Source organism: Tyto alba, unplaced genomic scaffold (genome assembly GCF_018691265.1).
Source record: "Tyto alba isolate M040663 unplaced genomic scaffold, T.alba_DEE_v4.0 Super-Scaffold_10, whole genome shotgun sequence".
NCBI classification, from domain to species: domain Eukaryota; kingdom Metazoa; phylum Chordata; class Aves; order Strigiformes; family Tytonidae; genus Tyto; species Tyto alba.
Window position 1 is genome coordinate 23,750,389 of NW_024881262.1, and position 102,679 is coordinate 23,853,067.

Sequence of the window (102,679 nt, forward strand, 5' to 3'; positions counted from 1 at the left end):
CCAAAACACACCAAAACTGGGTAATGTCAAGACGCCTTCTTGTATGACAGTGCTTTATTAGTAAACTGTAGGTTTTTCCTTGGTAACTCTTAGCATATCTGGCAATGAATTGAGGGAACTTTGAATCTGTAAGGAGGATCTGGAAAAAAGCAATCATTGATTTTGTACAGTGCATATTCTGGCCTATGTGAAATAGCAAATAAGGACTGAGAGGGTGAGTTAGGTAGGTTGGTGCATATGAATGTGATACTGAAGAACACAGGAAACTGATCAAAGTTGAAATGATGCTTATGCTAACAAGTAAGAGAGCACAATGGGCTACTACTCCATTAGCACTCCTACAGTCAGGTTGCACAGTTAGCTCCGTTTTGCTGAAACAAAATGTCCCAATTTCTGACTTTTGATCTTACAAAGAAGTATAGAAAATGGTAAGACCAAGTGAAAATTAAATGATGTGTGACGTAATGGAGAGAAGGTGGGTATGGCAGAATCAGTAAGATTATATGAAAAATCTAACGTAGTTTTACATGCTTTGCAGATAGCAGATTTGCATAATTCATGGAAGTTCAGGGAGCAAAAGGAAGGATTCCTTCTTAGGGGTTACTAAGTTATGTGGGGTGAAGAGCTCTGGGACTTGCATATGCTTTGGAAAGTCAGTAGAAGATAATTAAAGGACAAAACAAACCTTGAAATAACTGTTTGTATACTTTTCTTTGTGAGCTGCAGTACACAGAGGTAAGTGAATGGAGAAGATGCTTTTACGTGTTCCTGACAGATCTAAAATTTCAAAAAAATGTATTCAAGGAACCTGAAACATCCTACTACCATATTAGTATTTCTCACAACTGCATCTACCCTCCCACCCCCATGGCAGTCATCCTAATCATCCTGTGTTACACCTGTTGCTTTTTAAAAATCTATTTCTCTTACCTCTGTAGTTTAAGACCAATAAAATTGTCATTGGTGAAACAATAGTAAGCAGTATGCTCAAGGATGAATATGGTCCAAATTCCCCTGCCTCTACCACCAAAACAAATCCTATTGATATCTCCAATGCCTAACCAGATGATAGCTAGGTGGAGTGAGACACTTCCTATCGCACACAATCAACTAATAGTTTAATTTCAGAGGCTTTCATTTCACTCAAAAGTCTCAAAGTTGGAGTGACTTTTTTTTTTTTTCCTCCAGAGGTATTAATATACCAGAAGTAAAACTCTTGCTTACTGCACTCACCAGCTTAAGCATTTCTTGACTACTCAGACATCTCAGTTCTCTTTGAACACAAACGTCAGTTGAAAATGTTATTTTTGAGATGCCTAGCGTTGGCAGCTAGATGGAAAAGATACAGTAGCAGTCTTTGTTGATGAGAAAAGGCATCACTGGGAGCTGTAGGCAAAAGCAGCGTCCTCAAGGCCTGTCTTTAGTCTAGATGAAGAGCCAGCCCACATGTTCTTCTGCAGCTGAGCCTAGGACTTGAAACTCTATGGAGTAAGAAAGCCAAGCTGGCTGTATAAGCAGCACTGCTACATTTTGGTGGTGCTATGCGCATTATGAGCTTCCCTTGGCTATATGTAGACTTACCGGCTGTCACATAGGATATTGAAGTGTCTTCTGGTGCCATTAAGACAATGCTGTCTTACAGGTATCCCTGTATCTGGATTTTATTTAAAAATGGTCTTTGGGCAGTTAGATCATTAATACATGATTAAGTGCAGTGTGAATGCTTTTTCAGCCTTGGATAGCTGTGCAACACATCACACTTACATGATGTGTGTCTGAAAAATAGAAGCGGCAAAATGGCACATAATCATTAAAAGGGAGCCCTTCGCACATAACCTGTCTGCTCCTGTTTGTCCCAGGCATGATGGAAGAATCAAACCTCAACCCACCCAAACTAGCAGCTTCTCTTCCTGATTGTTGTCTCTTTGCAGACTGTAGCAGAATTTGTGGGAGCTTCCGGTGGAGATTTGCAGAAGTGCTCTCCCCTCCTTAAAATGTGTTTGACATGAGTGTGCACATCATTAAGTAAAAAAGAAATCTCAACTTGCTTTTAAAACTGCCTTAGTGAAGGAAGGGAGGGGGAAAGACATGTTTTCAGGTTTTTGCTGGCTGGCAGTGCAGCTGCCTGCCTGCTGCAGCGCCCTGAAGTGAGTCTGTGCTGGGCTCGGGAGGCATCCAGCCAGCTGAGCTGTGACCACCCCGTGGTGCACAGCCTGGGGAATGTCAAACAGTAGCAGCTGACGCAGGTGGCATCACCCTGTGACAGCATGGGCACTGTCAGTCTCCGCTTATCGTTCTAGTGAATTTACTTCACAAATGATGCCAACATAGACCAATAGTGTCAGACTCGATCTCAAATGCAAAACAAATTTGGTCACAACTTATCTGTATGAGATTAAACTGCATTGTCCATCCCTCGGATTAGCCACTCTGCTGTAACTGGCATTCATTTTAACAGTTTTTCAGACCTCTTTTTTTGTCTCTTGTGCATCAGTTACTTCAGCCCAGGCTTCAAAATTCTCAAGCATTCTTAACAGCATTTTTCTTTGTGATTTTGGAGTTGTCTCATTTTCCCTCTCTGCTTCATCCCACCTGTTCTCTGTTTCAAGGTGCTGAATGAAATATCATTCTCCCTCTTGCCTACAAGAGCAATTGCTTCTCAAGTAACTTCATTTAACTCTTATGTTCTCCACTTCCTCTATGGAAAAAATAAATTGGAAGATTTGTGTCTAGCCACAATGATTGCACACTTTGACTAAGCCATCAAAGTCTTTGTATTCTCCTGATGCTTCCAGGGTTGCCTCCTACATACTGGCATTCTCAGGTTTGCTCAGGGTGACCAATTATGTTGTCTCATTTACCTGCAATAAACTCTTTCAACTCTTATTTAAAAAACAAGTATATAAATGCACCTTTGTCTTAGAAGGAAAGGCTCTGATTTTCTCATGTGTTTTAGGTCTTTCCTGTACTCTTGCAAGCATCAGAAAACACCACATCAACGTGGAGAAGTACCTGTTGATCCCTTCATGAAATACCTCTTAAGTCAGGAGCCAACATGAAGCATGTTGCCTGCAGCTGTCTGTACAAAGGCTCCCTCTGTCATGTGCTGCATGGGAATGACCTCACTAGTTGAATAGAGCCACTGAACCAGTTAGAGATGTAGTCTGACAGTCATAGAACAAACATGACTCATTTAAGAACATTCCCTACCTTCCCTTTTAATAACTGGTTTCACCAAAGCCAGTAAACTAGAACTGAAGGGAGAACAAAGAGTTCTTCAGTTAGTTTTGCACAATCTTCTCACACACTACTTACTGCACTGTAGGAGCATGTTTGAAATTACTATCCCTCCATATTTGCATCTTTGATGGTGTCCAAGCTCTCACAACGTAATTACCTCTAGCAGCAGATACTGACATGCCAATACTTACAATACTAACGAATGAACAGTTCTGGATTTAAAACCAAAAAGCTTTCAAAACACAAAATGTTGTTGTGCTGAGGAGAGATCATCATCCTTGATGATTATGATAGTAATTGCATTGAGATGAGAACAGGATTCTGCAAATAAGGAGATTTGTGTCTAGTTTGACCAAGCCATCGAGGCTTGGTTGTGTGACTTCACACCCAAGAGTGCTCAACTTCCACACTCAGTTTTCTTAACAAGGGGCTAAGAAATTAATTCCTGCTATGCCTTTGCTTTTCCACCTTGTGATGTATCAATAATCACTTTGGTAAAGCTCTTTTTGAGGAAGTAGATAAAATTATAACATGTCGGGGTAAGCTTTGAAAATTTGAACTTTATTTGTTAAATATTTTTGGCATTATGAAATCTCAACTCCACTGATGCCAACAACAGCAAAAAATCCCAATTATATCAGTGGAACTGAAGCTTCATCTTAGATTAAGCTATTACAGCATGCAAATAGCAGCATAATTTTCTGAATGTGCAGTACACTAGTCCTCATACTAGGTCTTTTCCTATTTTTTCAATTTGATTGTTGTGGATTGATCCTACAAAATCACCTTGCAGTGGCATCCTAAGTTGGAAACAATGGAGTGCATTCACTTCACCAGTAATGGCTGTGTCTAGATGGTCACAGTACAATTTTCAAGTATATTTTGTAAATGGTCTCTCTATCCAATTAATTATACTGTAATCCACCACGTGGCTGGGGAAAGAGCTTGTTTAAATAGATTTGGCTTCTGTAGCTGACATTTGCATTAAGTCAGTGTGAATTACAAGATGCTACATCTCAAGATTTGAGGCGTGATTACTTATAGCAGCCTCATGACATGTCATAGAATGCCATGTCTCTGGTCTTAAACACTAATCTGTATTTCTGAGGGACCTGAATCCAAGCTCTAATGATCAAGTTTGCAATGAGGTAATGGCTTTTAGAAAGTGACACAATGCGCTTGACTGCATTTTAGAGCTTGAGAAGAGGATATGTTGTCTCAGTAGACAGTGTATGACAAGAAAAGTTGATTCATTGGTTATTAGGTTCCAGTGAAGTATAAAAACTGTCATTTAAAAAGCTCTCCCTTTTTTGGTTTGCTTTCTGAAATGTCTTGAGGAGTAGCACACACATCCTCTCTGACTAGGCCAATACACGTCAAATCCTGCTGGTGTTCAGACCTATCTTGTTCCTTCTAGAGGTAAAGGCAAGGAAAGGCTTAAATTGGCCTGACTGATTTGTAAATAATTTGACTTGCAGATAAGGACAAACTAACAGCTTAGCTTTAAAGTTATTCAGTTTCTAATTTTGGTAAAGCTACTTAAATGCCACAGTAGGTAACTTACTATATACTATACAAGGGGAAAAAAAATTCTGCTGAAACTCAAATTTGCCTTCCATGCTACAAGAAGAGATGTGCACATGCCTTGAACTAACTCAGGTTAGAAGAGCAGAGATGATAAAACTTAACAACTCATTTTAGTTAACAGCTGAAGTACATGAGTCTAGCATTTAAATGCAAGCCCTTAAGTTTAGTCAAAACACTTGTTGCTTTTATCACTTTTCTTAACATGAGCTAGGTAGCTCTTGCTAGTGAACCCCAGATAGGAACATATACAAACTAACAAAGGTATAAAGTTTTTCTGCAGATGGAAATTACCCTGTTTCTAGTAATTACATGAGCAGGGGAACACTTCAGCAAACTTGTTAGGTACCACCACTCAGGAAGATACCAGCAGCAAGGGCTGCAGCAGAGACCAGTCTGCCAACCCTACTTTGTGCTAACCAGCTGGAGGAATGCTCTAGCAGAATGGGCTAAATGCCTCAGCACTGGCCAAGCTGCTTGGGTGGGCTTTGCATCCACACTGAGCTCTGTACCTATGCGGGGAGTTTCCACTGTTTTAAAGCTGTCTTGAATATGCCTTCATAGGTTGTCCCTACAATGCAGACGTACTCTAAGGCTGCCCCAAGTCACTGTTTTCCCTGAACTGTATTAATTTAAAAAAGAACAAGAATGCTGTTACTGCATGAGAGGAATCGGCCTCCCTAAGTGCTGCTTTCTTCAGTGTTAAATGAAGCCAGCAAAAGCTACCAGCATTATTAACAACAATAGCTGGTTAGTAATGTACTGTGAAAGAGCAGGGCTGAGGACACAAAATAATCATTGTAAATTACCCAGATAGATAAAAGGGCTGAAAGGCAGTTGGATATGTTTTTCAGACCCACTAGAAGAAAATGAAATCCTGATGCTTACCCAGTTTTCTAACCAGACACCAAGGAAACCATGAGCCCTACAGCATTTTCTCCATAATTGCTTATAGGAGGCATATCTCATGGCTCTGCTTTTTGGCAAGGTAAGATTTCTTTCAGTCTTTTTGTTTTGCTCTAACTATCCCTTTTTTCTCAATTATATTTCCTTAGCTTTCCTGTAGCACAGATGAGAGCACTCTTTCCTCTAATGAGCAACAGTTAGCTCCTATTACTTAGGATGACTAATTCCTGCTTCCCTTTGATGCTCTTTAACCTTTGTCCTTTAAGGAATATAAGGTTGGGTTTTTCCCCCCCCCCCTTCCTTTCCTTTTGACTAAATTAAACTGCTTGTTTATTTTCTGTTATTGTGTAGTTACACAACAGAAGCATTGAATTCCAAAGTTCTTCTACCACTAACAGAGTATCATATGTTACAAATGGATAGAATGTGTCTCATTATGACAATGGGTACTATATTTTAGTGTTTCTGCATGTAAATATGGCTCATGTAATCACTGTGATTCCGTTTGCTTCCTTGCCTCTCCCCAGACACCTGGTAATTTAAAATTTATTGTTTGGTGTCTACAAATGTGATAGATAGGAAGAAGTCCCAAGAATATTTCAGCTACATAATTTGCAATAAGTTACATACCTGGGAAAACAGATAGATGGAGAAAGTCTCCCTAAAACTGCACTGGGGAAAGGGCTGTAGTTAATATCATACTAATTAAACACCAGATAATCTGCAAAGATGGGAAAGATTTCTGCCCTCTTTGTTTCAGTGATTGTCTTCTTACGAGCAAGTTTCCCAAAGCTATTTAAATCAAAGGGAATTATCCTAATAGAATTTGTATTAGTCCTTCACTCCCTGGTGCTGTGGACCAGTAACAGGGTGCAAAGTGAGCTGTCCTTTTTATTTTAATCTATTAAATTAAGTTTAAATTTCTTTTATTAAAAGAACTTTTGATTGCATATCAGAAATTTCTAATTTATTTATGGACACAATCTGTGAAACTTTATTTACTGAAGTATCTTGAACTGACTTAGTTTACAAGGGACTTCTGCAGGGCCTGAAAGGCTTATTAAAGTCCCTACTTTGTTTTCCAGTAGCATGGCGAGGTATGTCAGGCTTCTCTTCCTGGAGCAAACTCATCTAATCAGTGTACACCCTCTCCTGAAAACAAAACCAAGCTTCCACTGACTTCAGTAGCAGCAACATTCGGTTCAAAACAGCTCATGTGTGGACTAATGCTGGAAAACTAATTGAGGCAGAACAGTAATGGGAATCTCAATCTGAAAATTAAGTGTCTTTAATTAAGAGATACCCTTCAGAATTATACAGAAAGAGTCTCCTTCTCATTTAAAATTTTACTCTTCCTTCCTCACCAACTATAAACCACTGATCTATAATTAGTATTCTTAGTAGAAGGAATGCCGTTCTGGCTTAAGTTATGCCTACGACTGCAATGAGGAGAGCTGTAGGTGTGTTGGAACAGATTCTAGCTGGTCTGCTACTTAGCATTCAAATTCTTACAAATGTTTCTGTTATAATCTGTTAATATTATAATCTGTTTCTTAAAAATGAGAACAAATTAAGGAATAAGTGTGCCTCTAGTTTCACGGTACCTGAGTAGAAGCATGACTCTGTGGCACAGTATTGGACTTTACCTGGGAAAAAGATAAAGTCCAGCTCAAATCCTGTGCCAAGACCTAGTCCAACATTTTATGCAATGACTTTAATAAAAATTGCATAAATGATCACTGGTGGGGAAACCAGGACACAGTTCTTGTCTATCTGTCCTTATTCTATTTTTAAAAGAAGGTGCGTCTCTCCATTTTTGTAAGAGACTAATAACATTTCACTCCACTGAAGTGAGTCCAGAAAGAGATCATAAATACGATGGAGGTCAGTAAAGTGACTCTGGTCAGTAAATACAGTTTAAACCAGTTTAAACCAATACCAAGAGCGTGCATAAGAATGGTGGTTGTCGGGAGTCAAGGGTTGGGATACACTGTGTTACAGGCCCAGCACCAGCTCAGAGGCTTGGCTGTTTAGGTGTGTGTTGAGGAATCCAGGTGTCTCAAGGACATCTATCTGCTATGTGTGGCCATGTTTAATCCAGAAAGTAGTGTGCCTCAGGTATCAAAATCTGTGGAAATGTTATTTTTCCATCTCATCGCCTTTAAAAGAGCTTTCCCATGCCATGCATGGATTTGGAAGTGTACTTTCTCACCAAGGGATCAGATTCAGTTGCTTAACAGGCAGGAACCTTAACTCAGAAAGCTTTCTGACAGATTAACAAATTGAACTGGCTCACTGAGGAGCCAAGGAAGTAGCAGAGTGGACAAAAGGAAGGGTCAAGACCACATAACCATGAGTACGCGGTAGCAAGGTGGTAATGGCGGCAGGGATGGGGTGAAAAGGAGCATTATTGCCCCACCCCTGCCTTGATGAAAGTGAAATGTTAGGTCAACTGAGAAACCTTGTGAAAGCTGTCTTTGCCATCTAAATCTGTATGGTTTTGAATGGTGAGCCCCAACCTAATGTAGTCACTTTCTTTAAGGGCAGAAGAGGGTGTATAAATCCAAAAGAGTTGGCAGGAATGAGGAAGCACTTTTCTGTTTGGCATCTCTTATTAGCTCTCTTAAGATAGTCTAATGACATGAACATTTCATTTTAGGTGCCCAACTCTGTAATTCATGTATAATAGGTCTTGGACATTCACTCCAACCCAAAACATGTTCTTTCATCCTGTTTTGTTTTGACTTTTGTGCTCCTGCAGCTGTGATGTGATCCAACCAAACACTTCTTTCATGAGATGCTTTCAGTCAAATCAGTTTCCTAATCTGGCTGACAGTACTGTTGCATTATCTCTAATTTTTAACTCAGTAGAGGGGGTAGGACTGTTCCTTTCGGTGGATGTATATGGTCTTTGATGACCTTAGGAAGACTGCAAAATCACTAACTAGCACTCTGAGTTACACAGGAAGCTTAAAACCCCTTTCAGCACTGTGGATTCAACTTCAGGCTGTCTTCATCCTTCTGTGAGGCTAAATGCAGAAAATGAGTTGCTAATACACGCTAAAGAGCAGGATCCTGGAGCCAGAGTGCTTGTATTTTTCTTCTGAAATCACGTTAATGGACTTGGGTATCAGCACATGTGGTTACAGTGATGAGATGCACCCCTTCTGTTTGTACCCTTCTAGTCATTTTAAAACAGAATAATCCAGGGTTCCTTTGTGTCACTTTTCAAGATATCTGGAAGTTAAAAATATACTGAAGTTGCCAACAAAAACTAGATATAATAAAAATAATTAGAAAACCATAAGAATGGGGAAAGAATGAAAAACTACATTCCCTGGAACTCTTTATGAAAGGTTTTCTAGCTGAGGACAGCCATATACCTTTGGAAAGGGCTTCTGAGCAGCAGCACTTCTCAGGAACTTGCTGCTAGATTTGGAATTCTTTATCATGTTTCTTACATTCCTTTAATCGAAGAGTTTTCAAGACTATAGGTATTGCTATCTTTCTGCTTGTTATAGTTTGTTCCTACACTTTGTAACGCTTTTAGAAAAACCTGTCCATATATTCACTGGTAATGAGGAAAGTGGGTTTTTTCCTTCCCTCATTCTTTGTCCGTGCAGACGGTAACAGTGATGCTTTTTGCTCATTAGCAAAAAAGCTTTTCCGGATCTTTGCAAGAATCAATGACTGTCAGTATCACTGTAAATGATGGGTAATTAGACTAGAAATGAAGAATTGGATGTTGGTTCCAGCTGCAAAATATTGATTTTGTTTTGTTTTGAAAAATTTACAGTTCCATCAGTGCTGTGGTATAACAGGTAACTTCTGCAAGTGGACAGAGAAGCACAGTTACTTGAAAAAAATGAGCCCTATTTATTTAACAGTAGCAAACCCAAGCAAGCAATCCTCAGGTAGTTTTTCAGGAAGTCTCAAATGTCCTTTTTTTTTTTGTTCACATTGAAAGACTTATTTTATTTTTTTTCCCCCAAAAATGTTGATACTGTCAATATTCTGCTGCTTATCAGAACTGATTTAAATACTTTTGTTAAGCAAAAGATCTATTTTTTTTAAGTGTGCTGGGAAAAGGTTCAGCATTTTGTATGTCTGTGTGTAAAGTTCTGATAATATGGGAAAGTGCAACAAGTAGGGGGAGTTTCATAAAAAAAAAAACTTTCCTAAATGACTTTTTTCTCATGTAAAATCCTTGCAGTAAAAAAAAAAAAAAAAAAAAAAAAAAAAAAAAAAAAAATGAAAAGGCCTAGTTCTATCAATTCATCTTTTGTGATTTCAGAAAGATACTATGCTGGCAAAAAAGCTAGTCAAGGAAGAGATTCAGTAATATGGAAACCACATATTAGCTAGTTGCACAGTTAAAAGAAAATGGCAAGGCCCAAACCTGCTTGCTTATTGATGGACTCTACTTAAGAAGGCCTGCTATCTTCCACGGTGTTTCATACAGACTGCTATTTGCCTCACGAAACCAAATGAGGGAGCCAGGCTGAATTTATAGCAGGGCAGTGCCCTGCCTCACCAACCAAAAGCTGCTTTGGATGAATGTTAGTATGAGATGTGGTGTGTTATACAGTGAAACAGATGTATATCAAAGGCTTGCCTTATATATGAATGACTTGTTCTCAGCATGCTCCAAGAGTTACAACCAAATACAAAAAAATAATCAAAGCTGGAAAAAAACCCCAGCATTTTAAGGCTTTTGTAACAATCTTTATGTTCTTTAAAATTTTACGTGTACACACACACAAACTTATTTTACTCATGCTGCTATTAAAACCCTTATGCTATAGCTACTTACTAGGTAGAGTGACCTTAAAATCCAAAAGAAACTATTTTGTCCTGTAGCTTTTTGCAACCATTTTCTTTTGCTTTGTTTCTTAGCAGATGAGCCATTGAAACAGTAGTAATATTCACTCCTCTAGGAGCCATGTGTTTCATATTGGTGTTGCCTGGAATAACTTGTATCTATACACGATTGCAGCTTTCAGAAAATTGGCACAATAGAAAAACTTGGACTGAACTGGTTCAAGATGCACAATCACATTTTGAGTAATGTTGTTTTCCCCAGTTTTTGGTAAATTAAATGGAAAGCTATAAACACAAAAAGGTGGCAGGAATAGAGCTTAAAAATGATTCCTGTAAGCCTGACCAAAATAGCTGTTTAGTATCCCTTTAAAATAAGCAGAACTCAAGTAACACCTCTGGTAGTTACTAGGATGGAAAAGCTACTGGCTATTTCTGGTGGTGGTGATTACTGATCGCCTGCTAGAATTGGCATGCTCTGCTACAGTGACGAATGTGTCTCCTATTCTGTTTGTTCTGGAAACTCATTCAGCTCTAGCACAGTGCCATAGTTTGCCTCCAGCTCCTCAGGCTTGCACTCTGATGGGGTGGGAGGGGACCTCAAAGTTTTGCCTTGGTTGAAGTGCCTTACTTTGAAACTGCAGTAAGAGGTATAGCCCTTAGCACACAGCCAGAGACAGGTATTTTTGTCACATAATATGAAAAGCAACATCCCATGGAAACTGAGAATGTCATTCTACAACCCTCCAAACCAACTAACCCTAAAGCAGCGAACTTAAACAGAAAAGATGATGAAATTTTAGATGTGAAGACCTAACAGCAAGTTGACCAAACTACACAGAGAATGTCTAATTAGGATCAGTCTTTAAATTAGACTCCTCAGAGGAGTGCAAACTAAGAATGGGATCCTGATAAGCTGACTTGTGCAAATCCAGTTGCAGAATCTGGTCCTAATGCTTCGGCTGCCCACCCCCCTCTCCTCTCCAGGAGTTAAATACTCCATAGTACTTTACTCACAGGCTGCTTCTGTAACAATCATAGCTTAAATACCTATGTACCTAATGGACTTATCCCTAACACCACATCGAGGGAGGGAAGCAGCATTAACCTCATTTTGCAGATAAACAGTGGAAGCCCTAATGGCTCTCTACTGTGTTACATCCTGTGGAGCAATTGCACGCATGCAGCGGGTGTAAAAATGCTGCTACACCAGCCTGCTGTATTCGCACCAAGACAAAGAGTTTTGGCATGTCCTCTGTTCCTCTTTTGCACAGCCACATATGACTGAAGATAAATGAAGCTCAGAATATGGATATCATTACTTTCTGAGCTACGGATTGCTCTGCTCAGCCTTGAAGATGCGGAGACTAGAATAGTGCCAGTCAACATGCTGAACTCTTTTACCAGTAGGTAGGTAATCTCACTATTGAACTGTAGCAATTCAAATTTCAGGTTCTTTCTCACAATTCAGGATGGCACAGGGGCCTGAGCAAAAATCTGCATGCTCAGTGTCACAAGAATGTGTTTTGTTTTGTTTTGTTTTTCTCCAGTAATGTATGTGAAAAATTGTTTATTACACATTTGGAATGGAAAGCAATCAATCATATGGTGATTAGTGTATCAGGAACTAGTTTTCCACAAGGGAACAACAGTACATACCTTTAACACCTCGGAAACTCTTAGCTTAACCATTTTTGTAGTTGTTCAAACTGATGCTAACTGGATGGCGTCGGAGCAAGGTGAATCTCTAGGCCCGCCTGTCCTGCACTTTGGCTTGTGACCCGGCAACTGCTCAACACTGTACGGGGTCAGTTTCGAAACTTCAGGGCGTGCACCCAGCACGGGTGGCAACACCAGGAAACGGGATACGGGCGCTTCTCCCTTATGTAAGCGAACCGAGCTCCGGCAGGCCATTGGCTGGCTCCGCCGGGGGGATCTCCGAAGGCTCCAGCTGCTGCTTCCGCACCTCCGGCAGCGCGAGGCTCCCTCCTCAGCTCGGGGTCCCGCCGGGCCGTTACGCGGCGGCGCTCAGGAGCCTCTTCCTGCTGGCGGGGCGGGAGCGCTTCCTGACCCGCCTCGGACCGCGCTCGGCCAGCGGGCCCGGCCGCCCCTCGTCCCCCCACCCTCCCGCCGCCGAGGGGGGCCCCGGCGGGAGCGGGCGCCGCCCGTTCGCTGCTTCTTCCCCTCAGCGGGGCACAGCGCGCGCGCGCGCGACCCGGCTGCCAACGGTCCCCCCGCGCGCCGGCCCAGCGGGCGGGCGCGCGCTGACGTCACGGGCGGCTCCTGTGGGGCGGGGCGGAGCCGCTTCCCTTAGGCGTGATGTAACCTCTGCCCTGCTCGGCCCTTCGGTCCGGCGGAGGAGGGGAGGAGCGGCGCGGAGCGGTGCGGAGCGAGGCAGCGCGGCACCCGGCGGTGAGGGCGCCGGTGGTCGCGCGGGGACGCGCCCGCGGGAGGGGAGGAGGGGCAGGGGTGGGGGGAGGGGCAGGTTCGGAGGCGATCGTGGCTGTCGGTGGAAACATGGTGCCACACGTGAGGCTTATGTAAAATGAGCGGCGTCCGGCCACGCCAATGGGGGAGGCGGGCGCTCCGCCCTCGCCCCCGTCCCCCGCTGGCGTCACGCGCCCGCCGCCAATGGCCGCGCGGGCGGGGCGGGCTCTCTGGGCTCAGTCACGTTTCTGCCTGTATGAAGTCGGTGCCGGGCTGCGCCGGGCCGGCTGGAAGCGGTGTGGCGCGGTGAGTCGCTCTTCGCCGGGCGCTCTCCCCGCTACGGGCTGGGGCGGGGGGACCCGCGGGCGGTGGGGCGGCGGCGGCCGTGGCCGGCCGGCCGGCTGGGCGGGGGGGGGGGCAGAGGGGCTCCCCTTCCCTCCTCCTCCCCTCTAGCCCGCTGGGCCGGGGTTACGTAACCCCCGCGCGCCGGGGCTCTCCCGTTGCCGGGGAGACGGGGCGGGATGGGGCCGCCGGTGGCGCCCCGGGGGCGGGGGGGGGGCGCCTCCCCTCGAACCGGGGAAGGGGCGTCTGTGACACGCCCCCACCCCCATCCCAGAGCGTAGCGGGGGAAGGGGGCGCCGGCGCCCGCTTTGGTTCCCGCCTCGGTCCGGGCCGCGGGGTGGGGGGCGCTGGGAGTGAGTGTGGCTCGGCCCCCGCCTGTCTCGGACCGGGAGGGGGTGTCCGGGGCGGGGGGGGCTCCGAGGGGAGGCTGTGCCGGGCGTGGGGCCGCGCCGAGGGGCGGGAGGTGGCGGCTGCGCCCCCCGCTCGCCGTGGCGGCGGTCCGGGCGGTGTGGAGGAGGAGCGCGGCGGGGCGGCAGTGACTTCCCCGCCCGGCGGCCCAAGGGGGGTCCCGGCGGCGACGGGGCCGGGCTCGCGGGGCTCCACGGTTGCGGGGCGCGGGCTGCGGCCGCATCTGCGCGAAGGGTCAGCGCTGGGGCTTGGGGGGAGCGGAAAGAAAGGCGGGTGGCCCCCTTGGGAGCACGCGTGTCCCGGCCCGGGGAGCACGGACCGCGGCCCCGCGCTCCGCTGTCCCCCCTCGTGAGGGGACAGAGGTCTGCGCGCTTGGCTGGGTGGCTTTTTTTCACGCGAGGGATTGTGTAGCGGTGAGTAACAGAATCTCAGCGCGCTGGTGAGATGCGTGAGCTACAGGTAGAGTAGGCAACAGGTGCTGCGGATTTCTTTTTTGTGTTGCCTGTCGTTGCAAGGACACTTTGTTCCTTGAGACCATGTGGTTGTGCTGGTGTTGACATTAGTTGCGTGCTATTACATGCATGATTACAAAACAGTTTATATAATTACAGTTTCATGCAAATAGATGAGCAGTAATGGTAGCAGTCAAGATGACACTTTACAGCTGACTTTTTGTAATAAGTTAGGATAGGGTACAGCATTTCTCTTGCATACCACAGGATCTGAAGAAGCCCCCAGAGGAGTCAGTATGATGTCTCTGGTACCTGGAAGCTGAAGCACTTTGAAGTTTTTTTCTAGTGAAGCAGTAATTTGGCTGAGACAGTGCATATGAAGGATTTTGAAGAAACACATTGGTTTATGTTTTTAGGCTGTGAGATGGCTTTCTCTTTTCCAGGTGTAAGACTCCGAGGTTTGCCATCTTGTACATCAAAGATTAAAAAGCTATCACTTATGTATTTGCAAGTAAAGGGGAAAAGGTGGAAATACGTATTTACAGGTAAAGAGGAAAAGGTGGAAATTCTGTAATGATTCTATCAGTAAGATTGTCTGGTCAAGTCATAAGTAGCGTAAAAATCTAATTTAGTATAGTGAGAAACTTTCAAGTTGCCAGTATCATCTTAACCGCAGTGTTTGTTTGCAGGTGACAGTTAGTTAGTTAACATTTGTCAAAACTGCAGCAAACTTTTGGAGCTGGCTTTTGCTTATTGTCAAGGTAAAATCCAAATTAATCACAGTGATGACAGTGAAGAATATCTACTTGAATGCAAATGGTTAGTTTTGATAATGTAGTGTGGCTGATAAAACTTAAGGATGTCAGACTGACAGCTAAGGCCTTGATGGCATGGTGTCATTCCATAAACAGATCTTATTGTATATTAGATGGTTTGAGGGCATTGAACTTGATGAAACTTAAACTTTTTATACCTTCTAGGGTGCCTCAGTATCTGCATGTCTCCTTGATCTTCTCAACCTTGGACACCATGCTGTTTATGCACTTTACACAGCCACTCTTGAATACAAAATTTGGGAGCAGGGCTCCCAAATTAATGATTCGTGTTAGGGAGCATGCCCACATTGTTGTGCTGTAACATCAGGCTCCTCCTTGCCTCTGCTTGTGTGTGTTTACATGCTCTTGTCACCTTTCTTTTTGTCCTTTCTTACTGAAACTTGCATTAATTCTCCAAAGTGAGGAAGTTTCACCGGAGAACTAGACGGTGTCCTTGCTTCATCCAAGGCTTGCTGTTAGCCTTGTGATTAGGGTACTGTCCTGAGGTGTGGAGTCTTTGTCCTGGACCATGGAGTTGGCTTACCTCACTAGTAAGGCACAGTGGAAAAGAGAGGACCTTTGGCCTAGAGAGAAGAAATAAGTAATATCCTTTAATTTTGATGGATTTTTGACCTTTCCAGGTGTTTATGTCAAGGTAGAAAGGAGAATGATTTAGTTGGGTAATTGGTGTAAGTGTCCAACATTGCAGTGAAAGAGTGTGGCCTGTCCTGTGAAGTAGTAAAGTGTAGCTTGGCTTGACCTAGTCCAGAAGATAAAGGCATGCAAAGCAGGATTTTGGCTTTTGTACACTTTCTTCAGTCATCAGTTTTCTGGTTTCATTTAGGATCCAAAGACTACATGGTTTTTCTGGGCTTTTTGTTTATTTGTTGGTTGGCAGGATTTGTTGTAGGCTTCTTATATTATTTTTTTTTAACACATGAAGGCTGTCTGTGAAAATCTAAGTAATCCTAATTTTTACATCTTACTCTTACTCATTTTGGATTTCTGCAGAGAGGCATTAAAGAGAAAGCATATTGTGGCAGCTCTTGGTATAATACCTTAGTTTTCCACTTTTTTTTTCCCAGTTGTAAGATTAAAATATGTAACAACTCAGTTTATTTGATAAACTGACTTGAGCCTGTCCCTGGACAATAAGCCTTTATAGTAATAAATTTTCCCTGTGAAGAATCCCATTTTTTGAGTAAACTGAGGTTTTGATGGAGTTTAGCCATAGTATGAGAATAAAGTGAAATGGGGAAGCTGGTTGAAAATAGAGTGCTGGATTTTTCTTCCACCTCAGACTTTATTATGACCAGGAAGTGTTTGGTTTAGATACAGTGATAAGCCAATTTTTTTTTTTTTCCCTGGGTTCTTGCCACACCCTTATTTCTCTAATATCTTTACAATATTAAAATATACTTTACTGCAAAAAAGCTTTTTTAACCCCTTAAAAGTATAAGCACATGATCAAGTTACTGTGGGATGAGGTATATTTGGTGTGGTTTAAAAGCAAGATTATCACTAGCCAGTAGAACAAGTAAATTATCACTAGTCTAGATCAACTGTAGTGTTTTATATAGGGTTGCTATGGTTAGCCTATGTTAAAAGGGAACATCGTGTTCTTAGTAAGGTGTTGTGTAATACTTGGCACGCGTGTCCTGTAGACACTGTACTATACTCATAATGTTACCACATCATAATTGCTAGATAATCAGGTGTTTCTGAAAAGGAATTTTTGTGTTCAGTTTTGGTTGCATGGCCTAGAATTCTTCTACAAGGATGGCAGGTTACAGAGATTTTTAACTCTGAGTTGTCTTTCTGCATTCATACTTTCTACATCCAGCTGTAACCTTATTGTGCACGTTTTAAACTGCTTGAATATTTATTATGTTTAACCTATCTTGTGAAGCACAGAACAGCAAATGGGTGAATTAATATCTGTATTTAATCTTTGTGCTACAGTTTTATTACTGTGAAGGGCTTTGACTTGCACTTTTGGGTACGGATGAAGTTGGGTGCAGAAAATGGTGGTCTTGAAAGCAATACCACTGATGTTTTGTGTACTGTGTAAAAGATATCTGTCCCCTCTCCTGCTTTAACTGCTGCCTTAAACTTCACCACTGCTGTAGTGGGGGCCAGGCTGGTAATGTTGCCTGTGTTGTTGGTAGGAAGGCAAACCTTTCGCTTGCTAGTTGGTTAGTGAAGAACAACTCTACCTTCTGACATGTAGACAGGTTTCTTGGGGGGTTGGTTCCTTTTAGCTGCAGGTGAGATACTTTGTTCTGTGAAGTATGGGTAAAGGACGTGGGAAAAGAGAAGGCAGCAGTCAAAACCACACTTCACTGTTGCTGGGATTTCTTGTGGCTCCAGGCCACTTTTGTGAAATACAGTATGGCAGAGAAGACCAAAAAGAAGGCAGGTCACACGGTTTCGGTATGTCTGCCAAGGCCGTGAAGAGGCTCTGAAGCTACTTGTTAGAGCACGTTCTGTTCATGCTGACAGTGAGCCAGCAACCGTATGTAGTAGGAAAGCACCTGAACACATGGGAATCCGCATGCCTGAGCATACACACAGTGATCTGGTCCTCTAGTAAGTGGCTTAGTAGATCACCAGGCATGTTTGTGCAGCCTGCTTGTACTCTGCCTGCCATGTTCCAACATGGGAAGATCTTGCTTCTGTGCTTCTGTTTTGTATTTCTAAGGTTATCCTTTAAGTGTGGGCAGGGTCTTTATGTCTGAATGTGTGCACTGGACTTGTACTAATCCAGTGGAGTCCTCTTACTTGGTCCTCTCTCCCTCTTGAAAAGCTCCTGAGGGACAGCAGCAGTGCACTGAGATTTGTGCAAGTGGCACAGGCAGTGGTTCTGAAGAGCATGCTTTCCCTGCTTATCCTTATACGCAAGTGAGGTTATGAGAATTTTTTGTGTGTGTGAAAGCTCTTGTAAAGTCAAAAAAAGTTTTTATACAGATGTTTTCAGCTGCTGCTGAAGTAGTGTGCAGTAGTCCTAGAGGAGCTTTCTGATTTCTCTGACTTTTTTGGTAGTCTGATTCAGACAACTTTCCTTGTAGGACGCAATAAGAAGTGAGGCTAAATTTACCTTCCTTGAGATACATAATCATGGCGTATGGTTTTCCTTTTTCTTAATTTTCTTCCAGTAGAAAGCAAAACTTCATTAGGAGTGCTGAAGGGATAGAGATTCAGCATGCTGTTTACATAACAAGTGGGCTGAAATACACAGAGAGCATGTTACTTGGGGCAAGAGTACGAGGTTGTTCTGCAGATTGTGTGAGCAGGCTGCAGAAATTCAGCTGAATCTGTACCAATGTCCATCCTGAAAAGATGTGATAGTGGGAAAGAGAGCTCATTTGTACTTCAAAATGACTGGGAAAGACTAGGGGTTTGTTTCCAGTTGTTTTTGAGTCTACCATGGTAGTTCTTAATGCTTGATTTTTCTTATAGATAGAATAGTTAGAGATTTCCTTGTATAGATGTTTTTTAGAAGTAGAACTGGCTTTTAAAAAGTAGAATGAAAGCTATCCAACCTTTCAAACATCCCGTCCTAAAACAGAGGCATTTCACTGTTAAATGACACCTGTAATTTTTCATAATTGGAGATTAGGGAGACAGTATGAAGTGCTGAGGATATCCAGTACTTCGCTTTTTTGTCAGTTTTGCCTCCTCCGTATTCCTTTTCAACTTTTGTATCTTAGTATAATTTTTGTGCTTGACCTTATTACATGTACTTTTATGTTTCTGCTACTTAGTTTCTTTAATTGTACAAAGATCTTCAGTATATAAACCATTTCTCTGATTTCAGTTACATCTCTATCATGGGTTCCTCTGTGACTCAAGCTCTTTTTTCTGCATACTAATATAGCCAACTCATAGGACAAGTACATCTTGTCTGTTAGGTTGCCACACTTTATGGAGTGTATTACTGATGCTGTGGGGGCCATATTAGTAATAGTCAGAGTCTTTGCCATAGAGTCTTCCAGAATGGAGCTTTAATTTTGACTGAAATCTATAACTGCGTATGAACTTCAGTGATACCTAAAGAACAGCATTAACCTAGAACTTTTTAAAATGTAATACCCCATGGTGAAATTCTGCCCTTTTTTTTACGGGAGGGGAGCAGTAGGTGTGTGAATATACTGCTCAGTGGAGATCTCAACAAATACTAAAGTTGCAATATGCTTTTGTACATACTTTAGATCTAGTTTCACCTATGGTAAAGGTGAAATACATGACTGCATGGTGGGGTGTGATAATTTCTTCCTCCTTTCTGTGACAACACTTCCTCAAATGTATCATTTTTATTTTGTTTAAAAAGGACAAGAGTTGACATGCAAATACTAAAGAGTTCTGACTACTGATCTCTTGCTTAGTAACTTCTCTAATTCCACTCAGGAAGAGAGCAGTATTTTTCTGTTTACAAAGAAAATTAAATATGTCTTTAAATTCACACTTAATACAAAGAATTTTAGTTCACCTTTAAGAAAGTACCTAGTGTAAGACTTGCAAGGAAGGATGTATAGAAATTAGCATGGGATAGGTAAAGGAGACTGTTTAGCTTCTTCTCAAGATGTCTTGGCACAGGCTGCAATAATCTTGTCTGCTAGGGGTGTATGTTTATGATCACTTCTTTTCTTTATGGCAAATACCCAACCTGTTGGTAATTAAACTTAGTTCTGGGCCATGGCTTATTCTTCAAGGTGAAGGAATAAACTTGAGAAGGACAGTTGCTGTTGGCTTTTGGGGTGATCAGTCCAGATCCACTGTGGAGACTTGAGCACAGGTGGTGGGCTTAACAGAAGAAGAAATAATTGCCTTTGGTACTTGGCTTCTTACAGCTGCAGGAAAGTAAATGATGAACCTTGAGCTGGCCCACGTTGGTCAGCACAGCATAGGTGAGATTGACCCTCCATGAGATGAATTTGATAAGTTCGACAACGTGCTGGTACCATGCTATTCATAGTAAAACTGAATTGACTTTGTCCTGTTACCTCAGGCTAACTTTTTGCTATTAGTTACTCCACGGGGAGAATAAGCAGCTTTGAAAGCAACAAAACCAATCTAAAACTGGAAGGAAGTTAAATAACAGTGGTGCTGTGGGTGCTTCAGGAATAGAAGTGACTGGCGACATAAGTTTAGGTCCATTTAGGAACCATCACTTGAGGACTGACAGGTTTATCTTTTTTCCTGTGTCTTGCTGGGACATAGCTAAGGAAGCTTCTTTCTCTGATTTTATGTATTTATTTATTTTTAATGTATATAAATAAAAGAAGCATAAGTTTTAGTAAGCTGGGAACAGCTTTTGCTTTAAGAATGCATGCTTGTATTTTGGAATATGAAATTAGTCTTGGTCATGATGTCAATGCTTTTGCACAGTTAAATTAGCTCTCTGAAGAGTGTTTCATCTGCTAAGGCTAATTTGGAATTTGTATGTCCTCTCATTTTGTTCCTGTAGTCTTTATAACTGTTCTTCATCAGTGGAATATGTATTTTACGTGGTTGGACTCATATTGCATTATTAAATGGACTTGATTTGTTTGTAAAATAATTTATCTTGCTTATAAAACTTGGTGGTTTTTGTGTTTTTTTTTGTTTTTTTTTTTTTTTTTTTAATAGGGATATACTGATGACACTTTCAGATTTGGAAAGGTCGCGATTAGTACATCATTAAGGTGAGTGTCTTATGCTGTCCCCAGTAAAGTGATTTATAATATCAGTTGTTTCTCCGTGAGTGAACTGATTTTTTGTTATTGTTGCTGCTTTGTATGCTTCCTTTGAGCTGTAATGTCAGAATGCTGAAAAATAAAAAGATGTTCAAGGCGTTAAGTTTTTAAAGACCTGTTGTATGAATCATGAAGCACATGGAAATGATGTGGCTTCTCTAAATCTTTAGGAAACTGAAATTTAGTATAGTGTCCAGTATCAAGTGCTACATCTGTGTTTGCTGTGCAGAAGATTATTAATAATCTTCAAGTCTTTTGATTGCTCTTGCAGGTGTATTAAGAAGCTTTAATGATAAGGAAAAATTGGGAATCCAGAAAACAAAGTAGCTAGTGTTACTCAGATAATCAGGATGATAGCTCAGGAGGAGAAAGGAAGATGTTAAATTTTGATGTAGAAAGCAGGTCGTAGCTTCCAACAGTATGTTTTGGACAGTTGTGCTCAAGTTTCTAATGGGCTGATACTATTGTACTGTTTGAGAAGTTGAACACATGGCATCAGAGATGCTGACTTACAGATGTTTGTTTGATGTGTGAGAAGCTGGTGACAAAAAAAAAAGCTTATTACAACTCTGGTGGGATGTGCGATGGATTAAGAAGGCAGATCAGAAGATCAGAATTATGGAAATATTTAGAAATTGAGGAAAAGTTGATGGTTATTGGAGAAAAAAAAGGAAACAGCTGAGAGTTTAAAGGAGAATGGTGGAGGCGTGTTATCTGTGACACAAAGCAAATTTATCCAAGTGGTTTTGTTATATGTGATCTGATGATGGGATGGTATTGGACAAGACAGGAAAAGGAAGGATAGCAGTTCTGGATAGTACTGTCATATTGCAATACAGGTGAAATTGTGACTGAGATTTTGAGGGTTGATACTGTAGTGTCTGATTAGTCTAAATGATTGAAAAAAAAAATACTGTTTTTCTGTGAACTACAAAATGTGATCTGAATGGGCTCTTAGAGCTGACAACGTTTTCTCTTCAATGCTGCAGGTGTGACTTCAGTTCCCTACAGCAAGTGAACTTGATTGGGATCCTATAGTACAGGTGTGTTCCCTAAAGCAGGTTGTTTGTTCTTTTCTAATATTTGAAGTCTTCTATGCTTATAATAGATATGTCTCAGTATTGAAGGAAATGTTGTCACAAGTTCTATATTCTTTGTATACTGATCAAATTAGACTTCCTTCTGTGGAGAAGATCTTATTGAGATGCCATACATAGATGTACTCTTTTAGTTCTTTGGGATTTGGGCATACTCGGTCACCTGCAAATTTCCTTTGATAAATAATAGAAAACCAGAAGATTAGATTTAACTGCCTCTAATTCTACTCAAACTGATAAAATGCCTGGTCTGAATGACTTGTATCTAGTTTCAGATAAAAATCCTTTTGGCATAGATTTGTCTTAGCTTTCAGTTAAAGTGTAGAAAGGCTTATCATGAGAATTTTAAGTAGTTTACAAGGGCTGGTTTTTTTAATGTCTTCCTAAATGCACTAAGTAGACGAAGCCAATATGATAACCAATTAAAATGGTATATGCTGCTACTGTGAATATCCTTTTCAAACCTAGACTTTGTTAAACCTTTTTTTTAGTTTTTCTTATCTTTGAAAATGTCATGGTAATAGTCATCAAACAAGAGAAGTGCTTTGTCACTTAATATATAGTCAGGCAGGACACTGTGGCTGGTTTCTTGTAGATCTTGATTAGTGAAGGCAGAAACTTAGTTCCATTGAGGAAATATAGATTACAGGGAGATGAGTTGGTGGGAGGGAATTGGAAGAACAGCCTTTAAACCAAGATTTAACTAGTGCTGAAAGACACTCCACGTTTTCAGTGTCCAAGCTAAAAATTGCAAAACCTACAAGTAGCTCCAGATATGGCAATTCAGATATGGCAATTTCTAGTACTTCTCATGGTCAGAGATAGAGAGGTCATAATTTATATCCTGTTTTATCAATTTATGATAGAGACAAAACATTTAAAGAACCAATTTATACGTATTTGTGTCATAATCTGAGACTTGTAGAACTTGTATTGGCTTTGTGACGTTATGCAGAATGGAATGTTGTGAATAAATTCTTCCTTAAGTCTGGCCAACACAAATGTACTTTTAACAGTTGGTAGACGTGCAGCATTTTAAATCAAGGCATGTTAACATGGGCTGTCTTCCAAAATGGTTAGCTTGGGATTTGAACACTGTTCCAAATTTTTCTTCCAAACATTCCTTCTGCATAGTCAAATGAAGAACGTGAAGTGATGTAGTTGTTAGCCACACAGAAGTTGATATCCTGAGCTTCTGATTTTTATTCTAGTTTTTTGTATTACATGGCAGTGGCATATACTGATAGACTTAGTTCCCTAGATTTAATAGAAGAGCTTTCAGATTTTCCTCTTCCTGCTGAAAATCCTAGTATCATTCTTGGAAAACTGTTTATATTAGGAAAAATAATAGTGTTGATGGACTTTGCTAGTACAGAGCTCTGAATGTAAGATTTTTTTTTTTTTTTTAATTTTATTTTTTTTACTGTGAGGATGAGTGAGCACTGGAACTGATAGCCCAGAGAGGCTGTGGAATCTTCATCCTTGGAGATATTCAGAAGTCATCAGGGGGTGGTCCTGGGCAGCTTGCTCTAGGTGACTCTGCCCGAACAGGGTGTTGGACAAGATGACCTCCAGAGGTCCCTTTTGACCTCAACCCTTCTGTGATTCTGTGAATTGACATTTTGTAACTGCCTAGTAAACTCTCTAATGCTCATACCAAGCCTACAGCCATGTAGCTGAATTTAGTTCAGGTGTTAAAATGGTATTCTAACCAAACTTCTTAAACACTTGGAGCTCCTGTTGACTACATCAGGCATTTTGTTCTATTACCTACTGGGGAGGTTGGCCCTTCATTCTTAGTGGCTGTGTCAGCCCCTGCAGACTATGTATATACTGTGCATGTATATAGTATGATACCATACTGATAGTGAATTATTTTATCTGATGTAGAAGGTTCTGTTATGTTAAAACTCTGTAAGACCTTATTTTAGACCACAAATGTTTAAAATGCAAATTTGTATCTGATTCCTCTGCTGGATGACAGTTTCATGTTTAACCAACATTTATCTGCATAGGCATGGCATAACTGTGAGCATCTCTGGTATCTGTTTGAAGAGGACACTGTTGGGGGGCCCAGGTATTTCTTTTATATTTTATAGTTATAGAGGTGTCCGGACTCTGTAATGGTCAAAGATTTCCAGTAGAAGAAGATGAGACAAGAATTAAATGCATGTGGGAGACTCTGGACCTAGGCACTTCGTGCTTTTGATGCTAGCTGGGAGGGAGCTTGATAAACACTTTTTACCAACTTTTCATAGAAAAAACAGGTAAGAAACATGCATAATTGTTATGATTCATGTTAGTAGAAAGCTGCTTCCTCTCCCGCCACCTTAGAGCTTATGCAGAAAATAGATTGTTTTGTGTTTGTTTTATCTTAGAACTGTGATTTCAGTCATATATAGATACTCATTCAGAACTATTTTTTGGGTATAAACTGGGAGTTACGTTATTTGAAGCTAAAACATTTTTAGCCTATGACCATTTTTGTTCTTAAATTCGGGTTTGGGTTTCTTCACTGAGGAAATGATCTGGTTGGAAGCATCCTTCCTATGGATGCAAGGGCCCTGGCCTGGTGCTTGTGCTGACCTCTTCCAGTATAGGTGCTGCTGTAAATTCAGGGTGGCGCTTGGACCAAGGCTGTATCTTGATTAGTTACTCTGTTGTAAAGTGACAGCTGTAAGCAGTGGTTAATTATGATCACCTTTATAGAGATATTACTAATTTTTATTTAAATAATAGTACCGTGTTCAGGGTTCTCTTGAACTGAAAGGTGAATATCAACAAATTGTGAAATGAATGCTGTGAAATTCAGATTTTATGGAAGCATTTGTGATATTCTAGATGTTGATAATTTTATTGACATAAGTAGAAAATTGGCTTACATCTCATTCCTTGATAAGAAAAAGAGCACAACTTGTTTATAAAGACTTGCAGTGAGATAAGGAATCTATTAAAAAAAAAGTTGATTTTCTTAAATTCAAAGTATCTTGCAGGAAATGAAGCATCTTTTTTTATTTTTTCTTATAGTGAAGTCTGAGACTGCCATATTTTTCCCCATTGTTTTTTTGTTTTTTCCCCTTCCTAGAAAGTATAGTAGTGAAGTAGTGAAAGTATTTTGTTAATTGTTCTGTCTCTTGCCACAAAATAGCAAAGCTCTCAATGTTATTGCGGGTGAAGTTGTATAGTTAGACAAGTCACTTCTTGGATTATTGTTTGTTTTTCGACATTTAGTCCTAACCTTTTGCTACTACCAAGCATTTAATTACTGTCTAATTGAACAGGGAGGATGCATTCATTGTAGACGTTAATTTTCAATTTTCTCTAAAATTGCATGATATGATTAAACCCCTGCTAGTTATTTCTCATACAAATGACAAAACTTTCACCATTTTGCAAAGCAATCATCCAGAAGACATGTGGAAACCCTTCTTGTTGATAACACATTCAGTGAAATTGAATCCTGACCACTAGGAACATCTCCTATGGGTGTTAGCATAGTTAAGAGTCCCCAAATATTCACATGCCTAAAGTGTAGTCATAAACAGTGGTGTGCCCCTTGCTTCATTTGGGAATATTGGTACGTTCATATTAGTTGCATATTTAGACTCAAATCTTCAGATGTTTTCCTCTTACTCAGTTCTTGAATTAGATAATTTTGACTCTGGGCTTTTAGTTTTTCATTCTTTAAATGCCAGAATTAGACATGATATTTTTTTCTGTGAAAAAAATTCTGGGCAAATCTGCTGTCTGAATGTAACCAGTTATCTGAAGAAACAAGATTTTGGGGTTTAAATGCCATAGTTTCAAAAGAAATTAGCCTTCTTAGTACTCTGCAGTCCTTTTTAAGAGGGTTTTCAAAAGCATGAAATCATTATTTCTTCAAGTGTTTGTACATATGTATTTTTAGTGTGTTTTTACAGGGACATTGAAGTTAAGGCTGTTTACTTTGTCTTATTTCAGGATAAAGGAGCTACTGTAGCTAATGACTAACCAGAAGGCATTTTCTGCATGTCTTACCTGGCATATTAATGCCTACATTTGTCCTTAGTGCTCAGTGGAAATATGTTGACTTTTTCATAGACTGCATCAGGATCTCAAAGAATTCTAGTCTTTGACAGAGTGACTTTGGGAGAGTCTAGCAGAGTAGAATGTTTCTTGTGTGCCAGTTGCCTTAAAATCAAGTTTAACTGGTGCTAATTTGAGATTTGAAAGAAGTTTTTATTTACAGAGTCAAAATAGACAATGTCTCTTAAAAGTTTAGAAAGATGGAGCAGCTAATAAAGAAAAAAAGGCTTAATGTACTTCTCTCAAGATCAAACCTTAAAGAGCTTTTCCTCTGTTTCCATGTGACTATCTACATTGCTTACTGAACTTGGTATGAGATGCAATTACCTTCCCCAAACTGGTAACAGGAGAGAACCTCAGACTGGGAAAGCATGTTAGCTTTTACCTTTTCATTCTTGTTTGGTTATTGATTGGAAATATATTCAAGCATATAAGTGGGATGATTATGTGTGGTTTATTATGGCATTTGGACTGAGTATAGTTTCAAAGTTAATTAGTCTCTCTGGGTGCATGGTGTTTGCGTATGCATGCAGATGTTAAACTTGAGGTCTTCCTCTGACTGAGAGTAAAGTCTAGCCAAATGCATCACTTCTTATCTAAAATGAGGCACAGAGCATGGTGTGGGGTAATTGCCAGTCTGTTATTTTTTCATAGTTATTGCAATCTCTTCTTAAAATCTCTCAAATTTATGCCATGTATTAACATTGGTACTTTGGGGGATCTTGGCTACTTTATTATACAAGCTCTTGTTTTAGAAACACTCCTTTTCCTTCTTTTTCCGGGAGCTCTTGGAAGTCTATCATAATGTTTTTCTTGTTCCTTCCTATTTATTCTTCCTGTATTCCTTACTCTGGTATGTGTCTCTGGCACTGATGCTTTTGAGATTTTGAAATAGAAATTTTGTGCAAGACTGTTGTCAGTGACATTAATCTTCCAGTCCTGCCTAAGAACACCATTCCACCTCAAGGAGTTGAGCCAATTCTTCTTGAAAGATACCTTTAAAAAGGTCAAACTTGTATCTTCTCCATTACTGGGATACTAATTTTTTGTTTCTGGCACCATTTGTCCTTAGGGTCCAAATTGTAGTCACAGTACTGTAGTTATGTAGGAACTGCATAGATACTTACTGTAGGCAAAGCTGCAGAAGCTCCAGCATGTTACTATTTAGAGATAGAAGTAACAACTTAAGTGTTTCCTGCCACAAGTTTCCGCCAGCTATCAAGAGGAACAAAATTCACATGGTATCTTCTGTAGGCCAGTGCCTATTTCTTTTCTGTTGGTGAATCTCATAATTTGAACTCATTGCTTAAAATAAAAATAATTTTTTAAACCCTGAAATCTTGACTAGTCAGCCCTCGTTTTCAGGTGATGATGTGGCTGTCTGTTTTCCTAAAGCTTCATTTTTATCATGATGGGGTTAATCTGTGTAATTTTGATATACCTAAGGCATTTATTTGAAGTGGACAAAATGCTGTAGATGATCTCCAAGGCTTTTAACATCCACAGAGAAGGTAAAAAGCCATCCCATTGCTAGCTGAGTAGTTTGCTGGTATACTTTTACTCACTGAATCGTCTATAGGACTTTACCTCTTCAGTACCCTCTGAGAAATAATAAAACAGATGACACATGAGAAAAAGCTTCTTGAGAGTGGGTCCAGTTATTTAACCAGACTTGCTCTTATTTCTGCAACACTTGAAGTAGTGGAAAGAACAATTCCTGGGTGAGAATGGATTAACACATTATAAAATATTCCTTACCTTTACAGTAACAGGTTTGTCTCATGCTGTCCGTATAGGTATTCCCAGTGCTACCTTCTATATCCACTCTCCTGAGTTCTTTGATGTTTTCAGTCACTCTCAGGTAAAATGAGTTGTGTCTAGCCCTGAACTGTTAAGCCAGGACTGTGATGCTGTGGATAGTAGCATGGGTATCACTAACTACTCAGGTTCATTAGGGCCATATGTGGTGAGAGCAGACAAGGACAGAACTTCATTAAAGTGTCTAGCTAAAAAAGGCAAGTGAAAGTGTGAGCTCTATCTACCAGAGAGATTAAATCAGAGATGAACTGTCTGATCTAGTTAATCATTGGCCACCAGAGTATGTGCCATTGTGAAATAATATTAGAGTTTCATCTAAGAGTAAATATTCACTTTAGCATGTTCCAGTTATGTAATTTTTAAGACAGAAGTGGCTTACTTAGTCCAGAAAATACTGTTAGATCTACTGAAGTATAATTTACTGCCTGTTACTGCTCAATGCAACAGGATGTCATTTCAGTCTGGATTAGGATGCTTGAAGCGAATAAACGCAGAAGTTAAATGTTGGTATATTTTACTCTACCCAAAGGGTTTTTTTTTATTGTTACCTATAATGAAGTTCTAGTGAATCTTATAAGGAAAATAAATTATTTATTTATATTTCTATACAATTACTGATAGCTTAAATGAATGCCCTTAAACTACACTTCCTCTTTCAAATGAAAACAGATATCTTGCATGTTACTTTGGCCAAACAAGGAGATGAGTAGTATTTTCTTCTGAAATACTCAGAATAAATGTAAAATATCAGAAAAAACAGCGATTAGGAGGGTAAGAAAATGGTTTCATTTTTTTTTGCAGGGGCAGAGGGGAATTCGAATCATAGTGTGTTTTAAATGAATATTAAGTTAACGTTTTCTGTTACAGGCTTTCTAAAACATACATATATTTGGTTTTGTTTAAAAGGAAGCTGCTGCAGTTAGTATTAGCAAAATTTAGTTGCAGATTTTGTTCATTGACTTTGTTATTCCAGCTAAAGGTTTATTAGCCAACAACTGTAATCTTGAATATTTTAAAGAAACAAAGAGGAAGGAACAAACATGATTGTGTTGTTTTAAAAACAACTTTTTTTTTTTCTCCTTATGATGAATTACATTGTTCAGAGAAACTTAGTTCATGGTTTTGCAGTATTGTCTCTGTGGATTGCTGAAATAGACAAGGAAATGAGTCAGATTAAATATCTGTATTTTATTTATAAAGTTGAATTGTTCTCTAGTACTTCTCCTTTGATGGCTCTTCAATATTAGTCTGTTCTTAATTCACTTCCTTATACACTCTGATTTTTGAGCCTGGTGCATTAGAATTTGCTTTAAAAGCAGGGATTTTTTTTGTGCTTTGTTTTAAGCTTACTTCTCTAAACAATGCAGAATTTTTTTTTTCCCCTGAATTAGTGGTAATCAGTAGATAAAATTATTCTCAGGCTTATTTGTGTCTTAGAATTTTTGTTGTTGATAAATAGGCGGTTTTGTGTGCTTAGTTTCCTTGTTCCTATTGTATGTTCAGTCTACCTACCTGTGGGGCTCTTGTACAAAGAAATGAAGAATTGTTCAAAATGGCAGAACTGATCCTAAAAGAAAAAACCAAGACTATGTATTTAAAAAAACCAAACCAACCCAAACAACCTCCAAACCAAATAAGGAATCCTATGATGTCTGAATGGAATCTTTTTGTTTATCAAGGTAAACTGGAAGGCAGGGGAATGGTTTCACTGAAAATAATAATAGTTATTGTCCAAACGCAAGCAGTAAAATTGTCAAGTATTAAGTAGAAGAGAAAACAAGTGAAAATTTAAACTTTCAGGGAGTTTTTCATGTTTATTCCACTACTTCCTTCTGTGTGGGTTTTTACTAAAAAATAAATACTTTTTCCATGATAAAACATGGTTAGGTTTACAATTATATTTAAACTTTTCACGTTCAAATACTGAATATATTACCCATGGATATCACTTATCACTTTTCATCAGTCAGTTAGAATTCCAGTTTGTCAGTAAAGGCAAACAAGAAAATATTTTTTTTTTTCTTCTTCCTTCCCTTCCTCCTCAGATTTGTGGGTCTGTACTTCCAAAAAGAGTTTGCACAGAGAGAAAATTCTGAATATGTCTTGATTTGCTCTGGATCTTGGCAGTGTTTCTAATGAGTGTCCCATGGACTCTATCAAGTTCAGGGGGTTCTACTCTAGCACTGAGGAGCAGAACCCTGAGCAGCAACCTGGTATCAGTGAAAACATTTCTTCATCATTCTCTTTAAAAGAGCAACAGAAAATGAGTGATTATTCTGGACTTGCAAATAATCATAGCCAGATGATTGCTGAAGATTCAGAAATTCAGACAAAGCCTGAACACTCTCATGAAGTTCTTCAGGAAGATATTGAAATGAGCAGTGGATCCAGTGGAAATGACTTCAGTGGAAATGACACAAATGAAAACTACTCGAGTGGGCATGATTCTCACGGCCATGAATCTGATGAAAATGGGAAAGATTCAGCAATGCTTATGGAATCTTCAGACTGTCATAAAAGGTAGTAGCTAATATTAAACATATTTCATTTTTTTGTCACTAAAGGATTTTTCCATTAGAATCTAATTTCTGAATAACAATTACAAGTGTATCTTTGGATTGAAGCTGAGTGTTCTAGTTAACTTGCACTCTTGTATGATGTAAATTGTATAATAAATTATAATCCATAAAGAGAAGATTTCTAGTATTCCGTGGGGATAGCTTCATTTGAATCTTCCTTCTCCTCATTATCTGTCTAATTAGCCTTATTTACACATTTTCTTGTAAGCCAACTTCTTTAATTGTATATCAGAAAGTATCGGTCTATTCTTATGTGTAAGGATGCAACTGTGCTATTTTAATCTTTTAAATTACAGTTTAGTGTACAGAGCAAAACTACAGTAAGAAGAACTTTCTTAGACAAAACTGTAACAACTATAGTTTCTATTTGTTTATCAGGCAGAAGCTTTTAAAGTGATTTTTCTAGAGAGCCAGTCATTAATAGGAAAATATAAAGCTAAAATGAACTGAAAGCTGTTTGTTAGGTTTACTAATATTAATCTCTTTCTTTCCTTATTCTAGTTCAAGCTCAAATGCATTTAGTCTGATGATTGCAAACTCTGAACACAATCAGTCTAGCAGTGGATGCAGGTAAATTAATGTGCATGTATTTTCAATAATTTGCATATATGTGATGCTAAATGCAGAAAACAAAATAGTGTTTGTGTTTTGTTTTTTGTTTTGGCTAATCCTGGAGGAGTACACAAGAGATCCTATCTTTTATTCTCTTCCTGTCCATGACCTATTAACCACTGGGTTGAATTAGAGCTTTCTGTTGCTGTTACGTGCAAGTTGTGCGATAGCCTTTCAAGTCATCTTACTTTGTTTTTATTTGGTAGTTTAACTCTGTAATTTTATTTTTGTGGTTCGCTTTGAATATTGCTTCAGCTCTAGTGGTTTTTCTTTAAAGCTTTTCTTTAAACTTTCTGCTCTTCAGAATTTAGTCTGAAGCCTTTGCCTCTGGACAACCTACTAGTGTTTTAACATCAGAATTCACCCATTGAGGTTGATGTGTTCTGATGTCTAGCAGCCATATCATCTGCCTCTCCTGTGTTCCATTCGCCAGGATTCAAGCCTCAAGTCTGTAAGGATAAATCAACATCAGCTGCAGGAACCCCTCTGTATGAACTCTGCTTCTGACCTTGATAGCCTTGAGGAGCCTGGTGGCATTGAAGGCTCTAATCAGGACACTTCAGAGTGCCCTACTATACTTGTTGGTTTTTTGTTGTTTTTTTTTTTTTTTTTGGGGGGGGGGTTGTTTTTTTTTGTTGTTGTAGTTGTTTTTGTTTTTTTTTTTTTTAAGTTAGCTTCTGATCAGGAGACCAAAACATGATGCTGAGCAGATCAAGGATATTTAGCTATCACATGCTGATGTGACAACTCCTATCTACATGTACCTACCTGAAAGTGTTTCTACCTGATGCAGTTCCTAGAGAGTGGTAAATTAAAATTACCCCTTTGCACCATTTCGCGCTTGAGGAACTTATTTTCTGTGTCTGCTTTTCAGGCACCTGGAGATGTTCCTTGCTGTATTTTCCATTGGAAATTTTGTTCTGGGGCTCATGATCCTTAGTATGAAAGACAAAGTGAACCAAAGGCATTTCTTAATCTTGCTTTCATGTTGATTCCATTTTCTTTGCTGCAAGATTTTTGTTTTTTTTTTTTTATTAGAGTTTTTCTGATGCCTCTTTGTTTTAAATTTCATTCATTATTCTCTACTTAGAAATAAATAGGAATCCAGGTGGTACAGAGTTTTCCCCAGCTGTCAGGCACAGTGCTAGAGTGTTACAGAGCAGAATCTGATCATCTTTTGGGAATGGGAGACTGAGGATATCTGGAGAATGACCTTTAAGGAAAAGACTAACAGAGGCTGATAAGCCATAGGTTTAGTTTTCGATTCAAAGACTATTGGACTTTGGATTCAGTATTGGCACCAACCAACTACTTAGTTTAATATCTGTAGGTACCTTTCCAGTTCACTGTCCACATAAAGCAAAATGGAAAGCTCCTATCTTTATGGAACTTGCTTATTCTGTCCCCCTGCAAGTCATGTCTTCCCTGTGGCTACTGTGCCTGATGCGACTGATCTTTGGAAAAACATTTTTGAGTTGTGAAACTTATTTCCCAAGGAGGCCCATCTTCTATATTTCCTGCTGCTGTAGGCTAATTTGGAAAGATTTATTTTCTTGCAAAAGTCTGACCACTCATGAAGCGTACTCAGAGTAAAAAAACAACAGTATGCTCAGTTATTTCATAATCTTTTCCCTCTTTCTTCTTCCCTACTGCCAGCAGAGGGTTCTTCTGTTAACAAGGCCCTGTTTGATTTCATCAGTCCAAACTGTCAAGCCATGTTGTAGATATGATTTTAATATACATCATGAACATAATGCTTCCCAAGGGAGTACTATATTCTTTTTTTCTTATCCCTTGTCATTATTTCTCAGTACAAGATGACTAACGATTAAATGAATGCTATGTTTCTCATAGTACATGGTGATGTAAGCAAGAACAATGTATATTCTCTAGTAGAAGCCAGCTTTGTCACTTTTTCACCAAGCATTTTTGGTGGAATACAATACCTGTCAGATGATTGATCTACCTGAAGAACTTTTCAAACTTTCCAGAAAAATGTTCAGAAATCCTCTTGAAAATTACCTGCAAGCTGAAGCCACTTTATTGAGCACTTCAGACAGTGCAGTGCAGTTGCCAAGACTATTGTTTCTTCTGTTAGGGTAACTTCTTAGAGACTACCAGCTATGACAGTAAAGTGGTAAGAGAAGACCTTTCTTTTGATGGGAAAAAATTTATTTTCAGGAAACTTTAAAAAAAGCTTTAGAATAATTTTGATTGTTGTGACTGATCAACTTTTAAAATCTACCACAATGAGAGAGGTGATTTTTTTTATTTTAACTGCTACCCATTTTTGTCATCCTCCCTCTTCTTACCTCCTTTTCCTCTTCCTTTTTGATTTTGTCAGCACCTCTTAATCATGGGGAGAGATACCAGGAACTGCAAAGGAAGGCAATAATTTTCTGACATTGGCACTGATAATCTCTGTAGTTTGACCTTCTACACTGAAACCACACTTCTGAACATGCACCTGAGAAATCTGAATGCAATTTATGTCTCCAGACTCCTCTGATTCTTAACCCTATATATTTAGTCAAGGTTCCTGATCTTATTTAATGTATTGCTGTGCTTAACTGTGATACACTGTTCCAAGGATTTCTCTGTTTTGTTAACTTGATGCTCTCCCACTGCCATTCCCTTTTCAGGGACCTTTCTTATGAGAACCTGCTTAAACAGGAGGTGAAGATTTGAATTGGACCTCCTGCTTCTCTCCTTTGAAGTCCATGAACGTTTCTATGAGTTTGAATTTGAAAGGAACTAAGGAAAATACCCCTAAAAAGGGAGGAGGGAGACTGGCAAATTAAAAAAAAAAAAAAGTTCTCTGGTTCTTGGGTATATGTACTGCTGCACATACAGGGTACACTTTACAATAAGACTTCGGTTGGTGGTAAATCTTTAATTTTAAATGATTCTAGTTAATTTAAGAATTATTGTAAGTTCTGAATGTTGATATTAAATATTGGAAAAGTTAATGTGGCTAGCTGTACAAACTTAGGTACGTGACAAGTGTCAAAGTATATTTGGGCTTCTATGAGGATGGTGTGTCACTTCAAGCACTCAAATGAAATTTTATTTTTTGTTTTTAATCTTACAGTAGTGAGCAGTCAACTAAAGCCAAAACACAAAAGGAATTGCTGAAAACATTACAAGAGCTGAAAGCTCATCTTCCTTCTGAAAAGAGAATTAAAGGCAAATCTAGTGTCCTAACAACGTTGAAATACGCCCTTAAAAGCATTAAACAAGTTAAAGGTAATCAAGTATGATACTACCTAGGTAATGCCAACCTGGATAAAATTAAACATTTCAAATGGAATTTAAATGTGATTGTCTGTGTAAAGCTAAGTTTATTATATTTGAAAACCTCTCAAGCAGATGTTTTCACGGTGTTCCCATTTATTGGCTTTGTTGACTTGTGTTCCTTTGGGACTTAAAGCAGCTCTCTAGATGCTTGATATTTTACTGATACTTTGTTGAGTTAGAAAATAAATTTGAAAACAATGTATAATTTCATACTATTTGAACTGTCAAACAGACCAAAATATTTGATCACCACATATGAGTATACAAAGGTTGAATTTACTTGGGTTACTGATGAGGAAGCTTTATTGAGGAAAAACTAATTTGGAATAGTACCTAGATTTCCCAATTGCCCATTCTGTGCTTATGAGGAAAAAAAACCATTTCAACCATTTACTGGTTCCAGGCTAGATGTTTATTAATGAGATTTTAAATTCTGAATATAAGTTGTTTAATATTCTTATGTAGCCAATGAGGAGTATTACCAATTGTTGATGATTAATGAATCCCAGCCTGCTGGACTCAATGTGTCATCTTACACTGTGGAAGAAGTTGAGACTATAACCTCAGAATACATCATGAAAAATGCGGTGAGTATGGCAACCCAAATCTACAGTGTATTGAAAATGTTTTCTGAACTGGAATTCTCAGGCATGCCGCCTTTTTACAAGGTAAGAGCTGGTAGCTAGGCCAACAAACTGAAGATGCTGGGGTTTGCCTTCCAGAGGATGTTGAGTAGAAACTCTGAGCCTTTGCAGACTTTGCCAGTAACACCTTGATCTTCTTTCTGCCAGTTAGGTGGAAATAAGTAGTCTTAACTCCTTGGTCCTCTGAATTGTACCTTGTTCTTAGAGGTAACGGTGTGATATAATGCACTGAGACACATAACTAGTTTTCATTTTAGAACACCTGCTAAAGTTGGAAAGTAATTATTTCTAAATTTTAGTCAAGGCACACTGAATTGTTTCAGCTTATCATTATCAGCAGGGTTTTTTTGATGTGTTGTTCAGTTCTGTGTGTTAAGGTGACTGAAAGGTGGTGAAAGTGTTGGAATCATTGTATTGTGTCTTCTTCCTTAGCATTTGATAATCTTTGCAACTGGTGTAGGCTTACTGTGTGATCCAGTGATACTGTGTTGTCTTGTTTAGGCAGGAACAACTATGATAGTCAAAGTAGTTCTTAGCAGTGAAATGATAGTCTGAATTTTTTAACTTATTCTCCACATTTCCAGTGTTTTAGGGGTTTGTTATGGAGTTTTCAAAAAATAATTGCATCTAAACCCATTAGTCTGTGTTCCACTATTTTTTTTTTTTCCCTGAAGCCTCTGCCTGAATGTATGAAGTTCTGAAATCAATAAAATAATGGCATGATGGGGCATGTTCCCTTGTTTGGCGTAGGTGGGTTTTGTTGTATCTGTGAATACTTGAGGTTGCCCACAAGGTAAAATAAATAAGAAGTCTAGAGGACAGCTGAGGACTTCAGCCAGATATCATAAACATTGTTCACTTGATCTGAAGCATCTGAGTTTGTGAAACTGGTATTCGGATGACAGCTCTCAAGTTTGTGTATAGCAGATAGAGCACTGAAGGCTATGATGCAGGAAGCTCTTCTGTGTCAAGAAGGAAAACAAAATGAAATGATCCAAGTGGAGTGTGTGTATGGTTGTGTGGGAGTTTTTCCTACCTGTCTACTCATTTTTTTACCAAGTTGTTTAGAGCATCTTTTTTCATTTTGCAGTAGATGAGACAAGCTAACATAAACAGCCTTTCACAAAACAGCTAGATTTCATACATGTAAAATATGCTTGTAACAAGCACAAGGAAAATATGCAGTTTTATAGCTGGAAGCTTTTAAATCCTTAATTTGTAAATTCATTCTGCATCATAAAATTTTAGGCAATGACATTTAGGGCTTCTAACACAGTAGGATGCTAGCATATTATTCTTACTGCATAGTTTAAAAAGTTTACTGTCTGTGTCTTCATAAGCAGATTAATTTTAGTTTATTGCTCCCTAAGCAGATGCAGTTTAACACTATTTCCTTAATTTTTATTTTGAACTTATTAATGCTTTTATATCTTAAGTGTTTTTCTAAGACAGACATACTGGATTGAAGAATTGTTTTAAACTGTCTAAATAATTAGAGATTTTTGTTTTTAGGATATGTTTGCTGTAGCTGTTTCTTTGATTACTGGGAAAATTTTGTACATATCTGATCAAGCTACTTCTATTCTCCGCTGTAAGAGGGGTTATTTTAAAAATGCCAAATTCGTGGAGTTCTTGGCACCTCAGGATGTCAGTGTGTTCTATACTTCTACTACCCCATACAGATTACCATCATGGAATATTTGCAATAGAGCTGGTGAGTGGTCTCAACAGCAGGTATTTCTCTGACCTTCTTTCAGTCATGCAGATGCAAATAATTGAATTGATTTTTGATATCCTTCCATCCTTCTCCATCATTTTTTGACGATATAACACAGATGCATTATTAGAACATCTCTGAAAAATGCTAGATGTGTAACACACTTTTATAAATCAGCAAGGCTTCTCTGTTGGCTAAAAGTCTTCTGAATGTCATTGTTTATTTGTTCCTGTGTCCCTTTAATCCAAATGATGAATAAAAACAAAGTAGGTATTCATGGTGAATAGTGGGTTTGCTTTCCGCTCTTACTAGCAATTAACTGACCACAGTTTTTCTTTAAAATTTCTTTTATTTACATATAAAGGGTATAATATTCTGCCTCTTAAAATGGTTATGATTTGAATATTTGACACCTTGATTACAGTGCAGAAAGATGTACTTCAGCTACCATCACTGTGCATTTACCAAGTGTAATCATATCTGTGTTCTTCTAGACTTAGAAAAATTGTTAGGCATGCTAATGGTGAAGGATCAGATGTCTTAGGGCACTTAATATTTGTTTGTGGGAGGATTGGTTTACTACTGTAGCTGCAGCTGTTAGGAATTGAGAAATAGTTGACAGCTATTTTAACCAAACACTTGAAATTCAAGGCATGCTCTAAATGTTTGAAATTCCAATCCGTTGTATGCTAAGTCTGTTAGGATAAGTCAGTGTGAACCATATTTAATGTGAAAAAACAATTAGCAATAAATATATACTAAGTACTGCATACGTAAAGCAGGTTGAAAAGGACCTTGTCAAGTCATTAGTTTAACGTCAGGCTCGAAACAGGGTCAATGGTGAATCCTGACTATTTGATTCTAATTACAGATACTATTTAGTAGTGCAATTTTTTTTCTGAAACATTTTCTGTAGTTTTATTATGTATGTGTATAGCTTCAAAAATGCAGTAAGTGGAACTATGCACACTATCCCATCTATCAGCTGCTGTTGAATAAAATATGCAAAAGTATTGCATACAGAGGTCTTTGAAAGACCATAGCTTGCCTTGAAAATCAGTCTGAACCTAGTCTGGAAAAGAAGGGAAATAGGCTTAAAAGGTAACAGGAAGCCTTCATGAAAAATACCTTTTTTTTTTTTTTTTTTTTTTGGAGGGGGTGGGAAGTGGATTTGATGATCTAGCTGTCCTAGTGCCTTTCTAGGAAAAAGATAAAATTTTGGTGTCCAAGATAATCAAGCACTTATGGTTAATGCTATAAAGTACAGCGGGAAAGCTGGTAAAAGTAAACAGTGCAAACAGGAGAACTGTTTAGATACGCTTTTGACAAAAGGCTTAAAAAGCATGCAGCTGTGATTCACATGCCAGCCTCAGAATCTAAGTGGTATTTGGATTTAGTTGCTTATAGTGCAGATTGTTTAGAAAATACACATGGAGACTTCAGGGAACATAAACTTTTTAAAGAATTCAGCCATTATCACTTAAGTAAAAATTCTTGTTTCAAATATCATAATCTTGTAATAATTTGTAACTTGTTATGAAATATGTTTAATATTTCTAGAGTCTTCCACCCAGGATTGCATGGAAGAAAAGTCGTTTTTCTGTCGCATCAGGTAAGACAACAATATTATAAATTGTTACATTATGAAACCATGTATTACAAAAGTATTTGACTTTTATGAGAACCATATGGTACGTAAGTTTCTTACTTTTTCATAATGTGAACATAGAGCAAAATGTTCAGGTCCTCCAGCTGATTAACTCCCAGAAGCTACAGAGAAAAATGCAAAGTGATTTCAGGAGGTTGCATCTTAAAAGTTAATCAGTGTGAATATTGATCTTTGCCCTATAAAGGAAGCTGATATGGTATCTCATACTGATATGGAAAATCTGCAGTTCGTGTTAATTGAACTGTTCTCTTCAGCATCTGCTAGAGTCTCTTTCGTTCTAGAAGACTAATGTCTTGTCTTAAATTTATCTCAAATGTTGCATAGAGAAAGAAGAGAGGGTAACTTATCTCTTTTGCAGTTATTAGATGACAAAATTCCTTTTTGTTTTGCTTTTCTTCCTCCTTTTTCTGCCCCCACTCCCTTTCATTGCTTTTATTTAGGAAATGCTGGCAATATGTTCCGTGTTCTTTCTTGTGCAATTTGATTTCTTGCTGCTTATTGACTCTCTGGTAGCATTTCCAAAAACAAAAGTTGTGGCTCCTATTACTTAATTACTTCTGGAGTAAACAAATACTTATCATTAAGGTAAGAGTAAACTTGAAACACACTAGAGACAATGTACTACTCCAGAGCATTGGATTGGATGTACTGTAAAAGTACTGCTGGTGTTATTGTAGACTCTTTTGTCCAATTAACATTGGTTCAGAAAGCTTTAATTTCATAAAGCTGTGCTGTTTATAAACTCATCACAACTGAACTCTCTTTTTTTTTTTTGGTCACTGTGTAAATGATTATTTTCATTAGCATGCTTTGGATTCTTAAGTGAACAACTGTTATAAGCAAGAATTTCTGAGTCTTCATTCTTTTTAAATCATGATAAATAGTGTGTAAAAGAAGGTCTCTTAACTGAGGAGATATAGCAGTCTTCATAAAATACAGCTATAAACTTGTTCCTCTGAAGGGTATAATGTCACAGATTAAGATTATTGGATCAACAAAATAATTTATCATAGGAGGTGGGGTTTTCTTTTGCCATTGAATTTCCATTTAAAGCAATTGTGGATCTTTTTATTTCAGGCAGTAGAGAGGACAACGTATTCTTTATTGCAGTTCGTATGCAAAGGATGCCATCAGAATTAGCTTCTCTTCTACTGAAAAAAAAAATCTTAGAAAGTTGAGTTCTTGGGTGCTATTTTAGGATCTGTCATGCAGTCCTTGTGTCATGAGGAAATTACAATGGATAAATTAAAACTTTGTTTAGCATAAGATGAATCTGTTGAAATAATTAATTCTGTTTAATTATTAGTGCCGGAAAGGAGCGTGAAAATGAGATTTGCTATCACCCATTTCGGATGACTCCTTACCTTATCAAAGTGCAAGATCCGGAAATAGCAGAGGACCAGCTCTGCTGTGTGTTGCTTGCAGAAAAAGTACATTCTGGTTATGAAGGTAAACTTTTGAATGCACAAAGAGTAGTTTGGTTTCTTGAAAGAAAGAACTCCTGTGTGTTCTGCTACAGGAATTTCCATGTAGTGCAGCACTACTGAATTTCAGGCTAAGAAAGCCAACTATATGAGTTATTGTCAGTGATCTCAAGTTTTATTAAAGTGAAAGATAATTGTTTATGTTCTCTGCCCTTGCTGAGAGGCTGTGAGCTAGCAAGCTGCTTTCCTGTATGCTCTTAGACTTTTAGACTTTACTCAGTATTTAATAGAAGCATGTAGCTTGAAGTATGTCATGTATGCAAAAAACCTCATTTGTTAATCAGCTTTTATTTTTCTCTCAGCACCCAGAATTCCTCCTGACAAAAGAATTTTTACAACTACGCACACACCGACCTGTTTGTTCCAGGATGTAGATGAAAGGTAACTTACAAAAAATAATCTTTTTTAAATTACTGATAAGCAAGCTATCCAGTATCTTTACAGGTATTTTAAGGATCTAATTAAGATGTCTGTACAGGATTAAAAAATTATGTGACTACTGAAGAGTGTTTAACCCAAGTAAAAGTACATCCCCCAATTTTCACTAAGCCAGAAAACACATTACGCTGTGTTTATTTAAGTGGAAAACTATCTGCCTGATAATAACTTGTTTTTTCCATTTTCCTCCCACCTGAGGCTAATCTGGACATAAATTCAATGAGTGACACCCATGCACCCATGATCAGCAAAATTCCTGTGGTAACAATCATTACCTTTATGAGGTTTTTAGTTTGGTGGGTTTTTTTGTGTGTTTTTTTTTTTTTTTCTTTCTTTTTTTTTTTTTTTTTGTTAATTTAAAGTAAGATCCAATTAATAACAAACATGCTGCTGTCACTTCTGGCTGGCCCAGATACAGCCAGAGGTGTGTCTTTTAATTTCAAGATTAGATCTTTTTCGCAGTTCAAACTAGTTTTCATAGTTCTTGCTGCTGTTTCTATACAAAAACCTCAGATTCTACTGGTGAAGACTTCACATTGCTTTAACAGAAGCCATCAGTGACCATACACAGAGGGTCAGGAACTAAGGTGTAAACCAAGCTTTCCTTTAGTTTTCTGGCTTGCTTTTGCCTGGGGCATTTCACAAGATGTTTAGGTTATGGAAATGTGGGGTCTATGAAAAGAGTGGAAGATACTCCTTCAGAGTTAGGAGTGGACTTGACTGAGGAGACGATAATCACAGAATGGTTTGAGTTGGGAGGGACCTTAAAGATCATCTAGTTCCAACCCCCTTAGATTCTTTCCCCCAGCCCAGGGGGCTCCCAGCCCCGTCCAACCTGGCCTTGAACCCTTCCAGGGAGGGGGCAGCCACAGCTGCTCTGGGTACCCTGGGCCAGCGCCTCACCACCCTCACAGGGAAGAATTTCTTCCCTAGATCTAATCTAAATCTGCCCTCTTGCAGTTTAAAACCATTACCCCTCGTCCTACCCCCACACCCCCTGATCCAGAATCCCTCCCCACCTTTCCTGTCCCCCCTTTAAGCCCTGGGAGGCCGCTCTAAGGTCTCCCCGGCGCCTTCTCTTCTCCAGGCTGAACCCCCCCAACTCTCTCAGCCTGGCCTCCCAGGGGAGCTTCTCCAGCCCCCTGATAATCTCCATGGCCTCCTCTGGCCCCGCTCGAGCAGGTCCGTGTCCTTCTGCTGTTGGGGGCCCCAGAGCTGGCCCCAGCACTGTAGGGGGGTCTCCCCAGAGTGGAGCAGAGGGGGAGAATCCCCTCCCTCGCCCTGCTGCCCACATTTCTTATGATGCAGCCCAGCACACGGGTGGTTTCTGGGCTGTGAGCGCACATTGCTGGCTCACAGGTAGTTTTCCAAACCCAAATACCCCCAAGTCCCTCTCCGCAGGGCTGCTCTCCATACCCAGCCTGGATTTGTGCTTGGGGTTGCCCGTGGGCAGGACCTTGCACTTGGCCTTGTTGAACTTGATGAGGTCTGTATGGGCTCATCTCTCCAGGCTGTCCAGGTCCCTCTGGATGCCATCCCTGCCCTCCAGCGTGTTCCCGCACCACACAGCTCGGTGTCATTGGTGAACTTGAAGGTACATCAATCCCACTGTCCATGTCACCAACAAAGATGTTAAATAGCGCCAGTCCCAGCACTGACCCCTGAGGAACGTCACTTGTCACTGTTCTCCACTTAAGCATTGAGCTGTTGACCACAACTCTTTGAGTGTGACCATCCAGTCAATTCCTTATTCACTGAGTGGTCCATCCATCAAACCCATGTCTCCGATTTAGAGACAAGGATGTCGTGCGGGAAAATGTCAAAAGCTTTGTACAAGCAAATAAGCTTTGCATAATCTCAATAAGCTTTTAAGGATAGGGATGCACTTTGGAATATTGTAGTGTTTTGAAGACTTGACAAGAGAAATCACTTTTTCTTGAGTTGAAAACACAGGCTACCTTTTCCCTTCCATTCTCTTCCTCTTCTCTTGTTTTATTTGATATTTTTTTCATGATGGTTTCTGATGAGCTGTATGTGGGATTTTTTTTTTTTTTTTCTCTCTCCTTAGTGAAAACTAAGTTGGTTGCAATAGTAGCATCTGACTTGTGAGATTCTCTCCTCCTCTTGTTTTTATGCATTCTAAGAATGCTAAAATTGTCTTTGTAGATCTAGATAGGGAGGATGTGTGCAGATAGAATAGCAGTATAATGGACAGTTTTGGATTTCTGTGGTATCTTTTTGGGTGGAAATATGCTGATTTTGGCAAAATCTTTAAAACAGAAGAGAGGCATTGAAGGAATGGAGGTTACTGGGAGTTTTGTCTAAGCTGGAGTCAGTAAGGTAAAAAAATACTATTTGACTTTATAGAGAGTTTATCTGCAGAGAAGTCAGACATGTCAGTATTACTGCAACACACATGTTTTTTTATTAAGTGAGTATTGCAGAACATAACTATTGGAGAATACTGTAGAAGACAATGACTAATCAGTGAGGATAAGTTTGGACTTTAAGGTACAGGTATTTTTGCCTGGCTTGTGCAGACATTATGGCTTAGTGTGAAGAGTTCCTGCAGGATAGAAGACAAATGTAATTCTGACAAACTTTTTCCGTGGTATCATTTATACAGTCTCTCTAAACAGCTTAAGTTGACAAAAGGACTGCTAAATCCAGTAGAGTTCTATCCTCTTCATGTATTTTTTGCTGTCGCTCATTTCCACACATGCTCCAAGCCAACTGCAACTTTGCAGGGTGGGTTTATCTTTTACATTGTGCTATTAGACTATGTGAAAGCTTCCCTTCCTCCATGCACTCCCAGCTCGTTTATTTCCAGTCACTTAACAGAAATGGCAAGATTACTGAATGGAGAGCTCTGCCCTTATTCTCGGACTTGGGTGGAATGACTACAGTAAATCCTTTCTCTATGGCTACTATGAAAGCTTTCCTGTTAGTAAGGTATTACCACTTATTCTCAAATACCATTTTTGAACACTCACACTGAGGGTTGATTAGATCTTGGTCTGATATTAGGACTTTGCTTCTGAGAGCACTGGCAGCCAGATAAATGCTTACCAAGATATGCATATGCAGCTTATTACTCTTAAGCTCTCCAGGGTTAAGTGGAATACACAAACCAATAGATTCTTAGAGAAAGCGGAGTCTAATATTTAAAAATATACAGCTGAACACCTGCTGTCAAGTGAGAATTGTTCATAATCTAATGCTGAAACTGTGGCCTGACTTGCATAAAATAAAGTTAATTTCTGTAATCAGTATGTGTTCATGGGTTGGAAAAATGCTTATTTGTCCTAACTCTGCAAGTGGAGCTCTGTGCAGAATATGTTAAGTAAAAATAAATATTTTCCTGAAATTAAATGGAACATTCCTGTATATATTTCTTTTAAATGTATTTGATATTGATGTGTATAATAGGTCTGAGGAGTTCTATACGGTTCACAGTGGAGTGATCTTAATAAATGAATTAAAAGCAGTTTACGATTTAACTTGCAGTAAGAATATTAAGAGACTTCTTATTCATGTTGTTTTGACACTCCAAATGTCATTCTATAAAACACAAACTGAACTTGCTGCCTCTTCTCATCAGCTATTCTTTACGCCATATGTGCATTTATATTCATAAAATAAGTTTATTAACTTAAACTCTGAATTATTTTGAGTTATTCATTATGAGGAAGCATAATGATGCTGAGGTACTGCCTCTCGTGGATAGTAAATTAAGTCATCTCCAATACAGCATTAGATGATTGCAGAAATGCTGGTTAGAAGGGACTGCCAGAGGTATGTTCCAGCCTTTCTCTTGAAATGAAACTTGCTCAGTTGTAGGTTAGGTCAGCTGTGACCTTGTCTCAGTAATGCCTGAAAACCACCAAGCACAGAGATTACACAGTCAGTATGGGGAAACTGCTCTTGTGTTGCACTGCTCGCTTTGTTAAACTTTTCCTAACATCCTGCATAAGCTTTCCAGACTGCAATCTGGAGCCATTGCCCATAGTTTTATTGTCTGGCACCACCAAGAAAATTTAACTCTATCTTTGTAACCCCTCTTTCCAATAGTTGTGGGAAGATCCTGGATCATCCCTTAACCTCATCTTCATCAGCTCAGTCTCATTGGTTTTATATTATAGATCTCTGACTCTCCCAGGAATCTTCATATCAGTATAAAAATGTGTAGGGGAATTTTTTTTTTAATTTGCATAGCATTGTCTGAATTTGTATTTTGCTTTATAACTAGGTTAATAAACAGTAGTTTAAAATTTGATCCCTTTTAAGGTAGGTATTCTGTTGCAGCACAAATGTAGAGTTTGCCAGGCTTTCATAAGTAGGTAGCAAAGAATAGGAACAGTACAAATGAAAACTGGTGTTTTCTTCTACTTCTTAAAGCATCATTTGATTAAGTCCTAACTGAAGTCATTCAGAGTTGATTGGTACTTTAAACTCCACTAGCAGTGTAACTTTTCTTATGTGTTTTGAACTTGGCAGCATTTTTAAATGTCAACGTGTCAAAATTATGTGATTTGGTATGAGTTTAATGCCAGTTTCAGCTTTGTAAAGTTATTGCTTTAGATCATCCACAAGCTTTTAAGACTCATTTAACTAACGGCTTCAATAATAAGACATTAGTTGCTATTCTTATCTTCCCCTGAATATCTAAGCCTGTTTGCCAGAAGGGTATGTTTGATGTTTTGGGGAACTGATCCAGTTCCAATGGGTTATTGGAAATGCAGTGCTGAAGGCATTTGTTCCGGAATGCTTTTGAGTTCCCACATGGCACAGATCCTTTGTTGGTGCACTGCAGTCAATTCCTTCATTAGAGCTATTCAGATACCTGAGTATCTTTCTGCTCCAGGGTCTTTGTCAGTGAATGGGGCTAAGTGGAAGGTATAAGGTTCTTTGAGTTTACAAGATAACTTGCTGGCATCTGGCAACTTCTTAAACATTACTGAGTTGTATAAACTTAATGCTTTTTTTTTTTTTTTTTTTTTTTTTTTTTCCAAACCATGTTTTTGGCAGTTAGCTTTCAGGGTAAGGTGCAAACTGACATTTGTGAACTTCCACTCTTTCTCTGTAATGCTTTAAATGATCAATGAAAATTATTTTAGCACATAAATTAGTCATTCACATCGTCAGAAGTGGTCACTGATAATGTGCGGGAATTCAGTAACATTACTTTTAATTGTCTGTTTTAATTAATAAGCTTGCCTCCTTCCAGCTGATTTGAGTTGAACTCTTAATCTGCCTGTGAGAAAGTTTCCTTGAGTCCTAGTCAACTACCCTGTTGCTAGTCCAGCTATAGTAATCGTGTGATGCTTAGCCTTGGCTTGCAGCCCATAGATTGGGGTACTATTTACCTACTTGAGAGTTTTACAAGATTAAATTTTATTAATGCTCTTTTAAAATTAGGGTGAATAATTATCTTCTAGATTAAGGCAGCAGTGAAAAGACAAAACCGCTGTAGAAAACTCCTTGGTTTGGTCTGATCATGTTGTTTTGTAAAGTTACCAAAAAAAAAAACCCCACCAAATGAACAAAACCCCTCTTGTTCAGAGAGTACTACTGCTATAAAGTTGGCACTGCTGTTTCCTCAAACTTAAAATTATTCATTCTCTTTACAGGAAAAAGAGTGAAGAAAACTTAAAATGGAAACATTTTAAAGATTAAATATATGTTTATTCCACTTGATTTTTTTAATTTGTTTTTCTTTCCCCAGAGCAGTACCTCTGTTGGGATACCTACCTCAGGACTTAATAGGAACACCAGTCTTGGTGCATCTTCACCCAAATGACAGACCCTTAATGCTAGCAATTCACAAAAAAAGTATGTAATCTTTTACTGTGGAAAAAATAGAAATTTTTTTTTTCTAAGAGTTAATAGTAATGACTACGAAGACCTCAGCAAGTAGGAGGTGAAAATTAATTGTAATTGTGAATTTTTCTGCAAGTAAATACTGAATCCTTTACAACTTGATTCATAATTCAAATAGATGAAAATACAAAATCACTCAATTTCATGTTTGATATGAAGCAGATGTCTGCTGTAAACAAATTGACTGTAAATTAATATTTCATACATAAAGAAAAATTTCTGGAGAATGCAGTGGTAGAGGTTGTCATACTTTAAATGGTAATCTTTCTTATTATATATAGAAGAAAATAAGAGCCATCCTGGCAATGTTAATTTGTTAAACTTTGAAGGTGTAAAGCTGTTTTTTCAGTCACCTTCAGCTTGTGTTCTGAAGGTGATTTTCTTGACATAGTCCAGAAAGTTGTGAAGGTCTGCTTATGCTGATAGTTCAGCATTTCTAAAATGTATGGAGGTACCTGGTATTTGTTCCTTCAAATATCATCTTTCTCCTTTGAAATTAATTGTAAAATCCTGAATCATTAAGTAGAATTGTGCAAATATTAATCTGAAATTTCTTTTTTCATTTGTCATTACAGTACTTCAGTATGGAGGACAGCCTTTTGACTATTCACCAATCAGGTTTTGCACTAGAAACGGAGACTACATAACTATGGACACTAGCTGGTCCAGTTTCATCAACCCTTGGAGTCGAAAAGTTTCATTTATTATTGGAAGACACAAAGTTAGGACGTAAGTCAATAAATTGTTCGGACTTTCAGATTTATTTATTTATTTGGGCTTTTTTTTTTTTAGTTTCCTTCCCCTCAGGATTACTTAGTGATCCTTAAGAAATACATTAAAGATTTTTGGAGTGGGATGGGGGGCGAAAGGGTGGAATCACACTTACAAATTGCTTCCTCCTTAAATCTGGGGTTTGTGATGTAGTAACTACTTTAAAAAGAAATATGAAGTCCTTAAAATTCTGCCAATACTGTCAAGAGTTGCTTCAGAAGAGGGAAGTCATGCTCAAAGTGAGTAAGGGTATATAATTATCATATTGGAAGATTGCCAATGCAATAGAATAAGCATCAGATTTTGTTTACTGTATATAGATGGTAAATTGAAGTTGTGATCTCTCTGTGATTGAAGTACTTGCATTTGTAATGAGCTGGCATATGTTTGGCTTATGCAGGGGTCCCTTAAATGAAGATGTCTTTGCCGCTCCCAACTATACAGAGGATAGAATCCTTCATCCCAGTGTTCAGGAAATCACTGAGCAAATATATCGGCTGTTATTGCAGGTACAGTATATGCTTTAATTCTACCTTTTTCATTTCCCACTGAAGAAAGGGTGTTTATCTTTGTTTGACATCTTGTTTAGCCGTCTACTACTATACTGGAATTTCTGGCTACAATTCTGGAAATTACTTCCACTCGTGATTACCATACAAGATTTACTGAACTATGTTAAAGCTCTAGTTGGTATTTTAAGGATTTATTGCAGCTATGGAGTCCTCACAAAAACAAACAAGCAAAAACCAAAACCAAACCCACCCTAAAAGATAACCTTTATTCCTCGCATGGAATTACTGGTAATAATTTCAGTTTTGTTTAAAGCTGATGTGCTGAGATATATGTGTGTGTATATATAATTTTGTTGTTGTTAACAGCCTGTACACAACAGTGGATCCAGTGGCTATGGAAGTCTAGGTAGCAATGGTTCACATGAGCACTTAATGAGTGTGGCATCCTCCAGTGACAGCACAGGAAATAATAATGAAGACACTCAAAAGGATAAACCAGTAGGTTTGGTTTTTCATATTCAAGTATGTGGCACAAAACAAACTAGTAAAAGTGGTAGTGTTGCTTTTTTTTTTTTACTTTTGACATAACTCTTTCAAATTAGGAATGGAAGAAGATATAAGGAAAAAGTAATCTTTCTTTTTTGTTTAATGTGGAAAAACACTTCCTGTCTAGGGGAGTAAACATTTCTAGTGTAGATGAAGTCTCAGGGTACTGAAGCACAGTTACAGGTGTGAAAGTCGGTGTATATGAAGAACTTAAACCTTTTCAGTGTGTTAACTTACTCTAATGTCCGTTATGTTATATGCTATGTTTCTGGGAAAACCATTTGGATATTTGAAAGCAGCTTCTTTGTAAAGGGGAAAGTCTGTAATTTCTGTTTTCCCAAATGAAACTAAGAAGGTAAAATGTAGTAATACCTGCATAACAAAGTGATAGCTTGACCTTGATCGCTTTTTATGTTGTAAAAATACACTATATAATATGGAATGGAATAAAATACAAAATTTTTTGAGCTGAAAACTTAGCTTTACTGTAGATTGGGCCATTGCTACATCTAGTTGATAGTGAGATGTAACTTTTTAAATTCCATTAGTCTGAACAAAACAGCAGTGTTAAATTTGTGCCTATGCTTAACAGAACTATTCCATAGGCAAAGTAAATCAGACAGACAGTAAAGTACTGAATATAGATGCAGTCAAAGGAACTGCACCTTTTAATATCTCTAATCATTTTGGCTTTTCCGTTATTCTTCCCAAATTTGTTGCAGCTCACTGAGTTGCATTTAATTCTGAAAGCCAAAATTTTCCTTTACTTAGTTATATGGCTTATAGATTAACTTTTCCAAATCTGAATCCTGCTTCTGGGATCAGTCATGGCAGATTTTTGCCAAGGTGGTCACTTTTCTGGCTTTCAGTCCTTAAACACTAGTGGCTTAAGCAGATTAAGTCTCTGGATTTTTTTTTTTTTCTTTTAACAGGTAATGTATTACATTTTGGAGCTATGTAGAAAAGTAGTGTAGAAAAGGAGATCTTGGTTTTGAGGGAAGTAGATACCTATCTTTCCTTCATTATTTCCACAGATAGAGAAGACTTATACTGTAGTTCTATCACATCCTGTCAGTGTTTGGTTAAACTTCTAGCACAAAATGTTCTTAGTCTTAGCAGCCCTATTTTGTTTACCAAGTGATACTGTTTGTTGGTTTGGGGTTTTTTTCTCAAGTCATCTTTGTAATGTATCTTTATATTTTCCTATCCAAGTCATTCAACCCTATTTAACAAAATAGAGTAATCGTGCACAAAAAACATACTTTAAATTTCCTCTCTTTCCAATTCCCAAGATTCTGCTGCTGTACAATAAAATTCTATACATCAGGATTTCTCCTGTGATCAAACTAATTATAAAATACAGATTAACTAAGGTTAGATTTAGTTTACTGTGGAATCACTATGCATGATGTTTTATATCAGAATTTTGTAATAACTATTTTTAATTACTTGCTTTCAGGAGGTTTGTCAGGTAGTCCGTAAGGTCAAAAATAAAGGACAGCGTATTTTCACTGACAATAAAGCGAAACTGGAATATAAAAGAGAGTCTTTTGCAGGTAAGATATTAACAAGTTAAGTATTAGTCTATTGTGCTGGTGTCTTTTATAACATGACAGTAGGATTTTTTTCTAGTATAGTTCTAATCTATGGACAAAGAAGCATTTTTATCAATTAAAATTATATTGTCCCATGTCTCTCCACTGTGTTCAGGAAAATATCATGTTCAGCTATATCTGAATTGATAATGGTATAACAAACAGTTAAGGCCTGTCCTAAAGCTGTTGTTCTGAAATACCTTAATTGTAGCTCATGTTTTCATGCAAGTCAAACATTTTCTTTTCTGTTAGGTGGAGCAAAATGTTGTGGATGTTGTCTTTCCTGTTTGCATTGTAACCTTGGGAATTTTTAAGTCGATAAATTAAAATCTTACTAATGAGATTTAAATTCTGCATAAATTAATAGGTTATTGTTCTAGTAATTTGTTATAAAACTAGAGTTGTGCTCATACTGTGAGTGTTTCAACTCTAATGATATCTATTCTCTTACAGCCATAATATCTATTCCCTTTGGATCCATATGCATCAACCTAACTAATCTTCACACCTCCAAGAATCCATAAGGACAGAAAAATATTTACACAAAGTTCATCCATTAGTGCGCAAACTTCTTACTTGCTTTACAGTGGTTAACTTGTGACCTGTTAAGAAATATGTATAAATGAGAATTTTTGCCCTTGCTTTTAGGGGAATTTGCAAGGATTTAATGCTATAATTGCATAATAGCAGTATCTCTCTTCACAGAAAAACAAAGTGGTCCTCTTGGTCAGGTGAAAGATACAGTGGGAAAGGATACTGCAGCAACAGCTGCTCCTAAAACTGTGACTACTGAAGAGCTGGCTTGGAAAGAACAACCTGTATATTCTTATCAACAGATTAGCTGTTTGGACAGTGTCATCAGGTAAACCAACCAGTGTGTAAATTACTCTTGACCTCTAGACTTAAGACTTCCATATCTAATATTGTTAAATCATTGTATTTTAGGTACTTGGAGAGTTGTAATGTGCCTGGTACAGCAAAAAGAAAATGTGAACCTTCAAGTGTTGCATCACTGAATTCTGGAGTTCATGAACAAAAACCAGCTGATAATGTTATACAGCCCTTAGGAGGTATCTCTACATCACAGCTTTTTCCTGATTGATCTTTTTTTTTTATTAGCATCTAGTTGGATGTTATTTCTTTGCAGAATAATGACAAGTGTAGCTTCGGCATGACCTCATAGCTGTTTTTTCAGTGTTAGATGTTTCGTGATCTAACTTTTATCATGAAAATCTTCCAAACAATCAAAATACTGAGTAGTTGATTGACTGTTTGGATTGTAGGTTCAATAAGCTTATTTATACTGTACAAAATACAGCAGGAATATGAATTTTAGGACTTGAATCATTATCAAATGTGAAGTTTGTTTCACAGGTGGGACTTGTAGGAACAATCAGCTGAAGAACCTGGCAGCTAATTAATTGCAACAAAAATATGCATGTTACACTTTTGTTTCTTCTTTGTGGATGTTAAATAAAAAATTTTTAAAAAATTATAAGGGAGGGTAAAATGCAGCGTTGGACTGCTCTGTGTTGTGTGAGGCACAAGAATGCATTTGAAAGAAATGTGCAGCCATGAAAAAAGGTAAGGGTTACTAAGGATAGTTATCCTAAAGTCTGTTGTAAGGAAAAACATTAGCTTAATTTGTTAGGACTTAAGTATAGCGTTTGATATGGTCCCTGTCTGGATGGGGAGCTGAAGTGAAGAACATAACTGGTTAGTACAAGAATTGTGGGATTGGTAATGAAATATATGTAAATGAGATACTTGCTGATTCAACTTTGTCCTTATATGAGGTTGAAGGAAAGTGTCTAGTGGAGTTTCTAAAAGATTGGTCTTGGGAGTGATCTTGTCTATATTTCCTTTTGATGAGCTTCGAAAAGAAGTTCTAATGCAGTTTTTAGAATCAAATTGGAAGGTATTGGTATACACAGGAACAAAGTGTCCTGTAGAAGGAATTGGAATGCCTTGAGAACTAGAGAGGACAAAATGGTGGAAGAACATTTGACTGCATTTGGAAGAACATCATACAATTAGGAGCACAATTTCTGCTGTCATTTGGAGCCTATGCAGTTCTAGTTGACAGGAGATGATGTGGGTTCAGTAGCTTTTTGGTGCACTGGTGACTGAGAATGATGAAGCCACCAGCATACTCTAGTCAGGACAAAGGCAAACCTTGGGTCTTAAATATGTGTTATGCCAAGTATTTGTACTAGGAGGAATGTTTCAATGTTGTTGTATGAGGCACTGATATGACCTCTGCTGGATTGTTGTGTATAGCTTTCAGGTGAGAGAATTTAAATAAAGATGCTTAGAGCAAAGCTGTTAAGATAACCAGCTAATGACAGAGGTTAGTGTAGAACAATATGGGAGCTAGGTGGAACTTAATCTTAGGCTGGAAAAGGCTAGAAACTTTCTTCCAAAATTGTGCCATGAACGAAGAGTGAACACCAGGAAAGAGCAGGAAGTCCTTCGTTGAAAATATTTGGTTTCATTATATGTGAAAGTAGAGGATTGGATGTGGTTACTTGGAAGTTGTTCTATTCCTAAAATGTTCTTGGTGGAATGCTTAAAGTAACGTGTTAATTTTGTGTCTTGCCAAGCACAGTTTAGCCTCTGTTTTGCAACCCTAGCAACATTTAACTTGCATTTGCTCTTGTTTATGTTCAATAAAGTATGACTTTATTTCCTTTAATAGATGCTGCTGTGTTGAAGGCATCTAGTAAATCAAATGGTCCCCCAGTGGTTGGTGCTCACTTAACATCTTTGGCTTTACCTGGCAAGCCTGAAAGCGTTGTCTCTCTCACAAGTCAGTGCAGCTACAGTAGCACCATCGTTCATGTTGGAGACAAAAAACCACAACCTGAATTAGGTATGATTTTTGCTAATAAATTTTCTCCAAAATGGCAATTCTTAGCAAGTTTAAACTTCAGACATGTGAACAGCTAATATCTGCTTGTGACTTACATTTTCTTACAGCTAAAGTGTTCCTATGGAAATAGAATAAACAGAGACAGATTTTGTATCTTAAACTTACAGCAGAATTATTACAAAATTGTAATAGCTTAAAAGTGCATATATAGAGCTTTTTAACTTCACCTTGACTTACTTTTTTTCTTGTGTTTCTGTAGAAATGATAGAAGATGGTCCAGGTGGAGCAGATCTCTTAGATGGTCAACTTCTTGCCCCTCCATCCAGCTCTGCACTTGTAAATCAAGAAAAGGAGCCATTTAAAAAACTAGGACTTACAAAGGAAGTCCTTGCAGTGCATACACAAAAGGAGGAGCAGAGCTTTTTGAATAAGTTTAAAGAAATCAAGAGATTTAATATTTTTCAGTCCCACTGCAATTACTACTTACAAGATAAACCGAAAGGACGGCCTGGTGAACGTGGTACGGCAATAGTTTTCACAATAAAACTTCTATTTGTATAGGAAGTAGAACCTGCTGAGAGGGCACTTCCATTTTTAGCTGTATTGTGGAGTCACTGTGACTAGTGACAGTTGGATACTACTTTTAAAGTCCATGAGAAATCCTTTCTGCTAAGTCTTGCTTAAAGACTGAGAGTGGACTACAGCTTTTACTGTAGTAACTGATATTTTAGAAACGAATGTTTTGATGTTTATCTGTTCAAAATTACTGTTGTGCATCTACTTTCAAGGGAGAAAACTCCTCTTTTAGTATGTTTGCTTTATTGTATCTATGCTTGTATTCCCTTGCTTTTCTTTTCCTTCTGTCTTTCTACCTGTCGTCTTTTTCAGGTTTGTGGTTTTGTTTTCAGCCCCTTTTGCTTTATATCCAGTTTCCCTCATTCCACTATTGTGTAATTGGTGAAACAATCTGATAATTGTTTGTTTGCCTTTTAAAGTAATAATGTGATCAGTGGGATGGAAGTAGCACAGACTAGCTGCGATAGTGAGATTCTTTTTGTTTATTAGGACTAGGAACTCTGGATGGCATTTTCAGAAGTGCTTGATACTTACCTGACTTTGTTCCCATTTCAGTCCTGACTTGACTTGGAACAGAAGTCAGACACTGCTGAGCTTTTTCTGTAGATTTTTACCTTCTTTTTTATTTAAATAGTTATATGTCCTTGTTTTAGGAAACCTGTTCTGGAACCCTTTAGTCCCCTTGTGTTCTTTATACTTGATAAACTTTCAGCCTATCTTAAATAAGCTTTAGACAAACTAAAAGTTTGAGCAGCTTGTAGTGCCGGAAAATATTTTATGGATTTCCTCATGTCTATAATCAGATGAGCTGGCAGCCTTCACCTAGGGAAGAGTCACTTGGTGCAGACTTCTTCGAAAATAAGGTTGTAATGGTAGCATGCTTTTTCCTCAGGAAATTATTTTCTTTGTGTACTTTTTCTCCTGCTTTTTTTTCCTCACCTTTTCAATTAAGACCTGCATGACCTTAATTCTCTAGAAATGCTTTCAGTCATGTCCCATACTATTTTTATTGTAATTGCTGGAGTAATTAGAATTTTGTCCATTTGGGAGCCACTGTTTTGCAGCTTTAGTGCTATTTGCGTGTCACACACTTGAGCCTGAACTGATCCACTGTTGCTCTCTTCTCTTCCATGGTGTGTCAGCATGGTTTTCATTGCCCAGTTATCTCAGCTCTTGTGCTAGAGGTGAAAGTAAACCTGACTCCTTCCCAGATGCTTCCACTTGGGGAGGCTAATTCCAGAACTGTGGTTTTGAGCAACTTCTAGGGATGACAGTATGAAAGGGATCCATCAGATTGCAAGTAGGGTCCTTCCTGATGTTTTGGGTTTTTGGTTTCTTTTTTGTGCAGGTGGCCGTGGACAAAGAAATGGCACTTCTGGAGTGGATCAGCCTTGGAAGAAAAGTGGAAAGAACAGGAAATCAAAGCGCATTAAACCACAGGAGTCTTCAGAGAGTACAGCTTCTGGAACGAAATTCCCCCATCGGTTTCCTCTTCAAGGTTTAAATACTACTGCTTGGTCACCATCAGACACTTCACAAGCGAGCTATTCAGCAATGTCTTTTCCTACTGTTATGCCTGCCTATCCACTTCCTGTTTTTCCAGCAGCAGGGACTGTGCCACCAGCTCCTGAGACTTCACTCTCTGGTTTTAATCAGTTGCCAGACTCTGGAAATACTTGCCCTATGCAGCCATCCCAGTTCTCTGCACCCCTCATGACACCTGTTGTAGCTCTTGTGCTCCCCAACTACGTCTACCCAGAGATGAACAATAACTTACCTCAAACACTTTACCACGGCCAACCAAACTTCCCTGCCCATTCCACTTTCTCTTCACAGACAGTATTTCCGACACAGCCACCGTTCACTACACCCAGCCCCTTCCCACAACAGGCATTTTTTCCAGCACAGCCATTCCATTATAATCCGCCAGCAGACAGTGAAAAGGTTCCTGTCACAGAGCCACGAAATGAGCCGTCCCGTTCCTGCACTCCGCAGTCAGTGGGTCCTCAAGACCAGGCTTCACCACCTCTGTTCCAGTCACGGTGCAGTTCTCCTCTGAATCTTCTACAGTTAGAAGAAACCACAAAAACTGCTGAAAGTGGAGCTCCTGTGGGTTTACATGGACCTTTAAGTGAGGAAGGAGCCATAGGCAAAATCACTGATAACTGTAGTGGAAAGGGATCCTTACCAGTAAGTATGCTGATGGGTTTGGGTTTTGTTCTGTTTTTTTTTTTTTTTTTTTTTTCTTTTCAGTCTTCACATTTTTGAACGTATTTGAAGATGTTAATATGTAGAGATGCCTGAAATGGATTTTTTTTTTTTTTTCTCCTTCTCTGCCTGTTTTCTTGTCTCTGCTACACGGTTTTCAATCTTTTCATTTGTGGGACCGATTTTTTTAACGACAGGCAGTAGTCTGTCAATATAATGCCAGGAGATGGACTCACAATTGTAATTAGTAAATTCAAACTTTAGCAGCCTGAATAAAACATGAAATTCAATTGTTCAAATATTCTTAGCCTTTAAAAATTAAAACCACCTTGTTGTTCTTCTAAAGTGATACTAGGAAGGCCGGAAATATATCCTGAAACAGTTTTCAGCTTTGTTTCACTTTTTTTTTTTTTTTTTAAATATGAATATGGATAAGCCCATTGGAAGGAAAGCACTGAAGTAGATCTAAAATAGTATGAACACTTTGTTTTTAGCAAAAAGTATTGGGCTAGTGAATTTGTGTGGAGGTGGGAAATAATCTGTAAGTGGTCTGAGATAGATGAAATCGCATCTTTTTACAAACGAGCAACCAAAGTAAAGGAACGGGGAGTTACGACTTGAAGACAGTAACTTTATTTTTGTTTTATTTGGTGCATTAAAATGATGCTGAGCTAATTGGTAATTCCAGGGGGTTTTTGTTTCCTGGGTCATTCAAATTTGACAAATCAGTTTAACAAATGAAACTTCATACGGAGTAATATGTCTGGAAAGGTTTCTATAACAGAAATATGTAGACTAATATTAGTGTTTTCTAAAGGCACCATAGAGTATCTTTAGAAATGCTGAGTCACTGATGGGATGGAGTTGCAACCTAAACCTTTTAGACTGGTTCCTTCCTCCCTCCCGCTTTTCCTGTGCCATGGTTTGTAACCGGTCTCTGCGTCTAATTGTGCAGTTACAAAGCAGAACTTGGGTTCGCTGCTGATAAAAGGAAAGCAGGCATTGGAAAGGGCAGCTTTTACTTTTAGGGATGTCCGAGATCTAAACTACTGTAAGTAATAGGTAAAAAGCATTGCTAGTGCTGATGCTAGCAGCTGATTAGATGACTTTGTGCAGTGAGTCATAAGCATGTATCTACATTAGAAGCTATAAAGGAAGAGGAAGGAAAAACTTCTGAAAATGCTTGTTCCCCAGTGTGGGGAACTTTTAGATCTCGATGTTAAACTTTACTCCCTGTTTAGTTTCCAGATTTATTTTACTTAATATTCTTGATATTGATCCTTAAGGTGGACAAGTAGAGAGAAAACAGAGAAATGGATTTTGTTATATCTATGTTCTAGAGAAACTTCCAAACTTGATTGATATGGTGCAAGAACTTGTCACGTTGTTTTATTGCATGCGTGTTATCTCATGATCTTGAGAAGAAATACATTTTGTTTTCACTAAAAAAATTTCTTTACCATATTTGTCCTGTAAATGCCACTTATGGAGCAATTTGCAGGGATATATGCATCCAATGCCATCTTTGGACTAATGTATTCTGCACACTATAACATCTCTGAAATCTTCTTTCTATAAGGACTTCTGAATTGTGCTGTGGTATAACAGTGCCATCTGTGACTGTAATTTACAGCATGCTCTGAGATGCCTCTGTTGGATTAAAAGAAGCTTGATAGCCAAACTTAATAGTAACAATTTTGCGGGCAAATTCTTCTGAATTTCCCTAAACTTGATAGTTCTTGTTCTTTAGAAACCTGCAAAACATAACTTTTTGTAATTTCCTCATCACTTCCTGGAAAATGAGGACAATATAAGCATTTGTTCAGGAATGTGTTAAGGATAAAGCTAGTTCTTTCCATTATTGTGTATTTTGCTAAATTCTGTCAACCTGAATTTCTAATATTTAATCTTCAAATTGACTGGTAAGTGAGGTTTTGCTTATGTTAGAAATCAACATAGTTAATGCTCTTTTCCTTAAAAATATACAAATAAATTATCTTGCCTAGGAATCTTGCATCTGGGAACATGTTCTTCCTTCTTATCTTGCATTGAGAGTAGTAACAGTGATGGACGGCTGATCTAAATCTGAGGTAGATTATAGTAGGAGCAACTGCTACTATGTTTTAAGTGGCTTGGGTAAATTCTGACTTAGCCCCTGCTGTTCTGGACGTCAAAACTGAATAGCAAATGCCTTCCCTACTTCCTCATTAAACTATATATGTTTTTAAAGAGAAATTGAATTGAATTCTCAGTCTTACTGCAGGACCACTTACCTGTCTATCAGTCCCTCCATTATTCGTCCCTCCATTGGTCTTGGCAGATGTTGGTGGTGGTTGTCTGTCTTTGAATAACTGTGTAAATATATTAGAATATAAAGTGAAATGGATTAATACTAAATGTAAATTATTTGTAATAGCACTGTATTTTGGTTTTGGTTTTTTAGTTGTATTTTATTCCCTTCTCCTTCTTATCACTAGGCTGAATCTCCAATGGATGCTCAAAATAGCGATGCACTCTCCATGTCTAGTGTCCTGCTTGACATTTTACTTCAAGAAGATGCGTGTTCAGGCACTGGTTCAGCTTCTTCAGGGAGCGGTGTGTCTGCTGCTGCTGAGTCTCTCGGGTCTGGATCCAATGGCTGTGGCATGTCAGGGAGCAGAACAGGTAACACTGGCAGTGAGTACTCTGTTAGCATTTTAAGAATTGGAGTGTGAGGTATTGCAAACACCACTGGAACATCAAGTACTTGATGTAAAAATCTTCATTGTCTTTAAGTTTAATTGCATAGTTTATTCCTGATGTCTTTTTATTATTACATATCATGAAAGTTTTTCTATTGTGCTTTATTTCCAGTACAGAATCTTTTTAAAGTGTGTGTAAAATAGCCATTGAGATATTATGTAGGTATGATAGAATAATGAAGAGAAAATACCATATGCCTTCATGTTTCATTTCAGAGTTTTTAATTTCAGTAAGCTAATTATTCTGTTGAAATTTAATGGAGACTTAGCTTGAGAATTGAAGTTTTAAAAATATAAGGGGTGGGAGTTCCCTCTTTAAAAAATGAAATAAAATGGTTGTATTTATACTTTGTTCTCTTTAATCTTCTCTATTTTCAAAAGCATTGAGATAATCTATGAATTTAACAATTTATAATGACACTTAAAATTTCTTTTTAAAGGTAGTAGTGAAACTAGTCATACCAGCAAGTACTTTGGGAGTATTGATTCCTCAGAAAATCATCATAAAACCAAAATTAAGGCAGAAATGGAAGAAAGTGAACATTTCATTAAATATGTACTTCAGGATCCTATATGGCTTTTGATGGCAAACACAGATGACACTGTTATGATGACTTACCAGATACCCTCACGGTAATTCCAATGTCAGAGTACTTCATGATCTGTATGTATAATGTTGGGGGAGCAGGGTGTACAGAAGGAAACACGTACATGAATCTCTGTCTCGATAGAAGTTGATTGATTTTAATGTTTAGCTCAGTGTCAAGAAGAATTCTTGCTTCCTTTATATCTTTTGTATACTACACCAGAAGTTCTCAAAAAGTAAAACCCATTTGATTAGGCTTACCTTTACTTTTAGATCAATTACCTGAGTTGAAATTAACTGTATATTTTTTTGAGGCTGTTCTATAGTTAGTGATTTGCAACTACTTCCCTAGAAATCCTTGTAGTATGATCAGTAGATCCTGGCAAGTATGCTTAGATCTAATGATGGTCTGTAGCATGGAAATTTTGTACTGTTGTCTTTGAGATGCCACATTTAGTGGCATGCTGCTTTCTCTGCCTTGTAGGTTTGTTTTGTTGTTTTATATTGTTTTTTTTCTGGGTTGTTAACTTCCACATGTTAATTCTTCTACATAAATTCCCATTCAAATAAGATAAGAAAGTAAAAGGTAAAAATTGTGAGGTTTCTAATTGAAAAAACTTCATTAAAAAAAAAGAATAATAATTCCCTGCTTCAATAGCAAAGAGCAGATACAGGAGGAAAGAGGTTATCAAGTATGCAGTTTGGGTTTGTTTTAATCTTTATATTTCTTGGGAACAATGAAGTGTATTTTTAAAATAATAGGAAGTTTCAGTAAAGACATCTTTTGAGAGGGAAAGAAAACAAGCTTTCAAAATACAGAAGCACAGGGCTGATGGGGACAAAAATAGAGAACACATAAGAACTTCAGAATTTTTCCTTAGGTTTAAAAATATCTTGGCATTTCTCCGTATTTGTAGCATGAAGGGTTGACAACTATAGATGGGAATTCCAGTAGACTGTAAGAGTAGCAAAGCCTGCCAAAGAGAACATAGTATAGTGATGTGATGGGAAGAGTTAAGCTCACTATCAGAGCATGATGCCCAAGAAGAGAAGTGTAAAGCCACCTTGTTTATAAGGTGTGCTGTAAGGAACAGAAATAGTACTGGGTTTCTTGGAACTTGCTTTCTGTTGTCATCTTTTAGAGAGGTATACAGCGTATAAATGTTTGCTGTGGTGCAGGATTTTTTTAAGTTTCTGAATGAAGGTGAGGCATTGGGAGGAGAGAGAACTTTGGCTGCTGAAATAGAGCAGTGTTTTTTAAATCTCTCCCCCTCAGTCTTGAATTTCAACCCATTCTTCATGACCTTCTTAAACATCTCTTACTTCTTCTGCTTTAGTATCTCATATGTGCATCTAGTGTCTGTTTTGGGTTGTCCTCCCAGTGAAGGGGAACTTGGAACTTACTGCAGCATCAGCAGAGGGAAACTGGAGTTCTTGGTGGTTTCACCGGTGGTGCTGCCTGAATAGCTCTAAGAAAACTGTTTTCACTGATAGGATTTGAAAAGATGATGAGCCAGCAGAGATGCGTTAAAGTTGTCTGCAAATACAGAAAGCTGCTGAAATAACAACACTTAATTTTCTTCCAATATAAGATTTGTAAGCTTAACGTCGCAGAACAAAAATAGTCTTTTAAAATGTTAGTATTTGACTGTGTAACCTTATATAGGCATAAAGCCCAGAAACTGTTGAAGCTCAATTTCTAAATACATTTTATTTTAGAGATTTGGAAACAGTTTTAAAAGAAGATAAGCAGAAATTAAAGCAAATGCAGAAACTACAACCAAAATTTACAGAAGAACAAAAAAGAGAGCTTATTGAAGTTCATCCATGGATCCAGCAAGGTGGACTTCCAAAAACTGTTGCTAATTCTGTAAGTTTAAATGAGTTAGTTACTTTTGCATGTATAACAGTGCTTAAATTACTAGCTGCCTATGTTAGACTTTTCCTGTTGCTATGAAAACTTGGTCAATTACTCAGGTTAAAAAATAAATTAAAAATTTCATGCAGTGGTTTCTGGCTTGATCTAATTTACCATAAGTCTTCTTTCCAGTGAGAAAGTTAAAGCATTGGTGAATACAGTATAAAAAATTCCCTTCTTATTTTTAAATTTCTGTGTATCTGTTTGGAATTCTTCAGCACAGTCAGGACCTTCAATACATGAAAATCTCTATTTTGTGTGCAGAAATTTATGCCCATTGTGTTCTAGACAATACAAAATTAATAGGAGTACTGGTCCTTTTTTCTATTAGACGTCTCATGTGGGATCATCTCTTACCTTGATTCTGTAAGTGGATTAGTGGCTTGAAAAGCGGAAAAAAAAAACAACCAACCAACCAAAAATAAAACAAAAAACCACAAATAAACAAACAAAACCACCAAAAAAAAATAAAACAAACAAAAAAAACCCCACCAAAAACAAACCCAAACAAACAAAAAAAAACCCAACTAACCAAAACCACAAAGCATCCTTACAGTTTTATTTGTTGTCCGTGTATTTTACTTATTCACACACAAATACCTGATTGCATTTTCTTTTCCCTATGCTTTCTATCATTTGTAGCTCTTTTACACATAAGTTATCAAATGCAGAGGCTCTCTTTGCCCATGAGTATTTCAAAAGTCAGTGTAACAGAATTACAGTGGAATCCTAATCTTGGTGTTAATGTTACTGTGACGTTAATACTATAGCATCCAACTTGTGTAAATGTACAGCTGCTCCAGTCTCTGCACTGACGTAAGCATATTACTACAGGGTTAGCAATCAAATGGAGGAAAAGGTGATTGGAAGTGCATGTAAAATGTCAGCATTATGAATTATCTATGACATAACTGCTTCCAGTAGAGTTCTCAAGTACCTGTATTGATTTACTACACATTGTAAAATGATTATGTGGGTGAAAGTTGAGTAGAATATATCTTGTTAGGTGTAGCACAGATGTAAATGTTCCCTTGGAATCAGGGATTGCACCCAAATGGATTGTTGTTTTGAAAAGCTGCTTTTTTTTTTTTTTTCTTCTTAGCATTTCTATAATTTTATTTTTGTCCTTTTAGGAATGTATTTTTTGTGAGGACAATATACAGAGCAATTTTTATACATCATATGATGAAGAAATCCATGAAATGGACCTTAATGAAATGATTGAAGACAATGGGGAGAACAACTTGGTTTCCCTGAGTGAAGTCAGTGAAGAACAAACATAGCCTTTGAGCCTATAGTTTGCAAAGCTGCTTCAAAACTACAGTGATGATCCATAAAGGTTTTAATCTTGTCTCCAGCAAGATGAATCCAGTTCAGAAAAACACGTATGTTTTTCTTGCTTTAGAAGAGTCATTTGTGAATGAATCTCTTTTTAAATGGTGGCAATCTCTTCCCAGTAAGGACGTTGTTGAAGATGGTATAGTTTTTCTTTAAAAAAGAAAGACTCATTTTGCACTTATATGCCTCAAGTATTTCTTTATAAACTATAGAAACTTTCATTGATGCCTACTGTTTTTTGTAGGGTGGGTTAATGAGTACTGAAAATCCCTTTACGTACATACGGTTCTTCAAATCTCCTTTGGTAACGATTCAGCATTATAAATTGTTCTAGCAATTTTGCTTAGTGGCTCTTTAGCATTGTTCTTAATATTTGAAGTGGTCCAGCGTAGTAGAAGAAATAACCTTCAAGCAAATCAATTCACACTTCCCCATCTCATATCAGTTGATCCCATCCTCTTTATTTGTTTCCTGTGTTTTTGAATGTAGGACCTTTTTTGTCTAAGAGAAATGTTGAACTAATTTTGTAAGATGGTCTTGGATTAAATTACTTCTGTGAATGTGTAAGTATAGATGAGTGCTGACAACTTTTAGCTTTTTATTTAAATGGATGCTGCAATACTATGAACTGTTTATTACCTTGAAGCATCATTTCTGAGAATTTATACACAAGAAATCTTTATGCTTAAAAACTAAGACCACAGAGGATGACTTCGTATGCTCCAGTGACTGTTAGACAAAGATTGGTATAACTTTAGCCTTTATTTCCGATTTGTTCTGTTGGGAGTTTGGCCATCACTTTTTCCTGTGTGGCTAAACAAACTTTAAACTTGTGTGTGGCAAGAGAGGATTAGCCATTTCTTGTCATTTGAAGATAGTTCTTATAAAAAAGAAGTGATTTTGAGAATAGTGTTGACTTTCACGATGTTTGAATTGCATAATCTAAAATTTAGTGTGGCTGGAATCCTTTGCTGTCAATGATTTAATTTTAATGCCTCTGGGATTGTATTGACTTGAATATGTGTACTTTATGTTCTTGTAGTGTTTATACATGTTGAATGTGGGAAGAGAACACAAAGGAACTAACATGTTGGTTAGGTAAAGGACATTTAGTTGCAGTTTTGCTAGATGTCAGCTGTAGGTCTTGGAGTGAAAAACATATGGAGAAATTCAATTAACTTTGAAATGTTTATCTTAAAATATTTTTCATGGAAAGCATTTCCTTTTTTATTAGGATAACATTTCTATTCACTGAAATTTAAGGTTATTTTCATTCTATAAAAATATTTCTCTTTGCATACAAAGAGGATGTGAAGTTAGATCTGACACCACCAAAAACATGCAAAAGTGACTGGTATTTGCTTAGTGGAAGAAATAATTTGTGTAAATTAGTTATTAATTGGATAGTGTCATGAGGAAATTTGCATTGGAGACAGGTTCTGCAGGCAGCAGAGTATGTGAACTTGTGAAACAAATAGAATCACAGTTTAAAAAATAAGTATCTTAAATGTAGTGTAAAGCTCTACCCAGCAAGAACTGATTCCTGTCTTTAATAGTTTAGCAAGGTCAAAGTTAAGTATATGTAAATATAAACTGAATGAGAAATTTTAAAATGTTGGTGTTCAAGTCTGATGTATTAAATGTTTTAATCATAAATGGAACAGTGCAGCTATACCAACATATTAAAAATATTCCATTTTTACATGTAAACACAAATAGTTTTGATTGGACCAGGGTTTGGGAAAAATAAAAGCTTTATATAAAGGAGTGCATCATAATTATACAAATTATTTTCAGGGACTTCTCAACCACTTTGAACTTCTTTGCTTTAGCATGCTTTTTTTTTTGCCTTTTTTTTTTACTTGTTCTAATGTCTTTTTTTTTTTTTTTAATTACCATCTTGTAACCATAACTTAGTGAAAGGAAGAGAAAAGTATATTTAGAGCATTTTGTGGATGTGCTTACTTATGGACTTAATCTTGCATCCTTAAAGTGTTTGCATTTACAGGGTGGTATTAAAATATTTTCCTGTAACTTTAAATCTACATGCCTCCATTTATAGATAAGATTCTGAAGCTGTAATTTTTCCAAACTGTTGTAAGACGATTTATTTGTGATGACACTTTGTCAACATGTCAACAATGTTTTCTGTACACTGTGCAATATATTTTGGTTTTGCCACTTGTGACTAATTTTTATGACTTTGCTTTTTAGAAAACTGGTAAATAAAACAGATATATTTTTAGTTGCCTTTTTGTTCCTTGAGCTTTCTACTCCATGTAAGAATCAAAAAATATATGCGTTACTGGTAGTATGTGATCTGGTATTTCAAACTGAAGAACTTGTAAGCTACGTGGCTTACTGTCCTGAAGTAAAATTGTTGCCAGCTTGTCTGACCTGAGTTTAGACAAATGTAAGATTGAGTCTTTATATTGACTAGTTGTTCTGAGAACATGTACAAATCTACTACCTGGAAGAGCACATGCAGCAGCTGGGTTCTCTGTGTGTGTTTGTTCAAAACCACCAGAAGGCACGTTGTCCTTTTTACTTTGATGTCAGTTATTCTGTTCTAACCTTTTCTCCGGCAGCCCTCTGTGGTTTTATACTGGTAGCTTAGAGGTAGAGAATTTTGGTTATGCCCCATGCATTTGCTTTGTACGGTGATTGTTAGTCTCCTGTTCTGAAGTGCCATGTCTTCTGAAGATTGCTGAAACTCATCAAGCTAGCGTACTTTCCTGTTGATGTTCTTGTTTTATATTCTGAGTGGAGAAAGTGAGGAGGCTTGAAGATTTCTATTTTTTCTCACTTTGAGCAGTGATGTCATTTAGTGGGTGTGGGATGCGGCTTTGGACCACCCCTCCAGTTTAGGAGGTATTCGGGTTCACCACACAAGTGAATTGCCCTCACATGAAGGGTAGAATTGTGTGCTGTTGCGGAGATGTGCATTTTAAAGCATGCTTGTTCAACGCCTCATCCAAGTCCCTTTGAAGTCTTCTGAATTGACCCTAAATACATGAGCTGTTCTGCGTAGGTGAGGTCTAAAAACACTTCTCCTAACAGCACCTTGGTTCCTTGCTTAGCTAAGCATGCAGAGGAGAGGTGTATTGATGAAGCAGTTTACAGAACTACAAATGTGAGTGTCGTGTAAATATACAGGGTGTCCATGCAACTCTGTGGAGATGGTTGCTAGCATTTGGACAAAAGTGTTGATAATTGAAATATAACATTGAGAGAACTGAAGTGCTGCTGATTACCAGGTAATATTTCAGTTATTTCTGCTTCTGGTAATTTTTTACAATCATAAATGTAATAAGAGTACGAGGTAAATGTGGCTTCTAATTCGTGTACTCCTTGGTGATGTGCCTTCTGTCAGCACTCAAAGATAATGGCTTCCTTTACACTGCAGAACTGCTGGGCACAGTCTTTTGTCAGAGTTTCTCCCACCTCAGTAGCCCCTAGGCGTCACTGGTGTCCTACGATTATATTTGACAGTTTTGCCACCCCTGTTTTTCCTCTATTCAGCTTCTTGTATTTCGGGGCTATTGAGTTTGCTATGATGTTATTTGATATAAAGGGAAAGAAGGGAAATTTAATGTAAAGTGAAAGGCTTGAATTTCAAGTAAGTTTATGAGAAAATTCATAGTGAAGAGCTGTTGGCCCAATGGTAGTGAATGCAAATATAAACTTTGTGCTTGGAAAAGGGGAACAAACTGCAGAAAAACATCAGATTTTGTCTACTTAACAGCTGTTGTGAATTTGGAGAATAATGCTGTCTTTGCTGAGAATTAAGATCCTTGATTGTTCTTCTGTGTCTCTAACAAGGGTGGAAAGGGAACCTAATGCATTGATAAGCTGACTTAACATGGTGAAATGAGTGGCATGCTTCTGGTAAAGTGACAAACGGATGACTTAAAAGGAAAATAACATTTGTAGGTGTAATTTCCAGAAGTTCCAGTGTTTACTTGCTCACAAGTGGTTAGGAGCTTGAGAAATATATTTGATCTGTTGAGATGTTCATTAGCTTGTTCATCAGCATCTTTTTATTGAGGGCTGTGGAAGAGGACAGTATTTTTAGGAGTGGTACACAAGGTGTATAATATCTTTGTCAGTGTGCTTCAGTGGTGCAACTTAAACAAAACCAAAACAAAAAACACCACAAAACCAAAAAGCAACTTCTGCCGGGCCTCCTAAGTGGAAAAGAATTATAAGAGTGGGTAGAAACAGAGACAACTGAGCTCTCTTAATCATGGGTATTTCTCTTGGCATCTCTTGAAAAAAATCTAAGGTACATCAAGCTGCCATGTGCAATAGGAGTATGTGTGATGGGATTCCATTCTGGCTCTGCCTTATATCTAGTAGTTGCAGACAAAAAGAAGCTGCAGTGGCAGCACATGAATACTGTTTAACCTTAGTGGGCAATGTGAAAGTATGGAAACTCTTGCCATTCACTAATAAAGAAAATGGTTTTTAGCTGAAGAACACCTTGTGAAGGAGGTCCAATGTTCTGAGGCACTATAAAAGAGCAATTAGGTGGCAGGCCCTTTGCTTATGGTGTTATGGGACACATATTTTACACCTGTAAAAAAAAAAAAAAAAAAGGCAAAAAAATCCACAGAAAAAAAACCCTGAACACACAGCACAAACAAACCAAAAAAAACAACAACAACAAAAAAAAACACAAAACAAAAAAAAACCAAACCCCAAACAAAAAGAACTGAGAACACAACACACCCACACACCCCCCACTGAAAACAAACAAACCAAAAAACAACAAAGCAACCTGGAACTGTATTCAGCACTGGATTAAGCAAACTGAGCAGGTTCTGTGACACAACTGTGATGCATTTCCAGGGGTGAGTACAATGATTTCTGTGTAAGACAGAACAAGGAAATCAGCAGGGAGACAGTTCTTGAGCACCTGCCCCAGCTGAGGTAGAGGGCTTGGTGGGAGTTGTTACACCATCAGCCTTAGAGGGCCATACTACTTTGCACTTCATTTATTGTTTTAATTAGACAAAAAGAGACAAATCTGAGGACGGATTAGAATTTTCTGGTATTCCAGGATTCGTCAAAATGTGTTTCTTTCTCTGTGGTCTGTGTATTAATACAATAAGTTAGAATATAATAAATTTAGTACCGTCTAAATCGTTGGTCTAATTTAATGGTCTAAAAGTAGACTGCTTGTCTTGCTGTTGCACTGTCAACTTCAAAAATTCTACTTCTGTCTGAGAAATATGGGTTGTATTTCTTTTTTAATGTACTTGGCCATTGCTTTTCTAAGGTAAGGTCTACTGCTTTCCCTTCTGTTGTCACCAGCTGAATCCCTTTGAAATTTCCTTTTGCATAGGGGGAACAAAAAATCAAATGTAGAAACCAGAGAAAAAAAAGGAACCCCGTCATACAAGTTTTGGATAAATTCAGCAAACGCATTTCTCTAGTTGGCATTAACCTTTAATTCTCTTAGCTGCAGGAAGCAGAAGCGTTGGGTGGCCTGTGCTTACCTCCGCTGTGATTTCGCTGGGCGCTGGGGCTGGCGTGGCTGTTCTGTGGGGCCCTGGCGAGAAGGACTTGGTGCTTCCAGCTTCCCGGGTAAGAGCCACATCCATGGGGCGTGGGTTGTACACGGGCATTTATACTAAAGATTTAATCTGAACCATCTGTCTGTTCTATATGCTGTGACTTGTGCTCCTGTTGACTGCATCTCTCCAGCGTTTAAGTGTTTGCTGTTTTGTTAGAAGCATACACAAAGTTACTGGAACACATCAAGACTGAAGCCGTTACATAAATCGGGCTCAGTGCTTTTCTTGTGCTTGTGTTGTCTTGTGCTTCTCCCACCTTGCTGAACTTCCAATTTGAATTTTGAATACTGACAAATCTGTCTCCCCATATTGTGGAAAACTGTTTTGTTTTGGTTTGGTTTTTTTTCATGGTTCAGTTGCATTTCTAAATTTGGTAAAACCAGAGGCCGATGAAGAAAATGAATAATTAGATTGCAGACCAACTTCTTTGTGCTAAGCAATTAGGAGGGGCAGCAGCTGCCACATGGAAGTACTGTTGCTTCTAGCATCCTAAAATACATGTTTTGTTTCTGCAGCAGTACAGAATTCTAAGAAATAAAATCTTGTTATTTTTCTCCTGCAGTGACAGAACACATGTAATTGACTATACCAACCAGTATATTTTAGTATCAGATGGTATTTAAGTGAACTTGTATTATTCTACTATGCAATGTAATAACTATCTTCTAGAATTGTTTCTTTTCCTGTTTGGGCTAACCAAGACTTTAATTTACTAAAAAAAAAAAAGTAAAAATTAAAAAAAAAATCTCCAGGAAATAATGGAATTGAAGAAAAAAATATGTGTCTGCATTAAGGCATGGAAAACCCAAGACTGAGCTGCCACCACCGTGGCTGCAGGATGATCTCTGGAGCGGCGTGGAAGGCTCAGTGACAACCCCAGCCCTGGAACTGAGCTCCGCAGGCTCTCGGGCTGCTCGCCTGTGCCTGCAGGCCCTCGTCCAGAGACTCGGTTACCAGCCTGGGGCCAAAAGCAGCATCCTGAGTATTCCAATTTGTGCATTTAAAAAGCATATGCTGTGACACACTGCAGAAAGAAGTGACAATGTGAAGAATGTGGTGATGGGGAGTTATTTCCAGCGTCTGCGTGCAGTTGTCTTTACAAGCTCCTCCTTTTTTGTGTTCTGAAGAGCTGCTGCCTGCCTGTGAATAGTGAAGACTTTGTCCCAGCTGCTCAGTGCAGGGCCAGGAGGGGCTTGGGAGGATGGGGACGAGTGCTTTCTGTTCAGATCTGATTTCTAGGAAGATGCATACCTCTTCCTAAACCCTAACTCCCTGCAGGTGGCTGAAGGCTGGAAGACTTTGTTCACTGTTGGTTGCCTTGAAGTTCTCTTTTGCCTTCCCTTCTTTGAGACAAATCCAAATATATAAATATAAATATATATATATATATATATGAGTTGTGTTTATATTTGTAACCGTCGAAATCACATGGCAACAATGAAGGATTCTCACATCATGTAAAGAATTAGAAAATTTTTCCATTCTCTTTAGCTATGTGTGTACAAAAAGATGGTTACCAAACTACTTCAAATGGGAGCTTCTAAAGCTTTGGATTTAGTCAGGCAGTGTATTTAATATTCTTTTAATAACAATTACCTTGTGTTACATCAGCAGTGAATTTAAATGAGCTCATCTATAAAGACTTTCTAATGAAAGCACTTATGTACAACATTATTTTATTATGTTTAGCAGGCCACCTAAATTCCTTTCCCTGTGTGTACTCTACCATTATGAGGTGATGCTTAGGTCTTAAATTTAAATAATAGAATTTTTGGAGATTTTTGGTTTGGATTTCTGCAGAAAATCTGTTTGGGTTTTTTGGTTTTGTTTTGTTTTTTAAAAGTTTGTCTGATAGTCTGTTAGCTAACAGGTTAGCAAAATAAAGGTGTCTATATCATAAACCTGTTTATAGTCTTGAATTAAGTTCATAGCAAAACGATATAAATTGAACCACACTGCATACTGTAAATGATTTTGCAGATTTCACTTACTGACAGAATTAGTTTGATGAAGTGATATATGACTGCCTTTGTCACCTAATTTAATGTTCATAGGCCTGTGAAGTTTATGGTGTTAACTTTTACTCATTATGCTGACAATGGTGGCTTTACAGGTGGAGTCTTTTTGAATGTATTTGACAGGATCAAAGGGTCCAAGTGCTCAGGAAGTTGTTGGACAGTGACACTGCCCATAGTGCCTGCTGAGGGGGCAAACTGAAGTAATGCAGAGGGAGGCTGGGATGGCTTGGCCACCGTAATGTAAATCCTCCATGTGTCTGAAGGACCTGGCAGTAAATTAGGTCCAGGAAGCGCAGCAGTGTGATCTAATGTGTTTTAAGAAGTGTCTATAAATGCAGATGGTATTTATCACCTAGTTGATTTATACTGTCTGGCTTGCTCATTCGAGCATTTCCAAAGAAGGCTTTTAAAACTTTCAGATACAAAATTTGTTTTTCAGTTGAGAGGAGGGTGTGAGAGAGAGAAATCTGTATTATCTGTTCTGCAGGAGTGTTCTCAGGAGTATCGATGCTAACAGCCTTCCCCAAACTTCATGGACTGTATCAACACACATAGTAGTGACTTGAAGCTGATTGCCAAAACTTACTGTGAGTAAATTGCTGTAATTCAGTGTATCCACAGCCTTGCAAGCGTTGTGTGTTCCATACCTCTAAGCCTGTTAGATAAGACTAGGGTTGAACTGTGACACCTGGGCTATATATAGAAGGTGACAGTTTGCTGCTCTGGAAACATTGGGGTTGTTGCACTCTGGTTTGTGACTTTCATGAAAGAATTGGAGGAAGGGGATAGTAACAATTCCAAAGGGCACTGCCTCTTCTTTGAAATCGCTTAATGCTGCCTTTTAAAAAATAGTTCTATCAACAGCAAAACACAATTTTATTCTTTTTTAGGTGAGATGTAGTGGTTCTTTCTCAGAGAATTTGAGGAAGAGATAAAGACAAATGTCTCTTGAATCATGTTGATACCTGGACCTTTGGGAACAGTTTGGTTGAACATAAATGGGGAGTTGTTAAAATACAGGCACAAAGGGAAGGCACGGGGTTAAACCTGTGTGCCTCCATGAGCTGTGACTATAACAAATGAGAAAGTTGTCAAAACAGGGAAGGCTGGAATTGCCCCATGTCTAGACAAAAAGAATTAAAAAAAAAAAAAAAAATGAGGGGGAGAGAGAAAAAGTGATCTTTAAAGCTTTTGGCAAAAGAAGCTACAGCTGCAGAACCCAGCCCCAGGAAGGGCTGGGTGCACCTGGGCTCTCTGCTAAGCCACATTCCCAAATTGTCAGAGTCTCAGTATGGATCTGAACTCTGAGATAATGTTTAGAAACAGAGTCAAATCAAAATCATGTGTTCAGACACTTCAGGTTTTGGTATCTTTGAAAACCAAAATTCAAATAAGTAATTGGGCCATTTGAATCTCTCTATGGTTTTATTCAGTGATGTATAAAATAACGTTGTCTAGACAGTTCCTTGATATTAACTGTTCTCCAAAAGCAAAACCAGTAAGTACAAAACATGTGAAAAATTACACTCTTTTGTTTCAGGGGAAGGACAGGGGAAGTGGAAGCCCTTCCGCTTTTGAAGGTGTGTGTGTTTTATTTCTTGCTGCTCAGATGCCATGGTTACAAGCACTACGGAAAACAAACCAGTGGCACCAGGTAGGCTCCCCTGCTATTTTCCAGCAGTCCTGATTTCCCTGCCTGCTGGTGGGATTCTAACAGGAAATGGAGCAAGGCTGAACACTGATGTGTTTCAGCAACGGAAAGGACCAGATGTCAAAGTCTTCTAATTTGGGCCAGAGACCCAAATCCTCCCCATTACATTGTAGGCTTCTGACGCGTTTCTAGGGGGAATGTATTGTGAGCAACAGTTCTCTTTTGGTTTCTCATCAACAAGAAATGAAGGAAATGAGGGCAACACGCTTAGCTGGAGACTTCCCCACAAACTGATAAGTTTTCCCACAAATGGCGAAATGAACTGGGACCCACAGCTAAATCCCCTACTTCTTGTTTGGCCAACCATCACTGTTCTTTTGGAGGCAATGATATATTTGTTACAGGTGAATCAATCTGTTGAATGACTGAGTAGTGACTGTATATATTGTATCATGAAGGTAATTAACAGTAGGATTATCAGGCTAAAGAGTTGATCTCTTTGTGTACACAAGATTTGAAAGTACTTGGTATGGCATTTATGTATTCAAGGAGGGAGGTAATACTTGACAATTCCCTTAGTATTGCTAGCACTGTGGGGATCCATCCTCCCAAAGTAGTCAGGCAGTAAGCTTGGAAGCGTGCTATGTGGGAGCAAAAAGGGAAGAACAGAAAACCCACCACAAAACCAAAAAACCATGCTTCTCTGCATGTAACTCTTTCTTTCCCAATCTATGTATTTCACATGACACTGATTTTCTTTATATTTGTTTGTGTGTTTCATTTCCTGTCTGGCCTGTGTCATTTACATCTATTAATTTAACATGCATGTGTGTGACTGAGTCAGAGTGGTCGTTGCTAGGCTGGCCAAAGAGAACTTGTCACTTCAAGCTGACTCTTCAAGTTCAGGGTTTGATAGGACTTAGAAAACCTGTTTGGGTGACCAAATAAAGCAAGAAGATAGAACGTATACATCTGCCACTCATCCTAGATACATCAACATTTGCTATTTAAGCAAAACATTAGTGTTCCACTCAATATCTGAGTCTTACAATATTTTATTCATAGGAGACTTCAGAACATAAATTTTGAGGAAGTTTTTCTCAGCTGAATCAGCCAGTTAGGCAGGCAGTGGGAACCTTACCTTGAGAGATGTGTGGCCAGTTCTTCGTTAATGTAATTCTGGAGGTAAGTCCAGATTACATGAATAAAGGAGGGAGGGAGGGAGGGAGGAGTGTCTGGTGATAGACTCCATCCTAGGAAATAGAGGAGCCTTTGCTTGCTTTGAGTGTACTTACTTGAATCTCATGTATAACACAAATTAAAGCACAAGAAACCGCTGGCTACATTCAACAGCAGTCAGTCTGGCAACTGGCAGCAAGAGCCTTGGTTTCAGGAAAGGCTTGACAGTTTTGAGAGATGAGAAAATGCTCTGGCCTTAGAGATTCATTCTCCCTCTTAATCTAAATGAGAGTTCTTCACTGCAGTCCCCTTCCCCTTTTCCTCTGGCAATAGGAAAGTTTTTTCATCAGCTCCTTCACAGCATTTCCCCTCTTGTATCTATGCTATAATTTGATTGATTATAACAGCTGTAAATTGGTGTGCATCTATATAAACCCAAAAAAGATTCAGGCAATTTGTTGGCATATTTTCTTTTTATCTCCTCTACCCCCCTCAAAAACCCTGAGATAATACTTCTCCCTTTTTTGTGAAGTCTTGCTAGAACTATACAAGGGCAGAACATTATTGGTTGTCATTATAGCAACAGGCACATCAGTACACTATTTTCATTGCATCTTTCAAAATTTTTAGAGAACAAATAGATTCCAAGGTGTTGAAGCAAGGAGATAGTTACTACTACTTCTCCCAGGAAATACAACCAATAGACCTTCTAGCAAAAAGCTGAGAGGTAAGAATCTGTGTGTGTTGGGTTTTGTGAGTTTTTTGTTTCTTTTTTTTTTTTTTTTTTTTTTTTTTTTGAAGGATTCAGGGAGTAGATTATAATTTCAAAATAGAGGAGTGGTGCTTCTGGGAAGGAACGTGGGTGGGAACAGAATCCTAAGCACAGAGCATCGGGATCTTGGGCTTTTGCATTGTATTTTGAAGACTCTGTCACTGGAGTTACTGAGCCTTGGAATGATGCTCTGGTTCAGCGTCGGCTGAAAGGATGTGAATCATTTTTCCTGCTTCCGGCAGCAATTGAAGGTGCAGCCTGTCCCGCTGTTACTGAGTCACCCCGCTGGGCTGTGCGCTGTGGCAGCCAGCGTGGTCACCGCTAAGCAGCCCGGCGCTGCTGATAACACACGGCAGCAGAGAAGCAGCTGCGCAGACCTGCCGGTTGGCTTGGCTGTCCTTGCTGTCTGCACGACAGTGCTGCTCTGGGCAGCTGCACAGGGCACGTAATGTATGACGTGGGAGTAGTTGTGCCCTTTGGGTCTTACAACCCTCTTTTTGAGACCAAGCACGTTCAGGAGCTTTCCAAATTAGGTGTCACTTGATGTAAAGCTTTCCGGGAACTAGAGGAGGTCCTGGGCGCTCTGTCCATGCATCCCAAAAGCTCCTGAGGAGCAGGTCATTGCTTGCATGTAGGTTGCTGTCTGGGACTTCTCTGAGAACCTGTGCTGGCCTATTAAGAAACTGCTGGTTCAGTGGACGGGTTAATGAGTGGGAGGCTTGCAGCTGCTGTGAATAGGAGCTACTCAGTAGAGATTTGCTCCAGAATCCTAGATTTTGGTAAGAAGCTGTGCACTCCTTCTGCCAGCATGAGGGGATTCAATTACACTTGTTTTCTGACTGGTTAATCCGCTCCTGTGAAGGACAGAAAGAACCTGGACCAGGCTCAGATGCACGTAACATAGTCTCAGACTCCTGGTACTCTGCAGGGTTCTGCTGTGTGGGAAAGGAATCTTTGTATGTTGTTCTGGAAAGGGGCAATGCGTAGGTAGATACCACCCGTGTTGGGGGTCAGCCGTGAGTAATGAAGATACCCTTGTTTTATGAAGGCTGGTCATAAACACCAAATAGCATTTGCAGGCCCAAAAGAGGCAAATGCGCTACAAACTTGTGCGATTCAGGCCTTGGTGAAACACGTGGATGCTGTGACCAAACTCTCCCAGTTGGTGGAAAGGTTTGATGGGTCTGATAATGGAGATGATGTGTCTCTTGTGGGCTTTCTCAACCTGTGGAACACTGATTGCAAAGGCTGTTGCACGGTGACAGAAGAAGGGGTTTTATAGAGACTTTGTTTAGTACTGGTTGGTTCTGGAGAACTTGGTTTAGGATAGGAAGAATGAAATTCAAAAATTTTACTAGTGTTCCTCTCAGTCATGGATGGTCCAAACCCCAAAACACAGCAAGGCTTCCACAGGGGCCACCAGAAGCTGAAACCCATTTTGAAACACATCTGAGTGGATATGCAGGCTCTGGATGGTGCGCAGTAATTTTCCTTTCCTCTCAATGGGCACATCATTTTAAGGATACTTTAAAGTGTGCCCCTTTGGTGGTGATTTTAAATTAGGCTGCTTTACTTAAGTTGTCTAGGAGCTTTGCAGAGTTCAGCTGAGGGTGAATGGATCTGGGCATTTCTTGAAGCATTCTGCAAACGTCTGTTTGAAGATACCCTAGGTCTGCACTTCCCGAGATGCAAAGAAAACTATTCCCCATGGTTTCAACCTATATTTTAGCCTGAGATCAATGTACAGACTAAAAAAAAACACAAACTGAGGTCATTTTGTACTTAAATCTAAGGCCAGAAGGGATCAGCTAATATAATGGCTTGTATGTTATTGTTTTACGAAGTAGTTTTTGTCTGTAATTAAAGCAACTTGTATTTGCTTCTGGAAAGATACTCTGTTTCACTTAACCTGATGACATTAAGAGAAAGGAAATTCATGGCTTCTTCCACTGTCTAATATCAATCTTTTTCTTTCTGATTTCAGACAGCTTGGACCCACTGTCTAGCTTTTGTCATTTAAGGCTCTAGTTTATTGGATTAAAAGACTTTTTTAACCCATAACTTCCTCAGCTGGTAAGTGAGCAATATAACATATGTATAATATAACATATGCAGTATAACTAATCAAATCGCCCTCAGTCATCATCTTGTTTAACTAAATTAAGCTTAAAGTCTCTTATTGTAAATGTATTTTCATGTTTGTTTCCTGCACCAGCTTTGACTTTTAAATTTTTTTTTTTAACCTTCTTGAAATGCAGTGCAATGAATTGCACTTGCTGGGAGAAAAAAAAAAAAAAAAAGTAATGAAATGCTAATGTTCTATAAGGAGCTAAAAATCCCATGGAAGTAGAGAGACTGTTTTTTTCTCCCCCTTCCTTTTTCTTTAGCTTAGCTCATGCAGAAGTCTAGAGGCTTAAAGTGCACTACTTAGTGACACCATCCATTCAGATAACTGTGAACTTAGGAAATCTCCATAAAAGAGAGTGTAACTGCAACTTGGAACCAGGCATCTCGTGCAAGAAAATGAAAATATATTTTAGGAAGCAGAGGAAAGATTAGGCTTCTGGTTAAAACAGCTGGATTAGTGGATTGTTTGGATCCTTGAGTTTTCCATGTGTTTCCTACGTGACCTTATTCAAACCAGCGTGCCCATCTATGGAGCAAGATGTTCTCCTCCCGGGTCCCATTCATACTGGCTTGTGTGTTTCTGTGGTTCCAGTCAGCATGGCCCCAGCTGTGGCTGGTGGGGCAACCTCAGGAGGAGACATGCTGTTCTCATCACCAGAGAAAAGAAGCTGAGGTCTCAGTGTGTTCCAGAAGCTGAGCACTAGATTTGTAAAACCCAGGTGTCTGCACCCACGTCCCTGCAGGGTAGTTAGGGCTCGAGACGTACTTCGGACAGGGGGTGTGTGTGTGCATGCACAGCTATACTTGGAGATGGGCCCATAAATTGGAAAATCCCGAAATTGAGCTCCAACAGTTGGAGATGTCAAGACTGGATGTCCCCTTGGGGGTGTTACCTGTGGAAAGTTTACCATAATGTGGCAAGGCTCTGGATGCCGGGATTAACCAACATTCATCCCAACACACTTCTCAGAAATAAATCCTCCTTTTTTGTGACTAGTTTCAATAACTTTCTGCTAATGACAGCATCTTGGATGGTAGGAAATGTAAGCTCTGTGCTACAGACAGGAGTGAACTATATGTTTAGCAGAAGTTTCCCTCATGACGTGTGTGTGCATCCCCTACCCCTACTGCTGAGGGCTGGACTGAATTTTTATTATTCAGTGTAATTTCTTAAATTGGAATAGAGACTGAAATGTTTGTTTATTTGGAGAGGAAAACTCTGTAGAGAGCTACATGATACTTGCTAGTGGGAGACAAAGGAAGATGTAAATTCATTTGGATGATCTGAAAGCTCAATCTTGCCTCCTGGCCAGAGGGCTCTGACAAAAGACCTGGTACTTGTTGCCAAGAGGTTAGGGGAAGGTTTGAACTGTAAGTCCTCCCAGCTGACCTGGTCTAACAAGGAGCAGTTTTCCCCTGCAACAGGTGTGACTGACTGACATGCAAAGAGAGGGGAAAATGAGCCCTTCTTTCTATTCTTCTTCAACTGCATATCAAACGAGAGTTCTCCTGTTAGTGTGCTGCTCCTCTCTCCTTTTACAAGGCAGTGCAGTCAGATCAGATAGTCTGTTTGTATTACTTTGGAATGGAAAAGAATAAAGGCAGTTTTTATAAAGAAGGACTTGAAAAGGCTTCACTGTTTTTTCATCAGAGCTGCTGGAAACCTTCCTTTCCCCCCACTGCCCCTTCCTCAGTCCCACCCCCAAAATGCTCACCTCTTCCTGCTTTTGTCAGGGAAGTGTCAGATTTGACACCTTTGCAGTAAGGTACAGAAATGCAAATGGAGAAATCCAGCAACACCTAATCAGAGGATGTAAACTTTCTGTGAACCTAATTTGTGGATTAAAAAAAAAAAAAAAGCCATATTGCTAACACATTTCTAGAGTGCTTTTGACACTTTAAAAACCTAATCCTATTGCTTTGACCTGGCTTTCTCTTTTCAGCTAATCCAGGACTGATGTGCACAGGGGAAAGGCCTGTTACCCAACCTTACAGCCCCTCTGCCTGTTTCTTCCTGCAGCAACAGGGAGGGGCTGTGCCCAGGTCTCCAGCAGTTGTGGCAGATGTGCAGGGGGCCCAGCACGAGCCTGGAGGGTCACCCCAGGTATGAGAAGTGCAGCAGCACCGTACACAGGACAAGGAGCAGGTAAAGGTGGGGAAGGCCAGCTTCAGCTCTGCTTTTCCAGGGCCACTATAGGAAAAATCAGGCAAGACCTCTGCAACACTGCTTAGCAGGGATGACTCTGCTGCCAGCCCCCCCCCCCTCCATGAAAGCTGGCATTTGTATGTTGACTCTGGGCTGTGTTTCTGTCACTGAAGTGTCAGGGTTTGCACTTGCTCTCACAGCAGAGCCCTAACCTGGGGGTCTTTCATCTCATGGAACTGAAGCCCAGCAGAGGGGCTGGGATGCTTAGGACCACAGGCTGGGCTGGGGGGGGGGCTGCTGCGGTGTTAGGGGAACAGGCTCTGGCTTTACCACCCTCTTGAGAGTGCCTTACAGAAAAGGGGTGTCCTCTAGCTGTGAAAAGCAAGGGCCACTATATTAGGGTAGCAGAGTAACATACTGTGATGTGTAATGTCTGATCTTCCCTTGGTGATTAGGGCAAGGTATTGTTATTTGGGCTGAGCAGAAAAGGACAGGGAAGTATCAAGTGCTATGTGATACCCTGGGGGAAGTAGCTTTATAAAAATAAATCTGGCCTTGTGCTGGGGCTAGAGAGGTGCAGGCTTAGTCCAAGAGGTCATCTTCTGTGTAGGGTGTTACTTTTAGTGCAAGTGTCCCAGTCTCCTCTTTCATTTACACTTCAAAACACTAACCTCCCTCCCTAAAGCAGAAAGGTCACTACAGCAGCTCTCACCTCCCCCTGCTCAGATAGTTTTTGCCCTTCTCCCCCCAGTTCAAAGGGAATTTAGTGCAAAAGGCGATGAAAAGAACCAAACAAATGTGATAGCCATCTCTGAATAAGAACACCTACCTCAGGTAACAAAGAAAATTACAAAGGAGAGGTCTTACCAGTATCTTAGTTTCCATTTTTATTATTCCATAGGGTTGTTAACAAAAGGAAGTTACATGTCTAGTTTCTTGGCAGTCAGGTTGCTTGTTCTATGTTTGGGAACTTCCATGCATTAAGAAACTTCATGATCCTTTTTTGTTTTCTCTTTTTACAATGACAGCTCTCTGAAAGCTATTATCACAGCATAAATAACCTGGCATCTCCCACTAGTGTTAAATCTCATGTACGAGAACATCAGGGCTTCCCCGCTCCAGCCCACTAGAAACATTTTTTTAATTTTAAAGAGTACTTTCCAAATCCATTGCACACACTATTAAACTTTGCACTCAAGAATGGAAAAAAAAATAATTCCAAACAACCAAAACAAAAACAAACCACTGAACCCCAGCCCCCTGTGAAGTCATGGCCCACAAGCAGACTGCCCCAGCACTTCTGAAGTCAGGAGTGTAGATGGATGAGCAATACCTTCGGGTGGCAGATCAAGTAGAGTAGGTTTGAGACTGGCATCCAGATAGGAGTAGCCCAGAAATCTGTGGCCCAAGATCAACCTTACAGTAGTATGACCCTGTAATAACTTAAGTGTCTTCTAGTAGTACTAAACAAAAGAAAATTTGAATTCCAATACTTGAGCTAACACTGCTTAGTACAAAAATTAAGTGCTTATCAGCCTTGTTTCTACAATATATCCACACTTTTGTTAACACTTAACAATCAGGAACCGTATTTTTAACCAGTTAGAAGTGTATCACACTCCACAATACATGCAATCAGGTGTGAATTCAGTATTTTTTTATTAAAGTTTAAAAATAAAAAACATTTGACACCCTAATATACATAAAGTCATAAGAAACTCAAATGTGCTAAAAGCAAAATGTGCATAAAACACTCGTTTCTAAAAGGCACCCTGCCACCACTACCTTTCAAACCTTTGTCTAATTCCACTATGTTTCTAGTTTTCTCTTCCTTCACTGAAGGTGAGATTCTAGACTGCTACCACGTACAGATGCTAACCACACCAACCCCTTTCAGGGATCTTCGCTACCACTACAACACTGAAAACTGCGCATGCAGACTTAACTTGAGCTTCTCACGGAGTTAACCACCACGATTCGGAAATGCACGAGGGCTTTTTCTTAAAAGAAAAAGGTAGTGATAGTCGGGCCACTTATAAGGGCCGAGAGAAAGCGACAGGGCTATAAAATAACGGCTGTGTCCACCGAAGAGCTTTGCTACTACAAACCGCCTCCCTCCCGCCGCCCCCCGACCTCTCCTAGAAACACCCCCACCCCCCACCCCTAAAGTTACAAAAATGCCACGCACGCACACACCCCCACACACCCCCCCACGCACACGGATGAAATGTTACCGCGCTTCGCAAGGAGCCCGCCGGGGCCGGGGCCGGGGCCAGCGCTGCCAGGCGCGCTGGGCCGGGGGGGCCCGGCTCCTCCGCCCCCGGGGCGGGGCTGCGCGCCCCCTCCGTTACCAGGGTCTCCACATGGATTTGGGCGAGCCGGGGGAGGGCAGGCTGCGCCTCCGCGAAGCGTCCAGTCCGTCGGTGGGGGTCTGGCCCGGCTCGGCCTCCGCCTCCTCCGAGTCGGAGCAGGTCTCGTCGCTGGGGCAGGGGGAGGGCGCCGAGGCGGGGGGAGCCAGCCCCGGGGAGGCGGCGGCCGCCGGGGCCAGCGCCTGGCCGCCGGGCCAGGGGCCGAGGGCGGGATCCGCCAGAACGTCCGCGACCAAGTCCGGGAAGCCGCCCTCGTTGAGGGGCATGGACTCCAGCAGGTGGTTGAGCAGCTCGGCCGCCGTGGTGGCGTCGATGCCGGGGCAGCTGGAGACGAAGGTGTGCACCTCGTGCATGCACTGGATGTAGCCGGCGGCGAAGCGCTCGCTGGCTTCGCGGTGCAGCCGCCCGCCCTCTGCGCCGCGGGAGACAGAGAGAGGGGGAGCGGGGTGAGGCGCGGCCCGGGCCGGCCCCCCGCCGCCCCGCCGCCACTCACCCAGGGCGCGGCGCTCCAGCACGGCCTGCACCCGCCGCACCGTCAGCTCCAGCACCTCCGCGTTCTCCAGCTTCGCCTGGAACTGAACCCGGGGCGCCGCGGCCGTCAGCTCGGCCCCCGCAGCCCGGCCCCGGCCCCCGGCCCCCGCCCCGCTGCCTCACCTCGCTGTCGGCCAGCAGCAGCCGCAGCTCCTGCAGGCTCTCGTTGATCCGCGCCCGGCGCTTCTTCTCCACCAGCGGCTTCCTCGTCTGCGGGGACAACAGCGCCGTCAGCCCGGCCCCGCCCGCCCGCCCGCCGCGGCACCCCCGGCCGCTCACCTTCCTGTCGGCCCCGGGCTCCGCGCAGTCCCCGTCCCCCCGCGGCGGGCGGCCCTTGCCGGGCCGGAAGGAGGGCGCCATAGCGCTGCCCGCCCGACCCGCTCACCCGCGCCGCTCCGCTCCCCTCCCCGCGCCGCCCTACTTATACCCTCTCATTTGCATCTCAATGAGCCCATTGGCCGCGCCGCGCGGGCAGCCTCCGGAGCGTTGGCCGAACGGACCAATGGGTGGCGGGCTCTTTGTCTTGCGCCGGGGTGGGGGGGCGGGGCGAGGCGCGCCGCCGAAGTCTGTGGTTGGCGTCGGCCGCCCGTGCCGCCGCCGGCGCTGTTGGCCAGGCCCGCTGCGGGTCCGTCCCCGCAGCCTCCCCGGGGCTCCTCACGGCGGGGCGGGGGCCGGCCACGCCCGGCGTGCTGGGGAGGGGACGTGCCCCCTTCCCCTTCCTCCCTCCCCCCCCAAAAAAAACCGCAGCCCGCCACCGAGTTCGGAGCCTCGGGAAACGTGCGTGGGGGGCCGTGGGTGCTCCCGGTCCCCTCCCCACCCGGCGGCCGTGGGGAGCGGGGCCCCGAGCGCTCGGTGCCGCCTGTGGGCCGGCCGGCTTTGTGCGGGGAACTTGATGCTGACGACAGTTGGCAGCTGCAGTTCCCCCACAGGCCGAGGCGAATAAAAGCATCGGGGCCCGTCCCCGAGGAGAGCGACAGGTGTTCGCTCCCGCTCTTTTGTTTCCCTCCTTTTATTCTCCTGCCTGACGCTTGTCATATTTTTACCGCCCCAGGAAACGAGAGACGCATCTCCCGCTTGAATCGGCGTCACCTGCTTCCCTGTTGGGGTGCGACACTGCTCCCCTCCCGCCCTGAAACCCTCTGGGTTTGGTGGTGGTGAGGTTTTCCTCGCTGAGGGATGGTGAGCTGGTGGGCCCGCGGCTGCGCGGAGAGCCCCGGGACCCCCGGCTCTATCGCTTCTTCTCGATCCGCGTCTGTGGGTCGGTGTCCGGCTCACCCCGCGTGGTGCAGCGGGTGATGGCACGCGCTCTGCGACAGGCCGGCGTGGCTCTTGCTCAGTCCCACTAGTATTTAATGCCGCTTTTCATCTTCAGAGCGCCGCATAGGCGTCTGTGCCTGATAAAAAGAGGAAAGCAGGGCAGAGGCGTTCAGCACTGTCTTCTTGCGGCCATCGCAGAGGAGCACATTGGAGATCAAGCCGGCACGTGAAGACCTAAGCTCAGACCACTCTGCTTTTTGTACTGCAATGGACAGGAGATTTTGTTTTCAGAAATTGCCGCTTCTCTTAATGTTTCTTCCTTTTATTTTAAAGCAATGGTGCTTGGATTTTGGCATAGAGTTTGTGCTACGGGTGACGCGTTTCCTTGCACCGGGCAGGAGCGGAGTGCGATGTGCCTGGGGTCGGATGACCGAATCTGTCCTTCTGATTCTGATGTGCCCAACACTCCATGTAAGGCCACGTGGAAACCGCCTCAGCCTTTTCATTGGCACCATTAACGCAGACTAAGCAGCAAATGCCGTGTAGGCCAGGTCAGGTACATAACATCTTTGTCTTTAAGCAAGTAGAGACACCTGTGACTGCATTTTGTGTATGGGTTATTCAGTTAGCCTAAATGGCAGGGAAAAAACACAATTCTATGGGTGCACACTACAGTGAAGTAATGGGTGTCGCCATTTTGGTGGAGCCATCTTTGTTCCTAACCAACACTAGGCCCATAAGGTCAGCAGATGTGTAAAAATACACAAATATAGACACACGTGCACGTTTATAAAACGTGCAGTAGCACACTGAAGGTATGTGGTAAAAGATGAACTCCAGGAGTCTGTGAGCATGTTTTCTCTTCAGAGAAAGCTTAGCTTTTCCTAGCACACGTAAGCAGAGATGCTCAAACAGTGGGTGTAAATTCTGCAGATTTACACAAGGAGCATCGCACCGCTGTGGCTGCAGATGCAGGCCCCAAATCTGTTGGGCCTCTTTACTGCAGCTGTCTGTATCAGTTGTGTTTCAGAGCTAACTTAGGTTAGAGATACTGCAGTATTAACCTAGGAAATAGTGAAGGAGCTGCCGAATTCACCTCAGTTGTGGTCCAGATGTGATTGGGTGATGAACTGCTGGCAGCAGCTGCTGAACAGCAATGATTTCTCACACGCCTCGGATCTGCATGGTTTTGAGCAGTGAGGAGCCACAGGCACAGGGTGAGGATTTATGGGTGCACGAGAAGAGGAGATTCCAGCAGCGGGCTGGCAAATCTTGGCCAAGAGTGGCCAGAGAGAGTTGGCCATGGCTGTAACAACCCATTTCTGTTCTGACTTGGTGGGTGCTGATGGCAAGGCATTTTACACATTGATAGCTCTTGTTCTGCAGTGTGTCTTTTTGTATTTTCTTTGAAAATCTGCAGGTCAAATGAGTTGACAAATGCTGGAGCCGTTTGTGCTGGGCATTAAAAATGTATGTGCCATAAGTGTCAGGGCATTACTAGAGCTGCCATTCTGGAGGAGGAAGTCACTGCAGGCTATCTGCTCCAGCCCACAGGGGTAATGTGACATTTTTGTGCTACTTTAAACAAGTTCCGTCACATCAGGTGAAGCAATTCATGATAACCTCATGCATTTTAATGGAAATGTCAACGGCAATCTAGTAAAAGAAAATGTTCCTTAGATACCTTGTCTAATACCTCAGTGCTTGCCCATGCATGGTGGTTCCTGAAGGGGATTTCAGTAAACCCATCAATTTATCCATATCGTTGCTTCTAGTTTAAGCCCATCCTGCTGTCTGCTGCTGTACAGGCACTGCTGTCTCCTCAGTGGAGGGTGGGAGTTTAGCCCTTGCTAGAGCAGGGAGCTCTGTCCTGCCAGAGGCTGGCGCTCCCACACATGGTGTAAATTACAATTTAGCCCAAGAGCAGTGTGGTTTTAGCAGAGATAATGGGATCAGTGCCTTGCTGCATGTGTTCTCCTGCAAGTCCAGGCACAGAGCAGTATAAAGCAGCATGTAGTAACAGGTTTTAATTCTTTGTAGATCATGTGTGATCACTAATGCAGCTGTGGTGACAGCAGCAAAGGCAACTGTGGGAGACAATTCTGCAGCCTCAGCTACTTGCCATGTGTTTCAGAGGCCCGGGTAAGTGGCAAATCCTGATGAGATGGGGAAGCCTGCCATGTAATGCCTCACACACTTTTGTTTGAGCTGTCAGGTGCATTTGAAAGGTCTCTGTCCCCCAGAAGAACATCCACAGAGATGTAATGCAACCCTGAAAAGTTTTAAGGACTGTGCAGGCAAGGGTGCTGCTATCCATGTTCTTGGGCTTGAGTCAGTAGGTCATCCAGGCTCGCCGTGGATAATATAATCAGAGCACGGGATAAAGACATGATGACCACAGACAAGGTCCATTGAAAATGCTTGAGTAGTTTCTTTCATAAATGGCATAACATCTGTTGTCGTCGGAGGCACAAGTTCCCATCCTTATAAATATTAATGGTGAGTATAAATGGTGGTGGGTGTGAACTGTGGCGGATGTTAGGTTAATGGGTGAATTGCTCCTTAGCCATCAGTTTTCTGTCATCACACTTATTTCTACACTAACAAATACAAACTGTTTAGATAGCAGAGCAAGCAAAGAGTTATCTTCCCCCTCCTCCTCTCCCTGGGGTCCCTTCACAAATGAAATGTGTGCTGCAATTACTCTCCTGCCTTGTCTTTGATGAAAATTAGTCCCGCTCACAGAAGCGAGGTAGAGGGGAGCATGCCTGGAGCTGGAAGAGCAGAGGGCGGTAGGTGATAAATGAAGCGAATGAGGAAGGCTGTTCAGAGAAGTTTGCAGCATTCCCCATCAGCTTGATTCTAGCTGTCTCTAGTGCTGTTAAAAGCAGATGTTTAAGAGGAAAATCATGTTGAATATCGCCACTGAGCTGCTCTTGGACTTGAATCTGTTTGTTACTGCAAATTGTGTTTGCTGCCTTGAGTGCTGAGTTTCTGTTGGCCCTTTCAAAAACCATAAGGCCATTCCTTATCCTTTTTTATTTATCAGCAGACTTGGCAGCAGCGCTCATGTTCATCAGCTGGGGCACAGAAGAACAGTTCATGCCAGCCACAACGCTAATGACTAGCATTCAAAAGGGGCTTATGTCCGCTCACAGATGAGCCCCAAGACTGCGTTTGCTGCCTGTGAAGGCTCGGGTTCCCCTTTGAGAGGATGGGCCCTGCTTTCTGCAGTTTCAGGGGGGCTCGTGGTCATATTCAAATACAACAAGCGGTGGGGGGCTGTGCTGAGCAAGTAGTGAGGACGACAGAGCCTCTCCCCACGGGTGAGTGACGGATGGGTGTCGTGCACTGGGGGCCAGTGTAAAACTGGCCAAAACCCTGTCTGCCACTCTTACTACCTTGTCGTTCTTTCCTCTCAACCTGTTGGGCCCCAGTAGAGGTATGTCTAAACTCGTATATCCTTGCAAACTGCTTCAACTCGAACCATTTAGCCTGTGGTCCATTTTCAGTGACTGTGGCAGGGTCTTATGAGCTTAGAGACACCTTCTCTTAGTCACATTGTGTTTGTGAAACTTATTTCAGGGAAGTGAGAATAAATAGCTGAAGCAAGTACAGAGGTTTTTTTTGGTTGTATTAAAAAAAAAAAATCTGCCTGTGGTGCTTCAGGGAGCAGTTTTGAGATGTTTTCAGGGAAGCCTCTTGTATTTGATTAATATTTTTGGTAATTGAAAGTTATCCTAGTTATGCAGCTGACTTTATCATAGGCTTTATCCTGTCTTTATAACAGTGATGCGTATATCACTGGTCCTCCTCTCCAAGATATTTTTATTAGTTCCTAAATGACTTATTGGCATTCTCGTTAAAGTGCATTTTCTTCAGGGAAGGTTGCTGAATCCCTTAAACTCAATCCTGACTAAGGCCAAAAGCTTTTTTTAAGTGTGTGCCCTTCAAAGCGTATTTCTTCTGACATGCAGTGCATGGCCAGGGTAACTCCCGGTCTGTACCTCTGGCAATGACACTCCCAGTTTGTTGACAGGACACAGGTTTTATTTTTATCAGATTAACATGTACGCAGTCAGGCTCTGACCTTTGCTCCTGTGTGTTTTGTGAAGTGCTCTAGAAAATGTCTGCTTTCATAGTCTCTCACAGGTTTGCATTCACATTGCAAATCACATATCTGTAGGTAGGGGGAAAAAAACCCTGTGCTCTCAGGGTCATGTTTGTGAGATACATTTTAGCGATGACAGAATGTATTTTATGGTCATTTTTGACAAATGCTGGTCTTTTCTAAATCAAAATGAGAAATATTTTACAGGCAGAGACCAATCCCTTTTACTTGGGAGTCCTAACACCCATTTTTGGTTTTTGTATCAATACTGTTGCCAGAAATACCTCAGATTACACAGATGTGTTTCCTGGAGGTACCCATGGACAACCTGGGACATGACCACAGTAACAGATATTTGTAGATCTTGTCTTAACTGTGCCATGCTCCTACTCTGGGCTGGCTGTTTCTCCAAGGAGGTGACACTTTATAGCCCAGTCTCCTTTTAATGGTACAGAAAAGGACCCTTCTGAGGACTTGGTCTATTGTATAGCATGGAAGAGGATGCCTTTTAACTACTCTTAAGTTTAGAGTGGATTTTAGCCTTGCTGTCCTGCACAGCTCATTTACTTGGCGTGCTGCTCAGCTCATTCATGTTGGTGGTTGTGTCCCTCAATCTGCTGCAGAAGCTTCTTATGTCCGTTTTGGTGAGGAGCACTCATTTAGAGTGATGCTGGAAGGCATCGATAGGGGGTTGTGTGAAGGAAGCTTAGCAAGCAGATTTGAAACAGGTGATGAGTGCTGTCGTTCTTTCCTCTCCATACGCACTTGCCCTTCTTTCTGGAGAAGCTTAGCACGGTTTAAGAGGAGCATAACGTTTTTGAATACTTAGACTGAGAAATAGCTCTGGAACTTCAGCACAGAGAAACGTAACCTCTACAAGGTGGTTCTTTACAGCTTTCTGTCACAGTTGAACCAAGTCAGCTACAAAGCAAGGGGCTGCTGCTGGCTGGAATCCCGCTGCCTCCAGTTCAGCTGGGAGGCTAATGTGGAGCTGGCATGTCGGTCCCAGTAAATGTCATTTGGGCTACTTGTAGGTGTCAGAAATGCGGAGGAAACCAAAGTGTTCAGACATTGCAAACTGTGGATGGACATATTCTCTCTGGACGGGGCCAGTGAATGTTACCTGCTTGGATTTCCTGTTCCCAAAGCCTTGATGGGTTCCCAAGGCTCATGAATGTGATGCGTCATTACAGCTTGCAGAGGAGAACATAATTCCTCTGCTTGGGTAGTCATTTTTCTTTATGTCTTTTTCTAGTGGGACGTAGGTGTTTGCAGGAAAATGAAAAATGTCTTCCTGCTGTTTTGCGTGAGCTGACTTTTGGTCACGTAGGGCTGCTCAGTACTTCCACTCACCTCTCAGCAGTCGTGGGGTGGTGATGGAAAGGACCTTTGGAGAGCTGAAGTGAAGGTGCTGTGCCTCCAAAATCTGTAAGAAACACTTGCTGTTGCCATGATTATGCCTGTGTCAATAGGCACAGAGCATTGTAGCCAGCTCATGTGACTAGACACAAATCACATGAGCAGAAAAACTCAGGAAAGAGCAATGGAATTGGAGGAAGTCAGAAACATCGTGCGGACTCTTATGCTATGCAGGGTGACTTAGGAGAGGAAAAAATGCAGTTCCTATGAAACAGTATTATTTTTTTCTAGAGAATTAAAAATGCTTTGTTCTGTTTTGGGAGTTGGTTTGTTTTTTTTTAAGCTCTGGAGAAAGGGCGGCCCTATCCTCTGCAGCATGCCTTGTTTTATAGAGCATGTTAGGAAGGAGTTAATTTACTTGATGAATTCAGGATCCAGTTTAAATGGACTCTGAAATGGCTAGTTTGGGGGGAAGCCATTTTATTGGCTTCTGGAAATTACTTGATGTTCTCTAAACTCCAGTAAAAATTTCTTAGCACAGCCATAGCTTCTGTGTCCTTGCAATTAATAGACAAAGCAAACACCAAGTTTGCACACATGCATGAACAGGGACTTCTGGACAAAGTGGTAGGACTAGATCCACTAGAGGCTAGTGCATGTTGCTGTGTCAAATAAAAATCCCAGTGATATACAGCCTAAAACTGTAATTAGAGGGCAGCTCTGAAAAACGACATACAAACTGAAAGAAAATGCAGGCAACTTTGGTACACTGAGTTACTCTTCTTGGTTTCCTTCCCTCCAGCCCCTTTCAGAGGTGTGATATGTGGTCTGCCAGGGCTGCGTGAGAGCAGGGGTGGCTTGTCCCCAGAGCTGCTGAGCTGTCTGGATCCCAGCAAGCTCATTTCACAACTGTACCATCTAAACTGTCTGGATAAAAGTAGGGCAATGAAAGGTAGGAGACTAGACATTTGAAGAGCTGCTTGTCCCTGGTTAAGTGTTTGGTGAGTAAAAAGGAACTAAAGGAGCAAGATGTTGGGGAGGAAGAGCTCCCTTCTTCCTAAGTGCATCTGTGTCACAAGAGACATGTGCTGGAGAAGGTGCAGAAGGTGGCCCTTGCTCCAGGTGGTCTATAAAATGCCCCTGGTTTATAGGGGTATATAGCACAAACTTTAAGGATGTAGTTTCAGGCCATAGCAAGGAAATCACTAAAGCGTGACTATCGCCAGCTCCTGCTCTGCTGGCCATCTACTCTGACACCTTTGCTCTTGGAGGCTTTCTGGCACAGCTTTGCTAGACTTCAGGATCTGAGAAGAAATCAACTTGTCAATCCCATGCCTCCGTGCTGTGTGCCTGGGATCAAACCGTTCACCTGCAAGATGCAAGCTCGAGCAGTTGGCCAACACCAAACCCACAGTTGCCTGGTCTTGAGCGGAGCCCACTTCCTGTCTCCAACACCCGTAATTAGAGACAAGCCCAGAAGGAGAAACAACACTGATTCCTTGAAGAGCTCATCTGGAGGATCAGGAAGGACAGAGCAGATGGCTTCAGTACAAGCTCTGAGGTAGGTTTAAACTGGGTGGAGTCAACCCTCAGGCTTGACCCTAGAAGTCAATGTAAACAGATCCTCTGGGGACTTTCATTATGGAAAGCATGGGCAAAACTGCAAGTCCCTACCTGTCGGTGCTTGAAATTCAAACAGCCCAGATTGGGCAGATAGGGCTGAGCTGCCTCCTGCAGCTGCCTGGGAAGAGCCTTGGCCTCACCTCAGCAAGAACGGAGAACTCGCTGAGCCCTGGGCATGGCAGGGACCTGCAGCACGGTGGTTGGAGTGTGAGACTACTGCAGAGTGAGGGCACTGGCGGGCGTGCGTGGCAGGCCGGCAAGGCTGGACCAAGGCAGTGCAGGATATAATGTGCTTCTGCTGGTCAGGGCATCAACAGGTCACAGCGTTCTCCGGGAGAGGGTCCTCAGATATGCTGATGCTGTTCCTTATGGAGCAAGAAGGCAGGCCCTTTGGGCCTGGCACTGCGCTCTGCAAGATGAGGGCCCTTCTATTTCGAGCGGGATGTATGCTTGCCCCCCCACCTGCCAGCTCTTCCTTCTTGTGAAGAGCAATGAGCCAGGAGGGCAGGGGATGACACGTGGTAGGGGCAGGTGACTACTGAACATGTTGCTGATGGGTGCTGTGATTACAGCTTCTGTTCTGGGCATGTCACATGTTGTGGCATCCTGAACTCCTTCAGTTTCTCACCTTTCTTCCATCTCTCCTGGTTAGCTTTGCACCCTCTGGAGCTGGGTCAGATGAATATGTGGAGGTTCTACTCGTGCTCTTCTGCTGCTTTACCTCAATCAGCTGATACTCACTTATTTCTTAGTATTCTCTATACTGACAAAAGCATGTGGTGTTTTGGGGGGAAACTCTTCTGGTGATAAATGTAATCCAAAGGGCAGCCAGCAGAAGCTGTCACAAGTTCCTGTTGGCTGTCATGCGGATTGTGTTTAGCAGGTACTGCGAGTGCCAGAGTGTGTGTCTTTCTTCATCATCTCCCCATAGCTCTGCTGACACAGTCATCTCTCCTAAACCCCTTTCTGCTTTCTAGGATTTTCTCTTCTAGGAAAAGTTCCTTTATTATGATGATTATTTTGGTTGTACATAATCATTTATTTCTTATGACTTTACATAGAAGAAAAGAGTTGCAGAGTTGAGCTCCAAGAAGGAACTTAAATATCTACTATCTAAACATAATGTCTGAGAGCTCGGTCTCTTGAAAGAGAGGTCTGACAAATCCATGTACTTAGCAAGAAGCTGTCTGGAAATTGCCAGTAGGAGACATTGTATGGTTGTAACTGAAACCCTCCCAACCCCTGGAGCTGATTTAAGGCTTCAGACAGGCGCTCATCCATTCTGGGTCAAGACCCATCTTGTAAGGGTGGGCACGCACAGCACTCATGAGCAGCACTGCATCCATCAGGATAGTACTGCCTTTGCTGTCGTAGTCTCTTGGCAAGCCCAGTCCAGTATCAAGTAGGAGACTTGTTTTCTGTTTTTCTTTTCAGGCTAGGCAGACCCACCTCCTGGGATTGTGAAAGCAAGGAGGGAACGGGAATGTGGGCTAGGGGTTAAGAGAGGGAAACTGTGATTTCAGATCCTGACTCCAAGGCCTGCTTTTATTCTTTTTGTGTTGTGGCTTTCTGATGTTTGTGTTCAGGCCCATGTGGGGAGGGCAGTTGTCTGATTTACTCTAGTGCTGTCTGTCTCTGTTGTATCAATAGTTACTTGCACAGAATTCATCTGAAAGAGGAAGTGATCTTGAAAGCTTCTGGTCTAAATCAGAATTTCCAGCTCCTTTGCCAAACTGAGCTACTGCCTGAGGCTCACCACGGCTAGAGGGGCCCCATTGTGGTGTGTGGTATGTCCCCAGGGAGGGCAGGAGAAACATCAGTCGGTACTGGTAGCAAAAAACCCCCATGCAGCAGTGTGAGCAGGGCTGACATCCTGGACCCACACGTTTTGCATTTGAGCAGCTCATCACTAGATGATGGAGCAATGCTCAACGATCATATTGCTCTTTATTACAAATTATTAAAAGTTCTCATTTCACCTTAGACTGCCCAGTATTTCACTGTAACACCTCTTCCATGGTCCTGCTGGATAGAAATTGCCTATGTAAGACTACCCAGCATGAGGCTGCTTCTGACATCCAGAAATGCTGAGTGCTGGACTATGGACAAGATGCTGGATTTGTGCCAATGGCAAGTGCAGTAACATCCAATTCGGGGACCCTGGGGCAAGAAAGTTGATGGGAATATGGGGGGGGTCCAGTAGGGAACTGCCAACATGGTTAGGACCTGGGGGAGGTGGGCTTGTTTAGCCTGGTCAAGAGGAGGCTGAGGGCAACCTAGCAACATCCCACAATGACTGCAAGAGCAGTTACAGAGTTGGTGGAGGCAGGTTCTCCTCATCAGTGGCAGATAGTAAAGCAAGCAGCGGTGGCCACACAATGCAGCTTGCAAGGTTCAGATCAGATAATAGGAAGCCCTTTCTCTCACAGGGTTGGTGCAGCACTGGGATAGGTTGCTCAGATAGCTCAGGGAATCTCCTTCCTGGGTGGCTTTTGAGGCTCAATTAGACAGAGCTACAGTTCAACCTGATCTACTGTGGGCAATGGCCATGCCTCAAGGAGGTTTGGATTGGAGACCTGCACAGGTCACTTCCAACAAGCATTTCAGTTACTCTGTTCATTCCAGTAAGACTGCCAGCATGCTACCAGAGTTTTCAAGGAGAATTTCTGGATCTAAATATCTGGCAGTTTTTGTTTGACAGTAACCCAGATCTAGATAAAGGCTGTCTGCTCCAGGTCACTGGGGTATAATGATCTCAATATGAAGAATATCGGTTTGAGAAGTGGGGTAGATGCGGAAAGGAGTCACTTTTGCCCCCTGACCGGGAGGTGGGTATGAGGGGAGGGAGTTGTTCTAGCAGCTTGAGGTGGCTGGAATTTCCTTTGAACCCACTCCGAATTTCGGAATAGAAGCAAGGCGAAGTTTGCTGTGGCAGCAGCAGGCCTCTTGTTGTGTGTGTGAGCGCTGTGTGCAGGAGACCCTGGAGGTAGCAAGCTGCCTCTTTAGCACTTGTACAATACAGGTAGCCAGTGAAAAAGATGGGGGAGGGACACACATGAAGCTATCTTTAATATCTGTTGTGATGTCAGCCTCCAGAAGAAGGTGTCCTTCCACACTTGCCACCTAGCAAGCTTTTCTGGGAGTGATGAAGCTTGATTCCCCATGACTTTGTGTTGTCTGGTTGGACCTTCTCTCCTTCGTGTCCATACTTTGTTCCTCTGCATCCCAGCAAAAGGTGACCTCCTGTTGCAGGACCTCTCACTTCAGCCCAGATGCCTGCATTCACAGAATTTACAGCAACTTAATTTCCTTGTAGTTTTTTAATTCCTTGGTCCTTTGTTAAATTTAGCTAGAGAAGCCGAACATTACAGGGAGAGGACTGGCAGGCTGAGGAAGAGACTGAGGCTTGCAGTGGGATTGTTTCCTTAGGGGAGGGGGGGAGAGGAGAGTTAAAAAGAGAGTCCAGAGAACCCAGCAGTTTACCCACGTCCTCTTATCTGCAGATCTTGAACTTAATCATCACAAATATGTCATCATTTCTGAAATCATAATTAAGTTCAGCATTTTACTGTCAGCATAATTGCATGAACCTTCTTTCCTTTCTTGCTCTGTCTTGAAATACAGTCTGTTTTACAGACTCTCTGCCAAGTTATTCAATTTTAATGCAGTTGGAATCAGGTTTTTAAAATGCACCTCAAACACTGTAAATACACTGAGTTCCCAGGGCCTGCCTTGTTTTTGTATATGAATGAGATCAACCGAACGAGCCAAGCATGAAGATGTCGTGCGGTTGAGCCCTACTGAGCAGCTGTGTACTCGGTGGCGCTGAGCCGGCTCGGTGTCCCCTGGCTGTACTGCAAATGGCTGGTGACACTCCAACTTCTCCAGGAAGACCTGTAAAATTTTCACACTTCTTTCTTAAAATCCGGGTTGCCAGAAGAGGCTTGTCCTCTAGTGAATTGCATTCCTTCAGCCTAAATGTTTTCACAGCATAACCTTGTCTTTGGGGAGTTGAAAAGAAGGGGCACCGGGCCCTGCAGGGTGCCGCTGAGGATGTCCAGGGGTGAGGGGTGGCGTGAGGGGCACCCCCAGGAGAGCCCTCTTGCCCCTCGGCTGCTCAGGAGCTGTTCTGGGATGTGATTTGTCTGGACGGACAGACAAGTCCCTTTGCCAGGATAAGCTGTAGCTCAGCAGGGGGCTTTTCTGGCAAATGCTGTACAGTTCTAATTAGCCTTTGGTAGGCCTCCAGCATTTGTTTATTTGTTTGTTTGTTTTTCTTTCACTGAATCATCCTACTTGTAAGATACAGGCAACGTGTCCAGCCAGTGTCCTGAGCTGCCTATTTCAGACACTGCTCGTGTTGCTGCTGATATAACCATCCCATAAAGAAAAGAGGGATAGTTCTCATCTTCCCCGTGAATGCCTGTCCCCTTTCAAAGTCCTTAAAGAAGCAAGCTGGGTTTGTAATATGGCTCCGTTTGCTCCCCCCTTTACCTCAGACAGCCATGTCGGTGTATGAAACACACGGAGAAGCTGAGTTACGGAGAGAAAACCACCTGGTCTGTATTCCCTCCCCACGTACCGGGCTTGCGAAGGGTAGAGGCATGCCGCTCTTCTGTCTGCTGGACCTCAGGCACCTGAGGAGTGGTGGTGGCCAGAGAGCTGAGGGGAGTGAGGGTGTCTGGGAGGGACTCACGCACACCACTGGGTCCTTGGGGTGCGGGCAAGAGTGATCTGCTCCAGTGTGCATCTTCTAGAGACTCGGGGGCTGCTGTGCCTGCCATTTCCAAAAGGGCTGATGGCCTAAAGCTGCGCTTGCTGCGGCGTGGGGCGGTGAGGCTTACAGGAGCACGCAGCGCTGGCCTGCTGCTGCCTGGCCTTGTTTGCTCTAGTCGGTACTCCGGCGTGCTCGCTTGCTTTGTGTGACACAGGACCAGGAGGAGTTGTGTTGTCTGCCCACAGGCCCCCAAAGATTGCAGCTGTTGTTGGAGGAGATGACAAGAGGAAAAGCGATGCCGAGGTAACCTGCCCCTTCCAGAGATAGGCAGCAGATTGTAAGATTGGACTGCATCCCCAGATTGTGGGCTGCTCGTGAGCCACGTTTCTATCAGCCACATCCTGCATCATATGGGAACTCTCTGGAGATCACACCAAGTAGGTGAACTTTAGAAGGGTGATGTGAATTCATTGCTACCCTTATGATCTGATTGAGTGACCCTTTGCTTGCAAGGGTAGCAGTGCTACTTGTGAAACCATATCTTCCATCAGAGTTTCCTTACTGCTGGATTGTTTTGTTAGAGCACTAAAACTGGATGTCTCGTCTTCTGTCTCGCAGCAGCTGTCTCTTTTGTTGGATGGCTTGTCAGCTGCTGTCTGACGTCCATCCTGCCATTCCTTCCCCTCTTCCAAGAGAGCCATTGCATTACAGCGGCAGTCACACCTCTGTGTATATGATGCCATTGATAAATTCCAGTCTGGCTCAAGCAGGAGGCATGGTCCTGAGACAGCCCTTTTGAAGGTCTGCGTGATCTCTCCCTGACAGCTGGCTTGGGGATATGTTCTGTATTAACGTTCCTTGATCTGTTTGCTGGTTTTGACACCACCAACCGGGATGTCCTTGTGGAATGCTCTGAGCAGATGGTGCATCTGGCTGGGGCTGCTTCAGGTTGATTCAGATCATATCTTGGGGAGAGCTGCTCATCTGCACATTCTACTCCTTGCAGCGGGTTTCTGTCTGCTGCATGGCTCTGAGAGGACCCTCCCCTTTTAGTGCCTATTGATCTATTTTGGCTAAGCTGATTAAGCATACACTCCCTTCTGGCTGCCTTCAGGCACTCCCGACACTCCCTGCTCCTTTCCACAGCCTGTCAGTCCGGCAAAGCTGGGGCATATTTGCAGCTTTTTTGAGGGTTTGTCAGTGTAAGTAGTGTTGGTCTTGGTGAATCAGCACCCTAAAGGATCCAAGTAATGTTCAGCCTGTTTTAGGAAGATGCCTTCCCTGTGCACATCACTCCAGATGTGTACACCTGGCTACTAATATCTCTGCTACTATCTACGCCACAGTGCCAAATCTGAGTCGTGCTGTCAACTGGTGACTGATTTGTTATGCCAGGCCCTGCCTCTGTGGTTGAAAATCTTCAAGGGATGTGAGCCCCTAGGGTCACTGTCTGACAGAGACATGCCAGCAGTCCCAAATATTCAGGATGTAGGATTGTGCACTTATCACCTGCTTGTTGGTATAGCATGGGGGAATTTTTGGCTCTCCATAGTATTTGGATGCTGTTCTGTGCTTCACTGTACACTTTAGTGGTGTAACATTACAAGGATTGACAAACCAGCATACACCTTTGGCTTTAGACATGACATGTGTAAGAGCTGTGGCCAAAGAAAACAGCCCTTTTCTGAATACAGCAAACAGAAGTTACTTGAGCTTGAGTTGGCCTATTTTATATGTACAGGATTTTTGTTCTTTAGTTTGCAAATACCGTCATCTAGATACTTCCTTAGACTGGAAAAGTTAGGTGGAGAATTGACATGACTTCCCCCAAAGTCAAACAGCAGACAGCTGGCAGATGTAGTAACGACCCAGCCCTTCTGTTGCCCTACCACCGGAATGCTTTGCTGCTGTACTTTTCCTCCTTGAGACATGGCCCATAATATCCTTTATATATATATATATATATATCCTCTTCACTTGTTCTTTATTCCTTCCAGCCTGTGGGGTAAGGTGAGGGGGGGGTTGTATTTGGAAAGGCTGGGTTGCTGAGCTCCATCTGGAAGACAAAGCTCCACAGCTCACCCTACTTGCAACCAGCACCCCGCTTGAAGATTTCAACAGATGAGCCAGCCGCTAACGGGAATAAACATGGTTGGTATATTCTTACTGTCTCCAATACAGGGCTAAAAACCCACCTTCTCCCCAAAGGTTACAAATGCTGCCAGTTGTCACGCCTTGTGCCCACACTACGCAAACCCTCATGACTCAGAGCAGCGATTTCAGGATGAAACTTCAGAGGTTTCTTCTTTATGGGCTACACATTGTACCTGAACTTTATAATGACGAGGTGATCCTAGCCCGTCTATCGTTACATTCCCCACCTGGAATTCACCACGCAAGCAATAGCGGCGTCATAAAAACCAACAGACAAGCTGGTTGCTTGGCTCGGCTTTGAAGTGGGAGTGTTTGGCGCTTTGCCACGCTCCCGTCGGGGCTCTGCTGCATGTCCGCCCTGGGCCATGGGACGAGCAGGAAGGTTTTGGGGCTGCACAGCCCCTGCTCCCCAGGGCTGGAGTCGTAGGCGGCTGGGTGGAAATAAAGAGACCCTGTTTGTGCCCCCATTGCAGGACACGCTGCAGCGGGAGGTCAGCCCCTCTCAGCAGAGAACACCTCATCACCGTGGCACAGGTCCACGGGTGCTTGAGAGTTTCACCCTACATGGAACCACTTCACCGAGTTTTTTCTTTCAGTTCATCAGATTTTTTTCTTTTTTTTCTGGTGAAATCTCCTGAAACCGCACTAAAGGTACACACTGTAATCAGCAGATCCTCTTGGAATCTTCTTGCATCAGCTCTGGCTTTAAATTAGCTGTCGTCCCACAGAAATCTGGGCAGTGTCTGTCATGCCTTCCAGGAGGACATATTTTGGCAGCTTTACTTTTGAATCTTCTTTTGCCTGGCTTTTCACTGAGTTTAGCTTCATTAAATTTAGCAGGAGTTCGTGTTGATTAGGTGCTGTGTGCTGTAACTTAGCAGAATCCAGCCTGCTCAGCGCAAACCTGGGCCATTTCTCTCTCTTGCTCTTCATTTTCCTTATCATAACTGTGCTTCATAAAAGCTGGTCCCATGATGGTCTGATGCCAGGAAAGGGTCTGGAGCTTGGCATGACTGCCTTTCACGCTTGATGCAGAGAGCAAAGGAGGATGGGGGAGAAACCAATCATTCAAACGCAATTAAAAACACCCAGGGGAAAGTTTGTCAGCTTTTGTTTGGGGTTGTGTGAGATAACCTGTTGCTTGTACTTTCGAGGAGAACGGGGCAAAGTACTCCCTGCCTAATGCAGGCTGGTGCAGGGGCGAGGGGCAGTGCCAGGGAGCTGGGGAGAGGGCTGCAAGTGCAGGAGGTGAGCAAAGAGAAAATTAGCTGCTCCAGCAGCATTGCAGAGGAAACCGGTGGCAGAGCTGAGGGCAGGGCCCAGCTGTCCTGCGGGGTGGTGTGGGGCTGCGTGTTCTCCCTCAGGACACCAAGGGGTTACTCTATTCTTGAACGCCTGTGTTTCTCCTTTCTCCAGATCATAAACCAGAGTGGCATCTGCACGCGATCCCTCCACCCAGACCACAGCAGCCTGCCCCTGCTCTGTACAGAGATACCAGCCAGGGCCATGTATACCCACACTGCCCCAGAGCAGCTCACCTGGGCTGAAATTTGGCTTTGCTCAGCTTTTAGAGGCATGAGGTGCTCTTGCAATCAGTGCTTGCAGCTAGGTTGTCAGCTGTGGGTTTGTTTCCTAGAGCTTGTTCGAGTGTGATTTCAGGGTTTCACTAGGCTTTTGCAAATAAAACACTGACTCGAAGGGAAGAAGAAAGAGCTGCAGCTTTCAGAGAAGAAAATACCCGTGGGCATCAATGATTTGGTAGCTCCCTCCCAAAGAACCTGGTAAAAATCCCTGCGTGTGTGTCCTTCCTTTTCAGAGACCAGCAATCGTATCAAGTTTTGCCCTGGCTGCTGAGAAATTTCGGGTTATCCTATCCTCAGTATATTCACCTTCCAAGCGGTCTGGGATGCCGGGGGCGTGCAGCAGCTGTTGTACCATGGTGTTGTACAAACAGCAGGCAGGTGTTAGCTGGCATCCCGTCTCTCGTATGTCGAGTGTAATTGCAGGAGCTGCCACGCTTCCGCCACCTGGGCCAGTCCCCAGTGTATTCTTGTGGATATTGTATTCCTGTAAATATAGATTGTCATAGTGCACTGAAATGCTCTCCCTGTCAGGATGCTCCCCACCGGTTACCACTGTGGATGAGCCCTTTGCTGCACTCTGATTTCAGATACCAGCAGGGAAGTGTTGCAAACCCTGCTCATGCCAGAGCTTTCCAGCAGGCTGCCTGTGCAGGCACAGGGAGCTGGACTGTAGGGCTTTGCAGACTGATTTACCGCTCTGTTCCCAGTTTGGAAAGGGCTGCCTGTGGTCAGTGCCTTGGCAGGCTCTGGCTGCATCTGGAATTTCTGACTCCCATGCTCTGGGGTTGGGGTGTGGGTTGCTCAGAGCAGGTTGTTCCTACATGGAGCACAACCTGTATGGGGAAGTCTTTGTTGATGGCAGTCATTCCCATGCTTGTTTTTCTCACAGGTGTGATGTACCTGTATTATTTTTGGCCTCCCAAAGCAGGTTTGGTGGTCAGCCATGCCAAAACTACATGTGAAAAGAAGTCTTTCAAAGAGACCAGAGCGGAGTTTCTCCTCCCCTGGCCTGTGTCTCCTTCAGAAAACATTTCACCTTTTTTGCAAATCTGTATTCCTGTAACACAAATGAAGAAACCACCCAGAAAGCAAGTAAGGGCTCCCCATGGACTGAGTTGTTGTAGGCAGCTTGTAGGGAATCATGGCTCTGGTAAAGAGGTTGGTTGTACAGACTTTGTACAGATCAGAATCCCAAATTCCCCTGGACTGGGGAAGGGGTGGGGTGCCAAAACTCAACTCTGGAAACAGCTTTTCCCCCTGTGAATGGCCACTGCTGTTGTGAGTCGGGTAGAGCTTGCAGTCCCTGGGAAAGATGAAGTGAAGTACGCTCCTGTCCGGGGGCGGATCTGCAAAGGAAGGTAACATGGTGGGAGCACAAGGTGTGGTGAAATTGCTGGAGAAAATGGTCCCCGGGAGTCAAAATGGGAGTTCCCGTGTGCTGCAGGCATCAAAGCAGCCCCCCAAGTGCAGGTGGGAGCCTGAGCCGGCCCCCACGCCGCAGCCAGACTCCACATGCCTCTGGTTTTCTTACTTGTGCCTTAATCTTTTTTTTCCCTTGGGGAAACTCATAAAAGTAATTGTAAAAAGTTTGGCAAGGCGATGGGGGGGAGAGGGGAAGCACGGGGGAGATCTCTGCCCCAGCTGCTCTGTCAGTGCTGCAGGTGCCCCAGGCCGAGCTCAGGAAACCTCCCCTGGAGAAAGTGGAGACCATGGAAACAAAATGCAGGCCCCGGGCCCATCAGGTGTCCTCACCGGTGGGTTGCCAGAGCTGGAGGGACACTTCTGGAGAAATGGTGCTGCAGAGACCAGTGCGGCGGCTGCCTTGCCCTGCGATGGTGGTGGACCCCAGGGGCAGGCTCTTCTGGAGAACGTCTCCTTCGCTTTGAGGCTGCACCATCACTCAGAAAAAATGAGATTAGGGCAAATAATTTTTTTATATCCCCTAGACAAGAGCACTGAGCTGCTGGGTATTTGATACATTGGAGTGATTGATCTCACAGCTCTCCACCCGCCGTGGCAATAGGCAGCTAAGCCAGGGTGCTTAGCATCAGGAAATGCCTCGTAGCACAGCAGTCTTTGAAGGCCAATGTGACCTTCTGATTGACAGTCCTAAATCTGACTGGCCTTAAAATAGGAACCTCAGACTAGCTCTCTGAAATTCAAGTCTCCATCATCTTCACTTTTTTGGGCCTGCTTAATCCCAATTTCAATGTATAGAGATTGTAATTAGGCAATCTGCAAATGGATACCAAAAAAAAAAAAAAATGTAGGAAGGAGTGGTATACTGTGGAATAACAGCTCTGTGCTCACTCCTTTTGATGTTTCCCTGCCCCATCAGAGATGGGATGCTGTGTTAGGTGGGCTCCTGCTCTCATCTAAAGCAATTCTTATGCTCTTACATCCTGACAGGTATTTCAGGTAATGGTGCGAACAGGGAAAAATCCTGTCTCTAACCTGGTTGTTAGACACCAAACACCCCTGCACCCACAAATCCCACAATTCTGAGGCTCTCCAGGCCACAGGCCAAATACGTGAGTCCCAGAGTAATGGTGGCCAACACCTCGTGCTAAGAGCTCTCCTCTGGTTCTCTAGCTTCCTCCATTTCCAGCTGCCTACAGCATTTTTGATTGTTTACTCGGCCAAAGAGCCTTCAACATTAAGCCGCTTCTGTATTTCGCCCCAGAGATGGGACTTCCCACTGGCCACTGGAACAGGGCTTTGTACCTGCTTTGCAGAGGCCCCCCTTGGATCAAACAGCCTCACACGTTCAAGTCCAGTTAGTGCAGGACATTGGTGCCAAAGGTTTGGGTTTTTGTTTGATTTTAATTACGCTGCTTCCCTGCTAAATCCCTACCAGTTATACCAGCATAAAAGCGCTGGGTAAACGAAGCTGATTTTGCTTGTCTGATGTGTTGATTCCACTGGTGGATTTTGCTGCGGTGGGGAGTTTTGCCAGTATAGCTGCACCAGCAAGACTGGTTAAGTGCAGGTGAGAGGAGCTGGATGCACATCAATTGATTGGCAGCCAATACACTGAATCTCCCCGTTCAGTGGCTGCTGGCTCAGTGATACGAAGAGCGAGGGTGTTTGCTTCCTAAGCCAGTGTTCAGTGGGTTGCAGGTAAGGCATGGCCAATCCCTGCTCATACACAGAAACAGGAACATGCGGTGGGCATCCCATCGCTGGGAGCAGAGTATTCTTCAGGGAACTCGCTGTATGCATATGTGTGGACCCATGTTCGTGTGCCCGTACCCCGTTGTACTTTGAGGTTGAGGGTTTCTCTGGGGAATGCCCCAGAGCCAGATATTTCAGCACCCAAAGCCTGAGCGGAGCAATCTGTAAAGCCCGGGTCCTACAGTGTGCGGGGAACCCACAGACAGCACTGTGCCGTGGCCCCGTGCTGTGCCCCAGAGCTCTGCGCCAGCTGGCTGCCGGCGAGCCTTTCGGCTGATCGTTTCTGCCACCTTGACTTGCATTCAAGCACTTTGAGAGTCATCTGCTGGGGAGCTGCCAGTCACATGCTGCTTCTGTTTAGGTCTGGGTTGTGCACAGACATGCTGGGGAAAGCATTCCTCCCCTCCGCCTCCCTATCTACCTGGGAGGAATGCAGTGTCTCCTTCATTTAATATATATGCACTCTGTCACTGTATATATATATATATATACTTCGTCTATAATATATACTCTGTCACTAGGAGTGGCCAGGGCAAAACAACCTTCTGAAATTACTTTTTTTGAGTTGGGGAAAAGGGAGATGCTAAAGAAGAGCTGATAGTTTTGAGGGTGCTGGAGAAGGAGGGGAACATGGGAATAACTTGCATTCTTAGCCTTCTTTTTCCTGAAAATGGCGGTCTTCCTGCTCTCACACCTGTGAAGTGTTCCTTCAGAAAAGGCAAGTCTCCTTCTCCATGGCAAACAAGCTGCATAATCTCAAAGCCACTTCATCCTGCCTGGGAGAGCAGTAAATCTTTGGAAGCCCAAAATGAAATCTGCCAGTCCTCCCACCCATGCCAGGTCAGCTGTCCGTGCTGTGCATGAGTGGTTTTGAAAGGGGCACACCAGGAGCTGATCTCTGACTTCTTCAGAACACCTGGGACGCGAGGGCACACCAAAAAATGCCACATTAGGATTCTGATGTCGGGCTGTACGGAGGGTTTTGCTGCTTACCTTATGCTCCATTTATTTCTCTGTCTGTGGTTGTCTCTCTGCTGCTGTGGGTTTCACCATGGCTTTGTGCTGGTTCTTCTGCCCTCGGTATTGTTGACTTTATTGTGGAAAAACATAGGGAGGCTCTTGGAGAAGTAATTATTCTGAGTATTGGTTTTAGTTTCCTCATGTTTTGCTACCTCCTCCTCATCTCTCTACTTCCAAAGTAGTTTGATAGATATTCTTTATGTGTGTGTTTATAGGTATGTACAAACATGCATGCACATACACCTGTATGTATATATATGCACACAGAGACACACATATGGATATATATAGTGGGTCAAAAAAACTGTGTTAGTTGTTGAGTTACTGCAATGTCCCTTAAAATGAGTGTGTATTGCCATCACGCATATTTGAAAGAATTTTAATAGATGGCAGCAGTGTACTGGTGGGGAGCACATAGCCCTGGCATGGCTAACCATCACCAGGTCAGCCCTGCACCACCCAGCAGGGCAGACACCTGGGGACTTGGTTCAGCCGCAGGTATTTTGTGGCTCTGAGGCGGCCAGAAACTGCTCCTCCTCAGCCCTTTGCCTCTCTGTGAAGAGGCGACAAGGCTGAAAAAAGTACTGTCGAACCTATGAAAGCTTGGCAGGGACATGGACATCTTGCCTTTGAGAAGGTAGATGTTGTCCACCTCCCTGTGGTTCATGTCCACATGTGGAAGGACTCGGGACCTCTGGCTGGGGATGGCAGAAGCACGTGGGCATTGGAGTGAGCCTGCTCTTGTTCTAAAACACAGCTTGTGTACGTGCCCTCCTGGTGGTTCATTCTTCTCTCTTCGTTTCCTCTTTGGCTGATGAAAGCCACTAAAACCAGTAATTCCCATTTCAAGCAGAATCACATGTAAATGGAGAATTCTGTCCTCTCAAGCTGGCAGCAGTCGGTCCATCTGAGGGGGACCTCACAGCCTGCATTTGCTCCTCTGCTATGGGTGCTTTCCTGATGCCTGTCTCAAGCTCCCTGTCCTCTCCCAGGATTCACCCCGACCACACGAGGTTGCGGAGCAGAAACCCCGACGCCATCCAGCTGAGGACAGGTAGGTGCTACCCAAAAGCATCTCAAGACTGTTGGCCCAGTGGCCCTTCAGGTAGAGAGGTGTGCCCTTGGCAGACGGATCCCTTCCCGCTCAGACTTGCTTCCCAATCCCCGGGAGTATTGCGGGCTGGCTTTCTATATGCAGCCTGCCCCACATTTAGGGAAGGAGAGCTGTCTGCGCGCTGGGTGAGGCCTCTCTGATCTGTGTGCCAGGAGCTGGATGAAAGGTGAATGGTGTGTAAAATCCCCCCCCCGAGGGGCTAGGAATAAAGCTGTGAAACCAAGCATTTATGGAAACACTGTAGGCTTCATCTGGGGTAGCCGTATTTCCCTCCAAAGCCAGTGGGAGTTGAGAGATCACAGGCTCCAACTACTAGCATTTCATTTTGGAGCAGTTGTGTGGTTTTGAAGCAAATTTCCTAATTGTCCTCACGCTCTGCACACTGTATCAGTTGGCAGTACAGTTTTTGTGCACACAAACTGGGTTCATTTTGATGAAAACTAGATCAGAAGTTCTGCTCTGATCTTGCACCAGATGTTCTCCAGCTGCAGAGGAGGATGTGGTT

At 41.5% G+C, this 102,679-nt stretch overlaps 2 protein-coding genes across 12 annotated transcripts; one reads left to right on the forward strand and one right to left on the reverse strand.

Moving 5' to 3' along the window:
- Window positions 1-12,846: 12,846 nt before the first annotated feature.
- Window positions 12,847-63,935, forward strand: PER2 (period circadian regulator 2). 10 transcript variants are annotated; one of them, XM_042795347.1, is made up of 27 exons: window positions 13,197-13,281; window positions 20,621-20,676; window positions 21,717-21,770; window positions 23,840-24,091; window positions 29,211-29,386; window positions 29,753-30,227; window positions 30,788-30,856; window positions 33,990-34,144; window positions 34,661-34,782; window positions 36,352-36,553; window positions 38,117-38,168; window positions 39,532-39,674; window positions 40,012-40,090; window positions 45,873-45,979; window positions 46,603-46,756; window positions 47,199-47,307; window positions 47,677-47,808; window positions 49,316-49,412; window positions 50,157-50,313; window positions 50,397-50,521; window positions 52,150-52,323; window positions 52,583-52,843; window positions 54,248-55,089; window positions 57,585-57,771; window positions 58,289-58,481; window positions 60,154-60,304; window positions 61,486-63,935. In XM_042795347.1, the coding sequence occupies exons 6-27, from the start codon at window positions 29,854-29,856 to the stop codon at window positions 61,633-61,635; spliced, it is 4,035 nt and encodes a 1,344-aa protein (XP_042651281.1). In that variant the 5' UTR covers window positions 13,197-13,281; window positions 20,621-20,676; window positions 21,717-21,770; window positions 23,840-24,091; window positions 29,211-29,386; window positions 29,753-29,853; the 3' UTR covers window positions 61,636-63,935. The 10 variants fall into 10 exon arrangements, with proteins under 10 accessions (XP_042651274.1, XP_042651315.1, XP_042651281.1 ...); XM_042795356.1 differs by lacking the exon at window positions 29,211-29,386 and adding an exon at window positions 28,377-28,478 and having other exon boundaries at window positions 23,840-23,901; XM_033001611.2 differs by having other exon boundaries at window positions 23,840-23,901.
- A 14,090-nt stretch (window positions 63,936-78,025) lies between these two features.
- Window positions 78,026-80,464, reverse strand: LOC116963819 (transcription cofactor HES-6-like). Of its 2 annotated transcripts, XM_042801079.1 has the most exons (4): window positions 80,342-80,464; window positions 80,186-80,272; window positions 80,025-80,106; window positions 78,026-79,943 (listed from the first exon to the last, which is right to left on the reverse strand). In XM_042801079.1, exons 1-4 carry the CDS (start codon window positions 80,420-80,422, stop codon window positions 79,510-79,512), a joined length of 684 nt encoding a protein of 227 aa, XP_042657013.1. In that variant the 5' UTR covers window positions 80,423-80,464; the 3' UTR covers window positions 78,026-79,509. The 2 variants fall into 2 exon arrangements, with proteins under 2 accessions (XP_042657013.1, XP_042657007.1); XM_042801073.1 differs by having other exon boundaries at window positions 78,026-80,106.
- Between the last annotated feature and the right edge of the window lie 22,215 nt (window positions 80,465-102,679).

What these genes read in the sequence shown, in the direction of transcription:
- PER2 (XM_042795340.1), top strand. Translation starts at nt 29,854, where the DNA reads ATGGACTCTATCAAGTTCAGGGGGTTCTACTCTAGCACTGAGGAGCAG. An exon ending in GGAAGACACAAAGTTAGGAC is followed by an intron (nt 46,757 to 47,198) that starts GTAAGTCAATAA and finishes TGGCTTATGCAG; the next exon opens with GGGTCCCTTAAATGAAGATG. An exon ending in ACTTACCAGATACCCTCACG is followed by an intron (nt 58,482 to 60,153) that starts GTAATTCCAATG and finishes ATTTTATTTTAG; the next exon opens with AGATTTGGAAACAGTTTTAA.
- LOC116963819 (XM_042801073.1), bottom strand. Translation starts at nt 80,422, where the DNA reads ATGGCGCCCTCCTTCCGGCCCGGCAAGGGCCGCCCGCCGCGGGGGGAC. An exon ending in AGCCCGGGGCCGACAGGAAG is followed by an intron (nt 80,273 to 80,341) that starts GTGAGCGGCCGG and finishes TTGTCCCCGCAG; the next exon opens with ACGAGGAAGCCGCTGGTGGA. An exon ending in TGCTGCTGGCCGACAGCGAG is followed by an intron (nt 80,107 to 80,185) that starts GTGAGGCAGCGG and finishes CCCCGGGTTCAG; the next exon opens with TTCCAGGCGAAGCTGGAGAA.